The sequence below is a fragment of the Gouania willdenowi genome, chromosome 6 (genome assembly GCF_900634775.1).
Source record: "Gouania willdenowi chromosome 6, fGouWil2.1, whole genome shotgun sequence".
In the NCBI taxonomy this organism is placed as follows: Eukaryota; Metazoa; Chordata; class Actinopteri; order Blenniiformes; family Gobiesocidae; genus Gouania; species Gouania willdenowi.
This window is the reverse complement of record NC_041049.1, coordinates 29550300-29694478: the sequence shown is the minus strand read 5'-3', so window position 1 is coordinate 29694478 and position 144179 is coordinate 29550300. Positions and strand designations below refer to the sequence as shown.

General features: G+C 39.0%; 1 protein-coding gene, 2 long non-coding RNA genes, 25 other non-coding genes and 1 pseudogene across 29 annotated transcripts in view; 2 read left to right on the top strand and 27 right to left on the bottom strand.

Moving 5' to 3' along the window:
* Positions 1-2092, bottom strand: part of LOC114466003 (uncharacterized) — a 3075-nt gene extending 983 nt beyond the window's left edge. Inside the window, exons 1-3 of the long non-coding RNA XR_003674372.1 lie at positions 2000-2092; positions 671-842; positions 1-13 (exon numbers count right to left, since the gene is read on the bottom strand). The exon at positions 1-13 is cut by the window's left edge and continues 67 nt beyond it. This is a non-coding gene — a long non-coding RNA (uncharacterized LOC114466003). The remainder of the gene's footprint in view (positions 14-670; positions 843-1999) is intronic.
* Positions 2093-6063: 3971 nt separating this feature from the next.
* Positions 6064-61815, top strand: gnrhr4 (gonadotropin releasing hormone receptor 4). Of its 2 annotated transcripts, none has more exons than XM_028449386.1 (4): positions 6064-6258; positions 6490-7080; positions 60733-60937; positions 61035-61815. In XM_028449386.1, the coding sequence occupies exons 2-4, from the start codon at positions 6562-6564 to the stop codon at positions 61493-61495; spliced, it is 1185 nt and encodes a 394-aa protein (XP_028305187.1). In that variant the 5' UTR covers positions 6064-6258; positions 6490-6561; the 3' UTR covers positions 61496-61815. The 2 variants fall into 2 exon arrangements, with proteins under 2 accessions (XP_028305187.1, XP_028305188.1); XM_028449387.1 differs by having other exon boundaries at positions 6478-7080.
* On the top strand, positions 8823-9400 carry LOC114464812 (uncharacterized). Its single transcript, XR_003674263.1, has 2 exons — positions 8823-8953; positions 9097-9400. It is a non-coding gene; the product is annotated as an uncharacterized LOC114464812 (long non-coding RNA).
* Positions 27406-27529, bottom strand: LOC114466239 (uncharacterized; annotated as a pseudogene).
* A 21743-nt stretch (positions 61816-83558) lies between the features above and the next one.
* trnag-gcc (transfer RNA glycine (anticodon GCC)) lies at positions 83559-83629 on the bottom strand. The gene has a single exon. It is a non-coding gene; the product is annotated as a tRNA-Gly (tRNA).
* A 672-nt stretch (positions 83630-84301) lies between these two features.
* Positions 84302-84372, bottom strand: trnag-ccc (transfer RNA glycine (anticodon CCC)). Its single transcript has one exon. It is a non-coding gene; the product is annotated as a tRNA-Gly (tRNA).
* Positions 84373-85041: 669 nt separating this feature from the next.
* On the bottom strand, positions 85042-85112 carry trnag-gcc (transfer RNA glycine (anticodon GCC)). Its single transcript has one exon. It is a non-coding gene; the product is annotated as a tRNA-Gly (tRNA).
* Positions 85113-85824: 712 nt separating this feature from the next.
* On the bottom strand, positions 85825-85895 carry trnag-gcc (transfer RNA glycine (anticodon GCC)). Its single transcript has one exon. It is a non-coding gene; the product is annotated as a tRNA-Gly (tRNA).
* A 669-nt stretch (positions 85896-86564) lies between these two features.
* Positions 86565-86635, bottom strand: trnag-gcc (transfer RNA glycine (anticodon GCC)). The gene has a single exon. It is a non-coding gene; the product is annotated as a tRNA-Gly (tRNA).
* A 669-nt stretch (positions 86636-87304) lies between these two features.
* trnag-gcc (transfer RNA glycine (anticodon GCC)) lies at positions 87305-87375 on the bottom strand. Its single transcript has one exon. It is a non-coding gene; the product is annotated as a tRNA-Gly (tRNA).
* A 703-nt stretch (positions 87376-88078) lies between these two features.
* trnag-gcc (transfer RNA glycine (anticodon GCC)) lies at positions 88079-88149 on the bottom strand. The gene has a single exon. It is a non-coding gene; the product is annotated as a tRNA-Gly (tRNA).
* Positions 88150-88818: 669 nt separating this feature from the next.
* On the bottom strand, positions 88819-88889 carry trnag-gcc (transfer RNA glycine (anticodon GCC)). Its single transcript has one exon. It is a non-coding gene; the product is annotated as a tRNA-Gly (tRNA).
* Positions 88890-90343: 1454 nt separating this feature from the next.
* Positions 90344-90414, bottom strand: trnag-gcc (transfer RNA glycine (anticodon GCC)). Its single transcript has one exon. It is a non-coding gene; the product is annotated as a tRNA-Gly (tRNA).
* Positions 90415-93969: 3555 nt separating this feature from the next.
* On the bottom strand, positions 93970-94040 carry trnag-gcc (transfer RNA glycine (anticodon GCC)). The gene has a single exon. It is a non-coding gene; the product is annotated as a tRNA-Gly (tRNA).
* Positions 94041-95494: 1454 nt separating this feature from the next.
* trnag-gcc (transfer RNA glycine (anticodon GCC)) lies at positions 95495-95565 on the bottom strand. Its single transcript has one exon. It is a non-coding gene; the product is annotated as a tRNA-Gly (tRNA).
* A 711-nt stretch (positions 95566-96276) lies between these two features.
* On the bottom strand, positions 96277-96347 carry trnag-gcc (transfer RNA glycine (anticodon GCC)). Its single transcript has one exon. It is a non-coding gene; the product is annotated as a tRNA-Gly (tRNA).
* A 656-nt stretch (positions 96348-97003) lies between these two features.
* trnag-gcc (transfer RNA glycine (anticodon GCC)) lies at positions 97004-97074 on the bottom strand. Its single transcript has one exon. It is a non-coding gene; the product is annotated as a tRNA-Gly (tRNA).
* A 669-nt stretch (positions 97075-97743) lies between these two features.
* On the bottom strand, positions 97744-97814 carry trnag-gcc (transfer RNA glycine (anticodon GCC)). The gene has a single exon. It is a non-coding gene; the product is annotated as a tRNA-Gly (tRNA).
* A 7247-nt stretch (positions 97815-105061) lies between these two features.
* Positions 105062-105132, bottom strand: trnag-gcc (transfer RNA glycine (anticodon GCC)). Its single transcript has one exon. It is a non-coding gene; the product is annotated as a tRNA-Gly (tRNA).
* A 669-nt stretch (positions 105133-105801) lies between these two features.
* On the bottom strand, positions 105802-105872 carry trnag-gcc (transfer RNA glycine (anticodon GCC)). The gene has a single exon. It is a non-coding gene; the product is annotated as a tRNA-Gly (tRNA).
* Positions 105873-106541: 669 nt separating this feature from the next.
* On the bottom strand, positions 106542-106612 carry trnag-gcc (transfer RNA glycine (anticodon GCC)). Its single transcript has one exon. It is a non-coding gene; the product is annotated as a tRNA-Gly (tRNA).
* Positions 106613-107281: 669 nt separating this feature from the next.
* On the bottom strand, positions 107282-107352 carry trnag-gcc (transfer RNA glycine (anticodon GCC)). Its single transcript has one exon. It is a non-coding gene; the product is annotated as a tRNA-Gly (tRNA).
* A 669-nt stretch (positions 107353-108021) lies between these two features.
* On the bottom strand, positions 108022-108092 carry trnag-gcc (transfer RNA glycine (anticodon GCC)). The gene has a single exon. It is a non-coding gene; the product is annotated as a tRNA-Gly (tRNA).
* Positions 108093-109538: 1446 nt separating this feature from the next.
* trnag-gcc (transfer RNA glycine (anticodon GCC)) lies at positions 109539-109609 on the bottom strand. The gene has a single exon. It is a non-coding gene; the product is annotated as a tRNA-Gly (tRNA).
* Positions 109610-110278: 669 nt separating this feature from the next.
* On the bottom strand, positions 110279-110349 carry trnag-gcc (transfer RNA glycine (anticodon GCC)). The gene has a single exon. It is a non-coding gene; the product is annotated as a tRNA-Gly (tRNA).
* Positions 110350-111018: 669 nt separating this feature from the next.
* On the bottom strand, positions 111019-111089 carry trnag-gcc (transfer RNA glycine (anticodon GCC)). The gene has a single exon. It is a non-coding gene; the product is annotated as a tRNA-Gly (tRNA).
* A 2920-nt stretch (positions 111090-114009) lies between these two features.
* Positions 114010-114080, bottom strand: trnag-gcc (transfer RNA glycine (anticodon GCC)). The gene has a single exon. It is a non-coding gene; the product is annotated as a tRNA-Gly (tRNA).
* Positions 114081-114783: 703 nt separating this feature from the next.
* trnag-gcc (transfer RNA glycine (anticodon GCC)) lies at positions 114784-114854 on the bottom strand. Its single transcript has one exon. It is a non-coding gene; the product is annotated as a tRNA-Gly (tRNA).
* Positions 114855-115523: 669 nt separating this feature from the next.
* On the bottom strand, positions 115524-115594 carry trnag-gcc (transfer RNA glycine (anticodon GCC)). The gene has a single exon. It is a non-coding gene; the product is annotated as a tRNA-Gly (tRNA).
* Between the last annotated feature and the right edge of the window lie 28585 nt (positions 115595-144179).

The window sequence follows — 144179 nt, the reverse complement described above, 5'->3', positions numbered from 1 at the left end:
CTGAAGTCAACATCTGTGAGAAAAATAATTCGATTTTAGTTCATAGTATTTTGATAAATGCTGTTCTCTGGTGTTTCTTTAAAATCATGTTCATAGGCGTGTGCAGACCCTTCACACAGGTGAACTAATGGTGAGATGAGCCCATATCCTTTTGGCAATATCACGCATTTCAACTTGCAAAATTGTGGAGTGACAGCATTATGTATGAAACCTGCCAACAGTAGTTTAAATATTTTAAATTCTATTCGTTATTTCATAATTATCTTGTGATGTATGAAATACATCATTCTTTAATTAGTTTAGCGGTTTATGCTGTATTTCATTCAAAAAGTGATATGAGAGAATCATTCTGAAAGTAAAACTCCCTCCGTCTGCTCTCCTGATTGATCCACAACATCTCTCCTCTGTTCCAGTAACAGGAAAGCTTGTCTCAAAATTGAGGCACAGATGGTCAATCATACACATTACTCACTATTAAATTTGTAATCAATTTAGAATTACAGACTATCACTTTAATGCTCCTTTACTTGTTTAAAAAAAATGCAGTGGATTGAATATTGCTTAGACAAAAAGAATTGTCCAAGCCAATTAACAATACGAGACAGAAATATTGCAATTAGAATCCAACACTCCACACATAACATCACTGCTTCATACATCACTGAAATACCTTGTATGTCCTCTGCGAGAACTTCCTCCCTGGCAGCAGAATGCACTTTGGCCAGTGGAGTTTTTCCTTGGGCCAACTGTATCACTTTTGGAACAATTTTGGTGAAATTCTGTCGCCAACGTTGACACAAATTGACATCTGTTGGACGCATCCTGTCTACTTCAATGCATAGCTGAAAAGGCAGAGGGGAATATTTATCAGTAAGCCATTTATCTATGCAGAAAGAGTAAAAACACAAAAAACAAAAAAATATTTTAGTGTGGCCAAAATAGCATAACAATACTGCGTAATGTGTGGGGCAAAAGCGGTGCAGATGGAAGAGTAGGTTAAACAGAAAGGTTGGTAGCTTAAAATCCCAGCGCTTTATGTTCAGTAAGTGATTTGTGGTGGGAGGGGTCAACAATACTAAGGCTAAAATAGTACCGTGACTTCCCAAACGCCGTCTTTTTGACTGTTATCTGTTGCAAATCAAAATATATTTGGTATTTTTGCATTATGTCAATTGATGGTTGTGCAATAAAATTAGTGAGAAACTGATGATATTTTTTACTTTTAGCTTTATCATTTATCAGCCCTGAATGATGCGGAGGTCACAGGTGTTCCTGTTGATTTACTAGTAAAACAAGGGCCTAAAAAACTGATTTGAAATAGTAATAAATTTCTTTATATTTAAATATAATAGCTTTTGCACTTTTTTTTTTAACTATTTCAGTTTGTGTAGGACTACCAAGGCTTTCTGAACATATTCAACACACACAATTACCGCAATAATACTGAAAACCGTTAGCCTGGGAATACCCATGCTGCTGTGTGTGCTCGAATCATTTCGAACAGCACTGCGGCATGGATACCCTGGCTGAAATTTTCGCACAGATTTGGGGACCAATCACAGAATGAGGAGGGACGGCAAGATGATGACGCGCTATTCGACATACGGAAGCTTGCAGTTTGTTTACGGATCCAACATGACAGCAGCCGACGCAACGCCATCTTTTGATCAGCTTTAGACCGTGTTTTAAATAGTTTAGCTCGGGTACATCATACGTCATCAGGTACAATTGATACGATTGGCTATGGCTACGTGTAGACGCATATAGACATCGTAGCGCCCAATAAACAGCTATGGACAATCGTAAGCCACACCTCTCCTACAAGAAAATGAATTGGTGGTTCCCAAACTAAATATAACTTGGAATATTTAGTCTGGCGATAGCCACGCTAGAAAACCGTGATAATTTTGGTCAAAATAACCGTGAGGTTAAATTTCCGTGACACCCCTAGTGCAAAATATCTAAAATATTGAATATATAATACAGAGTTAGAGCTTACCTCTCTGGGAGATCTCAAGAAGGGATACTTTTTGAGGACATCCCCCACTGTCATCCCATCCACAATCTCCTTCCTCCGCCAAGCAAATGTACGCCGCATGCGCTCTTCAACTACGGAAACATCTGGATTCACCCTCTCATATTGCACATGCAGGACTCGGACATGTTGCTCTATGGATGAAGCATCTTCCCCGCTTACACATGGAGACTAATAGAATTTGAAAAAAGACAGAAAAACAAAACAAAAACACATTTCATTTCCCTGCCTCTTTACATTGTACAACAACTGCAATATCATTGAATAATGGTTATAGTTTTGACTCAAAAATATACATTTAAGCACCTCAGATGGAGCTCGCCTGCCGACTCTGTCACATTCACCCAACTGTTTTGTTCGTTTTTGTCCAAATTTCTCCTTACACTTTTTCACTTCATCTTCATGAATAAGAGGTGCACGCTCCAATTGAAATTTGCGTTTAAGTGATTGATGCCAGGTACTCTAAAAGGCAAAGATTAAAATGAGCTGATTAGGAATTACAATTCAAACTGAAATACAAATCAGAAATCGCAATCAAACACTATTTTACATACAATACCATTTACAAGTCCCTTTAATTGAGCATCATGAAAATTTTGTTCACAATAGTCTATTGGATCTACTTACATAACCATTTCCCCCAATGTCTGCTAGGAAAGGGTACTTTACAATTAGTGCTTTCACTACTTGGATGTATTCCCCATTGGTAGGATACCTGTAAAATATGACAATATTTTACTGATGAACTATCAATAGTAAAAAGACCTAAAGAAAAAAGTTGTCTTAAACAGAAAATAAAAATAAAAAATAGACCACTCTGCAGTGCTTCTCACTTTTCACAAGAATCATCTCATAACAAGTTTTTTGTCAGATTGGAATGGGCCAGATCAAGCTAGATCTTAAGAGCAGATCTTAACCAAAAACTACAAAACTTTATGCAATAATTATACATTGAATTTTATTTAATAATTTAAAAAACAAACTCAGAAAAACACCATTTGAGAAACACTGCCATGGGTTTAAAAGAAATTTACCAAGTAACAGTTATGGCTTACATTGTATAGGACAATGTAAGCACAATCCTATGTCTATATTTAGATATCTTATGGCATGGCTCCTTTTTGTCCAGCAGGGCCTGTAGCTCTTTGGGGAATTGAGGACATGTGAAATGTAACGGTAGCCTCATTTCCTTATTGTGGATAACAGGTAAGGAAGGGAGGGTACTGGTGGCACCTCTGGAAAATAAATGATTTAAATTTTAACAAATTGTAAAATTTGTACAATTATACACACCACAATAAAATATATTTCATTATTGTATTGCACTTGACAAAGTTGACAAGATTCTCAGAACAGTACAGACAATAGGTAGTGTTCACGTTCATTGAGGTGGAGGGCAACTGAAAATTTCATGGCCGTAACCCTAGTAACGCTCAAAATGCAGATTTATAGTTGTAAATCATTGCTAATATCGCTGTAATTACTGGGCCAATTCACATGAAACAAAAAGTGTCACAAAGTTCAAAGTCATATCTTTAAGTAAATGTGAACATATGTCTAATTATTTCCTCACAAAGGCGTCCAAAAGTGGAGACAATATTCAAAAACATGTGCTTGATGTTGGCCAGTAGAAAGGACTTTCAGCCATAAAATTCACATGTCAGGTTTGTGAATCTGATCAATATCACATGATGATCAGAGAAAACATTTGGACATTTTCTTTTTGGAAATTTCTGTCAAAAACTGTTTCTCTCCCATAGAGTTGTATTGGCACCTTTCATCCAACTGAAATAGAATTCTATAACGTGAACGCAACCTATTCATTCACTCACCACTTTTACTGAATTTAAACGTGTAAGCTTGAGCAGCCATCTGTCCTCAATACAGAATACAGATGACTCCTCAAGTACCTTTGCTTACTAGAGACACAGAAGATTTGTTTATGCATCTTTATAAAAAAATAAATAAAAAAACAGTAAAAAAAAATATATCTAAACAGTGTGTTAAAAAATCCAACTAACCTGGCTCAGACACCAGTACAAGTATCTCAGATCAAAACTACACATGTTATTTGACATACCTTTCTGCAGGACAAGTGGGTGGGTCGCACTCTGGCACAAGAGTTAGGGTGATCATTTTGTGTTCTCGAATAAACTTCAGAAATTTAGCTTGTTTTTTAAACGAGCAAAAGAGGGAAGACACCATTGTGTCTGTCAGGCCACACTCCAAAGTTTCACCGTCAACTTCATGGTCTATAAAGAAAAAGTCTCTCTCGCGCACACAAAGAGCGTGAGAGAGAAAGATAATGTAGATACAGTTTGAACATAAAAAGGCAACACATTATATAACATTGATCTATTCATAAAAGCACTGCAAAGCAGGCCGTGACACAGACAAGAGGAATTTAACACATTTTCATTGCTAAAACAGTTAGCTAACTAGTAGGCACCACGTCTGGGAGACAGCCGTGGTTAGCCTGGCAATCGGGGTGCCTTCCCGGGTACACCGCGGTACCGATGTAAGAACGGGGAACAGCGGGGCTTGCCTCCCTCCGAGGTTTAGAAACAGCGGCGGCCTTCGAGACTCGGAAAACGGTCCCGTGTACCCACCCATGACTTAATACAGGAACGTTGATTAAAAAAAAAGCACTTGCTCTACGAATTTCAGTTGTTTACCGCTAGTAGCAGTCCCAAGCAGGCTATGGCATAAGCTAGGTAGCATTAGCAAACCAGTTGACGCTGACAAGCAACTTTCATGGTCACATCGTCAATATTGGATAAAAAAAATACTTCATCTACTGGTAAAATAAATTGTTACCTCTGAATTTTTGTGCCTCTTCCTCCGTAATATTAATACTCGACTCCTTTAGCTTCAGAAGAAGTTCCTCCGTGGTAAAGTCCATCTTAAAAGTTTGAGAGCGGAATGCGCGCGTATCCGCTGCGGCGCGAGGAAGAAAGGAAACTTAGGCGGTGAAATTCAAATCTTTGTCGGGGCTGCGCACGCACACCGCACCATTGACGTGATGGCCTGAAGTTGAGACGACGTCTCTGGCGGGGGCAGAATGAATATTTCTACAACTTTCTAGACATCCCCAAAAAGACGAAAATTAGAAAAGTGGCCCATGGTGGGTTCGATCCCTAGACCTTATGCTTTAAAGCGAACCTCCTTATCGCATCAAATTAACAAACATTGACAAAATACAGTATTAAAATACATTTTAATAACTGTGTTGCACAGTTGTGTTGATAGTGTACTATGAAGTGCAGCTGGTACACCTGCCATGACTGCGCGCTCGATCTCCGCCACAGGGAGAAAACCAGCCATACATATCACCCAGGCAGGCATCGGTGAAGAGGTGGGTGGGAGCGGCTGTGTGTCTCTCTGCTTGTGTATTGATTGAGGTTACAAGGGGCGGGGTCAATTAGCATATGTGCGAAACATTTAAGTTCAGCTTTTAGATTTAACATTTAACATTTAGATTTAACATTTAACATTTAGATTTAACATTTAACATTTAGATATAAGAATAAGCATTTATATATAATATATAACATTTAGATTTAATATTTAGATTTAATATTTAGATTTAACATTTAGATATAAGATTTAGTATTTAGATATGATAAGTAACATTTAGATTTAGATTAAATATTTAGACTTAGATTTAACATTTAGATATAACATATAACATTTAGATTTAAAATTTAGATTTAGATTAAATGTTTAGATATATATTTAACATTTAGGTATAACATATACCATTTAGATTTAGATTTAAATATTTTGATTTAATGCATTTTTTTTTACCTCTATATATGTGGTAAAATGTTGTGTTAAATGTAGGAAAATGTGCTAAATATGAAAAAAGTGAGATAAATAATGAAAATGTGTTAGCTACAACTTTTATACTAAATTTTTACACCTGGCACCCCATAGGAGTGCACCGTTGCGCACTCAAAACGCAACCGATGGGGATTATCGGACGGCGGACAGCGAGGCAAAACTGGATCGGTGCCGTGGCGCAGCGGAGAGGTATGGGTATCCTAGGGGTGGCTTCAGCGCCCCCTAGCCCCTGCCTGGGGCCGCCCATGGCGAGGGACTCCCTGTCTGCGGGGAGCCTGTGTGAGCGTTGCGCGTCACATGTATGAGGAGGACGTGCAGAGACTGCGGAGGAAAGCTGCACTGTGAGCTGTGTTTTAGCGCTCAACCCACCCTGACTCAAGGTAAGATCATTTAATCATTTAATGCTGACTGATGAAACAGAGAGAGAAAGAGGGAAGAGAGAAGTTTCGCAAATTATTATATAATTTCTTTTGTCGCCATTAAAGAGATTTTTTTTTTTAGCTCGGTGTATTGGAAACCACCTAGAAATGTAACTGTCAACTTATGTTTAAGTGTCATTTGAGCCTAAACAAATGTGACAATAATTGCTTTTAAATTAGTTTTTTTTTCAGTGTGGACTTCCACATGGAGAGGATAGACGGGGTGTAGGCAGTCTGTGCGTCCTTTACGCATGCACTCTGTCCATGATGTTCCCTCAGCTGTCGGATCCAACGGGCAATGACAGCTGCCTGGATCTCAGCACTGTGTGCAACAGGAGCGCAAACGAAGACGCGCTGGAGCTTCCCACTTTCTCCACTGCAGCCAAAATCCGAGTGATCATCACCTTCACCCTGTGCGCGGTGTCCGCCGTCTGCAACTTAATGGTTCTGTGGGCGGCCAGCAACGGCGGGAAGCGCAAGTCCCACGTCAGGATCCTGATCATGAACCTGACGGTGGCGGACCTGCTGGTGACGTTCATCGTGATGCCCGTGGACGCCGTGTGGAACATCACTGTGCAGTGGCAGGCTGGAGACTTCACCTGCAGACTGCTGATGTTCATGAAGCTGGTGGCCATGTATTCATGCGCCTTTGTGACGGTGGTCATCAGCCTGGACCGGCAGTCCGCCATCCTCAACCCTCTGGGGATCAGTGAGGCCAAGCAAAAGAGCAAAGTCATGTTGACAGTAGCATGGACGATGAGTGTGGTTCTCTCACTCCCTCAGGTAAGGAACTGCAGCCACTCTCTCTCTCTCTCTCTCTCTCTCTCTAAACCACAGGTCTGCAACCTGCGGCTCTGGAGCCTCATGTGGCTCTTTGACTCTTTTGCAATGGCTCCCTATAGCTTTCAAAAATATTGAAATAAATAAATATTTTCTTACAGACGGCATTAATGATTAAATAAAATCACGATATAATGATTTGTTAACCTAAAATAAATCACATTGTGTAATAACTTCCTACTTCATCTCCTGAAACATCGACAGACCATTAACTTTCCCTGCACCTGTGGTTAACCTTACGTTTTAAATCCCTGATAAGATAACTAAACCAAAGTCTAATCTGGAAGTAAATATACATTATAATTGTGTGGGGATAGATTCATTTAACTGCCAATATCCCGGCTAAATATGCATGCTTTATGTGTGGCAAGAAATTAGCAATTAGCATGTGTTGACTGACATTATGTTATCAAATTCAAGTTATTTTTTGTAGCCCTTCAAATACATTATCTTAAAAAAAAAATCTTTATATAACATTAATAATTATATTTTATACACTATGTTGTCTTCATTAAAAAGGTTTTTTTTTTCAGCTCCGGAAGGACTTTAATCCAGGTGAGATGAGGGAAAATGGCTCTTTTGAGAGTAAAGGTTGCAGACCCCTGCTCTAAACCCCGCACTGAGTGTTACACCACTGTGACATTTAGCTCCTTCTGAACCTTCACACATCAATCAATCATATACTTGTTTATCATCAAATGACTTTATTTAACCTATATCCCAAGAAGAGGAAGAGCTTCACACATGCTTGTTCTGGGTGTTTTCATAACCTGGGAAAACAAAGTCCATGACAATTATTTCATCACCTAGTTTCCCACCCATTCATGCCAGGGTAGGGCTGCACAATGAATCACATTTTAATCGTGATCAATATTTATAAATAAAATGTAGGCTCTGCTACATATCTAATCAGACATTTTCTCAACCATTAGTCAGCAGCAGCTTTGAGTCATTTGATGGATTAATGACACCTGTGAGTTGTAATTGTTTCCATTGAGTTGCATTTCTTGAAAGCACTCTGTAATTGTGTATTTATTCAGTTGACCCTGGGTACATTTTAAATTATTGGGTTCAAGTATTATTTAAAGCTTCATTTAGCACTGTAAACTGTTCATATATTGTTTTTTTTAAGTAGTGCAAAAGAAGTACACATTTTTCATTGACATGATAAATAACTATGATTATAATCATGATTACAATATTGATCAAAAATGATCATAATATCATTTTGGCCATAATCATGCAGCCCTATCCCAGAGCTGCCAAACTCATTTTAGTTTGCTCACTCAAGTGAGCTATAGAATAGGTGGGAAAAAGTTATTTCATCATTAAAGCTGCAGTCTGTATGTTTTTTTTTTGGCTTCATTTGGTCAAAAATCCATAATCACCTTTGAGCATATTGACAGTGTAATGTTACAGCTTCTCTTGGCTCTGTGTATGAGGTTAAGAAATCCAGGAGTGTGATGTGAATTTTCATCCAATCATAGGGCTTTTCCACCAAGAGCACAGGCTTTTTGTTCAGAGCTATAGTTGGAGCTCGAGCTACTTCAGAGCTAGTCCTGTTTAGCTGAAGAACCGGTTTGGTTTTCCACGGCAGCAGCGTCAAGTTGGAGCCACGTCCTTGCGTCACCTCAATACGTCAGTACGTCACTGATAAAGTAGCAGTTTACCCATGAGCGCTTGTCCCATCATGAAGCCCATGTTTTGACTGTTGACATCGTATGAATACTATCCTATCCTATGTAAATATTCAGCTGAACAACTCTACCGTCTTCATCAGAGTCACAGGAATCTGCGACAACATTTGTGAACACAGGTAAATATCAAAGATGTTTTATTGCTTAACAATGACTGTGTTAGTGTTAGCCTTTGCTAAGCTACTTAGCTTCAACTACGCCTGCATAAGTACAGCAGATAAAGGCAATAAGTTGATTTTGATATGTTTGTTTATCATCATAGATGCTCTTAATGCTGACTGTGCACGTCCGTGATTGCACTGCTGCTGCTGCTACTCAATACGACCAGAATATCAGCACAAGTTTGTGTCAAACTAACGTGTCCTGGTGTCATTCCATCCATATGTATTTGGACCGAGGACCTACTGTGTGTGTGACTGAAGGGATGCTGTATTTAAATATGTTTGTGTCCTCATCATGCTGTTCAACTTGTGTTATTTATGATCAACGACACCTTATCGACCCGCATTTGTTTTATACGTATTGCTGCTGTTTGATATGTTTCAATAAATTTTGTTTTGAGGAAATCTCAATTGCATTCTATTTAAATGTCCTACTCATTAGGTGTGTATTGTATGAACTTTTGAATTCTATAAATGTATCAAAATAAATAAAATACAAACCTATTAGTGTGTGCTACAGCAGAGCAGGTTATGTTTTTATCTTACAAAAAGTGGATGTAAAGAGCAATTAAATTATCTGAATAAAATAAAATAAATGTGTTTACAAGTAGGCAACAAACAATGAACAAAGTCCTTGTAGAATACAAAATAAGTAACTTTATTTGGACAAATTAAAAATAGATTTACAAACCAACTCAATATATATTAACATTTACTTACTTTACAAAAATGATTGTGGGTTTTCTATTAGAAAGGGCCAAAGCCTGCCTCTATCTGCTCCAGAATCAACACCAGTCCAACCAGTGCTGTGGAGTTCATCATGAGCTGGAGGTTATGGACCATGGACATAGTCCTGGTCCTGCTGGTTCTGGTCCATGAACCGTGTCCCTGACTGCTCCATGAAGAACATCTGCATTAACATCTTCCTCCTTTTTTCCTGCATAGAAGCATTGAAAATAATATTTGAATTTATTATTTATTTTGGCAGTCTCCACAATAAGAAAATACAAAAACAAACAATTGTGTAATTCTTAAGCCAAAAGTGTGTAGGTTGAAGCAAAGCTTATACAAACCTACCTTATCACAACAAAACTAAACAAGGCTCTCTAGATAATATCAAACACAAAAAAATATTTAGCTTATATTAGTATTTTCACAATATATATTCTACACTAGTTTTATATACAGTTTATACATTCACATCAAACATATATACATACACATGAATGTATATATGACATGTACTTGGTAAAATTGTTAATCTTCTTTCTTATACTTACGAACATTATATGGTATAAAAAAACATTTCAAACTGGTTTATGTTGTTTTATTTCATCCCTTAGTCAGGTCCATAATTTAACCCCTGATATTGTTATACTCATTCTTTTGACTGTTGTTCTAGCATATTTCATCTTGAAATGTCGTTGTCCTCTTAAATTATATTTCCCTTCTCTCTAAAAATATTTTCTGCAATGCTTTTGGAAGTAAACCTATACTTTATAAATCATTTGGACAGTTTTGAGTTAGATGAGAGCTGGAGTTGTTAACAATAATCCATGTGTGTGTTCTCTGTATTCTGTGGTATGTGTTATGTATCAGTCTGATGGATCTTTTTTGCATTATGAATAATGGTTGGATGTTTGTCAGGTAAGTATTTGCCCAAACTTCTAGATAGTAAATCAAATATAGTAAAACAAGTGTACAATAAAGAGTGTGCAATGCTTTTTGATTAAAAATGAGCCTTGTTTTGTCCAGGAATAGAATAGAATAGAAATAATATTAGTTCTTAATAATAGTTTTTTTTAGTATTTTGTCAAAAGTAAAGTAAAATGGTAAAGTAAAGCAAACAGAGAACACAGGTAAACACTCGAAATGTAAGTATTGAACAAAAAGTTAACTCAAATATTTAAATCTCACTGTACCTGAGTCAATTAAGAAACAAACACAATATCTGTTTTGTGGATACAAAGTGAAACACCAGTGGTGGTAGAGAAGCCCACCGGCGGCCCACCGTGTTTTTGTAAAAAAAAAAAAATGACAGGAATTTTGAAATTATGACTATTATGTGTTATTATAAACCATTTATTAATGATACTTAAACGTAGTGTCTTACAAAAAGGCACAATCTTGAAATACGGTTTTAACAAACACAAAAAAAAAAAACAATTAAAATAAATAATATCGATTGCTTTCACTTAAGGTAAATCCTTAATTTAATTTAATTTATTAATTTATTTTAAAAGTAAAATAAATTAACATAAATAAAAAAGTGCAAACATGGCCAAGGGGTAAAACCAGGAAACTCAGAACCTTCAGTGATTGACAAGCCTACAACATGAAAAACGTGAAATCTATTACTTATTTCATAATCAGAGTTGGGAGTAACGCGTTACAAAAGTAATGCAATTACAGTAATACTTTTTGCCAGTGACGTGCTGTCAGGGTAGGCAAGGTAGGCAGTGCCTACCCAAGGGTGAATTGATATTTTGATTATTTGTTTTAATTAATTTTTTTTTTTAATTATATAATTATAAATTATTTATTTTTCCATTTCCAATAGCCTACAGTACCTATAAGTTTGAAAGTGTCCGCATTTTGTGCGTTTCATAGCCCAAATTACTAAACAGCACTATTTCCTGGAACAGCTGCACAGTCTTTTTTTTTTCACTCCGCTGTAAGGCAGAGGGAGGCCACGCCCCCTCCCAAAGGCACGTCGCTCTTCTGCCTTCGTTCCCATTGCGTGTTTTTACGTGTTTGCGCATGTGCAGTCAGGTCCCCAAGATGACAACCATTTACGTGCAAAGGCAGTGTAGAGAGCTGCCTTTGGACGTAGCCGCGCTATGCTAAATGCTATACCTAAGTTCACAGTGCATTAGTGAATTGATATCATGTGACCACTGCTGCTACGTTCTCTAGCTAGTGGGCGGGATAACACTACAGTCATGATGACAGTGCTAGAGACGTATAAATTCCCCAAGATGACAACCATTTACGTCCAAAGGCAGCGCTCTACACTGTCTTTGGACGTAACCGTGCTATGCTAAATGCTATACCTAAGTTCACAGTGCATTAGTGAATTGATATCATGTGACCGCTGCTGCTACGTTCTCTAGCTAGTGGGCGGGATAACACTACAGTCATGATGACAGTGCTAGAGACGTATAAATTCCCCAAGATGACAACCATTTACGTCCAAAGGCAGCGCTCTGCACTGTCTTTGGACGTAACCGTGCTATGCTAAATGCTATAAGGTCATAGTGCATTAGTGAATTGATATCACGTGACCGCTGCTGCTACATTTTTGAGGAAAAACGACAGCTTTTAAAAGATGGGAGACCAACACCTGAGCTACCAGACCCTCAGCAAAAGTAAGGTCAGAACATGTTTCATACTTTTCACAGTGAATGGAACAAAAGGAAGGATTGACTCTTTGTGGATGCTCCTCACTGAGGCTGTTCTAAGTTGTTGTTGTCATTTTCTCCGTGTTTCCAACACAAACAATGGATGTGCTGTTTTGTCATGAGATATATATTGTTGGGAGAGTATGGAGGCTATATTAATTAATTGTTTATGTTTCTTTAATGGTGTTTTACGATGTTGATTTTGTTATATGGCTAAATACTTGTTCATGGGGATCTTGTTGGGTTTTTTCTTTCTTATTATGAATTTTATATTTTGATAAGCGCATTGAGATGACTTTGTTGGAAATTGCTTTATACAAGTAAAATTGATTTGAATTGAATAAACACTTGACAGCAGAAACATATGAAATTGTCATTGGTGGTCTCGATTTGCAACGTGCCTACCCAACCCTAATGGTCACGGCACGTCACTGCTTTTTGCTGTAACGCAGTAATGTAACGCATTACTAATAACATTTTGATAATATTATAACCGTTACAAATCTCAGTAATGGATTTTAACCTGAGATGTGAAAAACAGCACCAGTAACTTGAAGAAACACCTGGACCGGTGCCACGCTAACACCAAGTTGACAGAGAAAGATTCAGGCACGGTGGAGAGAAAGAAAGCAGAGGACGAAAGTGCAAAAAAGTCAGACAAAGCAGCAGAAATGAAGTTTCTCTCGGTCGGCCGTGCTACTAGAGCCAAGAGAAGTGAGGAGACTGGTGGTAGAGTATGTGTTGGTGGATATGCAGCCTGTCAACAGTGGAATCGCTGGCTTTTAAAAAGCTTGTTGGCAAAATCTCCACCAACGCCAGCAATGACAAGGTAATCTAACGTTGTCATAGAGAGTGGTACCATACCATACCTTATGGTCACTGGGTCATGTGGCTATCTATGTTATTATTACAAACAGCGACATAACGCTAATACCGGTAGGACTGAAGTATTCTGGCACCGTGCCGTATGGCAGAGACTGAGACTCATACACATCAGATTCCTGTTCTTAAATGTGTGGTGTAGAAGTTTTTAGATTAGAAGTGAGACATTCACAGTAGAAATGCTGCTAACTGTCAGCTAAAAACAGCCGTGTTACAATTTTACTGGTCACCATATTAGCAGCAGTAAAAAACAGCGCACTAAAAAAGAGAATAAATGAATAGAAACAAAAATAAAGAGATTGTGAGTCTTGTCATGTCATAAGGCTATAGGTTACATTATAGTTGTTTCTAGCTCTGTGTTTCATATGAATAGGCTGAGACTTTAAATATTTACAATATATTTATCATAACTTACCAGATTTTAACTTTGTCTGCTTTTGTGATTCTGACAGTCATCGTTACTTATTGTATTGCACCATGAGCCTGCACTGTGCCTATTATATTAAGTCGTTAGTAGCCTACACAGTCATTATGCTATACCACATCACCCTCCACTAGATAGTCAGAATCAGGGGGTGGTGTGTGTGCGTGTGTGTGGGGTGAGGGTGTGGGTTACAGAGCCGCTGTCTGCTGAAACTTCCTGGTGATAAAAATGAGGCAGCCTTAGAGCTGGCTATGGGAGCCAAAGAGGAGATAAGCAATGTGTTTTTGATACAAGTTTTATTTTAGCATTTTAGAATCCTAGTCATACTTCTGCGGTTATTTTGGTACTTTGTTAACAGCTTCCAAATACCCAGAGTGTGTGCATCGTTTATTTTGGAGTAATTTGGTAATTTCCAAATGTTTATTTTAATTTTATTTCACATCTGGATGGCACAGACGTGAAACCTATTCAGCTTTTGACCTCAGAGTGTGAGGGGGCGCTAGCGCACCATCTATATCTATTTCACTACACATCTCACTTCCGGTGCGTTCCAGAGCTCCTGTGGACTTCTCTTTTGAGGAAACATACTTTTTTACTGTTCCTTATTTGGTGATGACATTTCAAAATGTTTAATTTAAAGTTAGTTTGACCATACGCATAGGTGCGCTTCACTATCGATTACCGTCTACGTGACATGCGTGCAGGCGTGTCAGTGTTGAGTGTATAACGGATCACCATTTAGTCCGGTTACAGTCTCTGTCACGACACCCGTTCATAGCGTGGTAGTGACTGTAGTGTCATGCTCTGAGTCAGATCTAAGTGTTTTCATTTTACATAGACGGTGCTACATAGTGAAGGTCACCTGATTACTGCGGCTTCACTCACGTCACACCTGCCACTACATCTAACTACTGAAAATAGATACGTTTAGTAAAAGTTAGGCAGGCAAGTACACGTGGATGGACTGGTGAGCATAAATTTAGAATGGATTCACGCCCCCACGACCCCCACCCCCCCAACACACACACACACACACACACACACACACACACACACACACACACACACACACACACACACACACACACACACACCAAATGACAACAAAAATATGAAAATGACTCAAAATACACAAAAAACAATAAGTATACAAAAAATGCACAAATGACGTAAAACAAAAAAGTAAACAATATTTTATACAGGAAGTACACAAAACGACAACAGAAATGCACAAAAATATACATAAAGCCTCCAAAAAAACACACAAAATGACTCCAAAAAACATATATTACAGAAAAATACACCAAATGACAACAATTATATGAAAATGACTCAAAATACACTAAACCGAATATTTATACAAAAAATACTAAAATGACAACAGAAATGCACAAAACTACATAAAAAAAAAATACACAAAATGACTCCAGAATCACACTACAATGGCAACAAAAAACAATGATTATACAAAAAATGCACAAAAAGACAATAGAAAGATACAAAAATACACATAATGACTCCAAAAAACATACATTACAGAAAAATACACCAAACGAAAAAAATATAAAAATTAGTAAAAAAACAACAACACATTCATCATGCGCATGTCTCATAGAATTAAACCAGAGAAATTGCATACGCTATTTTACTTTTCACCTGCAAATATACCCCTTTATAATGCTACAGAGTATGTTGTTAGTATTATGCCCATAATTGACAACTCTACTTTAGCTCCCACTATATGAATACATACTTCCGATGGGCATTGTACTAGTAATAATAATAATAATAATAATAATAATAATAATAATAATAATAATAATAATAGGGTAATAGTGCATTAGTGCAGTGATGAGTAGTGCAGGTGAACATTTAAATTAGATAGTATACGTTTATGTACATGAACATTCAAGTGACAGTTTGTTCCAGGGTTGTTACATGTTTAGTTGCAGGGTTATTTCACAGAAACAGGTCTGTTTTTTTGACCAGCAGAGGGCGCTGGTAACCCAGTGGTTGGTTGGCATGCAGCTATTCTAGCAGTGAAGAAGAGATGCTATGCTAGCTAACAGAGCTAATAGAAAAAAGTGACTTTTTTTCAGATATTCACGTAATATTACAGATATTCTTTTGGTGCTAAAGAGATAAGGAATCATTCATAGGCCTGGGCCGATAACAGATTTTGCTGGCCGATATATTGTCCCACAAATTATTGCCGATAAAGGATATTATTGTTGACATTTTTTTCAGACCAAATTAACCACTAATGTAATTATAACATATCATAAAAATGCAAGTACACTCTTTGAAATGCAATCAACTTGTATTGAATGCCAAGAACTTAAATATTTTAAACAAATAAAACAAACAATTAAATTAAAATGGACGGTCTCTGTTCGCAAAAAATTGCACTTTAATAAATACCACAAACAAAAACAATAAAATAGACCCTCAAATGCAAAACTATACACAACCAAAGCAATAAATAAAATGGTTTATCAAGTCTCTCTCAAAAAACTAAATTGCACTTGCAATAAATATGAAACATTGAGGCACAGAGGTACTGTATATAGTTGTACATTCCTTAACAGGTAACACTTCCAATCCCGTTAGAACCTTTGTAGACAAAATTGCTAGCGGCCCCGCCTCCCCCTGTTTCATTGTGTTCTGTTTTCATTCAGTCTTAAAGGGGACATATTATGAAAAATCTACTTTTGCAGTTTTTTGATCACATATGAGGTAACTTGCACATAAAATATCAGTCCCTCCAGGATTTCACGGGCATTTTTTGTGATTGTTGCGGGCTGAAATGCATGATTTCGCGGGCCATTTTTCCAAAAGTTGCGGTAAAAAGTTGCGATTTTTTTTCAGCCCCAAAACATACTTTACTCACAATTCAGTTAATTGTTTCTACCAATTATAAATACATATTGACCAGACATGTGCTAGAAAAAATATGTGTTATTGTTGGAAAGCAAACACCAGCACAATTTTTTTTAGCTTATACACTCAGCATACCCTGAATGCAAAAGGTGCAACAGTTTTTAATCAAAATAATCATCAGAAGTGCAAGTCAGTAAACAATATTGAACTTAAGGAATCTTAAAGTGCATAACATGAACTTGTCATGAAGACATACTGTATTTCTTTAGGCATAACAAAAAATACAAAGCATTAATGAACATACTGCATGTAATGATATTGTGTGCTTCCTGTTTGTTCTCCCACATGGGGTTCTGCACTGGCTTGCATTCTTTTGACATGTGTTGCAGAAGCAAAATGCTTGTCCATGGACGACTTCCGCTTGTGCTCGATGATTACATTGCATTTTGAACAAAGTTTACCTCCACTCTTATGAAGCATCGTTGGGTACTGTTTTTCACGGTCCTTAGCCGATATTTTTGTAAGCAAATGCAAGGTATTTCTATCGCACATGACTCCATTAAATGCTTTCTCCTGGCACTGGTTGAAAACAGGATGTGACGTAGGCATTTTCCTCTTCGTAGGTTCCTTGTAAGCAGCGCAAAGCATAGACATAATATACGTAGACGGACCGCTCTAGTGGGCGGCAGCAGTCGATGCGGCGTCTACGTATACATGTCTATGGCGCAAAGCCCATAGTACATCCTCCGCTACTTCCGTAGCAACTACAAGCGCTAAAATGCCAAAAATAACAATTATGTTATGTTTTTTTTTTCAGCAAAGTTGAGGGAAAGTTGCAGGCTTTTGGAAAAATTGCTTGAGTTTGCTTGATTTTGCGTTAATAGTTGCGATTGCAACATCGCGAAATCCTGGAGGGACTGAAATATGAAGTAAAACCATCCAGTCGTTTGTGGTCTGGTACACTCGGACTGATCAATGGTTCGCGGCACAACTAGTCTGAGAAACTCAGATGGAATGATCATTAGTTCACGGTTCAACTAGTCTGGGACACTGATGAACTGATCATTGGTTCACAGCTCAACTAGTCTATTCTTCTGTCCACTAAGCCAACCAGTCGAAGCAGATGGCTGCCACCTCTGAACCTGGCTCCACTGGAGAATTCTTCCCATAAAAAGAGGGAGTTTTTTCTTCTCACTGTCGCTAAATGCTTGTTCATGTGGATCTTGTTGGGTTCTTTCTTTCTTTCTTTCTTTCTTTTTTTCTTACTATGGACCATATATTTTGTTAAGCGCACTGAGATGATTTTGTTGTAATTTGCGCTATATAAATAAAGTTGAGTTGAGTTGAGTTGTCTGTCTTATAACACAGAGAAAATTGCTCTGTTTCAAATGTTCTACATGGTGATGTCACAAGTTAAAGTGCTGCCAGATCAAATCATCTTAGAACCCGCCCGTTCCAATAAAAACAGTCCAAACACGAACCACAAATCTGGCAACCCTGTGTTTGTGACACAATGCGACCACTGCAGCTGCAGAAAAGAGTGACCTATTACCTTGAATGGGCTATTTCTGTAATCTCTACATGAGATGATGACAATAAAGCAGCTCCGGTAAGTGTTTGAGCAGCTGAAACAGCTCCTTTTGCTGTTGTAGCTGCTGTTGCTGCACTGCGCATACACGCCACAAAACAGTGTTTTTCTGACTCACAATCGCAATAGCCGCTTAAATAGCCATGTGTTTTACTGTAATGTGCAGTTTTTTGATTAAAAAAAAAATAACAAGTGTTTAAATGGCAAAAGAAAGTCGCTAGTGATCAACTGTTTTGTGGAGTCCGTGTGCATGGACACGCCCACTCAAACAGCTCGCTTTCAGAATTGGTCAGAAATGTGACTTTTCAGAGGCTAAAACTCCAGAAAACAGGCAGGTTTGGGAAAATAAACCTCAAATACATATGTTTTTGGGGTTCTTAGAACAAATGGAGATGGGTGAAAATAGCATAATATGTCCCCTTTAAACCATACAGAATGGACACTCAGCATCCCCACTTTTGCTTCAGATCACACCGCACTCCGAAGCTACGTAGCAGGTCCAGAGTGGCCGCATCTACCGGACTATAACTGTTTGATTTCCCTAAATCTGATTGCCTGGCTATGGTATACTAATTTAGAGTAATTACGCTGCAGGTTCGCTGAGAAATTATTAGAACTGACATCACGAGCCTCTGCAGCCGACAGGCGCACCGCCAAATACGCATGCATATGACAATATATCAAGGCCGGAAAACTTATCGAGTTCATTTTTTTTTTAACGTTTAACAGTTACACGCCAAAGCAAGAGGAAAAAGGAAGACTGACGTGGAGAAGCAACAGTCTAAATCTGGCATGTCCAAATTCCGGCCTGCCATTCATTTTTAATTGGTCCGAAGCCAATGTTCCAATAATATACTGGAATATGGCCCAAACATGAAACTTGGCTGTACTGGCAGCTGTTCTACCTCCACAGCAGGGTTGGGTACTGAATCGCGGTACCAATATGGCACCGGTTTCAACATAAACGGTAGTAATCAGACCGAATAAGAACGAACATTTCGGTGCCTCAATTCAGTACCACTACTCACCAAATTCAGCACACCCATTGCTCAGAACTGATATATAGTGAGAGGATAAAAGACCACATGGAGTTTACTTAAAAGCCGAACAATGCACCGTGTTTGATAACCGACGTTACCTGGAGCCAAGCACGTCAGCAACAGGACAAATTGAAGTGAATCCCGCTTCCAGCGCTGCCAGTGTGGTGCACATCATCACAGATGATGTCACAGCAGCCTTTCCTCTTTGGGTAAGTCTAATCTAATGCCAGCTAATGACAAGCTAGCAAGCACCATTGCCATTCAACGTGTGACAACAACATATGAGCTATGTCTAATACTTCAACTCAGTGGCCGCTGACTTTCTGCTTAATGTTAAAGGAATTGTAGACGATGTTTAGCTTCCGGGTGGATCATCAAGACTATTGGTCCTCCTAATTGTCAATCATGTTTACGAAAGGCCGTCGTACGTGCTTGTGCTCGTGCCCGGTGCGCATGGGGTCCTTTGAAAATGGATTTTCACTTACCGGTGGCGAGTCTGACATAGTGGGAAAAGTGCAAATCTTTTGTAAGGTATGCTTGTATGACCGATGTCCACACCAACTTGTAAACAGAGCTGTGCGCGAGGAAAACGGGGCTCGTGCACGCGCTCCCGCACACGTAAGCGTGTTGCGCATGCGCGTTTTTTTCCAAAATGTGGAGAGGGCGTTTCTTTTTTAAACATCGTCCACAATACCTTTAAGCTCATAACAAGTTGTGTTTGTAGACGAAATGTTGAACCTAAGCTTAAACACCAGATGTGGCTCTTTGACTCTTTTGCAATGGCTCCCTATAGCTTTAAAAAATATATTGAAATAGAGTTCTTTTTTTTTACAAAGGCTATTAATGATTATTGACAAATAAAATCACAACAATATTAATCTCCAGTATTATATAGTTGAATACAATATTGTTTTTTTTGATATTATTTGAATTTTTTGTTCATATTGTTCCATATGTTTCTTGTATATATATTATTTAAGGTAATATTGTGTTCAATTCGGCCCTGAAAAAAGTGCATGCGCCTTTTTATTAAATTACCGGTTTAAGCACCAGAACTGTTTAAAAAATACAGAGTAGGCACCGGTATCGGATAAAACCCAACCGATCCCCAACCCTACTCCACAGTGATGATGTCATCCCTATGTTCCAATGTTCTAACCAATGACATCATCACTGTAGAGCTAGGACTGATGACATCATTGCTGAGTCCGTCGACTCAGGAGGTGGGGCGTGGGGGTGGGGCGTCTAAACAAATCCAACGTTGCACACCTTTGAACCAAGCAGCAGCCATGTTGAAATTCTCAGGTCAGTCTGATCCTGATTCGCAGCTATATTTGAGGAACACACACAGAGTCTTTGCTGCCGCCCAGCTGTATTTTGACAGTCGATGTTAGAAAAAAACCGGGGAAAAAACATTGTATGGCGTGCTCATAGCCGTCTGAATAATGTGTACAGTCGAACCGAGGACATGGGGACCCGATAAGAGCGGACACCCGTACGCGGTGGACAAATCGCTGTGCACGGAGAGGTTTTAACTCTTAACACACCTTAGTGAGCGGACAGTGGGCATCCTGTACCGCAGCTGAAGTTACACTCTATCAAACATAAGGCCCATATATTTTTTCAGTTCTGTGCTTTTAAATAAGTATGTTTCTTCCATAACTTATTTGTTGTTTGGTTCGTTCAATATCAACCGGTCCTACAATTTTAGAATGCACAATTAAAGCAAGGTTTTTCAACCACTTTGCCGTGGGAAATTATTAAATTTCACCAAATAGTTCTGAAATAAAAATTTAGAAAACAAATTAATTATTGCCTGCAATTATGCCATTGTGCTGCCGTGAGCCCTACTTCATCCAAAAGCGCACAGACAATCAGCTTTACAGCACACAAAAGCCATTCAGTTCTCATCTTCATGTTAATAAACTTGCTTCGGTTCATTCTTTTACATCACAGCCCTCAATATTAATTCATTTTTAGCCTAGATGCAGAATGGAGTGAGTCTGCTCTGACCGGCAGCTGGGATCACTGCTGCCTCTGTGAGCTGTGCGGTGGGGACGAGCTGATGGCAGTGGCCGCTGCTCAGGACAGTAACTCCAGAATGATAAGTGCATTCATGTCAATGTCTCTAAAAGACCAGAAACATTTCCACAAGATAAAGTCTTGACATTTGTCACCAGTCTCTGTAGAGAAAAAAGTCACTAAGAGTTCCAAGGTTGTGCGTGTTCACGAGGATACCGAACGATAAGTTTCGAAAAAGGGAGGTTGGGGGCGTGGTTGTTTCTATACGAGTCTCACAATTCTACATACAGTACTGCAGCTTTAATGTGTTAGGTTTGCATTTACACCTGTTAATGATATGAAGCCTAAAGTGAGGCGACCCGATTTCTGGTATAAAATCTGGGAACATTTCCATCTTGGAGATTAAAAAAAAATGAATAAAAAATTGCTGTCGTTGACATATTTATTAATATTTAAACAATTATAATCAAAGTTACCAGCAAGAAAATCTGCGGGGCAAGGGCTGAACCACCTGGAACTGATGAGTAGGTTTGATGTGTGTGTGTGTGTGTGTGTGTGTGTGTGTGTGTGTGTGTGTGTGTGTGTGTGTGTGTGTGTGTGTGTGTGTGTGTGTGTGTGTGTGTGTGTGTGTGTGTGTGTGTGTGTGTGTGTGTGTGTGTGTGTGTGTGCGCGCGCGTGTGTGTGTGTGTGTGGGGGCGTCTGGCCATCCTAATATAAAACATGGAAGGCACCGACAGTATTAGAGGAATCAGTGACCGATAGGGCTTCCAATTTTCCATAATTGTAGAAAACGGACGGAAAAAACTGAATTCACATTCTGAAACGAAAAAGCAATAAGAACCACTTCTTTTTCTCTCTATCTCTTTTTATTTAAGATTGTGAGAAAAATTATGCAGAGCTTATTTGGAATGTGTCTTGATGAACAAGCAGTTTAGATTATCATGACTGCTTTCAAATCTGAAATGGCACTGGTACAAAAATATGTTTAGCTGATGGTGTATTAGCTGGACTGGTGATCATTTTACTTGATTTGAAATGTATTTGTGGAAAGCCCATTGAGATGTGACATCTCATTTTTGAGGGGGACCAAGAACGTATAACATTTACCAAACAGCAAATTACAAAACATACAACTAATATTGACAAAAGTGCAATTTTGCTCACAACCCACAATCTCCCACCAACTCACATCTCAGGGTGAATGTATACATACAGTATAGATCTACACGTAAATGTTAACAGTAAATAGATCGACATACATCATACAACCAAATACAGCAGACGTATACGTACACGGCAATACACATACATAAGCATAGCTTTACACACATAGGCACACATATACAGTATAACTTATATACATATACATAGCTAAATAATACACATTGAATGTTGTTTTTTTTCTCCTTCATTCTATTGACTGTGTTGAGGAAACAAAATGACCAAGAAGCAATCATTAAAAGCATTGACAATCTGTTTTTAAGTAAGTAAACTGAGTTGTTCTAAAGAAGCCTAGGGAGGACGTGAAGTGACCTCAGTGATGGATTCAGATGGTTCAGATGTGAACAATAGAGAGGCATTAAACAATAATATGTACGTTTTAATATATGATCAATATGTGGTTTGAACTTTAATTCAGGGCCCAGCCACATTCCCAGATACTTGCCAGAGGTCTCCTTTGTCAGTGGGGAGCAATTGTCAAAACAAATATTTAATTCTCCAGCTTGAAGTAAATTGTGAGTGCCAAAAAGCATACAACATGTTTTTTTTTTTTCTGATTGAGCTTTAGGAAATTAATTCTGTCAGTTTAGGATAGAGTTGAAATTTGTCTGTAATTTGATTTGAAGTTGAGACAAGTTGGCATCTGAAAAATAGCGAGCAGTATCATTTGCATATAAATCATTTTGACATTTGTTCACACTTGAGGCAGATCATTAATAAAGATAGAAAATAAAAAAGGACCAAGAATAGCACCACGTGGCACACATTATAGAATACACTGTCTATCTATAGAGCAAAAAAGGTCTGCATGTGTGTGTGTGCAGCGAATATCTCCCCGACGTGGTATCTGTTCGACCTGAAACGGTTTCCAAATACTATGGTGGAATTCTAGTAAAGAAAAAGGATGAATCAACTTGGATTGAAGGACTAAAAGACACCGACTAATGCATGGCACTTAATTGTTAAAGGATCTGTAATAAGATTGTCATTCAGAACGACACGATCAGTGGTATCATTATTTCATTCGTTAAGAAGATGATTGAGATTTTTCCAGAACTGCTTGGGATTATTCAAATTCTGAGCAAATGTTTCTTTCTAATAATTTGAGCTTGCAATCCTGGTTTGTGTTTTATAGTGATTCCTCAAATGCCTGTATTCTTCCCAGTCAGAGGGATCATTCGATTTATTATGTTTTTCCCAAGCTGGGTCCCGATGTTTAAAGAGAATAATTCAATCAGGACAGATCCATGGGAGATGTCTACTCTTTACATATTTTTTTTAAATGGAGCATGCTTGTTAACTACATTGGAAACTTCAGAATAAAAAAAGTTCCATGCATACTCAACATCAGGAATCAGGTGAAATCTAGACCAGTTAATATTGGCCAAGTCATTTATGAATTGTTCAGTATTGATATTTTTACTTTTGAGTGGTCACTAAAGCTGTCAGACAATACACCAGATGTAATTATACTATTTGGGTTTGTAACTAGTATCCGGTCTAACAAAGATGAGGAACGGTTGTCAACTCTGCTTGGTTCTTTTATTAACTGTGTAAGGTTGATACTTGCTACTAAATTTATGTCATTAGAGGAGGAATGGTGGAGCCAATTGCTGTTAAAATCCTCCAGAACTACCATTTCGCTCTTTTTCCTGATACAGTTAATTGTGTTGATAATTGAGTTCTTTGAGTTTGATGGAGAAGATGAGGGCCTGTAGATGTTACGAATTATTATATTTTTATTTTAATGAAAAATTATGTTTAGAAATAGTGATTCAAAATGAACAGGCTCAATGGTTGGACTGAGGAGTTCACAGGTTTGTAGAGACATATGTCATTAATCCACCACCCCAGTCAGCTCTATAAACAACATTTATATTTATTTCAGCATCTAATATGTTACTCTGTCACCATGTTTATGAGATGGTGATAATATGGGGCTTTTAATAAGAAACCCAGTCTCCCAGGAGGTACATTTTTGGTTCTAGACTCCTTATGTTGAGATGGATAATTTTAAGACCCTTAGACAATTGTGTTTTTTAAGTTAGATAATAAAACATGAGATGAGAAGATAAGGAGAAAAGGGGTACAGAGCAAAAAGAAAAAAAAAGAGGAAATATAAGGAGGTTGTAGAAATCGAACACATTTAAAATAAATACACAAAAACAGATAGACGACACCACAAACACAGAAACATTCAATTGCTGCCCAACACAAGGCTCAAAAGATGGCCAGGGCATCTTAACAGACTCGCAAAACAGGTCTCAAAAGGAGATAACTGTAGATCACCATATTGCTCAGTATGCAATTTAAAGAAAGAAAAGGAAAAGCTGGCAAATAATGACCAGCCGTGCGCTAGCTGTGTTGATTGAAGAAAGAAATACAAAAGAGAAAACCAAAAACAAAAAGGGCAACACAAGAAAGAGCACAGATAAAGTTCTGCGGTTCAGAGTCAGGTAGTGATGTTGATGAGCGCTTACTTGTGTCCATGGTTACCGACGCTCTGATGCAAAAATCGACATGCGTCTATGTTTACATGTGTGAGAGACTTCACGTCTGACATGCTTTACTTGCAAGTGTTTTCATCTCCTCCACTTAAGTTATTTCAGGGTTTCTGTATAGATTACCGTCAATGAAGAGCTTGTCAAGCGATCGGCAAGTTCTTTTATTGTTTCTCCGCGCGTCAGTCATGATAAGGTGAAGTAGCCTCCGTCTCATCAGGATCTCCGGGGGAAACCGATCACTGATTCAGAAGTCGGATCCCCTCAGCTTTCTGCCTCGCCCTTACCTGGTGACACTTCACGACAGAAGCATCTACAGTGAAACAGCTGGGCAGGGTATCATGCTAAACGTGAGGGGATTTGCCAGTTGGTAGTAATTAAAGGTTTCACAAAAAAAAATCTTGCGTGAATTCTGTGTAACCGTCCCATTTCCGCAAGTTGTCTGAAGCACATAAAAGTGAAATTATATATATATATATATATATATATATATATATATATATATATATATATTTTTTTTTTTTTTTTTTTCCAAATTCTTTTTTCCACATTCATTTTTTTCATTCTAGGTTTTTTTTTTTTTAGAAATATTTATAATTTTTTTCCCAGAAAATATTAGTTTTTAACTTCTGTGAGGAAAAAAAATGAATAATTATAAAAAACAAAAACCATAATTAGATAAAAATGCATGTCATGTTTTAATTTAAAACCATGAATAAGCGACAATTAAAAGGTAAATATAAGTTGAACGAACATCGATTATTCGACTGCTACTTTTAATTATTTATGTCATAAAAATGTATAAGAGCAGCATTAATGTCACCTAATTCCCCCTCAACTTAATTTAAATTATCCCGATGACATAATTCCAGACAGTATTAGAAGCGATCAATTTATCATGAATCTACAATGTGTAAAACTCTTCCATCCCTGGCACTGGTGGTCTCGTCCACAACTGCCAGCTTTATCCCACAGATCTTCGGTAGCACTGATGAGATGTTCAAACGCTCTGAGCAGGTGAAGCTGATGATGGCTGCTCAGCCCCTCCCTCACATTAAAGTTACGCAGGAACTTGAGTGTATTTTGGAGTAAATGATGATGCATCGTCTTTTTTGGCAATTTAGATGGTGTTTTGGGTGGACGCTTCCACACAGGCTGGGAGGGGGGCCAGCGGTGCACCAAATGAGCGGGGAGGAGGTGGCGAGGTGTAGGATTTTTGAAGTGCAATTTTTTGCCAATTTATTAAAATAGAATACCCAAAACACTAAAAATGAGTGTTACAAGACTAATGGTCTTAGTCAGATCAGTCTAATATTATTGCACTGTAAGAGGAAATCAGAAAACTGAGGTGAAATAACTGAAGTCAATGCAAACACCATCTGTAACAGAGTAAATACCTAAAACTGTAGCTGTGAGGGATTATTGCTAACTGCTACACTCTTAACTCATTGGCTGCCAGCCATTTTCCGAACAGAAACTCCCATCACTGCCAGCCATTTTATAGCATTTTGACTGATGTTTAAAGACCCACAGATAGGCCTGGGCTGATCATCGATAAATCAATTAACCTGACGGTAAAGGAAAATGAACTCTGTAAGTTTGCCGGCCTCAATATATTGTCATATGTATGCGTATTCGGCGGCGTGCTTGTTGGCAGTTATAGTCCGGTAAATGCGGCAACTCTGGACCTGCTACGTAGCTTCAAATTGCGACACCGGCTACACCCAGAGGCCTGTGAAGCCGCGGAACCTCGTACCAGCGGTGTCCGCCAGGAGACGTAAGCGGTGTGATTGGAAGCAGAAGCGGGGGTGCCGAGCGGCGCTAGCAACCAAACTAAGTCTAAGTATATTGTTTTCCTTGTCTTTCGCCTCTAAATAGGCAGGATGACAAGCAGTGACATGCAGTCAGGGTAGGCAAGGTAGGCAGTGCCTACCCAAGGGTGAATTGATATTTTGATTATTGGTTTTAATTATAATATAATTATAAATTATTTATTTTTCAATTTCCGATAGCCTACAGTACCTATAAGTTTGAAAGTGTAAGAATTTTGTGCTTTTCATAGCCCCTTTCAAAAGCACATTGCTGCTCTGCCTCTGTTCCCATAGCGTGTTTTTTTGTGTATGCGCATGCGCAGTCAATTCCCCAAGATGACAACCACTTACGTCCAAAGCCAGCTCTCTACGCTAATAATGCATTGGATTTTATATATCACTTTATCATAGACACTTAAAGCACTTTACAGAATTAAGGCATTATTCTTTCACTTCACACTTAATGTTGGTAAGCTACTATTGTAGCCACAGCTGCCCTGGGGCAGACTGATGAAAGCAAGGCTGCCATAGTGCGCTATTGGCCCCTCCGACCACCACCAACACTCACTCACTACATTCATACTAGGCAATGTGGGTGAAGTGTCTTGCCCAAGGACACAATGACAGATACCACTGTAGCCCACTGTGACACCTGGAATTCTCAGTGGTCTCCCATCCTACTACTAACCAGGCCCAGGCCCAGGCCTTCTTAGTTTCCGAGATCTAATGAGATCGGGCAATGACAGGCCGGTATGGTCACAAAATACATGGCATCAGTTGGTCACTACATCATAGTACAAGGCTGATATTCATGAGAGAACTCCGCCACAGTCTTCTAGCAACCCCTGTTGAAAAACACAATTGACGTATATATACCTCATTGGCAGCAAAATTACGTATATTTATGTCAATGGCGGTGAGTAAGTTAATTAATCTTGAGTGTAGATGTCATCTTAGTTGAGGACTTCAAATGAAAAAAAAAATCTAGTTTTAGTCTAGATTAGGTAAACTAAACTCTTTTTAGTTTTAGTCTATTTTCATTTTGTTAAATTCACAATAAAATTCTGCCAAATAACACACAATAATGTTATTCAGCTTCTTTAGAGTTTCAGTCATCCTTTAGTCTTTTTTAATTTAGTTAAAATCAAGTTTGTCAGGGCCAAAAAGTTTTGCTGACAAAAAAGAAAGAAAGAAAATGACAAAAGTTATTCTTCCTATACTCAGCACTTCTATTGTAATTTTATTTGTCTTGCATCAAAACCTTGATCTGCTGACAGCTCACAGGAAAGGACTTATTTGAAGATAAAAGAATTAAAAATTCCACTTAAAGAAACACTAATCAGAGTAACAGAAAGGTAAAGGTAAATAGGCCGATACAACAAAGCACAAACACATGAAATGAACACTGCTATGTTTATTTGCATCTTCATTAGAGCTGGGCTCATTAGCAGATTATGGAATGATAATCTACAAGAATAGTATATTTTGTCAGGAGTGTGTGCATGTTTAGGGTTAGGGTGCTACATAGTGAGGGAGGCTTGATTGGGAATGGGCCACAGCTGAAAAGCTGCTAATTTGGCAACACTGATGAGAATGCATGTCCTCGTTTCAAATTAAAAGCCAGCAAAGAGAAAGGAAAACTTATTCAAGGAAAGAATGCTGCTGTACGTGGCACACAGCAGCCTACTAGGCCTGTTGTATAGATTTACACTTTACAAATATTTCCATATATCATGGTAATAATGTTCCAAATTGCCGATTAAACTCTGAACCTTAATGCAGTAAATCCAATTCCAATTCTTTGTAATTAATAAACTAATTTAGCTTCTTTTAAAGGGGACATATGAAAAATCCACTTTTGCTGTTTTTTTGATCACATATGAAGTAACTTGAGTGTCCACCGGCACACAAAATGTGAAATAAATCCATCCGGTCGTTTTTTGTGGTCCGTGTAAGTCTTACAACACAGAGAAAATTGCTCTGTTTCAAATTTTCCAGATTTGTGACGTAACAAGTCAAATCTTTCCCCTCTGCTGGTAACTCCACCCATGAACTCCACCCTCAACCTGATGAAAACTTTTGCGGAAGTCTGCCATTGTTTTTCTCGCTCGCGAAGGAGTGAGGGCTCCCAGTAAAATTAAATACAGAACTTGCCTGCTGCCGGTACCGCACCTCCACAGTGAACGCACACTGTGCTGTAAGCACTATTTGTTCATGCGCGCGGTGTACAACAAATGATTATCACCTTAAATGCATTATCTTCCTTTTTATGAGACAGTTCACATACAGTACATGTTCATTGTTTTATTGCTTCGTCACATTATACAGATTGTAGATTTTGTAGAATACACTAACCGCTTGGCCACTGCATCAGCTGTCAGCTGTCGATCCTCATCTCCACATAGCGTTTACCTAAATATAAACAAGGATAAGCACTCTCCATGACTATTTTTGTTCATAAATGACTCTAAGAACCTTTTTTCTAACAATCTGTGGAGGCAAATTTCAGCATCCTGTCTTTACAGTGAAAAAAAATGACTTTGTTTCTGTCATATCACAAAAAAACACAGCCCACTGTCTCCAAATCCTCGCTTCTGATTGGTGAATCCCACACATGGGGGAGCGGGGAGGGGAGGGGCCATTTCTATGAGCATGAATCAGTTTTGCTACAGACGTCTCGCAAGATTCACATGAGAAAAGTAGTTTGTGCATCTGTAGCGGCAGATTGGAGAAGTTGTAACTGGAGAGGTTTGTAGCTGTAATTTTATGTGTAAATATCAGTCTCTTAATTTTTTTCCAACATTTGTGACATTCAATTTATTTCACGTGTGTGGATTTTTTATACACAAGCTCAAATCACATTCTACAAGTGCTCACATCACATTTTACAAGCTCTCACAATTTGCAACATATCTACCTTCATAACAGACCCTGAAGCGCTGAGACGGAGTCACAATAACAATAGCCGCTTAAATAGTCATGTGTTTTACTGTAATGTGCAGTTTTTTGGCTGAAAACAATAACAGTGTGTGGACAGCAAAAGTAAAATTGCTTTTGTGCTCACTGATCACCCTGTAAAAGAGCGACACATGAAGTGTGAGCGTCAAAAGACACGCCCACTCATGAATATGAATAAGTAGTCCCCAAAACGGCCGATTTCAGAACTGCTCAGAAAGTGACTAAAATCGTGGAAAACAGGCGAGTTTGGCAGGAAAGAGAGACTCAAGGTAAGAAATGCAAAGGGTGGGGATGAGTTGATTATTTTAAAGTGAGAGTGAGATGTGAAGTTGTAGTTGTGCATACTCTGTTGTGTATTCAAGCCATTCTGGTGACAAGTGTAAAGCTTTGGTATAATAGTGGTGGCTGTGGACAGAGGGAAGGAGTGAGTAGTCATACTTAGAACAGGTATTTGGGATCAACGTGTCTAAAGTTAAGCCCAGTACGAGTTTTATCCCACAGACCAAGGCATGCCAGTGCATCGTAGACCAATGTATGTGCAAAAAACCCTACTGTAAACCCAAGCGCTGCCCGGGGCCCGAAGATGCAGCCAGGCCAGCAGAGAGAGCGGGGGCCAGGCCAAGCAGCCCCCCAGATGCCCCCAAGATCCCAAGTCAAGAGGCAGCTACCGCCCCCACATACACACCCAAAAAAGCCCCAAGGAGCCGAGGACCCAACGCAAACCACCACCAAACCCAACCCCAAGCCCCCCGCCAAAATCCCCACCTCTACCCACACCCCGCATCCAGCCCCCGAGGGGAGGGCCCAGAGAGCCCCCGCCAGAGACCCCAGCAGGGGAGTCAAGACCAACACCCAGCAGATGGCCAGAGCCACGCTGAACGGGTAGCTGGCAGACGCCCGCTGGCGGGCCCAGAGCCAGCAGGGACCAGACGCCAGAAGGACCCAGAATAGAAGCAGCACCGGGAGTAGGTCGTCCCGGGATGACGAACACATCCCCAGCCGCCTAGGGCATTGAGGGGACACTACAAGTCGTCCCACCGGCCCCCAGGCGCACCGACCGAGCCCCCCAGAGTGCCCTAGGTCACCCTATATTGATGCCGCCGGCGCGATGAGCCTTAGTTATTGCCAAAGTCAGGCCTCCCATCCCCAAGGGCCCAGCCAGACCACCATACTGGCATGCGGCATGCACAGCGCCGAGGCGGCAGAGCCGCAGGGCACCGCCCAAGCAGGGGCCACCCCGCACCGCACCCACAGGCATGCAACGGCGCTGCCCACGCCACCCGCCCTGGAAGATCCCTGGCAGGACCGGCACAGCCAGCTGGCCAAGTCCGCAGGATCCCAAGAGCGCCCCCTGGGACTGGCAACCCCCAAAGGCGAGCCCCTGGTGGGAAGGAGGCACTCCAACGTCACACACCAGGTGTGGAACAGCAGCCCCTACCCAAAGGGGCTAGGGGCTGCCACTACTTAGTAGCACAGGCGGCGGCCCCCTCTACCCCCAGCCCCACCATCCAGCCCTACAATGTTTGGGTATGGGTGCGTGGTGCACCAAGTGAGTGAGCCAGACCAGCTGGGAGTGAAGTGAAGTGTTCATGTAGGAGGCCTGTCTGGTGTGAGCCCGGCCTGTCTACATGGCCGCGCCCCCACACACCCACCCAGCACAACTCCAGGAGAGGTCCAGCATTGGCGAGGCCCCAGCCCCAAGGACCATCCAGATGTGCACGGAGGGGGCAGGAGAGCAAAATCAAACAGCCCAGGGACCATGAGAACACTCAGAAGGAACACACACCCACGCAGAGGCACCCAGACGCCCCGGCTACCCACCCAAGCCATCCAGGCCAAGACCACCCCACAAGCCCATGGAGGTCCAGGTCTACATATCATATTCCTCCATTTCTGTCTGTCAGCCACATACTCTTGTTTAGCCCAGGCGACTTTCAAGCCGGTATGATACTTCAACTTTTTAACCATGTCATGAAACTGCTTGCAAAATTTTTCAATACTACTGGCTTTTGCATTACCAACAACACTATCTTGGCAGTGCATTAAAGTTATCCAGTGGCAAGGGCAGGCCAAGACGGCTGCCAATCTGTTGCAGTGGTTGATTGAGTGCACAAGTAATAAAATCTCAATTTCTGGCAAGACATATCTTGTAGTTCTGCCAGGATGTTCAGAACCCCACATAGTCAAGCCTAGTGGGGTTGTCGGTTTAGTCAATGCTAATCCGTCCTGCGACGGTGAAGAAATGAGACCAAAGTGTTGTACATTTGAAATGTTTTGTTTACATTCACCTACAACAGAAACTTTGGGCTTTGCAATGATGGATTTCAACTCTCTGTGTAAGCTTTATTTAAACAGACCTTTATATACAGTACACATGCACATATATAAGATAGGAACCAGTCGCCTGCAGAAGAAGACAAGTTACATTTGACACAGAGAGAGGTCATCCGGTTAGCAGAGCTATACAATGTTCTTGCGACACTTGAAACTGCCAAAGACTTATGGCTCAATCCATTTGCCTGAAGAGGTACACCATAGAAGTGAAGGCCAGGCAAATAAACAGGTTGTTCTCCACAGAGCCAGCCAAGGTGTTCTCTCATGCCCCTTTCCCACCGACCTGGAGCTAAGCTAGCGCTTACATGCCCTTTGCCCTTTGTAATAGAGTTGGTTGGTTACTTTGTGTAAATACAGTACATTTATTTATGATAAGAGACGTATGTGTTGTCTATATTCTACGAGGACTTTGTTCATTGTTCAATGCATACTTGTGAGTACACACATTTAAAACAATTAAAACTACTTTAAAACATAATTAGATATTTTCCTCCTAATTTAATGTGGCTGCTCTGTCAGGTCCTGTAACTTTGCTATGATCAGTCCATTATAAATAGGCAGATTTGGACAGAAACCGTCCTATTGATCTGCCATTGATCTGAGTTAATGCAGCAACACAGTCTGTCAATCAGTCCGCACCATTTGAAAATGATCTACTGACCATTATTCAGCAGGTCTGAGCAGCGCTGTGTGACGCACAGTCTCATATGTGAACATTGGTCCATCACTGCGTATCTGATCAGCTGATTCTGGCCTAACATCTATGTGACATGGAGAGAAAGACACAGAAGCTCACTGGAGCTGTGTGTCCGAGGCGACATTCATATAGGTCCGCGCACAGCGACTCTCTGGCTCTGCACCGCAGCGGACACACAAGTACCAGACTCCACACGGGCTTCAGGCATCCAGCTTTTTCTCTCCCGCACACGCAATTTATTTTCTTATTCAGTGGATGTTAATATTGACTATTGTTTTATTTGAATTAATTTCTTATACTAGAAAGGTTAACTGGAGCCTTTTTTTCCATCTCCACTGTGTTTTGTGTAAACATTCACTGCAGCTGATCTCTGCGTGTGTGTTTGCACCTGCTCGTCAGTTGTACTATTTTCCGGTGCTAAACCATCACTGCAAACAGTTTCAGATTTGATGAATTGCATTGCGGCCACTGTATTAATGTATTTGCATGTTCTCCTCCCATTTTTTTTGCTCAGCTTGTGAGCTCCGCCTACTATACATATTCATTAGAGGGAAATGCACTAAGATTTAGTAAATCTGCCCCTGAGTGTCTGACACTTTCTTGCTGTATTTCATTAAAAAATAAAGGTAGTAGTGGTATAAATAATATTGCAAATTAAGCTACACACACATATACAGCTCAATGCTGATCCTGTCCTGTAAACAGTTTTCTAATCAATAAATATAACAATTTCTGATCAACCCATATAAATTGCATGCTTAAAATAATCTACCGGTTAAAGCCCCACCCATTTCAAGACAACACAACCCACTTTCGGGTTAAATCTCACCGACTCCGAGTACAGATACAGATACACACAATTCATATGGTTAACAGATACAGATAATGCTGTACTCGCTCATCCCTAGTTTCCATGTTTCAGTACGTGTTGCGCATGTCAACATGCCCCCATCAGTTGATAGACATAAGTGCCTAATTTATATAAATTAACCATTAGTATTAATAGGTTTAAGTATTTGATATTTGTTAATGATTAAACTGTTAGTATATGTTAATCAATGGGCCACATTGAATGGAGTACAAGCAGGAATTTGTTTGGAACAGAACGGCTACTCTGGAACTTTTTAATGTTTTTCAACTCAATAAAATAATAATTAAAATATTAAATAAGATGCTCAAGGAGCTTAACTGGGGCTACTCAAATTCCTGACGGGCAATAGCGCCCCCTAGCCCTGGTGTAGCGCTGTCCCTGTTGGCTGCCCTCTCCCTTCACTGGAAGAACTCTACAACACCCGCTACCTCACAAAAGCCAGGAACATAGTGAGGGATTAATTTCATCCTGGTTACTATTTGTTAGAACTGCTGTCATCAGGGAGGAGATACAGAACATACCAAGAAAAAATGAGCAGAAAAAGGAACAGTTTTTATCCCAGCGACCAAACAAAGTGGGGTTCTACTGCTGATTATTGAGTGGCGGTGGGTGAGTTTTCCAGTGGGATTAGTTGTAGAAGTAACTTTGCCCGGTGTTTGGTGGTTCTTAGACTTCTAGTTAATGAGTATGTTTCCGTGGCAATAGTCAGGGCTGTTTGGAGAATTGCCAGATTTTTTAATAGGTTTTGGTGAGACGTTCAAGATGACAGCAATGTTAACATAAACAAGCTATGGCACTTTAAATGCCTCCCCCTCTATCTTAAAGTATGTAAATATAGTCTTTGAAATAACTAAAAACTTTAAATATTGTATGTTTTAATGTTTTTGATATACTTTGGTAATTATTGTTGTTCATTGTACTTACTTATACATTGGTTTACATTAATGTATGCCTGTAGATGGGAAGATGGAGATCTGATGAGCATCAGAATAGGATCGCAAATTGGTTCATGTTAATGTTTACTATTACCGGTCTGAGGGGACTTATTTCCTTCATGTTTAATGAGGGTACTCTGGAGCACCACTCATATGCATCATGTAGGTGTGTTGCACTGCAACATTTGCACTGATGTAGCGTAAGCATTTACAAGGAGAAAATGCTTCAATTGAGCTTGTATGTTCCAGATGCCAGACTGCCACTGTGGGTCTTTTTGCCTGGTGACAGCTGTTGAAGGTTGGACAGGGGTGAAAACACATCCTGGTGACAGTAATGCATATAATGATCCGCTGCTGTTGAGGCATATTTAATAGGCTTGCCTCACGCTGAACATTGAAACAGATGGTCTAAAGCAGCAGAAGAACTCTGCAGGTTACACTCATGTCAGCTTTAAAAATAGGAGAATGAAGCCTCAGCGACACAGGGGGTCTCAAAATTGGACTCAGACAGCTTGGATGATTTTAGCCTCTCTAATTAGTTTTCAGTTTTGGTTGCTGATGTTGTGGTCTCAATTTTTTGTAAAAACAACATGAAAAGTATTTATCCTGTTGGATCATATTGGACTGTATGTGGTAATGGTGTTAATTTTGGGATCATTATCTACACACGAAAAATCTTGGCGCAACAGCTGAGAATCATTTCTTCTCCACTGCCCACCTGAGTGTTGCTGCTCAGCACAGTGTGCACTTTCCTACTTATAGCTATGTAATGATCCAAGTCACAAAACTACTCCCACCTCAGACTCCTGACTCAAATTAAAAAAGATAGTTCAGTTAATTAGAAAATATTTTGTTCAACGATAATTGATCCTTAAATTAGGCTGTCTTCTGCTATTGTGTGTTAATTTCTGTATCATGCACTATTTTTTATTCTTACATTTGCACACATAAAAAACTACATGGATGTACTTTAAACGTAATTTTTAGAATATTTATATTTTTTTGCTAACGTGAAGGCTTTTCTACATGTGTGTTAAGTTAAGTCAATTTTATTTATAAACCACATTTCAAAACCACAGACTTTGACCAAAGTGCTGTACAGAGGCTATACAATTACAGGAGTAAAAATAAGAGCCAAAATGCCAGTTCTCAATCCGGTTTAAAAGCCACAGCATATAAATGGGTTCTTAAACAAGTTTTAAAAGTATCAACTGTATGAGAGGTACTGATAAGACAGGGTAGGCTGTTCCAAAGTCTAGGAACCTTTACAGAGAAGGCCCGATCTCCCCTAGTTTTTAGTCTAGACCTTGGAACAACCAGGAGCAGCTGGTCAACAAACCTCAGTGAACGGGAAGGAGTGTGCACGATTAAAACCCATGTAATGCCTTAAAAACAAACAGTAAAATCTTGGAATTAATTCTAAAATGAACCGGGAGCCAGTGAAGAGAGCCTAAAACAGGCGTAATGCACTCTTGTTTGCGAGTACTGGTTAGAAGGTGGGCAGCAGCATTTTGGACCAATTGAAGCCAGGACAGCAGAGACTCATGGACCCCTGAGTAGAGGCTGTTACAGTAGTCAATCCGAGACAAGATAAAAGCATCACTTTCTCGAAGTCTTTGAGGGTGAGAAAAGGCTTGACTTTTATTAGGATTCTAAGCTGAAAGAAGCTAGCTCTAACCACTGTATTAATTTGATTTTCAAAAGTGAATGTGCTGTCAAAACTCCTCCTCCCAATACTGACGAGGGCAATATGATCCGCTGTCCAACTTTAAACTTCCTCGACATTCCAGCAGACACTTAGGAGGGGCAGTGGAGTTTTATCAGTAAATAGATTTGTCTATCGCCCGTGTAACAATGGAAAGAAATGCCATATTATTTTTAAAATTAGAACTAACGGGAGCATGTGTATAGAAAAAGGGATGGACCCCTGAGGCACCCCACAAGTGAGGGGTGCAGATAGGGAGGCAAACTCCTCCAACTTCACTGAAAAACTTCTCCTCTCAAGATAAGACCAAACAGTGTTGTCGTAGTTACTGAACAACGTAACTTACCGTTTGCTAGTTACTTCATTCACAAAGTAACTCAGTTACTATTTTGATTACGTACACCAAAAAGTAATGCGTTACTGGAAAAAGTAACTTTTGAGTTATTTAGAATTAAATAATGTATTATTTATTTTGGGTCATTTTTGTCTATACAGCCTCATATCAGTGCTGTAATAATATAATACTCCACTGTTGATTAACTGTGCCCCTGTATTAACATTGTGAAGTAAAGTAAGCTGTGCATATTCCAGGTGCACATTCTGCTGTTGAAAATGCTTATAAAAATAAATATGGAAAAACAAATTTACAGCATTTTTCTCAGCTACACTATGCTAAACATATCAGGCTAATGAGCTGCTGTTAGCAGTGGCTCAGCAGCAGCGACAGGCTTCTTACTTACAACAACATACCGTACAATAGTTTGGCTGATCTGTCCCTGGATAACAGTCATAGTCCGTTAAAATCCATACGCTGTTGTTTTGGTGCAGAGGCTTCCCTCACGTCCACCAACGCAGCGTTAGCTTAGTTTCACCAATGCATCTTTTGAAGACAAAAATAATACGCATATTTCCACTCTGAGAAGCTGGTCCTGCTCTCGCATTGACTCGCCATGATTGGTGCACGTGATGTAAACAGATACACGCTGACATTGCTTATTCTTCTTTTGTTTTACCGTGTTTGGCACGGCAACCTGCAAAATTATGTAGCGCCACTGTCAACAGGAAGTACACTGCAGCTAGCAAAGTAACGGACAAGCACACCATATTGTAACGGTAACAGCATTATTTCTTTAAAAAAATATTGCGTTACAGTACTAGTTACTGTCAAAAGTAACGTTGGGGCAACACTTGACCTAAACCAGTCTAGGGCTGAACCTTTAATACCAACAAAATTATTTAAATGTAAGAGGAGGATGGTATAATCCACTGTATCAAAGCCAGCAGAGAGATCCAAAAGAACTAAAATGGCCTGGCTACCAGAGTCAGTAAATAATAAAAAGAGCAGACAGTACTGTGAAATGATTTAAAACTGGACTGGAACACTTCAGTGAGACCATTACAATTTAAAAAGGATTGGAGCTTAATGAAAACAGGTCTGTAGTTAGACAGAGCTGTGGGGTCCAAGTTTGGGTTTTTAAAAGAAGATGAACCACAGCATCTGTACTGTAATTCAAGGATGGTCTGTGTGTGTGTGTGTGTGTGTGTGTGTGTGTGTGTGTGTGTGTGTGTGTGTGTGTGTGTGTGAAGCATTTATCTCCCCGACGTGGTGCCTGTTCCACCTGAAACTTTGTCAATGGCTTCCAAATACCCCAAGTTTGTGCACCTGTTATTTTGGAGTAAATTGGTCATTTCCAAATGTTCATTTTGATTAGAGTCACGTGTGCAACCAGAGCCAATCACTGCACACACAGCCAAGCAGACACGGACTGCAAACACACGAGTGAGAGAGAGGAAGATAGTTTAGACCGGAGAGAGGGGAGGAGCGTCTGAGCAGCCGTGCTTGCACTAAAATATGCTAGCATTAGCCGACCATATCACAAACTATCTGGTTCTTCAGACAGAGGAATGTAACTTTTTTGTGAGTGGATGGGTCCACAACACGGCTCCACTATGATTAACGTTTGTTCTGCACAAGGGTGAGTGTTTCTTCTTTTATTATTATTTTAAGATGCTAGCAGCTACGATGTACACAAACACACACACGGCTGATTCGCGTGCGTGCACTACACCGGGATGTACATGGTAAACGCTAGTGTTGTGGTGGTCAAGACCGGTCTTGGTCTCGAGACCGGTCTCGAGACCAAATTTTAAAGGTCTTGGTCTTGTCTCGGACTCTGAAGCATTTTGACTCGGTCTTGTCTTGGACTCGGGCTGCCCGGACTCGGGATTTTCCGTCAAGACCGTTCGAGACCAGCACTAATTCCTGCTATTTTTAAACATTTTTATAATGTGATAATAACACGGAGAAGAATGGGATAAAACAATCCTTTATTCATTAATTAATCCACCCCGTATAATGACCACAACCTTCCTTATTGTGACTGAGTGACGTGTGTAACACATTCATACTGTGTGGCTCCGGTGTCAGTTTGGACCGCGGAGCGCAAGGGAGAAATGAACTAATCACCCGTAAAAATCCCAGTAAAAGTCCAGAAAACAATCACCAGTAATAAATATTATCTCCCTGGTAAAGACAGTAGCTCTAATAACTGGTAAAATGATAAACTGATGATATTACAGCCTGTGAAAGCTGGATAGGGGACGCACTTACTCTGCTTCTGGGTCCTAGTGCCAGCCGAGCGGTGAAGCCTGTTCCGTTTACCGTGTTTACTGAGGTCCGTGTGTGTTTAATAAGTCCGTGTGTGTTTAATAAGTTCGTGTGTGTTTAATAAGTCCGTGTGTGTCCGTGTGAAAGTCTGCATGTTTATGCATCTGTCCATCCACTCTTTTCATTATATCCATGTCTTTTAAGGCTTTATTACATAATGTCGGCTGTAGTCCTGGTTTATGTCGTCACCAGCGCGTCATCGCCGCAGAGTTGCACTCAAATAATATTAAATATTTTTAAAGTGGTGTTTTTTTTGTGACTTTCACAATTTCACAATATAATTATAATTATTTTTTATAGTTTCTGTTTCCACTGTATTATATATATATATATATATATATATATATATATATATATATATATATATATATATACAGTAATAACTATTGATTAATTTGTTACATGACTTTTCCAGGGTTTGAGTTTGTTTTATTTAGTTTCACATCTACCTGTAGCTCTATGTTTTTTACACTGATGACAACTTGTTTTTAGTTTTATTTCAGAAAGTTTCACTTTTACAGTTACAGTTGGAAATCTTTGTGAATTGAATATCCAGTTATATTACAGCAACCAAATTAAACTATATCAACTAAGTGAATTAATCAAAATAACCTGTGTAAAGGCTTTTTCAAACTAAAATCTTATCTTGTGAAATCTGTGACCTGTTAAACCTGAACAACTGAAAGAATCAGAATCAAGAATCATTATTTCTTGGCAGAAATGCTTTTAAACACTTGCTGTACATTCAGCTGACATAAAAATCTTGTTTTCAAATATGTAGAATCATTGTGAATGTATCAGTAGCAGTAGTAGTTTTAATATTTTAGTTAATTTTTTGCAGGCACCTTTTTTTTTTGTCCGTCAAATGTATTTAAAATAAACTAAAATTAAAGAGATGTTATTTAACTGTTGAACCTTGCCATAATTTTATTTATTTATTTTTTTAAATTGAAAAAAAAATGTTTATGGTCTTGGTCTTGGTCTTGGTCTCGGTTTGTCTCGGTCTTGGTCTTGACTCGGTCTCGGCTCCCGAAAGTCTTGGTCTTGTCTTGGTCTCGGTGCATGCTGGTCTCGGGCAAGTCTTGGTCTCGGATAGTGCAACACTAGTAAACGCACACAGAGCAGTTTAGAGAGAGAGAGTTGCGACTATGGTATTGCAAAACATTTACTTTTTGTGGTACTTTCGGGTCTCTCTCTCTCTCTCTTTTTTAAAATCGCTCAACAACCTGATGGATTATGTGTAAGGCACGCACACACACATAATATTTTTACACCAAATGACAGAAATGACGCTGGCCTTGTAATCAGAGGGATCCCGGTTCAAACCTCACCTGGACTATCACTATCACTGTGCATTTCTGTTGTCAAAGTGTGAGTGATAACATAAGGATAAGATGGATGTAGACACACACACACACACACACACACACACACACACACACACACACACACAGTATTTATAATTAAAATATACTAAATGAGTAAAATAATACAAAAAACTAAACAATATTTATACAAAAAGTACACAAAATTACATAGAAATATACAAAAAGGCTCCAAAAACACACAAAATTACTCCAAAAAACATACATTACAGAAAAATACACGAACAACAACAAACATATGAAAAGGACTCATAATACACAAAACTAAATATTTACACAAAAATACACAAAATAACAATAGAAATGCACAAACATACACCAAAAAAGATACAAAAATACACAAAATGATTCCAGAATCACACTACAATGGCAACACAAAACAATAATTATACAAAAAATGCTCAAAAAGACAACAGAAAGATACTTAAATATACATAATGACTCCAAAAACATACATTACAGAAAAATACATCAAACAAAAAAATATAAAAATGAGTATAAAAAAACATCAAACACATTTATCATGCACGTCCCATAGAATTAAACCAGGGAAATCGCACACTATTTTACTTTGCACCTGCAAATAAACCCCTTTATAACACTACAGAGTACAGAGTATGTACACCTCTATGTACATCCAACCTTCAAACATATTCTCATTTGGCCATAATTAACAACTCTACTTATGCTCCCACATGAATGCATACTTCCAACGGGCACTGTACTAGTGCTTAAAATCAGCAGAAACAGTCCGAGACACTAAACTATAATTTATAATAAAAACCACAGTAGGCCCAACAAAAGAAAAGAAAACAAGGAAAAATGTCTGCAGGGCAGGTTGTGGGCTTTGCTAAAAAAGACAGAGAGACAGGCCCAAAGTGGTCAAAAACAGCAGAAAGTGTTGGGTTTGAGGAAACCGAAGCGTAAGATTTAATGACCTGTTACTGTCAATCTTATCAACAAAAAAATTCTGCGATATTTGTTTAAAACAATATCAGAAATATAATTATTTTTAGCCGCTCTGACAGCCTCTTGATAATTAAACAGAACATTTAATATATTGTAAGGAACCTGAAGTTGATCTTTTTTCCATTGACTCAGACTTTCTACAAATTGTGTGTCAGGATTTGTTTGGTTTAGTTTAGTTTTCAGCCCTTGTGGCTAATTTTTACCCCCACCAAATGGGGGTAAAAATTAACTTTGGCAGGTAACATTGTATACAGCGTTACCAGCCATTTTGGCTGGTGAAGAACGAAACAAATACCACTGCGTCTGTTTGAGTCGGCAGGCTGCAGAAACAATGTTGCAACATTGTTACCAGAATGGCCTGTTTTCAGCCAAGAAATGTGAGTGTTTTTGTGTGTTTAGACTTTAAAATGTAATGTGTATCTGGCAACACTGCTGGTTGCTAAACTGCAAAAAAGGAAGGCTGCTGCTGACACAGGGGAAAATGAAGATAAAAGTGGATCTGAAAAGAAGTTAGTACTTGATTACTTCTATTTTTTTTCTAACTTCAAACAGTGTTCCAGGGTTCCATTTTTTATCTGAGTTAAGTTTATTAAGTTATGAGAATATACTTTATAAAAGGTTCACTTCTCCGACACACCCAAAGTTCCATATTGCACTTTTTGGGCATTGTTACAACATTGTTTTTCAATTAAATGTCTATATATTTTTTATCATTTAAATTTTTTTCTGCAATCAACTAAATTAAAAAATATTTAAAAAAAAAAAAACATGAATGCTTAAATCTATTCTGTGGCTCATAATTTTTTGCTGGAAAACAAATTGGGCAGGTGGAAAATCTGGTTGGCTGGTAACTTTAAGAATCTACTAGCCACGATGGCTGGTGATGTAAAAAGTTTATTTAAAGCCTTCCTGTTACCCTCCAGCCTCCTTGTTCCCTAATGGATTTTTGGTTTGTTTCTTGATCATTAAACATGGACTATTTTGAACGTTTCGCCTGCCTGCTGCCCGGTTCTCTTTCTGCACTTTGGTCCTTATCCACAACTCAGAAGTGTGAGTGCACTGGTAACAAGGCTCTGCTCTAGGTTTGGATGTATAACTTCCTTTTAAAAGGCGAAATAGCATCAAGAATGTATGAGCAGGTGGAATTAAACAGTGACTGTCACTGATCAGCAATTATATCAGTAGGAGGCCTTTGACTAGAGTTACAGAGTGACAAGTTTAGTGACAAATATGACCAGCAGTAGCAGAGGTAAGCAACTGGGAAAAGAGTACTCAAAGTAGAGGTTTAAGAGGTAGACCAGAGAGGGAAAATTCCTTATTCAATTTATGAGTAAACAGATCCACTTGAAACTGCTGCAGTTCAAAGCTGGAAAACACATCAGCTGATAGCTGACAGCAGTTGAAGCCATTTTTAAAAACAAACAAACAAACGAGACCACCACCAGTTAGTCGATCAGCCATGTTTCAGTCAACAGAACATCAAGGGCTCGGGAGGTGTAGAAAACATTGACCAGTTTTGTTTGCTAGCAACTTAGCATTGACCAGAGCTAACCTGGTTGCCACCAGTTGACCAGCAATGTTGACTGCAGATGTGGCACATGTCCCAGCGTGCAAAGTTTCTGGGGATCCACACCACCTCTGCAGAGACATGGTAGCTGATGATGGGTAAGCTTGACCAAGAGACCCGTTAGCACAGGTACAATCCAATGATGTGTGGGTTCCAGGGAATGCCAGCAGGAAAAACAATCCCGATCTGGGAGGAGCCATCGTAGAAATGTCCAAGGGTCAGCCCCCAGAGAGGACGCCAGATAGCGTTTCAATCTTGCCGACACGCCTCCCTGTCTTCCCTGTCTATCGAGGCGCTTCTTTCGGAGAAGTAGAGTATACAATTATCCTGTGAAAACTGGTTGCCCGGTCGTAAACCAGCAGAAAAGAGGCATTTTGGATATAAACTGACAAAAATAACACAATAGTAAACAAAACAGACAGCAGCAGACGACAAGCGGCTTGGCGCTCAGTGCATCCATCTGAGTGTCTATTATAATTCCAGCGCAACGAAACCTCACAGTTTAAGTTACAAGTCTGTATCTGCTGTAGAGGCCAAATGAGAGCAAAAAAGCAACGAGGTCAAAAGGACAGAAGGCTTTATGTGCAGCTAGGCCTCAAAAGGCTTTTTGGAGCTCCTTTAAACATGTGTCTTTGTTCCAACACGAAGAGCATGATACCCCCTTGTCTTTCAGAGTACAGGTGCTGGTCATAAAATTAGAATTTTTATGATATTCTAATTTTATGTTTAAATTGTATAATGTATAGATTCATTTCACACAGACTGACATATTTCAAGTGTTTATTTATTTCAATGTTGATGATTATAACTCACAACTGATGAAAACCCCAAATTGAGTATCTCAGAAAATTTGAATATTGTGGAGAGGTTCAATATTGAAGACACCTGGTGCCCTGCAAAGGCCTTTAAATGGTCTGCAGTCTACACTGAAAAAAAAGATATTTACTCAAAAAACTCAAAAATTGAGGCAACAGATTGCACGCAATATTATTAATTAAATCCAACTATGTTAAAAGTTGAGGTAATATTACTCAAATTAGACCCTTAACAATTACCCATTTAAATTGAGTAGATTTAAAAAAAAAGCACAAACATAAATTAACTAATTTTTAAACAAAAATATTGAGTAAATTAGTCAAATGTACTGATATAATTATTTAAATTCAAAATCGTCCTTCATAAAATTAATTAAAATGTATATATATATATATATATATATATATATATATATATATATATATATATATTAGGAATTACATGTTCTTGTTATGACAAACATTTTTGTGTGAGATTAAAAAAATACAAAATAAATATTACTTAAGATACAATGACAATACTTGACCAAAGTAATACATTTTAACATTTTAATTCAGACTTTATTAAACAGTATTTTAAGCAGTCATTAACATACAGGAGAAGACACTGTCAAACCCTTTTTTATTGTAAAAACACAAGTCTACTGCAATTTCCAATCAAATAAAAATAAAATGCTTGTCTCACTAAAGATTTGTAGAAGGTATGTTGCGGTCCTTTGAAAAACTAAAATAGTTTTTTGCCTTAATCTTGAAGCGCATGTAACACAAGATAAAATAAATAGATGAAATGTGGAAAATGTCAACAATAGAAATTGCACTTATAGAGCTTTCAAACCTGGGACTTTGCTCTGTGGAGCCTGAACATTGTCATATATAAGCAGCAAGTTAAACCATGTACAAAGTAAATCAAATGCTTTTGAGGAAATACAAATCAAGAGTACAATTTAAGGACACTGCATGGCTTGAGAACATTATACCTGAGGTTTAGGAAATGGCCTCTAGCAGTGTGTGCCAACATGAAATAAATAAAAATAAAGTACTCTATTTCACAACTGTTTTTAGTTTAGAGTGCAGAAACGGAACATTCTCAGGCTCTGTAGAAGCTTGCTATATTGTGGCACACAATAGCATCCACTGTGGATCATTTCAAACAAGACGTTTGCTCTTTATGGAGTGGACTTTCTTTGACAGCTTTGATGTATCCAGTTCCATAAAAGGTTTTTGGAATATCTCAAACATGCACTTCAGCTGCCTGGGGTAATCAAAGTTCAGTGTGTAGATCAAGCCAAAGAGGATACAGGAAGCTCTGGCTATGTGTCCAAGTTCTGTGGCAACTTGCATTCCCTGAATGACAACTCCATCTTGCGTTTTCACTTGTGGATTGTCCAGTCTTTGTCATCACAGTGATCGCCACCACAAGCTGCCCAACTTCCTCCAAGTCCTCTGTGTCCAGCAACATGAAACAGTGCCATGGTCACTAAAAGAACACTGCACAATCAGACAAGTTCATCTTCTTGGTAATATTTTTCTATCATTTGTTTGTATATTGAACTGAAAAACTCACTAGACATCTGCATTTTGAGTAAATATGAGATACTTTACCTCAATAAAACTCCCTACAAGTGACTGGATTTAGTGTATAGAGATGTGTTGGGAGCTTTTCAAAATAAAAGCATAGTGTACATACAACCCAAGGGGGTGTCTCCAGCAAAATGCTAAATTTACTTTGAAAAGGCTGAACCGGAAATGCTTCCATACTGTTTTTGCTTTTAACTGAACTCTGTGGAAACCCACAGTTTCATAAAGAGAAAACAACTGGGGAACATGTTTTATTAAACATACGCCTTTTAGCTTGAGGCTGATTTCAAAGATTCTGTTGATGTGGACACAAGTGCTTGCTAGAAGAATGCAGTTATCATTTTCTCATGGTACAAAAAAACAATTAAAATATTCTATACGTGAGACATGCTGTGTTTCTCAGAGACAGCTCTAGCACTGACTGCCAGTCTCAAAAAGCTTATTCTAGACACACAGCAAGGAGTGCTGCGTCCATCAGCACAGACCGAAAAAAATGGAGGCCTCCTGGTGAGTACTGTATGTAGCTGACAGTGCCATTAAAAACGGTAAACATTCTGTGTCAGCTGTAAACAATACACATTAGTCAAGCTTTCCAGATGTGAAAAACAACTTAAAAGAAAACAAGCAGCAACTTCCACATAATTGCTGGATGGCAAGACTGCAAAACTCAAAGAAGCAATTTACGAGTCCATCACAGCACAAAATGTCCATTTTTTTTAATTTTTTTTTTAAATTGAACTTTTGAAACGCAGCATTTGTTTGAGGGATGAGACTTTTTTGCTGGTTTTCTGAATGTCTACATTTAGAAACACCCTCTGAAATACCTCAAAAGTGTATTTGAGCTCTCGTGGGTAGCTCAGATTCAGGGCATAGATGAGGCCCATCAGCAAAGCACAGGCCCTTGTCATATCCAACCCCTGCAGGATGTCTGTGCCCTCTATAATAATGGTCGTGCTGGCAGGATCAGATGCTGAGGCACCTCTGGTCACTATGATCTTTATCACCTGACTCTCAAAGCCTCTTTTTTGGTCCACAAAATCCTTGAATGCAAGAATACACAAATATCAGTATTCATCGTGTCAAAGTTGTCACTCAATGCCTCTTAAATTCAGGTTGGGCGAAAACATTTTATTTCATCACAAGCTATTGGTGAAATGTGGCTATTTGGTTTGGGAAAAATAAATTATACCTTGTCATGCAGACAACATTCAATGGATACACTTTCAAAAGTGTTTTTCATTTCAATGGTAAAAAACATGAAATGTTGAAGGAGGAATCTTATATAGATATATTCAAAGCACTATAAAATCTGCATTAACGGAATCGTGGACGGAATGACGAAATTGATCAATTAAAACTGTTAAACGCGGAAATGGACAAAATCAGCATGAAACGCTGTCACCGTCAGGCAAGGAACGTTTATGGGGAGATGTTTCTGGGGAGCGCTCATTAGGTGCACCGCCCTCCCCCCTCCCCGTCTTAGCTGCTTTAAACTCTGCCTAAACCACCACAAACACAAAAATGCTACTTATGGCATGACATAATTTTCATCTTTGTCATATGTCAGCATTTGCCAGCAGATTTGATTAGAAATATGCAGAATAATTGTGGATGCCAATTTTAAACTAAAGCTCTACAATTAGTTTAGAGGAAAAATACATAATGGTCGATACAATCGGTAAAAATGATTGGCCAAATGAATTCAAATTAATAAAATGGCGGCCAGAGGCCTTACCATTCAAGCAGCACCTGTCCTGGCGTCCCTCGTCTGCTCGTGATGCCGTTTGAGAAGCCGTATGCTGCAAACTCACGCCTTTGTTAAAGTTGTCACCTCAAAAATCATGTTTTAAACACAAACTATGTCACAATAAGTTTAGTTATGAAACAAAATCTAAACACAGTCCTCAACATGCATCCACATCCAAATCAGTTCCACCTGGCTTCTCCGTGAATCTAGTTGAGAAGCTGTATGCTGCAAATGCAGGGGAGACGCAGGTTTCTGTACACCCCTTTGATAACGTTGTCGTCTCCAAAATCACGTTTTAAACACAAACACTATTACAGTAATGTTTATTCACGCCACAGTAGGTCAGATTACATAAAAACACATTGTCCATTTTAAGTGGTGAAAGCCGACAACTCCCTCCCCCACTCCATCCTCACATTGGTTTGGTCCAAATTGTTTCTCTCTCTCTCTCTCTCTCTCTCTCTCTCTCGCACACTTTCTTTCATTCACTCACACATGCAAGGGACCTGATGATCACAGACAAGTGTATTAAAACACTAAACTGTTAAAAAAACTAAACAGACACATAAAAATAAAGGAAAAATTTCAACTCTGTCCAAAGTCTGCTGGCAGATTTTGTTTTTAAAAAACACAGCACTTAGGCTATATAATAGGGAGTTAATTGTTACACTAAAATTAAATTAGCAATTTATATATATTAATTGTTCATCTAGCTTTGCAATAAATCTGAATTGTCCAGAGTCTTCACTGCAGACAATCATCCTTTCCTCTGCTGCAGCAGTGCAGTGACACAGGGCCGTACAGAGACCTTGAGAGGCCAGGGGCTCAACGTTATATAGGAGCACATGGAGTGCACAAAGTTTTTGTTCCAACCTCTCTGAAGAATTGCATAGTGAACTACAGTTTAATGCATGTGCACTCCAACATTTCATACCTTTTCAAGTCACATATTGTATAGCCACAAATGCCCGCTTTTGATTCAAAGATCATTTAGTGAAAAACATTAAATTGTATTGAAACCATGGAACGAATTTGTTCTTTTTCCCCATCAGCAGCAGAACTTTAGCCATAACAAAAAAGAACGACACACATGAGTAGTTTTCACCCATTGTTTGGTCACATGCTGGGACTCTAAAACACAACCTCATTACTTCACTGTCTAAAACATTTGAAATATAGTCTGTGTGTAATGAATGCATATAATATACAAGTTTCACTTTTTGAATGGAATTACTGAAATAAATCAACTTTTTCATGATATTCTAATTTTATGACCAACACCTGTATTTTCACACGTCGGACCAACTGCTTGACTTGTTTCTATAGCATGTGCCAATGAGCATTAATGCCTGCTGTTAGCATGGCCTGCTATTTCTGCCCATCAAGAACTTAATTTCCTGATATATAATTATTTTACAGCCATACAGTCTAATATTTATTATCTAATAACAGGCCTCATTTGATCAACACCGAACTCACAGAAATATAATGTATTCATGACCTAAACCTTCCTAAGAATGTTCAGCGAGATTCTTTATGATCTGACATAAGCAGGGAACACACATCTGAATCACAGAAAGGTTGTGATTTTTTTGTCAGGTTCATCTTTTACTGTTATGACATCTCAGATAAAGTGCAAGACAAAAAATCAACAGAAGGTAAAACACAGAATAGCCCTTTGGTCAGATAGAAACGTTTCCTAAATCACATGTTGGTCCTGTTATACGACCAAATGTGCACTCATATTTGCACCGGTTTTCAGGCAAGGTTGATAAATGAGGGCCATAATCTTTAATTTTATCAGAATCCCTATCCAGAACACAATTTTATACTGAAATCTTTTTTTTTAGAAATAATATCACAAAATCTACAGTTACGCAAGTCATTACTAAACATTTGTGCAATGAATTATCACACTGGTATTATTGGTATTATTATATTGATATTATGTAACATTGGGAAGTATTTTCCTTAGCCTTTGGAGCAATCAGCAAACACATATCTCGTCCAGAAATAGGTGAATTATCTTTTAAAATATAGTTTCTTTTAAGAAAAAAAAAATCTTATTTACTGCCACATTTGAAATCTAAAAATAACCAGTTTTATATGTTTAGGCTCAAGATGTGAAAATGTCTTCAAATCTAAATGAATAGAAATAATATTAATGACAATAATAAATAACATAAACAGTATGATTTTAACAAAAAGTATGATTTCAAACAACACTGAATGGATACTATGAAAATAAAGTACGTTTGTCACTAGAAATTTGATCAAAACTAAGCTAAAGCCACACGCTCTCTTAATACATAGCAATTTCGAGTAAAAATAGAAGGAATGTCTGCCGTGACACTGTGTTGAAAAGACTGCAGAAGATGAAGAGCAGATGTGAAGAGATTGGTTTTACTGTAGTGTAGAGAGTAGGAGTGAGTAGGAATGGGAAGGACTTGCAGATGGAGAGCTGAGAAGTAGACTAAGTTGAGTGGGGAATAGCTTTTACCCATAGATTGTTGGAGAGAATCCAATGAAGGAGACCCTCGAGATAAGAATCTGAGGTGACGTGCTGGAGACAACTGTACATATATTTTTTAGATGTGCTGCCATTAGTTTAGATTTTGCTGGATATCAGCCAAATGTTTTACCTCATACACCGACGGTGGCAGATGTGCTACACAATGCTTTCCTCCTATTCTGTGTCAATAAGTCACAAAAGAGATCATTTTAGTAAAATATTTAGTGCACCATTGAAGCTTGTGATCGTCTATGTTTTTAGCATGGTTAATAGATGATTGTTATTCATATCTGCTCTCAGTCTCTCCTTGGGAAAACAAGTTTTGTCTGATTGGTGCATCTACATGGTTTTAGCAGCACATTGATATAAGTACTTAAATAGGAAAATCAAAGTCTGTGATCCCCTTGCATTTCTTTTGGAATGACTAGATAATGAGAAATTACTGTGTATTACTCTTGTGTCTTCTAAATGGGAAATGACTAACTTGGATAGGATTATTTGCAAGGTTTTGTTTGTTTGTAGAGATTAAATGTGAAACACTCAATTACTAAATAAATATTTGTTTCTATTTTAAATGTTTGATGCATCTTTGTCTAAATGTGTGCAATACTTCATATTGAACACAGTTGAAAGAATGTTAAGTCCTAATCAGTGTTTTGTTAGACACGATTGTAGTTTTAAAATAAAAGCTAGCAAAGTAAAGTGAGGGCTGTGCAAAGACCTTTGATATAAGGCATATTATCAGATTATAACTGACATAATACATATATAGTTCAAGAAAAAGGGATCAGAGTCATTTTTAGTCGCATTATGTTTTATTCAACATAATTCATATTTCTGAGGTGTCTTGATCCTTGAGCTGGTAGTTCCTGATCTATGGTTCACGGCTCAACTAGTCTGGGACACTCTGATGTTCTATCTCTCTATCTTGTTCTGTTGGTCCTTCTGTCCATTAACCCCAACCAGTCACAGCAGATGGCTGCCACCTCTGAACCTGGTTTTGCTGGAGATTTTTTTCCTGTTAAAAGAAAAACTGTTAAAAGGGAGTTTTTTTTCTTGCCACTGTTGCTTATGCTTGTTCATGTGGATTTGTTGGGTTTTTTCCTTTTTATTACAAATTTTATATTTTGATAGCGCTTCAAGGTGACTTTGTTGTATTTAGCAGTATATAAATAAAGTTGAATTGAATTGAGTGGAAGGTGAGTGTGAGTAACCATTCTCAATGTGACATTCTTTTAGTTTCACGATTGTTCCTTGTAGCCTGGTAGCCTCTTTTCCTTTGATTTACATTAAACCGTGTGATTTTTGAGATTATATCAGAGGAAAGGGTTATAAATGTGCTCTTAGTTCATTTTCAGAAATGTGTAGTTCTTTTTACCACGGCAGACGACACTAACCTTCGCCGGCGTCTGATTATTACGTCACCTAGTTGAAGTTTGTCTTATTGTCAAAACAAACGTGATCACCTTTTCCTTACGCCTCTCCTAACACCTTTGTGTGGATAGGAAAGGAGATAGGAGCCACAATGATCCAGCAATCATTCAGTGTCCAAGCACTCAGCTAAATAGTGAGGGAGGCTTGATTGGGAACGGGTCACACCTGGGTGCAAAACATGAGGCAGCTAATCTCCGACTGCGTCTGAATAGTCCCTCCTATCTCCTTTCTTATCAAAGCCTGTGAGCCAGATAGCAAAATAATAGATGACATGTAGGAGGTAGCAGCGCACCTTTGGATGAGAGATCATCCATGCTCAATAGAGCTAAAAGGAAGAGGAGGAAAGGCATTTATGAGATGGCGCTACATACAGAGTTGACGTTCCCAGCAGTGCACACTCGACCAGAGCATGTGTGGAACTCATTGATAGTGTGGAGATGGTGAGATAAAAATAATAAAAAAAAACGGGGAATGCAGTGACACTCTGCATGTCCGGGAGGAAGAGGAAGTCTCGTGTGTGCAGAATGACAAGAGAGAAACTTGGAGGAATGCCAAAATACAGTAAGAAATCCAGTCAACTCTGACCCATAGCAAAATAATAATAATTTTGCCATCAAAAGCCCGGTCTCAGTGTTTTGTTTTTTTTTATATATAAGGAAACAATGTTCAGATGCTTTAAAGTCACTGACAGGTTTTTTTTAGAAAAAGGCTGTTTTCTCAGCTTTTTGCTCTGAAACTAAAGATTTGTGTAAAACTCTATTCAATGGCTGATTACAAAAGAACGAAACGAGCCAGAAAAAAAAATAAATATTTTTTTTTGATGAAAGTATAGGCTTCAATCTTTCAGAATCTGGTGTCAGATTTCAGATTGTCATAGTAGAAAATATTCTGTGGTCTTTAAAAATCAGTCAAAATGCTCAAAAACGGCTGGCACTGAGGGGGATAGAAAATCTGGGAATGGCTGGCACTGAATGAGTTAATTAAAGCAACACACTATCTTAAACAACTGCCTGTCTATACTTTTACTTTGTGAAATATAAATCTATTTGAACTAAAATGCAGTAAAAAAATAAAAATGACTTTGGGATGGCCAGAAATTCTTGATATTAAAAGGGGATCACGATCCAAAAAAGGATGGGAACCACTGCACTGAATATTGTTTCTTTCCACTTATTTACAAAATGAGATAATTTAAAATGTGTTCTCATTCATTCGTTCCATCATTATGCTATGTGGTTGTTTCTAAAAAGTTTTTTAAGGAAAAGGTTGTAGTCGGACAAAGGGGGCATTTGGATTCAGAAATAAAAGAAAGGGATACTTGAGCCAAAAAAGTTTGAGAACCACTGATATACATTACTGTAATATAAAACAAAATACTGTAGTGAATATGTTTCCCAAACGTCCAGCTTATGTAAAAATATAAATTACTTTATTTTGTCAAATTTGATGAAGTCATTGTGTGATGCATGTCTTACCTGTTGTTTTGCTGGAAAATTCTCATAATTGATGCAACTGTTGAATGCTACATATTAGCTGCACCCTTAAACCAGCCTCTCTAAGAGATTTGCACATGGTTACAGTTGCTTAGACACAATTCCTGGAACAACTCACTATTTTCTCAAATCTTTACACACAATTTTAAAAACTCACACCCAGCAGCACAAACATCTGACTTCTGAGTCCCAATCAGTTTTTACCCTCAGACAATACACACAAGCCAGGGTCAGGGTCAGGGTCAGGCCATAGTACAGGGGTAGGCAACGCCAGTCCTCGAGGGCCGGATTTCTGAGACTTTTAGATGTCTCCCTGTTCTAACACACCTGGTTGAAACCAATGTGTTGTCATCAAGCTCTGCAGAAGCATGATCACGAGCCATTCATTTGATTCAGGTGAGAAGATACAGAATGCCGAATCTGAAAGTAACGGAACAAATGAGTCTCTGGAAGTCACTTTGCTGAGCATGGGTCAGAGAAACTTAAAAGGTACCATTTTCATAGAGGTCCTTAAAAGTTTTGATGCCAGAATTTTTCCACTGCATGTATGTAGCGTAGGAGAGAAACTTATTTGGTTTCTGTATTGTGACCATATTTTCAAAGAGGACTGTAGCACAGGACTTTTTGTATATTTAGAGGGATTAATTGGAAGAGAAGCTTCCAGTAATGATGAGGAAAAAAACAAGTGTTCAAGTTTACACCACAGAAAGTCTTGTGACCGGAACCAATAGGTCAATTTATGAATGTGAGCTAACTATTAATAATACTGGAAATTAGGCAAAGCAAGCCCACCACTAAACGTCATCTCTTGTAATAGAGATTTTTTTTCACTCTGGGGTTCTTGCCCTCCCACAAAAAAGATATTACAAAATGGTCGAGAGTCTTAAAAATGTTTTTGGGCAAAAACACCAGAATACATTGAAATAGAAAAAGAAACCGGGGTTAAACATTCATTAGGGTCTGAGTTCCCAGAATGCTACAGGAACCTATTGTTTTTGCTTTTATTATTATTCACATTATGATTGTTAATTTGACTCCCTGAGCGTGCCCAAAGTCTCACCAAAATTGGCACACACCTCAGGCTTAGTGAAAATTTTGATAATTTGGTGCAATGAAAAAAGTATGCGTGCACAGCGCACATTATAGATGCAAAAATGTGAAATTTGTCACATTTATTAATGACCCCAGGATGAGCAAAAAGTTACATTATGACCATGCCCAAAACCAAGCAGGAAGTCAGCCGTCTTGGGTCAAAAGTCAAAAATGGCATTTCGCCCTGGAAACGCATTTGCTCTAACTAGTCTGAAGGGCTTCATTCAATTTGCTTCAAACTCAGCCAGAACACTAAGGACCCACTGAAGATCAAAAATGATCAAACAGCAACTGCAGCACGCCATAATAGAAAAATGCATAGAACTAATATACAAAGTTCAAACTGCCTCATATTTGATACACATGATGACTGTCCAGCCCTAAACAAGACTCATTGTGAAAATTTCCCATCATGCGTTGCATTCTCAGAGGGCGCCACTTTTAGTGGTGTCCGACGCTAACAGATCTAGCGGAAAGACGATATGTCAAAATACTGTTGGATAAACCTTATAAGATGGAAGCAGGTCGCTGATGAAGAAAAAACAGGCTGTGTTGAAGAAGAAGCCTATTAATTTAAATTCTGGTTCTATAGTAAACAATGCAAAACTGCATAATAGTTCTTTTTCTTTTTAAAAGTGCAACTGAAAATGTATTTTGTGCTTTAACAACTGGACTTTAAAAAAAAACCAGTCTGCATTACATTTACGGCAGATATTTGTTTGGACCAGCAGAGGGCGCTGGTAACCCAGTGGTCTGTTGGGATGCAGCTATTCTGTGCAGTGAAGAAGAGATGCTATGCTATCAGACAGAGCTAATAGAAAAACGTGACTTACAGATATTCACGTAATATTACAGATATTCTTTCAGTGCTAAAGGGGTAAGGAATCATTTATGAACATGTTTAAGAGTATAAGGTGGCCAGAAAGACAGCAGTAGCAGATTCCGCCCGCCGCCTCAGCATTTGGACAAGAGAAGGATAAATATATAGCGCCCTCTGCTGTTTAAAAAAAGTACTGCGATTCAATTTTCAGAAAATCGATATGAACCGTGATACCTATGAATTGATTTTTAATCCCAACTAGCTAATGTTAATGCTATTCTTCAGTTAAAGCTAATTCTAAGTTGATGCCATGACTAGGCTAATGTTAATGTTAGCCCAATGCTAATGCTAGGTTAATGCTATTGCTAGGTAAATGCTATTGCCAGGTTATTGCTGATGCTAGGCTAATGCTAATGTTAGCCCAATGCTAATGCTAGGCAAATGTTTAGTTAATGCTACTGCTAGGTTAATTCTAATACTAGGCTAATGTCAATCCTAAAGCAGGTGTGCCGGACTCCAGTTCTCCAGGGCCGGATTCCTGAGACTTTTAGATGTCCCCCTGCTCCAACACACCTGAATGAACTAAATGGCTTGTTATCATGCTTCTGCAGAGCTTGATGACAACACATTGATTTCAATGAGGTGTGTTGGAGCAGGGAGACATCTAAAAGTCTCAGGAATCTGGCCCTTGAGGACTGGAGTCTGGTACACCTGTCCTAAAGCATTTGAAATGCAATAGCTCAGCTGTTTTTCCACCAATTTGCACCAAATTCGCTCAGGCAAACCCCAAATCCCCAACATTAATAGACCGCTGTTGCCATGCAATCAATGTTTTTGATAAGCTAGTATTTTATCTGTTTTTGTTTAGCACTAGCTGCTAACATGCCTTAGCATGGTCGCTCTGCTAGCTTGTTTAATATAGCACGACAATTCATTAATCCATGATAGTCAAACACTGGATTACCTCTGGCATTTCCACATTTTTCCTCCTCTTCTTTCCATTTTTTCCCCCTGGGCAACAGTTAATTTGTCTGGTTGTTTAGACATGATATCACATGCTGCAGTAGTAAACAGTAACCAACCGGTCTGAGCTGCCTGGGGTCATGCTTCAGACAACCTGTCAACAGATTTGGAGGGCGGGAGTAAAACTATTTTTAAAATTTTCATTCAAACTAGTTATAAATAATACTATCACTAATAATTAGTCCAAGAAGGCGCCGCGGATGGTTGCCTCAGTACTGCGCTCACTTGTAGTTTTTCTTTATTTTTGTAGTTTTTTGCTCCCCTCTCTGGTGTCTTTCACCAGAGATGAACTGTTAAACGTTGGACAGTCCTCTGTTGATCTTTTTTCACTGGTTTTCATTGAACCACAAAGTTATGCGGAGATTCTCACCGGAGGAGCTGCAGCTCTCTATGGAATTTGCAGGAGACGCCGCAAACACAGACGGGGTAAACGAGCAGGCACACTCGTTAAACTGAGTTATTGGGGATTACGCACTGCGCTTCCATCCTTTCACCTGGCGAATGTCCGCCCACTGGCAAATAAGATGGATGAACTACTGCTCCTAAACACCAGAAACACGGACTTTTGCCGATCCGCCGCCCTGTGTTTCACTAAAACCTGGCTGAGTGAACTTATGCTGGACAGCTCTCTACATCTACCGGACCTTCAGCTCCTCAGAGCGGACCGAGTAAAATAACTCTCTGGGAAGACGAAGGGAGGCGGAATATGCTTCTCCATTAACCAAGGTTGGTGTACAGATGTCACAGTGTTGAAGCAGACGTGCAGCCCTAATCTGAGAGTTTTTTCATAAACTGTAAACCATTTTATTCACCATGGGAGTTCTTATGATCAGTGTTTACATCCCACCTCAGGCTTGCGTAACAGAGGCGTTACAACACCTGGCCAACCAGATAGCAGACGTGGAGAAAAAACATCCTGACTCTCTGTTAATCATTCTAGGGGATTTTAACAGAGCTAATCTAACCCGCGAACTCCCTAATTATAGACAGCATATAATGTGCCGCACCAGGGGTGCTAACACACTGGACCACTGCTACACAATAATAAAGGATTCATATAATTCTGTTCCCCGTGCAGCTTTGGGGCTCTCTGATCACTGTCTGATTCACCTCATCCCGACCTACAGGCATAAGTTCAAATCTGCTAAGCCTGTAGTAAGGACTGTAAAGAGGTGGACAGAGGAGTCAAAGCAGGAGTTACAAGACTGCTTTGACGGCACTGAATGGAGTGTTTTTGAAGCTGCATCAGACAACCTAGATGAATTCACTGACACTGTGAGATCTTACATCAGCTTCTGTGAGGACGTGTGTGCAGACCAGGACCTTCTGTACATACAAAAACAACAAACCCTGGTTTACACCTCAATTTAGAATGCTGCATCAGGCTAAAGTGGAAACCTACATGAGTGGGGACGGGGACCAATAAGCAAGCCAGGAACAATCTGACCAAGGGGATCAGAGTAGCCAAGAGGTGTTACACTGGCCACGTTTACATGGGAGCTTTAACTCCTCTTTAAAGCAGAATACAAGTTTATTCCTCTTTAACCTGACCTTGTAAACACATAATTCCTAATGCTAATTTAATTCAGATTTAAAGTTAATTCAGAATTAAGTGGCAGGTTTATTCCATTTTTAATTCCAAATTAGATAATTCCTCTTTCTTGTAAACACGTAACTTGATTAAAGCTGCTTTAAGTTCATTTGGATTGTTTTGCGCATGCGCGACTTGCGGCGATGACGCGCTGGTGACGACATAATCCAAGATGGCGACGTCCCGGACTCCAGCCTAGACTATTTGATAAGAGCCTTAAAAGACATGGATACAATGAAAAGAGTGAATGGACGGAGGCATAAACATGCAGACATTGACACTGACCTATTAAACACACACCTCGGTAAACGCGGTAAACGGAACAGGCTTCTCTGGACAGCTGGCACTAGGAACCGGAGGCGGAGTAAATACGTCCCCGTGCTGCATTCACAGGCTGTTATATCACCAGTTTATCAAACAACTATTTATTCCTGGTGCTTGTTTTCTGGACTTTTACTAGGCTTTTAACTGGTGATTAGTTCCTATCTCTCTTCTGCTCCGCGGTCCAAACTGAAACCGTGTGTTATTGTTGACCTGCTGCTTCAAAGCTACAATCAAAATAAAGGTGAAAACAGTTCTCATGTGTGGTCTTCTGTGTTACAGCCAGCAATAAAAGGTTTGTTGTGTGTTTTACTGATAGACGTGATATGTCACGTTTTCCCCCTGTCCAATCAGGGCCTTCCCAACCCCCAGAGCAAAATTATCTAAAGCCGAATAAACCTGTTTTCAGCGTGAAACTCGTTCGGCAATTACTATTTTCATGTAAACACGAAGCAGAACATTTTAATTCCGAATTATTTAAATCGGAATAAATAATTCAGAATTAAAAATCATCATGTAACCATGGCCACTGAGAAGCTAAAACAAAGCTTCTCAGACAAAGACCCTTGGGAAGTGTGGAAAGGCCTGCGTGAGGTCACAAACTACAGGAAACCCTCCAATAGACTGGCTGAAGAACTGAATAGCTTCTACTGCAGGTTTTCACACCCACCCCCCAGGTCATCAGCATCATCCCATCACTTAGACTCTGCCCTTCCTGCTCCCCCCCAGGACTCAATGACTATCAACCCATTGCCCTGACGTCCGTAGTAGGGTCTTTATCTTTCTTTAGAATAACTGTGATTACTGCTTCAGATAGTGTGGGGGGCAGTGACATTTACCAGTTCTATAAAATGTGTTACATTTAATTATATTTTATCCATGCCATCCACTCCTTTTCCTGGAGGGCGGTGGGTGCAGCATTGTGGAGCTGATCAGCTGTGTGACGAGGGGTACACGTCGGCTGCAGCTTGTTACAATGAAACTGATAGACGTCAGAATAGAGGTCAGATTTTAGGCCTGAGCCTGACCCGAAATTTGGGCCGGGTCGGGCTGAGATGTCACGCATTACAGTCAGTTTAGGGTCGGTCCGGCTTTAAGATTTTTTTTATTTTTGAGCAGCGCTGCGGTTTGTGTAACCTCTACGTCAGACTGATGCTCAACTATTATAACACTGTGTATAATGTAAAGCCACAGTTGAATCCACTACAAAAGCAAATATCAAGTGAAACATTGATGACAAAAGATGATGACTAATGCGCTGATCATTTCTGAATGCAGGATTGTAAGAAGTTAATAAATTCGGGCTTTCCGCACAAACAAACATTAATCTGTCATTAGTATGAGGGGAAAAAAGAGAGATTTTAACTATGGTTCGGACAGTAGAATGCATTTCATATTAAAAGTGTGCTTTATCATTTTCATGGATTTCAATGACATTTACAAGTGTTTTGAAAACTCCATGTTCTGTGATTTCTAGACAGCCCAAAAAAAAATTACATGATGGCCCAGTCCGCTTCCTTTGTTTCAGACCGCCTTCATTTACAGACAACGCGCTTTTAGTTGATTTACGCACGGTGGGTGTGCCAGGAGCCTGGACCGGAGAATACACACAGAAGAGAGGCGCGTAAAAATGCTGGAGAATGGACTGGAGAATATGGCCCATAATGTTTGCAGGTGGTGAACTGTGGTTACTGAATGCATTATGTGTGAAAGCAATGAAAAGGGATTTACAGTTTAGTCCACATGGGCTGAGAGTTTTGCAGGCTGCGTTAAGAGTTTGGAACATGTGACTTCAGTTTCGACCAATGCTTGTTAGCAATTTAAAAAAAAAACTGTTATCAGAGCTGACGAAGGCTGCACTCACTCCTCTCTCAACATTGTGCTCAAGCTGTAATTGGGCATACAAAACAACGTTTAACAAATAAGTAGTTGGATGGGAGACCGCTGACAATTCCAAGTGCCACAGTGGGGGACAGTCGCTCCAGTGGTACCTGTCATTGTGTCTTTGTGTCTCATCTGTAGCAGCTGAAAACCTGTAAAAACTTCAACCAATGAAAAAGACGGTTCATTTTTTTTAACCAATCACATCTCCCTGTCTCACTGCTTGTTCTCGACTCCTTGCATGCACGTGCCCACACTCAAAGCCCGTCACAGGTGACAGAGTTAAAACACTGTTTTTAGTCATACTTTTTAGCATATATAGTGATAAAGTGTAGTGTTTACTTACCGCTGAATGAAACATGAGATGACATAGTTTCTACACAATACAAGTGATGAGCTGAGGTCCACTTCTGGAGCTCGTGCATGTGAGTGAGGGTCGTGGCTTTTGTTTAGAGGGAGCACAGAGAGGAGGGGGTGGGTAAAAGCACAGCACTAGGAGGATGCTACATTTAAAATCATGCTAGTTTTCGAAAATTACTTACCCTGCCTTTAGTGTCATTGTATTTTATTAACTAATCCTAATTTCATATATCAAACCAATCCCTCCTTTTGTACATTAGTATAGCAGCACTATGAATCTAGTCAAGAGCTTAAATGGATAGTGTATCTTGGTCTGTGGAGCTCACCAGTAGGCAATTATGGTTTAATGGTCCGGCATTGAAAGCAATGATATTACAAACTTTTAAAAGACTGTTTCCCTTACTCACAACATTCGATTGAACAGAGGATTAATCACTCAAGCTTGAGGTTAATAGAAAGCCCCTCTTCATCTAATGAGTGGTAACATTGTTCCTTGATTTTCTCATTTATGTTAATTATTTTAGCCCCAAATCAGAAAACGGGTAGGAAGCAGGCTTCTAATCGGAGAATAAATGGTTCAAATCCAACCTGGGCCATCACTATAGCCAGTCCCTTAACCCTAACTGCTCTTGTTGTACGTCCCTTTGAATAAAAAGCTAAGTGTCTGGTATATGCACTGTTGTATTTGTAATATGGATACACAAGGGATGAAACTCTACTTTTTAGTTTCAATTACATACATCCCCAGTGACATACCACGCACAAAGCTCCTCACTTTGTATTAAATTAAATTCAACTTAATTTATATAACGACAATTACAACAATAAGTCACCTCATAGCGCCCATTACAAAATCTAAAATTGTTTAGAAAAAGCGACAGCGGCAAGAATGACCGTTATAAATGGGAAGAAATCTCCAGCATAACCAGGCTCAGAGGTGGCAGCCATCTGCCTGAAAGAGGAGAACAGAACAGGATGGAGAGAAAGAACATCAGAGTATCATAGCCGAACCCAGATCAGGAACTGCCAGCACCAAGACACTAAAAACAGAGAAAGAAGAGAGAAGGGCGAAGACAAAGTAAAGACATGTGTAAATGTGAATGCATTATTATGTTCAAACACAAAAAGGAGATCAAAGGGGGAAGCAAATAGAGAGCATTGATTTTAAAAGAAGAAAACTTAACCAAACTCTCTGTGTCTTTTCAATACAGATGTTTATATTTCACAACGTGACCATTACAGTCCCTGAGAACTTCACCCAGTGCACCACCCGTGGCAGTTTTGACCAACGCTGGCAGGAGACCCTCTACAATATGTTCACCTTTGTGTGCCTCTTTCTCCTGCCTTTGATCATCATGATCTTCTGCTACACACGGATCCTTATTGAGATATCCAGCCGCATGGCACGCACTAACTGTAAATACATTTTTCTTTCAATTGTCACTGTAGGTAAATACATCCTGCTTCTCTTTTGCTTCAAAGTGACCAACATTTGTTTGTTTTCTCTTTTAAGTGCGTTCTCGAGATGTTCACCTCAGGCGATCACACAACAACATTCCCAAAGCTCGAATGAGAACTCTTAAGATGAGTATCGTCATCGTGACCTCGTTTATCGTGTGCTGGACGCCGTACTACCTGCTGGGTCTCTGGTATTGGTTGTTTCCCGAGGAGATGGAGGAGACAGTCTCTCATTCACTGACTCACATGCTGTTTATCTTTGGTCTCTTCAATGCCTGCCTGGACCCCATCACTTATGGACTGTTTACTATTCATCTTCATCAAGGTCTCAAGAGATGTCAGCAGACTTCATCTGCGCACGTTGAATTGGAAAACAACACGTGCCTCATGCAAATGACTTGTCAGTCGCCACAACAGCACGCTGCCTCAGGCGGTTACAACACACAGTCGGAGGGCTTAAAGGACCACAAGGCCAAAAACGCCTCTGGCTCTATTGTTCTGGTAAGCAAAATATGAAGGCTTGAAAAATGTATTTACATCTGCTTCTTTAAGTCAAGGAGAGTTAATGATTTTCTCTCAAATGACTGACAGCTAAAGAATATTCCTTTAGTGAAACACGTTTATGTGTGTGTCTGTTGTGCTGTGTGGTCAATGCTCTGCTTTATTTAGTGTATGTTCTTTCCTAATTATTGCAATCAATCACTGAGTTTACGTTTTGAAAACACAGAGCTGCACATGCACACTCAGGCATTAACATAATGTAAAAAAATCATTCAGACTTTATATTTTTAAAAGCAAATTAAAATGTTGTAGGTTTACATGTAACTGCAATCTAAGTACAAGAATAAGTACATCCAATAATTTAGGTCCTTTTTCAGAGTTTTCGGGCAACTGTTTGTGCATGCAAAAAATTATTATTGTGACCATATTATTATTTAACCCTAACCCTAATGTCTAGTGTTATGAGACAGCTCCCACACCACTTTCAAATGCTAAACCTCATGTGACTACCATCTTTTAGCACAAAGGACAGTTCAACATCAAGTACCGGGTTTAATGATTCTTCTCAATTGGGTTTTTCTTTATTGTCTTATAACCACTAAAATGCTGAATTAGCTAATCTTATTTTTCATTATAGAAAAAAGTAGCAGATGCTTTCAGTCACATCAATTTGTGGAGCTACTCATCAGAGTAGTTCATTAAAACCATTTTAAATTAACTGTAAACTTAACACTTTGCAAGAAATAATCAAAGCTGTATTATGTCACACCTAAAGTCTTACACGTGTTTATATCTTAGCCGTGACGTGTATACAATTACAGCAAATCAAACTGGGTGCAATTAAGTCTGATTTTACATGCAGAGTGAACAGAGCCTCCATTTTATGGAGTTGATATGAGCATTATTAAGAGGTAAAGTGCAATATAGATAGTTGTGATTGTATTTCATTTAAACTGTGAAATGTCACAATTGAAACATGCATCATTGTACTTGTATAGAATGTATCGGTGCAGGAATGTCAATGTGTTACTTACAATTTTATTTGTCTAAATTAAATGTTGTGTTTGCTGGATTGCACAAGAACTCCTGCAAATGGCAATGGTTTATGTGTTCCATTTCAGTATTTTAGAGCAGTATTGGTAGTAGTTTTAGTTGTGTAATTTTTTTTGGGAAAAAGAAAAAGAAAACAATTTATTTATAGGTTAATGTTGTGTTCTGTGCAAAGGTATTAGTAATTTGAGAGCAATTTTTGATTGTTCAAATGTATTATGTTGCTATAATCCTCCCCATGAAAGAAATGGAAAAAACTAAAAGCTTTTGTTTGCATGATGTTTATTATTCTCTGCATTGGTATCGTAAAGTCGTGTGTTGTGGGATTATTTATTGTATAAAAACAACTTTGTGACATTACATGACTGGAATCTTGAATGATTTATTGAGTATTGTTTTCAAGTATACACTAAAACATTTTTGCAGATTGATTCACTTCATATACAACCTTCGACACACTCACATTCTACTAAATGATAAATAAATGGCAATTTAAGATCAATCATGGGAAAAAACTGAGAAGAAATTTCACAGAAAATAGAGAATGTAGAGATGCTCGTGGGTGTTGTAGGGGGGCAGTCCATCACAGGACAACATACACACACACACAGACACCACTCACACTCACAATCACTCCTGCAGCCAAACTAAACAGTCATGTTTTTGGATTATGGTAGAAAGCAGGAGTGCCCGGAGAAAACCCTTGCAAGCATGGGGAGAACATGTAAATTTAATTCAGAAAGAACGCGTGTGTCCACCCCATAGTTTGAACCTAGGACCTTCTTGCTATGATGTGGATGTGCCAACAACTACTCCACCGTAAATCCGGGCTCTGCTTTTCGGTTTCAAAACATTCCAAGATCAATTTTAGGGTTTACCCATTTCAATATCTTTTCCCCTGATTTCCTCCTCTACTAACTAGCCTGCCCTGCTCACACTGTCAGTCTGCCTTGTCATGTCATGTCCTCCAAGCCATCCTCTGTTCTAGCTTGTCATGAACTCAGTGCCTAGATCCTGTATGTAAGTATGAAGATTCCAGCTTTTTGTATGGTCATGGACAATAAACTATCATTGTGAGCTTTGCGTCTGAGTCCTCTGCACCCCATGACAAAGACAATATTTCTGGACTATATTTACACAATAAACTAGTTTATAAAATTAGAAAACAATGTAAAGTTTTATTTTGAAATATTTTTTCATGAAAATAGAAACATATATGTGCTTGTTCAAATATAATACCCACGCTTTATTATTTAAATTCTCCAATTACAAAGGGTTTAATGACTGCACTGATGAAGCTTGCAGAGCTCAGTGCCTCCAAGAAGGTTTAGAACCATGGTTTCAGATGATTTACAAAAACGGCATGGTTACGCTTAGGGACCATTAATTGAAAAATGTTTTTATAACCAAAAACCTACGCTAATTAACCAATTACTAACCATTACCGTTAAGATTTCTACTTTATTATACTGTAGTTTTATGGTGTGGTGGCAGGTGTGGGGAATTGGGAACAGGACCTGTTCTTTGACATTGCACAATCATCAGTGTTGTGCTAGTTACTGAAAAAAAGTAACTAGTTACCGTCACTAGTTACTTCATTCACAAAGTAACTCAGTTACTATTTTGATTACTTACAACAAAAAGTAATGCGTTGCTGGAAAAAGTAACTTTTGAGTTACTTAGAATTAAAGAATGTATTATTTATTTTGGGTCACTTGTGTCCGTACAGCTTCATATTAGTGCTGTAATAATATAATAATTCACTGTTGATCAACTGCTATAAAACAACCATAAATGATGTGCATATAAAGCACAAAACAGCTACTCCAAAATTAAAACAGTCATTTTTCAGCCTTAGCACAGTAATGTAAAGTAAGCTGTGCATATTCCAGGTGCACATTCTGCTGTTGAAAATGCTAATGAAAATAAATGTGGACATTTTTTTCTCAGCTACACAATGCTAAACATATCAAGTAAATGAACTGCTGTTAGCAGTGGGGCGTCTTGGTGCGCGTTCTCCTGCCGTCTGCCCGGAAACTGGCTGCCGTTCGGTGTGGCGCCGCGCTACCTTTTGGCGGGGTGGGGCGGGTGTTGGCCTCCGTGGGGAGGGGGGGCTCTGCTGGTGGCACTTGGTGTGGGTTGGTGGGACCTGGCTGGGGGTGCTTGGGTTCGCGTGCTTGTCGGTTGGTGGGTGGCGGGATGGCCCTGCTTGGGCGGCTGATGGCGTCCTCTCTTGTCGGGGGGGGGTGGGGGCGGGGCCGCCTCCCTGTTGAGGGCGTTGTATCATGATGCCCTGCGGTCCTGTGCTGGCCATGGTGCGGGCGCGGGCTTCTCTCCTGCCCAGCCGCTCCCTGATGCGGCGGGGGGCACTTCGGGCTGGGCTGGCGTGCGGCGGGGGTCGCCACCCCCTGGACTGCTGGGGGGTGTGGCTGGTGCCGTGGTCTGGGGGGGGGGGCAGACAGGCCTCCTAAAATGAACACCTCACTTCACTCCCAGCTGGTCTGGCTCACTCACTTGGTGCACCACACACCCATACCCAACCCTTAGGGGGCTGGATGGTGGGGCTGATGGTGGACGGTGGGGTGCCTGTCCCACCTCAAATTGCCCTACCAATCCCTCCAATTTTAATCGCACCTCAACACACCACCCCCCGGAGGGTGCGACTACCACTTCCACCCTCCAGATCTATTTGCACTACATACACATATATACACAAAGGTTGGACGGGGAGCACCGCTCCCCTCCATCCCCTTTCTTTTAATTGCACCTCATACATTCACTAAACACACACATTCATACAGGGGATAGGGAAGTGCCTTTCCATTGGGGAATGGAAAGGCACCATAACAGGAAGGTGGGTAGGATCACTTATTTGGGCCTGTCGGGTGGGGCTAGGCCACCGTGTAGAATGCAAATACATCAGGATCGTGCGGTCGGGTAAGGTGGAGCGGTGGGTCTCGGGAGGTGTGGGGGGGTGCTGCTGGGGGCTCTCTTCGCGGGGTCTCTCCGGGCGGTGTCGGCCCGGCGGGGAGTGGGGGTGCCTCTTCCCTATGGGTGTGGCTTGGTCCTTGTCTCGTCTCCTGGTCACCTTGGGGGCTGTCCTTGGTGTGTGCGGGCCCGGGGCGGCCTGCCTCGCCGGTGTGGGGGGTGGGCGCGCTGGGGGGTGCTGGCGTCTGTAGCGGGCTGGGGCGGGGTTGCTTGGCGCTTCGAGATGATGCTGTTTGCCGGGGGGCGGCGCTCGCTGTTTCGGTGGTTGCGGTTGCCGTCGGCTGCCTGGTAGGTCTGTCCTGCTATCTGCGGATCGGTGGGTGGGTCCGGGGCGTCCTTTGTTGGGGACTGCTGTTCCGCACTGGGTGGGTGCCATTGGAGTGCCTCCTTCCTGCGGTGGCGGCCGCCGGTCGCTTGTTCGCCGGTGGGTGGCATTATTTTTGTCTCCAAATAATGCACCAGTGAAGCTAAGCTAACGCTGCGACTGTGACTGTTATCCAGGGACAGGTCAGCCAAACTATTGCACTGTATGTTGTTGTAAATATGCAGCCTATCGCTACTGCTGAGTCACTGCTTTTTTTTTTTTTTGTCTGCACATGCTGTCAAAGGTCAACACTACAAGAAGTGCAATCTTTTTTAGACAGCAATGCATTTTTTAATTTTTTTTGTTATTGCAATTAAATAAATTGCATTATTTTATTGCATAATTGTGACCATCACCAGCCCTCCCTAAGGAAGGGTAAGAAACACTTTATTAAAGGGAAAATATAAAAAGAGAGGGCAGTGTTACACCTAGGCGAGGGGGTGGAGCCGGCGCACTGCGCCACCGACCCCAACCCCCAACCCCAAGGCCCCCCACCGACATCCACCCCACTACCCCCACCCTCGCACCCAATTCCCCAAGGGGAGGGCCCTAAGAGCTCCCCGCCCGAGACCCCAGCAGAGGGGCCAAGGCCCACACCCAGCAGACAACCAGAGCCTCGACAAACGGGCAGCCGGCGGGCACCCGTCAGTGGGCCCAGAACCAGCAGGGACCGAACCCCAGGTCAAAAGGACCCGGAATAGAAGCAGCACTGGGAGCAGCATGCCCGAGGACAACGACCACACGCCCGGCCGCCCTGGGCAACGAGGGAACGCTGCACGCCGCACCGCCAGGCGCACCAACCCAGCGCCCCAGGTGACACCGCCAGCGCGATGCTTCCCAGTTATTGCTAAAGTCCCCCAGACAAAAAAAAAAAAGCATTGACTCAGCAGTAGCGATAGGCTGCATATTTACAACAACATACAGTGCAATAGTTTGGCTGACCTGTCCCTGGATAACAGTCACAGCGTTAGCTTAGCTTCACTGGTGCATTATTTGGAGACAAAAATAATACGAGTATTTCCACTGTGAGAAGCTTGTCCTGCTCTCGCATTGACTCGCCATGATTGGCGCACGTGATGTAAACACGCTGACAATGCTTCTCTTCTACTGTTTTACCGTGGTTGGCACGGCATCCCGCAAAAACATGTAGCGCCACTGTAAACAGGAAGAACACTGCAGCTAGCAAAGTAACGGACAAACACACTATATTGTAACGGTAACGGCGTTATTTACTACCCAACACTGACAATCACATATAAATAACAGTCACACAGACACAGATATTGTAGTTCTACTGCATAATTCCACTGCAATACACTTCTATTAAGTACAATAAGACAGTTTAATAATGCTGCAATCCTGCAGACACAAGGCCTGCGATCACAAACTGTGGAGACCATGAATGACCCATGCCAAAAAAAGTCCCGGATGGATATATTTTTGCAGTTGGAAAAACAAGCATAAACAATATCAGAATATTAGGATTATTTAAAGCACCAAGTAGAGGTGACAGCGGTCACTGCTCTGACTTAACATGGAAATGAGTGGTCGTCTAGAGTTTTTTTGTTTGATTTTTGGCTGTTTTTTTGAAGGTGGTGGGCGCTCGTTCGCCCACACATAGATTGTGCCCTGGGAAGTCACCCACATTGCCCATAGTTTAAACCATCCCTGGCTGTACCACATGTTTTGCAAATTACCTCAGGATTTTTTTGGGTGAAATTGTCCCATACAGAGCTTGGTTTTGCCCGCTTCATTGCTGCAAAGTGCAATCTGTTACACCTTTCCCTATGTGTTGCATGTACCAACATGCCCCCATGAGTTGATTGACACAAGTACCTAATTAAAAAAATGAAAATGAATGAAAAATGAACTGTATTAATCGGTTTTAAGCTGCAGCATGTAGAATTGTGAGAACAACTGCGCTCTCCCCTCCTCTACCGGTTTTGAAACCAATCGTCCCTTAACGGTATCCTCATGAACGCTCACAACTGTGGAGCTCTTAGCGACTTTTTTCTCAATCTGCAAAATGAATTGCATCTGTTTTCTCCACCTTGGGAAAGTTTCTCCTCGGTTTACATGTGATTTATATTGTATGTTCTTGCTTTCTCTCTGAAACCAATACGTGGGGCAGAACTCAAAGGGGACTCCCGTAAGTCCGGTCCACTCAAGTATGTTTGGGACTTTAGACTGCTGCTTCCCCATGGCCATCTTCCTTTTTCCGCTGGCTTTGCCATGATGTGTCTAACGCCACGATGGTGACTTCTCCTGCTGGAATGTCCGCCATTTTACTTTACTATAAAGGATGGGATTGCTCATCGACTTCAGTTGGGCAGCTAATAATAACAAACCCAAAACAGATCATTGAGAACTCTGTAAAAAAAAAATCTCAGATAGGCTGAAAGGATCACATCACACTCCTGGATTTCTAAACCTCATCTTTTGAGCCCAGAGAAGTTGTAAAAGTGCTCTTTCCTTTCAGAACACTTTGGATTACAATATGCTCAAATGTGATTTAGGATTTTTGACCAAATAAAGCCAAAAATACTTATTTACTGCAGCTATAACCTTCTGGGGTCCAGGGTTTAACTGGCCGTTTTTGAATAAATGTATTTCTATCTTTATATCACACCATCAAGACATCATCATAGACACTCAAAGCGCTTTATATTGATGTTCATTATAATTTCACTCCACACACAGTTGTGGTAAGCTACTATTGTAGCCAGAGCTGCCCTGGGGCAGACTGACATGCGTGAGGTTGCCATAGTGCACCATCGGTCCCTCCGACCACCACCAACACTCACTCACACACCACATTCTTTGCCCAAGGACACAATGACTTGGCTAGAGCGGAACCCCCAACCCTTTGGTTATTGGACAACCCTGCACTCTACCACTGAGCCAAGGTCAGGATGCCAACAGCAACAGGATTCGTCCACAGACAGAGAGTTATTGGATAAATAAAGAATAGAGAAGAAGGACAGCTGACTTGAGCTTTGTTATGGGATAGTCTGGCACTGAGAAAATCTCTGTGGAACTTTGTGAACTTGCCTGAGGAAAACATAACATTAGGGAAACGGAGCTCTGACATGAAGGGAGGAAGAAATATACATATGTAAGTATCTATATGGACATCTAAGAGCTCAGAATCATAAAGTGCATATACATCTACAATTTCAACACACACACACACACACACACACACACACACACACACACACACACACACACACACACACACACACACACACACACACACACACACACACACACACACACACACACGTACAGGCAGTGGCAGGCAGGTTTCCACATGCCTCTATGCATCCTGCCTTCTGATTTTTGTAGAGGTGCAGAAAGGACAGTGGAAGTGACCACTCGATTCAGGATTGATGCCACTGATGCTACAATTCTAGAGCTTCATTTTATAGTGGGCATTTTATAAGCATAACCCTGCGGCTCTTGCTTACACTTCCTGTTACAGTTGCATTAGGTGAGAGAAATTTCTCTACACTAAAACGTCTGATAACATCTGCGCTCATCTATGTCCCAAGATTGTCATCCCTGGCTGTCATTTTCATGGAATCTCTTGATACAGACTCCATAATTATAAAATTTGCAGAAGCCAAGGCTCGCAGAGTAAATTGGTATGAACGTGATAAGAAAGAAAAAAAGGCATGAGGAGGAAGAGAGTGGTGAACAGAGTAAGAGACATAGACCAAATGAGATGAAACACAGCACTCAAACACAATCATAAAGAACAACAGAAGAACACAAAAAGGAGGAGAGGAAAACAGTAGAGTAAAACAGTGCATGAGGCGGAAAATAAAATGAGGCATGAGGAAAAATGAAAGGAAGGGGCAGAGATGCAAAAGTGAGGAGGTAATCATTTAACAATATAAAAAAATAATAATTCCTAATCCTAATGTTTGACTACTATTTTTTGTTATCCTCTCTCACTTTATAATAAATTATAGAAGCACATCACTAACTTTCAGGTAGCAAAGGTAATACTTTTACATTTATTGGATCAAATAGTTGGCCCACAGTCATTTTGTTCACAGACCATATTGTTTATTTATTTTTTTTATATTACAGGTACTGTACATCTCATTATTCTCTCTCATTGACACAAACTCACCCACTCTCTCTTTCGCGCACACACACACACACACACACACACACACACACACACACACGCACACACACCACACACACACGCACACGCACACGCACACGCACACGCACACGCACACGCACACGCACACGCACACGCACACACAAGGCAAGGCAAGGCAAATTTATTTGTATAGCGCATTTCATACTCAAGGCAACTCAATGTGCTTTACATGATAAAACATTCAATTGTTTAAAATCAATAAGAACATTTAAAATCATCAGTAAAATCATCATGACATCAACAACATGACTAAAAATCTCTCTCTCAATCATATGCAGTAGAGAAAAAAAGTGCCTTTAACTTTAAAATGTTCACATGTGATGCTGACTTCAGCTCTGCTGACAGTTTGTTCCACTTATTTGCAGCATAACAACTAAAAGCAGCATCACCATGTTTACTGTGAGCTCTGGGCTCCACTATCTGACCTGTGTCCATAGATCTGAGAGACCTGCTGGGTTCATACCTGACTAACATGTCACTGATGTATTCTGGACCAAACCCATTCACAGATTTATACACCAGCAGCAGAACTTTAAAGTCTATTCTGAGGCTGACTGGGAGCCAGTGTAAAGACTTTAAAACTGGAGTAATGTGTTCTGACCTCTTTGTTCTGGTTAAGACCCGAGCTGCAGCGTTCTGAACCAGCTGTAGATGTTTGATGCTCTTTTTGGGGGATTCCTGTCAGAAGACCATTACAATAGTCCAGTCTGCTGGATATAAAAGCATGGACCAGTTTCTCCTGATCTTTCTGAGTCATTAAACCTTTCACTCTGGAGCTGTTCTTTAGGTGGTAGAAGGCTGTTTTTGTGATAAACACACACACACACACACACTTTTTTTTCTCTTTTTCAATCTTTGCTTCCCCTTAAATAGATTTACCTGCCTATCCACCATTCAGTCGGTACATTTTCTTTTTAATTATTTTTTTAAAGATAAGATGAGGCCCATATATGTTTGCCTTGCTCCCCCCAATTTGCTAGGTCCGCCCCTGATTGCAGTCATTATGGTTTTCTACTATTCTACAATTCCATTTAGCATATTAAATCCACAATTTTGAGGAGAATAGTCTCGCTAATAATTCAAAGCAATGCTGGGCTGGAAGCACTAGACGTCTTTCACAGGCAGAGTGTAGTGGGCGGGAGGGATCTGGATGAGAGAGTCCAGGTAGGCAAGAGCCGCTGTTGTCACTGTTTTGTGAGCCATAACAAGAGTTTTTAATTTGATTTGAGCATCCACTGATAACCAGTTGCCTCTGCAATCTACCAGAAGCCACACCTCTACTTTTCTGCATGCGCATCACGGAACATAACAAGATCACATCAGGTCACATTGATATAGGTCTATGGGTCAGGTAACAGCCAAAATCATATTTCCCTGTTTGCTGTTGTGATCAGCGGCCTTGTTTCTCTGCAAAGTTCTGCATTCACTTTGATTGTCTGAAAAACACAAAGTCGAAGCCTATTGACTGGGCGCAGTTGGCGATCATTTCATTTGTATAGCGGTCTATAGGACAAAGGAGGGACTTATATACATTAAAGGGCCCATATTAAGCTAAACTGACTTTTCTGTGCTTTAAACATAATAAAGTGCTCTTTGGGCTTCATACACATGCTCAAAGTGTTTTTTTCATTGATTCCCTCAATTGTTAGTTTGAGGGTGATTTGCTCCTTTCTTACTGCAGGGTAAGCCCAAACACTTCGCTACAATTTGATTTTGCGTTCCCACTTTGATGACGAATTTAATGCGACACTGAGCTGGAAAAGCCGCGCCTCTAGTAAGCTCTCTGCCGTGATTGACATGTAAACAGATATGACCACGAAGGTGAGCATTTCAGCGTCCTTTGCGCAGTGCTTTGTATGTATTTTTTACAGTTTATGTATGTAACAGCGAACGCTCCGCCCCCACACTCTGTCTGTGTTTATAAAGCAGGATGAGCTTGGCTACCATCCTCTGGCCCTACATCACCATGCGGGGAGGAGGTCAGTGTCTCGTCTATAGACACGCCCACTCATGAATATGCTTAAGTAGGCCACAAATCAGCCTGTTTGTGTAGAGTTGCTCAGAAAATGACTTTTTAGAGGGCTACAACTCTGGAAAACAGGCATGTTTTGGAGATGGGTGAAAAATAGCATGACATGGGACCTTTAATGTATATGAATAACCACTGGCAGTAGACCATAGTAAAAGACTAGTATTTTTATGATTTTCATAAGAATCATACATAAACATAGATTTCTCAGAAACTCCGGGGATCAGCTTTAAGTATTCTAGACTAAATAGCAGAAGTGAGACAAGCCTATAAATTTCAATTTGGGCGGGTTATGATTTCGCTTACAGAGCAGCAGGGTGACTTCAGGTTTGATTGTGGGCAGGATGGTCTACAGGATACTAGCAGGCCTTGATCGAGAGGACAGGTTGTAGGTTTTCAGTTCAGGAAAAGTGTGGAGACCTCATCCTCAGAGTAGTTGAAGAGTAAAGTGAAGCAGTAGTGGTAGGATGGGGTTGACTGAGCCCAGAGAATTGGTTGCTGATGGTAGCCACCTTCTCAGTGAAAACATGTCCGGAGTGAGTGGAGTGGATGGCTGAGCAGTAGGAGGAGAGAGTAGGGAGTTGAACACCATGAACAGTTTTCTTGTGTCAGAAGCAGTACAGATATTGATAAAATTATTTCTATGTGGGCTCATACCTGTCAAGTTTTGGATTTGAAAATAAGGGAAATTTTCTGGCGCCCACTACAAGCCATCCCAGCCCCCAAACCAAGCTCCAGTATCCCTTATATTTTAAGATAGGTGTACAGGAAATCTAAAATAGCCACTTATCAAGAACTTACTAAATACAATTATGTGATTAGAATCTGGTAGGTCAACCTTTATTAACATTGAAATGCTGTGAACATTCCTGGCTGGGTGATATGGACCAAAACTCATATCTCAATATATTTACTCAAAATGGTGATATAAATCTAGATAATTTTATCAAATAAAGTCTGACCAGAAAGACAATTCTGGGGTAAATTTGCTGGTGCAAAATGCCACACAGGGACATTTATTAACAAACAGCTGCACAGTGTACTCAGAAATCCATTTAACTGAGCTTCACATGATGTTCTGAGAATTAAAAGCAGCGACTCCTAAAACTAGTATTATGTTTCATATGATATATGAAATATTATAGTTTTCTATATCACCAAAATAGAAAACTTGATACATCTTGAATCTCGATATATCACCCAGCCCTAATTCCTAAATTATAAAACAGCCTAAATTAAAACATAAATGTGTATATGAAGCACATGTGTTTATTTCATATACTTACAGTTTATATACAAGTCAACACGTTGCAAATTTACTGTTAATTTCACATTGCTTGTCTTTAAGTTACACATTAATATTTTATTTCATTACATATTTTCTGATAATTTTTCATGATCACTCATGTGGTTCTCTGGTATTCACTAATGACTAATTAGACACATTTGTTGCAGACTTTACATCCTTTAACACTTTTTGAAAGGAGTTTATATTTGTGACGCTTGTGATTGGCTGATTTTTCATGGTGACGTACGTGGTTCCTTCCGCTGCGGTAGACGCTAAAAACTCAGTTATTAATCTAACAGAACGTGTAACTGTGTCACATCCTGCTGCTCTTTAGGAAGATAAACTCTGTCACATTTCACAACATATTACATGAGTTCTTTGTTTTTTTTGCAGGAATGTCTCCATTCATCATCTCTTTTCTGAGTTGTTTCCGGGTTTGTTGCCACCCAGGCCATTTCAGGAGGCAGTTCTTGCGAGGCTAGTGACGGCGTTCAGTTTAGTAAGGCATATTTTAATTATTATCACATTAAAATACGGGATATTTATGGGAAAATACTAATACAGAAGGATGGCGGGGAAGAGGATGAAAATACGGGAGTTTCCCGGCCAAAACGAGATACTTGACAGGTATGTGTGGGCCGCAGGCAGGAAGTGAAAGAAACATGTTTTTTGTTGGTACATTTCTTTTTGTTTTTTTTTGGTACATTTCTTAATGTGAAGATATTATGCATATATGTCTGTATTACTGTCATTATGTCAGATTTTCCTTTTTTCTGAGTCAGTCGTATATTAGTTGTATCTAAGCAACACGAAGGTTGTTAATTGTAGCTTTTTGTGATTCCTTGTTGGCCAATTCATCTTTTCCGAAGGCAGCAATAATCTACATTTGGATTTTCAGCATCTGAAACAGAGATGTATGAATAACATGGCTTTGACTCCATATGTCATGCAATATTATAGATTATTGGCATGTGGTTGTTGATATAGTGGAACTGTTGTGACGAATTCCATTAGAATAAAAACTATATTCATGCAATCAATGCTAAATCTCAGCATATGTAGTTGTGAATGCATTCCATATTACGCTTCAAGAAAGTAAAAGGATAGATCTAGCATAAATAAAGAAGTAGCAGATGTTCTATGTGGGTGGATTATTCACATACTGTATGTCAACAGTGATAATTACAGCCTTGTGGTTCTGCATTCTTTGCATGAGTCTTCGAAAGTCTATTATTCAAGCCTGTTTTGAGGTGATAGGAAACTGTATTTTAGTTATTTCTAGTGCAGTAATTATTGAAGTATTGCAGTATTTAATACATACTTTTTTCCCCATTGATGCCACAGCGTAATGCTACAGTCCACGTGGACTACATGAGGTTTTAAAGCTTTGTTTTTAAGAAAAACAAGATAATGAACAGTGGGAAAATTCAAATGGATTAGAAAATAAATACAAATTCCAGGGAGAAAATGCAAAAGACTGAAAGTTATGGGACTAATTATTCATGAATCTTTGACATTATGTGAATAAATGCTGACCAAAAAATAAAACAGGAGCTTGCCACTATTTGCACAGTGAAAATTACTTTTCAGCAAAATGAACACTTTAGCATAAGTGAATGTTTTTATGGGTAAGCTGGTGCTATGACGCATATGTACTATGAACCACATTTTGGGGCCTTTTTTTTCAAGTGAATGGATGGGAATTAGTCAATTTTCCAACAGTCAGCAGCAATTGATCCATACAGATAAGCATGCAACCACTTTTTTTATTTCATATTTTTTTTTGGGGGGGGAAACAGCTTTGGTTCAGGTTGCTTATTTGTTGAGGAGTAATCCCCATATAAGAGAACCTAAAGAAACTGCACTTCTCTGTTGCACACATTGACTAATATGTGATTCAAAGATGCTAGATTACTTTTATAGTTTGAATTACTTTAGAAAACAATTATTACTGGTTGCAGTATTTTTATTTATTTTTTTATTGTGCTGCCTCAAAGGGATTGTTGGGCCCAAAATTAAAATATACATACCGGTACTTTTTTCCAGGCATCAACCCAACTCATTGAAACGTTTTTGGTTTTGCTGATTCTGATTTCCATGCTATCTGCTGTTTCTCTTATTGGTCATTTAAAAAAAATACTTTAGAGAGTTTGAGTCCTGTGGTGTGAAACAAGTTGTCTGTATTTTTGGGGGCAACATATTTCATTTAGTAATTTCCTTTTGCACTTTATACAATAGCTTTATTTCAAATATGGATTGCTTTAAAAGTATTTTTCTTATGTTTTCCTGAGAAAATTTAACGTTTAACCTTGATCTACATCTGAATATCCAAAGCCTCACAAGTAGTAAAAACAGACACTGATGTGTAACTTGGAATCATTGGTTCACCAGTTATACATACATTTTTACCATTCAATTGTAGATAATACAATGCAAAGCATCTTATTTTGAATGGATTATTGTGTTTCCTTTTTTAAATAATATTTTTCTCTTTGTTGTTACAAGTTATATTAGTTAAACTGGGGTTAAAATAAAAATGTGCAGTTCTATATATTACCATTCTTAATTAAACATTGAACCATAATTCAAAAGAAATATTTTGGCAGTTTATTCAGTACTTACATAATGTTGAAAATAGTGGAAGTACATAAAAAAAAAAGTCTTCTTTTGCAAAAGTTTGTATGTTTCTTTGAAAATGTACAATAAAGATGTTCTCTTTCTAATCCCATGGATTTGATTTTTTATTATAGCATTTATCTTGGCATTATTAAAAATAAAAAAATGGGTTTATTTACAAATGGCACAATCTCCTTAATCTCTGTGTGTCATTGCATTATGACATGGTACGCAGGTAATATATATTATTCATCTAACTCTATTTAATTCTTTATCAAATCTCTGAGCTTAATGTAGAGGTTAATTGATTCATACACAACGTTTGACATATTCAGATTATGCTCGGAAATCAGGTCCACATAGATATTGAACACATCACTGTCACATGGAAAATCTTTGAATGTCCACTCATCAAGGCAAAGTTGCACTTTCTCCAGGTCCATGTGATGCAAAAAGTCTCTGCCTCCATACAGGGGAGGAACTGCATGCAAAATAGAGGGACTTCCATGGGGTGATCTGGAGTTATGGACTTGACGAACTCTGTGGTTGTTCCAATTCGTTACAACCTCATTTATTTCATCCTGAAATAAACAGTAGATGTATTATTATACACGAATAGTTAGGATAATGTGTGTATTTCCTGTGTGTTTTCATTATCACAATAACAAATGTAATAGTGCACCTAAGCTAGGTCCATGTAATGTATGTTATTCTTACATGTATTTTTTGAAGAAAACAAAACTGGATCAAAGATTTTTCCAAAAATGTGTCTGAGAAGTAGCCATCTTCTCTCAGTTTGTCAAACAGGTCCATCCAAAACAGGGCACACTCACTTCGCAGGATCAGCCACCATCTTTCAATCTGCTGGTTTCCAGTGCTTGGACCAAAGGTTACTGATTCATTCTCATCTTGATTCTCAGAAAAATGGAAAAAAGCGCTGCATTTGTGCCATGTGTCCATTTTCTGTTCCTAAGTCAAGCCTCAGACGGGCAGGGCACCCTCCAGCAGTTATCACGGTATCTATGAAGTAGCCAGCAATGACCTTTGGATCATTTTTTGTCTTGTAAGCTTCAAGCCATAGCACTTTTCTGGAAAATCCATCAATGCATCCACTGATTGCGAATCCAAATGGTAAGTTTGTCATAGCCATCGATATGCCAAACATAGTTTGGACCACGGCTGTGGTATACACGCCTTCGCAGCCTGTTCCTTGAACGCAGATCTACATCTTCGCTGTCCAATAATTTTAGCAATATTCAAACAGTTTCTGTCAGTCACAGTTCCGTTTAGCCAACATTTTGGTACATCTGTACCCATGGCACTGACCAAAAGTCTCCATTTGTTGTTCAATAAACTGAGCTACTTCAGCCACATCAGTTTTATCCTTTTGACGCCAGAGCCTCTTTTTGCTTAGTATCCTTTCAAGGGTGCGTTTACTCAGCAGAATTCCATGTGAATTTGCATGCAAACCAAGTATTTCATCATTTGTAAATGCCCATCTAAAGTAGTCTTCGATAGTCTTTTCAGCCATCTCTCACTGTCAGCTACTCACCACATGAACAAGCTGCTGTAAATGTGTTAAAGTATCTCATAATTTTGACTTTCTATCTCATAATTATGACTTTCTTTCTCATAATTATGACTTTCTATCTTATAATTATGACTTCCCTTGGGGATTTTTTTTTTTTAGTGGCGGAAACGGGCTTCCATAGAATGATTTCGCCAAGGAGGAGTCTGAGGTGTTAAAGCATGATTACACCCATCTGCAAAAAACTGTGAGCTATTTGCAGCCTAAAGTGTTCATCAGTGGAACCGATACCTCCAGTCCGCAAAGGAGATTTGAAATTCTCAAGGATTTACTCTTTGAATACATTTTTGTCTTAGGCTTGTGCTGCCCTTTCACTAAATTTTATAGAAAATGTTCCTATTTTTTGGGAACGTTGTCATCTTTTTAGAACAGATGGACTGTGTCTTAACAAGGCTGGAGTAAAATTCTTCACATCCAATTTGTTTTACTTCACCAGTCACACTGCTGTGGACAACATGTACCATCGGAGAACAAAACAACAAGGAAAGAACATGGAGTCGATGAGCTTCCAGCAAGAAATCAAAATCGCCAAAATGAAGAGGTCAACCCAACCCCCACATCTCAGGACCCACCTGCTTCACCTCAAAATTCACCTACTTCCACCTCATCCAGCTTCTCTCCTACCCCTGCCTTCTTGGATTTAACTGCCCATATGAACGAGCTGGTTCTGGCTGGCACAAGACTGACACCCCACCCTTTACCCCACCACGATCCCATCTTATCTCCTCTAAAGAACCAATCTGCACCACCCATCCCTCCTCGACGATACCAGGTCCAGGATCACTCTTCTCCTCAGGCCAGCTGTGTTCAAATTGACTCAGATCTTACATTCAGCAGTCAGATCAAATCTATCACAAAAACAGCCTTCTACCTTTACCTAAGAAGTGGAACAAACTGCCAGCAGAGCTGAAGTCAGCAGCCAATGTGAACATTTTTAAATCAAAGTTAAAGGCACTTTTTTTTCTCTACTGCGTATGATTGAGAGAGAGATTTTTGGTCATGTTGTTGATGTAATGTATTTGTTGATGATTTGAATTGATTTTACAGATGATTTTAAATGTTGTTATTGATTTTAAACAATTGCATGTTTTATCATGTAAAGCACATTGAGTTGCCTTGTGTATGAAATGCGCTATACAAATAAATTTGCCCTGCCTTGCCTAGAAGAGTGACAAAGTTTGACATATTTTAACCAGGGAATGGTCAGCACACAGCTGATCACAGCTAGCATGCTAACGTTAGTTTCTCTACTATGTTGGGTAATGATTTTATGATGTTAGAGCAGAGAACAATTTATCTATGAAGGAGATAACTCAGCTAACTAAAGAGATGGTGGTGTGTGTGTGTGTGTGTGTGCGCTCGCTCGCAGATGCTGTGTGTGTCGGCCCTCGTGTGTGCGGGTGAAAAGGTGTATTTAATTGTTTAAGTGTTTTTAACGTGATGTTTCACTACCTGCTATTGATTCCTTGGTTTGTATGATGTAATCAAAGCTTTATTTTGTATTTAGTAATATATCACAACATGTTATTATTGAGACCTGAACAGTAATTCTGATGACTGATTTTATATATATATATATATATATATTGCAGTTGTTGATCACATTGATTATTGCTCAATATTATTTCTTCTGCCTGTTGGACTGTTTATTGACCAAATATTTGTAAGCTTTAAACTAAAGAAATGCTTGAAAATGGCACACAGCGATTCCAGAGCTCATTGGTTTGTTTTCTGTGTGATTTGCTTCTTTTGATGAACATTAAAGTATCTCTTCAGGATGAATCAGAGTTCAGCTGCTCATCTCTCACAGTGTGAACATCACTCTAGTATTCAAACTAATAACTAATTATACAGAGGATGTTTTCAGAAATAATATTAAATACATACAATAGTTTCAAAGACAATGTTTTGACCTTGTAGATTATTGTTGTGTTTAAATTGAACTGTTCTAAAAAAAACCTTGTGTATGACTAGTCACTAGTCGATAAAGAAACATCAGTGTAGTCGACAAGGATAATAATGTCCCTAATCTCCATCTGCTTATCAATGTACAGATAGTCTACTGTCTACAGTTAGTGCTAGGCTACTGTCTACAGTTAGCGATAGGCTACTGTCTATTTCCTTACATGCAAAGTCATACATGATGTGGTAACATGGTTTATTGAAATGACGAGTAGATTTCATTACATTTAAAACAGACGATTAAGGCTGCAACAACGAATCAATAAAATCGATAAAAATCAATAGGGGAGTGGAAGAGAGGGATCTGAGAGTTGCGGACTGCACCTTTAATTGATTAAGTTATAGACCTAGAAAATGTTCCTTATATTCATTCACAGTTATATTTGCACTCACCAGAGCCTTACACCCTTTACTCCTAATCTTTCTCAAGCACTTATACATCTCACACACAGTCTCACTCGCTTCCTAGCACTTTATTATTTTTTCTCTCCACCATTCTTCCTCCAACCTCCTGAAGCACCTCTTCAACTGTTTCCTCGCCTCATTCACCACCATACCGCTGAGTATGAAGCATTTGAAGCTTCCAATCAAGCTAATGCTAAAGCTACCAGAGCAAAGAGCCTGTGGCCAGCTGCCACTCATGTAAAAGTGACTGCAATAAGTCTAAGAACAACTTACCTGTGCCTGTGCCTGCTGCAATGTGACTAGGAGAAAATGATGGCATTGGATATGAAGAAAAAGCTGCCACTAATGGAGCTAGGTGTACCTCCTTTCAGAAAAGAAAGGGACCGTGAACACAATCCTCAAAAATAGAAACATTTTGACATAGAACAGTGTTTCCCAAATGTTATTGTCCCATGTATTCCTTAGCTCATGTTATGTTTATCTATTTGTGTGCAGGCTCGTCTAAACTCTTTCCTGTGTCTCTTCCAACATGAACCTTGAATTTAGGCCTTTTTGTTCATTTATTTCTGATGTTTTGCTCATTTTAGACTTTGAACTTCACCTTTTGGTGTATTTTAAAGAGTTGTGCAACAAATTATGATTAATGTTTGTGTACCTCCTGAAAGGTGTTCAAGTAGTTCCTCTCACATGGATTAAAAACCATTAAGCTGAAAAAATACCATCTTAATGAAGACAATGTGGTGTATACAATTCTATACGTATTCTATACGTAGTTACAATTATATCGAATATTATTAATATTAATTCATATTTTTTTAGTTGATGTACTTGTAGTGCTACAAAAAATAACTTGAATTTGATAACACATGATTATGTCGGTCAACACATACTAATTGCTAAATTTCTTGCAATGACTTTCAAATAAGGAGTTTTTTCAAATCTGATCATTGGTGTGTTTGAGTCTATTTTTGAGTCTTGTCCTTTGGGTTTGTGACAAGAACAAGTTTATTATGAGACTATAACATCACACAGCCCCCCACATTCTCCAAATTGAGTGAAAATAGTCCAAATGTTATTTACTGCATTAGTGCTGCTTTTGCTAAAAAAAACAAAAAAAACAACAACTCAAAAACAGACTCAAACACACCAATGATCAGATTCGAAAAACTCTTTATTTGAACGTCTCTGTGAAGCAACAGGTGAAGGTTTCTATGGGAAGATCCAGGTGGAGGTCAGAAAGGCGAACTAAGGTTCAAAAACATGAAGTTGAGACACGAAAAAGGCACAAAGAACCCAGGATGTCTTGAAGCAGGGAACACTGACAGTCTATCATAAAAACCAAAGCAGCACAAACATGAATTTTTTCAGCACAAACCAGCACTAATGCTGCACTAATGATTGAGACTATTTCTCTTCAATTTGGACATTGTGGGGGGCTGAGTGACATCATCACCTTATAATAAACTTGTTATATCTTAAACACAAACAATAATTATTTCAGCATAAACTAGCACTAATGCAGCACAAATGATTCAGACCATTTTTGTTAAGTTTAGACAAAGTGGGGAAATTGCTTGAACCTAAAAGTTGCACCGTTGTTGCTGCACGGGTGCACGCAACGTCTGCCTCGCCTCGGGCACGCGCACACATTCACTCCTTTTCAGATATTATTTATTTAATATCTTAAAAACTAATGCCGTCATCACCTTATAATAAACTTGTTATATCGTAAAAACTAAAGGAGCACAAATGATAATTATTTCAGCACTAACGCAGCACTAACGATTGTGACCATTTGTGTTCCATTTAGACAAAGTGGGGGAGCTGCGTGAACATGCACTCCTTTTCAGATATTATTTATTTAATATCTTAAAAACTAAAGAAGCACAAACGATAATTCTTTCAGCATTAGCCAGCACTAATACAGCACAAACAGTTGAGACTATTTTTGTTTAATTTTGATGTTGTGGGGGGCACAAGTGACATCATCACTTTATAATAAACTTGTTATATCTTAAAAACGAACGCAGCACAAATGATAATTTTTTCATCACAAACCAGCACTAACGCTGCACAAACAGTTGAGACCGTGGGGTGGGGAGTCAGCTTCACTTAGGTATTGTAATGATGTGACTCGAGCCGTTATCACAGTTTTACAGGCTTTAATGGAGGTCATAGTAACACACCAAAAATAAACAATCAAACACACAAAGAACTGTCATACACTCACATTACCGTGGGAACAGAACTCCACTCTTACGCCCACCCTTTTCCTAGCCTCCCAGCCAATCAACACTCAGAACACATTTAAACAAAGACACACATTGGCAAAGAAAGCTGCACGTAACCATGATGCCTTCACAGGCATGGGAAATCTCAGCATTACTTAACCACTGAATACACACAAGTGGAACATAACCAGAACATAGAACCTAGTCCATTACAGTATGCAGACCAGATCGGGCTGCCCGTACCTGAAGCGCAGACCTGACTGAAGCACGCAATCATTTTTGTTTCTTGCGCCCCAGTAACAAGTGAGGAATGAAAATCAGCAAATAATATTCAGTGAATGTGAAAGCTTAACAACAAATTGCAACACAACGCCGTCAATATCCCGTTCCACTACAAGCAGAAATCACTTTAGAAATGATACCACAACAACATAGAAGTGTTTTGTGTTTATTAAAAAATGATATTAATGTAATAGAGATTAAAAAATACACTAACGGAAAATGAATTTGAACGGATGCGTGTTTTATTTGTTTAATGGATTGAGTTAGGGTGGGGTTAATCGTGACACCGGTGTCAGTTTACCTTCATACTGATGTTATAACCCTAACTCTAACCCTAATATAAACCAATAAACGAATAAGACACGTGTCCGTTCACTTTGAAAACAAAACTGAATTATTTTTTTTTTTGCAAAAATTAATTTTTCGGCAGTGCGCATGTGCACGCATGCACATATACAATCTCAGTACGATGTGAACTCAGACCATGACACCGGCCCGGCCCGACAGCTGAGCGGGAAAATGAAGACCGAGCCCGGCCCACTTCATGCACGGTGTGGGGAGCCAACCTATTCTGGAAGTATTACGGTACTCTGCCAGCCTGTGAGTAACAATAAACTGTTCTCACACTGTATATACGTAGGGTATCATTGACCTTCCTGTCTGTATCTTCAATCCCTGTTATTATAGTGGCTAGTATCTCTGCTTGTCTCGCAGAAGACTGGGATTCAATTCCCCAACAGGGAGATCCCATACTACAATTTGGGAACACTTAGTACTTCAAATATCATAGCATCATCATTTATCTTCCAAGTTACATTCCTTTCCATAGATAAACCTGGCAACCCTAAAAGTCTATTTTAAAGAATTAGATAAACTGGACCTTAGTCTGGTACATAATCATGACTTTCAGGCTTGAGTTTCCTTCCTATCCTGAAATGCGAAGAAAGGGTGTCTCAGTTGTATTCCCACAAAGACAAAAATCTTCCTGCTCAGAGGTACACATTCTATCTGTTCTAATAATGCTACAGATGGAGACTGTATACACTGGGGAAAATCAACTGAACATTTCTTAGAATTAATAACCACTCACCACTCTGCATCAGCCGGGAATCGGACCCTGATCTCTCGCATGGCAAGCGAGAATTCTACCATTGAACCACCAATGCTGTTGAGCCTCATATTACTGGCCATGATGGTGCCATATGTGGAAGGAACTCATGGACAGTGGAGATTGGTTCCAAGTGATTGTGTTCAAATTATGGAATTTACATTTCACACACACTATAATAATCTAATCCTTCCATCTATCTATCTATCTATTCTGAAAGGATTACAGCACTCTGCCAGCCCGTGAGCAACAATAAACTGTTCTCAGATTATACAGACGCAGGGTATTATTGGACTTCCTGTCTATATCTTCTGTCCCTGTTAGTATAGTCACGGTCAGTATATCTGCTTGTCACTCAGGAGACCTGTATTAAATTCCCAGACAGGGAGATCCCATACTAGAATTTGGCAACTCTCAGTACTTCAAATACTGTTGCATCAACCTTTATCGTACAAGTGACGTTCCTTGCCATAGACAAACCTAAACTTCTATTTGAAAGAATTAGATAAACTGGACCTTAGTCTGGTACATAATCATGACTTTCAGGCTTGAGTTTCATTCCTACCTGAAATGCAAAGAAAGGGTGTCTCAGTTGTATTCCCACAAATACAAAAATTTTCCTGCTGGGAGTTACACATTGTATTTGTTCAAATAACGCTACAGATGGAGACTGTTCACACTGGGGAAAATCAACTTAACATTTATTAGAAATAGTTGACATTCACCACTTTGCATCAGCCGGGAATCGGACCCGGATCTCTCACATGGGAAGCGAGAATTCTACCATTGAACCACCGATGCTGTTGAGGGCTATATTACTGGCCATGATGGTGCCATATGTGGAAGGAACTAATGGACAGTGGAGATTGGTTCCAAGTGATTGTGTTCAAATTATGGATTTTACATTTCACACACACTATAATAATCTAATCCTTCCATCTAGCTATCTATTTATTCTGAAAGTTTTACAGCACTCTGCCAGCCTGTGAGCAACAATAAACTGTTCTCACACTATACAGACGCAGGGTATTATTGGACTTCCTGTCTGTATCTTCTGTCCCTGTTAGTATAGTAACAGTCAGTATATCTGCTTGTCACTCAGGAGACCTGTATTAAAATCCCAAACAGGGAGATCCCATACTAGAATTTGGGAACTCTCAGTACTTCAAATACCGCTGCATCAACATTTATCGTCCAAGTGACGTTCCTTGCCACAGACAAACCTAAATGTCTATTTTAAACAATAAGATATACTGGACCTTAGTCTGGTACATGATCATGACTTTCAGGCTTGAGTTTCATTCCTGTCCTGAAACGCAAAGGGTGTCTCAGTTGTATTCCCACAAAGGCAAAAATGTTCCTGCTCAGAGGTACACATTCTATCTGTTCTAATAATGCTACAGATGGAGACTGTATACACTGGGGAAAATCAACTTAACATTTCTTAGAATTAATTAACACTCACCACTCTGCATCAGCCGGGAATCGGACCCGGATCTCTCGCATGGCAAGCGAGAATTCTACCATTGAACCACCGATGCTGCTGAGCCCTATATTACTGGCCATGATGGTGCCATATGTGGAAGGAAATAATGGACAGTGGAGATTGGTTCCAAGTGACTGTGTTCAAATTATGAATTTTACATTTCACACACACTATAAAAATCTAATCCTTCCATCTATCTATCTATCTATCTAGAAAGTATTACAGCACTCTGCCAGCTCGTGAGCAACAATAAACTGTTCTCAGACTATACAGACGCAGGGTATTATTGGACTTCCTGTCTATATCTTCTGTCCCTGTTAGTATAGTCACGGTCAGTATATCTGCTTGTCACTCAGGAGACCTGTATTATATTCCCAGACAGGGAGATCCCATACTAGAATTTGGGAACTCTCAGTACTTCAAATACCGCTGCATCAACATTTATCGTACAAGTGACGTTCCTTGCCATAGACAAACCTAAACTTCTATTTGAAAGAATTAGATAAACTGGACCCTTAGTCTGGTACATAATCATGACTTTCAGGCTTAAGTTTCATTCCTATCCTGAAATGCAAAGAAAGGGTGTCTCAGTTGTATTCCCACAAATGCAAAAATGTTCCTGCTCAGAGGTACACATTATATATGTTCTAATAATGCTACTGATGAAAACTGTATACACTTGGGAAAATCAACTTAACATTTCTTAGAATTAATTACCATAATTAGGATGCCCCCTGAAAGCCTCCCTAGTGAGGCGTTCACCACTCTGCATCAGCCGGGAATCGGACCCGGATCTCTCGCATGGCAAGCGAGAATTCTACCATTGAACCACCGATGCTATTGAGCGCTAGATTACTGGCCATGATGGTGCCATATGTGGAAGGAACTAATGGACAGTGGAGATTGGTTCCAAGTGATTGTGTTCAAATTATGGATTTTACATTTCACACACACTATAATAATCTAATCCTTCCATCTAGCTATTTATTTATTCTGAAAGTTTTACAGCACTCTGCCAGCCTGTGAGCAACAATAAACTGTTCTCACACTATACAGACGCAGGGTATTATTGGACTTCCTGTCTGTATCTTCTGTCCCTGTTAGTATAGTAACAGTCAGTATATCTGCTTGTCACTCAGGAGACCTGTATTAAATTCCCAAACAGGGAGATCCCATACTAGAATTTGGGAACTCTCAGTACTTCAAATACCGCTGCATCAACATTTATCGTCCAAGTGACGTTGCTTGCCACAGACAAACCTAAATGTCTATTTTAAAGAATTAGATATACTGGACCTTAGTCTGGTACATGATCATGACTTTCAGGCTTGAGTTTCATTCCTGTCCTGAAACGCAAAGGGTGTCTCAGTTGTAATCCCACAAAGACAAAAATGTTCCTGCTCAGAGGTACACATTCTATCTGTTCTAATAATGCTACAGATGGAGACTGTATACACTGGGGAAAATCAACTTAACATTTCTTAGAATTAATAACCACTCACCACTCTGCATCAGCCAGGAATCGGACCCGGATCTCTCGCATGGCAAGCGAGAATTCTACCATTGAACCACCGATGCTGTTGAGCCTCATCTTACTGGCCATGATGGTGCCATATGTGGAAGCAACTCATGGACAGTGGAGATTGGTTCCAAGTGATTGTGTTCAAATTATGGAATTTACATTTCACACACACTATAATAATCTAATCCTTCCATCTATCTATCCATCTATTCTCAAAGTAATACATCACTCTGCCAGCCCGTGAGCAACAATAAACTGTTCTCACACTATACAGACGCAGGGTATTATTGGACTTCCTGTCTGTATCTTCTGTCCCTGTTAGTATAGTAACAGTCAGTATATCTGCTTCTCACTCAGGAGACCTGTATTAAAATCCCAAACAGGGAGATCCCATACTAGAATTTGGGAACTCTCAGTACTTCAAATACCGCTGCATCAACATTTATCGTCCAAGTGACGTTCCTTGCCACAGACAAACCTAAATGTCTATTTTAAACAATAAGATATACTGGACCTTAGTCTGGTACATGATCATGACTTTCAGGCTTGAGTTTCATTCCTGCCCTGAAACGCAAAGGGTGTCTCAGTTGTATTCCCACAAATGCAAAAATGTTCCTGCTCAGAGGTACACATTATATCTGTTCTAATAATGCTACTGATGAAAACTGTATACACTGGGGAAAATCAACTTACCATTTCTTAGAATTAATTAACACTCACCACTCTGCATCAGCCAGGAATCGGACCCAGATCTCTCGCATGGCAAGCGAGAATTCTACCATTGAACCACCGATGCTGTTGTGCCCTTTACTACTGGCCATGATGGTGCCATATGTGGAAGGAAATAATGGACAGTGGAGATTGGTTCCAAGTGATTGTGTTCAAATTATGGATTTTACATTTCACACACACGATAAAAATCTAATCCTTCCATCTATCTATCTAGAAAGTATTACAGCACTCTGCCAGCCCGTGAGCAACAATAAACTGTTCTCAGACTATACAGACGCAGGGTATTATTGGACTTCCTGTCTATATCTTCTGTCCCTGTTAGTATAGTCACGGTCAGTATATCTGCTTGTCACTCAGGAGACCTGTATTATATTCCCAGACAGGGAGATCCCATACTAGAATTTGGGAACTCTCAGTACTTCAAATACTGCTGCATCAACATTTATCGTACAAGTGACGTTCCTTGCCATAGACAAACCTAAACTTCTATTTGAAAGAATTAGATAAACTGGACCTTAGTCTGGTACATAATCATGACTTTCAGGCTTGAGTTTCATTCCTATCCTGAAATGCAAAGAAAGGGTGTCTCGGTTGTATTCCCACAAATGCAAAAATGTTCCTGCTCAGAGGTACACATTATATCTGTTCTAATAATGCTACTGATGAAAACTGTATACACTTGGGAAAATCAACTTAACATTTCTTAGAATTAATTACCATAATTAGGATGCCCCCTGAAGACCTCCCTAGTGAGGCGTTCACCACTCTGCATCAGCCGGGAATCGGACCCGGATCTCTCGCATGGCAAGCGAGAATTCTACCATTGAACCACCGATGCTATTGAGCCCTAGATTACTGGCCATGATGGTGCCATATGTGGAAGGAACTAATGGACAGTGGAGATTGGTTCCAAGTGATTGTGTTCAAATTATGGATTTTACATTTCACACAAACTATAATAATCTAATCCTTCCATCTAGCTATTTATTTATTCTGAAAGTTTTACAGCACTCTGCCAGCCTGTGAGCAACAATAAACTGTTCTCACACTATACAGACGCAGGGTATTATTGGACTTCCTGTCTGTATCTTCTGTCCCTGTTAGTATAGTAACAGTCAGTATATCTGCTTGTCACTCAGGAGACCTGTATTAAATTCCCAAACAGGGAGATCCCATACTAGAATTTGGGAACTCTCAGTACTTCAAATACCGCTGCATCAACATTTATCGTCCAAGTGACGTTGCTTGCCACAGACAAACCTAAATGTCTATTTTAAAGAATTAGATATTCTGGACCTTAGTCTGGTACATGATCATGACTTTCAGGGTTGAGTTTCATTCCTGTCCTGAAACGCAAAGGGTGTCTCAGTTGTATTCCCACAAAGACAAAAATGTTCCTGCTCAGAGGTACACATTCTATCTGTTCTAATAATGCTACAGATGGAGACTGTATACACTGGGGAAAATCAACTTAACATTTCTTAGAATTAATAACCACTCACCACTCTGCATCAGCCGGGAATCGGACCCGGATCTCTCGCATGGCAAGCGAGAATTCTACCATTGAACCACCGATGCTGTTGAGCCTCATCTTACTGGCCATGATGGTGCCATATGTGGAAGGAACTCATGGACAGTGGAGATTGGTTCCAAGTGATTGTGTTCAAATTATGGAATTTACATTTCACACACACTATAATAATCTAATCCTTCCATCCATCTATCTATCTATTCTGAAAGTATTACATCACTCTGCCAGCCTGTGAGCAACAATAAACTGTTCTCAGATTATACAGACGCAGGGTATTATTGGACTTCCTGTCTATATCTTCTGTCCCTGTTAGTATAGTCACGGTCAGTATATCTGCTTGTCACTCAGGAGACCTGTATTAAATTCCCAAACAGGGAGATCCCATATTAGAATTTGGGAACTCTCAGTACTTCAAATACCGCTGCATCAACATTTATCGTACAAGTGACGTTGCTTGCCACAGACAAACCTAAATGTCTATTTTAAAGAATTAGATATACTGGACCTTAGTCTGGTACATAATCATGACTTTCAGGCTTGAGTTTCATTCCTACCTGAAATGCAAAGAAAGGGTGTCTCAGTTGTATTCCCACAAATACAAAAATTTTCCTGCTCGGAGTTACACATTGTATCTGTTCAAATAACACTACAGATGGAGACAGTTCACACTGCAGAAAATCAACTTCACATTTATTAGAAATAGTTGACATTCACCACTTTGCATCAGCCGGGAATCGGACTCAGATCTCTCACATGGGAAGCAAGAATTCTACCATTGAACCACCGATGCTGTTGAGGCCTATATTACTGGCCATGATGGTGCCATATGTGGAAGGAACTAATGGACAGTGGAGATTGGTTCCAAGTTATTGTGTTCAAATTATGGATTTTACATTTCACACACACTATAATAATGTAATCCTTCCATCTAGCTATCTATTTATTCTGAAAGTTTTACAGCACTCTGCCAGCCTGTGAGCAACAATAAACTGTTCTCACACAATACAGACGCAGGGTATTATTGGACTTCCTGTCTGTATCTTCTGTCCCTGTTAGTATAGTAACAGTCAGTATATCTGCTTGTCACTCAGGAGACCTGTATTAAATAACCAAACAGGGAGATCCCATACTAGAATTTGGGAACTCTCAGTACTTCAAATACCGCTGCATCAACATTTATCGTACAAGTGACGTTCCTTGCCATAGACAAACCTAAACTTCTATTTGAAAGAATTAGATAAACTGGACCTTAGTCTGGTACATAATCATGACTTTCAGGCTTGAGTTTCATTCCTATCCTGAAATGCAAAGAAAGGGTGTCTCGGTTGTATTCCCACAAATGCAAAAATGTTCCTGCTCAGAGGTACACATTATATCTGTTCTAATAATGCTACTGATGAAAACTGTATACACTTGGGAAAATCAACTTAACATTTCTTAGAATTAATTACCATAATTAGGATGCCCCCTGAACGCCTCCCTAGTGAGGCGTTCACCACTCTGCATCAGCCAGGAATCGGACCCGGATCTCTCGCATGGCAAGCGAGAATTCTACCATTGAACCACCGATGCTATTGAGCCCTAGATTACTGGCCATGATGGTGCCATATGTGGAAGGAACTAATGGACAGTGGAGATTGGTTCCAAGTGATTGTGTTCAAATTATGGATTTTACATTTCACACAAACTATAATAATCTAATCCTTCCATCTAGCTATTTATTTATTCTGAAAGTTTTACAGCACTCTGCCAGCCTGTGAGCAACAATAAACTGTTCTCACACTATACAGATGCAGGGTATTATTGGACTTCCTGTCTGTATCTTCTGTCCCTGTTAGTATAGTAACAGTCAGTATATCTGCTTGTCACTCAGGAGACCTGTATTAAATTCCCAAACAGGGAATACTAGAATTTGGGAACTCTCAGTACTTCAAATACCGCTGCATCAACATTTATCGTCCAAGTGACGTTGCTTGCCACAGACAAACCTAAATGTCTATTTTAAAGAATTAGATATACTGGACCTTAGTCTGGTACATGATCATGACTTTCAGGGTTGAGTTTCATTCCTGTCCTGAAACGCAAAGGGTGTCTCAGTTGTATTCCCACAAAGACAAAAATGTTCCTGCTCAGAGGTACACATTCTATCTGTTCTAATAATGCTACAGATGGAGACTGTATACACTTGATGGTATCAGTAATACTATTCTCAATGAAAGTGCACCACAAGACTTTATTTATTTCAATAAGTGTCGTACTTGCAGGAAAGGTGGTGGAGTTGCTGCCATCTTAAAATCAATATTTCAGTGCAAAGAAATAACATTTGGTGATTTTATCTCCTTTGAATATATGTCATTCTTACTGAAGGGTGATTCAAGAGTTCTGTTTTTAGTCGTTTATAGACCCCCAAAATATTCTGGAGAATTCATGGATGAGTTTGCTGAACTGCTGTCAGTTGTATGCACTGAATACAACTTTTTAATAATAACAGGTGACTTAAATATTCATGTAGACAATAACATGGACAATACTGCCAAAGAACTGTATGCTTTAATGGATACTTTTGGTCTTACACAACATGTGACTGGTCCGACACACACTCAAGGTCACACTTTGGATCTGGTTATCTCTAAAGGTGTTGATATCTCTGCTGTTGATGTAAGAGACTTAGCTCTATCTGATCATTTCTGTGTCTTTTTTGACCTAGAGACTATAACATCTGTTCCCCCTAGTTATGTGTGTTTAAAGAAAAGGTACATAAATGAGAACACAAGTGCACAGTTTATGGAAGCCATAGCAATGACACCAACATTGAGTGCTGAGACAGTTGATGATCTTCTGGATGAGTATAATAGAAACGTCTGTAATGTCATAGATGTGGTGGCTCCAATCAAAACTAAGAGAAAACCAAACACACAGAAAACACCTTGGAGGAGGACTGAGATAATGCAGAATTTGAAATCTGACTGTAGAAGAGCTGAGCGTAAATGGAGATCAACAAAACTCCAAATTCATCTAGAACTGTACAAAATAAGTCTGCGAAAATTCAATGATGGCTTGTTCAAAGCAAGGCAGCAATACTTTTCTGAAATTATTGCCAAAAATGTCAACAACTCTCGCACGTTGTTTTCTGTAATTGAAAAGCTCACAACCCCCCCAGATCAGATAGCCCCTGAATTACTGTCAGCTGGAAAATGCAATGAATTTGCTGTATATTTCAATGAAAAAATACAATCAATAAGGTCAAACATCAGAACAAACCAGCAAAATCACAAAAAGCTTGAACAGCTTCAACCACTGAGGGATGAGTCAACTACAATGTTAGAGTTTATTACAGTGAACCCAAAAACAATAGAGGAGACTGTTCAGCAGCTGAATCCATCAACGTGTTGCCTTGACACAATACCCTCAAACTTCTTTAAAACTGTTGTAAAGTCAATTGTCACTGATTTGTGTCAGATAATTAACTGCTCATTCCAATCAGGCACCGTACCAAAATCCCTGAAAGTAGCTGCTGTGAAACCGCTGTTAAAAAAGAGAACACTGGATGCCTCTATACTGGCTAACTATAGACCAATCAGCAACCTTCCATTCATGGCCAAGATCATTGAGAAGGTGGTCTTCAACCAACTGAGTCAATTCTTAACATTCAACAAAATATTTGATAAATTTCAGTCAGGTTTTCGTTCTCATCACAGCACTGAAACTGCTCTTATCAAAGTGATCAATGACATAAGGTTGAACACTGATTCAGGAAAAGTATCTGTTCTCATTCTGTTGGATCTAAGTGCTGCATTTGACACTGTAGATCATACAATTTTGTTGCACAGATTGCAAACATGGGTTGGACTAAATGGAAAAGTAATGCAATGGTTTAAGTCATACTTGGAGGAGCGAAGCTATTTTGTAAGCATTGGAAACTTTGAATCTGACAGATTACCAATGTCCTGTGGGGTTCCTCAGGGATCTGTTCTTGGACCCCTTCTGTTTAACCTTTACATGCTTCCTTTAGGACAAATTTTACAGAACTGTAAGGTTGATTATCAGAGCTATGCAGATGACACACAACTATATCTATCACTGAACCCAGATGACCATGGTCCCATTGAGGTGTTGTGTGACTGTTTAGAAAAAGTAAACTGCTGGATGAGTGAAAACTTCCTTCAACTAAACCATGACAAGACGGAGGTGATTGTCTTTGGTAACAAGGAAAAGAGGACTGCTGTCAGCAATTATCTTGAGTCTCGATCTTTAAAAACTAAAGACCAAGTCAAAAACCTTGGTGTTCTGATTGACTCAGATCTTACATTCAGCAGTCAGATCAAATCTATCACAAAAACAGCCTTCTACCACCTAAAGAACATCTCCAGAGTGAAAGGTTTAATGGCTCAGAAAGACCAGGAGAAACTGGTCCATGCTTTTATCTCCAGCAGACTGGACTATTGTAATGGTCTTCTGACAGGAATCCCCCAAAAGAGCATCAAACAGCTACAGCTGGTTCAGAACGCTGCAGCTCGGGTCTTAACCAGAACAAAGAGGTCAGAGCACATTACTCCAGTTTTAAAGTCTTTACACTGGCTCCCAGTCAGCCTCAGAATAGACTTTAAAGTTCTGCTGCTGGTGTATAAATCTGTGAATGGGTTTGGTCCAGAATACATCAGTGACATGTTAGTCAGGTATGAACCCAGCAGGTCTCTCAGATCTATGGACACAGATCAGATAGTGGAGCCCAGAGTTCACAGTAAACATGGTGATGCTGCTTTTAGTTGTTATGCTGCAAAGAAGTGGAACAAACTGCCAGCGGAGCTGAAGTCAGTATCTAATTTGAACATTTTTAAATCAAAGTTAAAGGCACTTTTTTTCTCTACTGCGTATGATTGAGAGAGAGATTTTTTGTCATGTTGTTGATGTAATGATGATTTTACTGATGATTTTAATTGATTTTACTGATGATTTTAAATGTTCTTATTGATTTAAATGTTCTTATTGATTTTAAACAATTGAATGTTTTATCATGTAAAGCACATTGAGTTGCCTTGAGTATGAAATGCGCTATATAAATAAATTTGCCTTGCCTTGGGGAAAATCAACTTAACATTTCTTAGAATAAATAACCACTCACCACTCTGCATCAGCCGGGAATCGGACCCGGATCTCTCGCATGGCAAGCGAGAATTCTACCATTGAACCACCGATGCTGTTGAGCCTCATCTTACTGGCCATGATGGTGCCATATGTGGAAGGAACTCATGGACAGTGGAGATTGGTTCCAAGTGATTGTGTTCAAATTATGGAATTTACATTTCACACACACTATAATAATCTAATCCTTCCATCCATCTATCTATCTATTCTGAAAGTATTACATCACTCTGCCAGCCTGTGAGCAACAATAAACTGTTCTCAGATTATACAGACGCAGGGTATTATTGGACTTCCTGTCTATATCTTCTGTCCCTGTTAGTATAGTCACGGTCAGTATATCTGCTTGTCACTCAGGAGACCTGTATTAAATTCCCAAACAGGGAGATCCCATACTAGAATTTGGGAACTCTCAGTACTTCAAATACCGCTGCATCAACATTTATCGTCCAAGTGACGTTGCTTGCCACAGACAAACCTAAATGTCTATTTTAAAGAATTAGATATACTGGACCTTAGTCTGGTACATAATCATGACTTTCAGGCTTGAGTTTCATTCCTACCTGAAATGCAAAGAAAGGGTGTCTCAGTTGTATTCCCACAAATACAAAAATTTTCCTGCTCGGAGTTACACATTGTATCTGTTCAAATAACACTACAGATGGAGACAGTTCACACTGCAGAAAATCAACTTCACATTTATTAGAAATAGTTGACATTCACCACTTTGCATCAGCCGGGAATCGGACTCAGATCTCTCACATGGGAAGCAAGAATTCTACCATGGAACCACCGATGCTGTTGAGGCCTATATTACTGGCCATGATGGTGCCATATGTGGAAGGAACTAATGGACAGTGGAGATTGGTTCCAAGTTATTGTGTTCAAATTATGGATTTTATATTTCACACACACTATAATAATGTAATCCTTCCATCTATCTATCTATTTATTCTGAAAGTTTTACAGCACTCTGCCAGCCTGTGAGCAACAATAAACTGTTCTCACACAATACAGACGCAGGGTATTATTGGACTTCCTGTCTGTATCTTCTGTCCCTGTTAGTATAGTAACAGTCAGTATATCTGCTTGTCACTCAGGAGACCTGTATTAAATAACCAAACAGGGAGATCCCATACTAGAATTTGGGAACTCTCAGTACTTCAAATACCGCTGCATCAACATTTATCATACAAGTGACGTTCCTTGCCATAGACAAACCTAAACTTCTATTTGAAAGAATTAGATAAACTGGACCTTAGTCTGGTACATAATCATGACTTTCAGGCTTGAGTTTCATTCCTATCCTGAAATGCAAAGAAAGGGTGTCTCGGTTGTATTCCCACAAATGCAAAAATGTTCCTGCTCAGAGGTACACATTATATCTGTTCTAATAATGCTACTGATGAAAACTGTATACACTTGGGAAAATCAACTTAACATTTCTTAGAATTAATTACCATAATTAGGATGCCCCCTGAACGCCTCCCTAGTGAGGCGTTCACCACTCTGCATCAGCCAGGAATCGGACCCGGATCTCTCGCATGGCAAGCGAGAATTCTACCATTGAACCACCGATGCTATTGAGCCCTAGATTACTGGCCATGATGGTGCCATATGTGGAAGGAACTAATGGACAGTGGAGATTGGTTCCAAGTGATTGTGTTCAAATTATGGATTTTACATTTCACACACACTATAATAATGTAATCCTTCCATCTATCTATCTATTTATTCTGAAAGTTTTACAGCACTCTGCCAGCCTGTGAGCAACAATAAACTGTTCTCACACAATACAGACGCAGGGTATTATTGGACTTCCTGTCTGTATCTTCTGTCCCTGTTAGTATAGTAACAGTCAGTATATCTGCTTGTCACTCAGGAGACCTGTATTAAATAACCAAACAGGGAGATCCCATACTAGAATTTGGGAACTCTCAGTACTTCAAATACCGCTGCATCAACATTTATCATACAAGTGACGTTCCTTGCCATAGACAAACCTAAACTTCTATTTGAAAGAATTAGATAAACTGGACCTTAGTCTGGTACATAATCATGACTTTCAGGCTTGAGTTTCATTCCTATCCTGAAATGCAAAGAAAGGGTGTCTCGGTTGTATTCCCACAAATGCAAAAATGTTCCTGCTCAGAGGTACACATTATATCTGTTCTAATAATGCTACTGATGAAAACTGTATACACTTGGGAAAATCAAATTAACATTTCTTAGAATTAATTACCATAATTAGGATGCCCCCTGAACGCCTCCCTAGTGAGGCGTTCACCACTCTGCATCAGCCAGGAATCGGACCCGGATCTCTCGCATGGCAAGCGAGAATTCTACCATTGAACCACCGATGCTATTGAGCCCTAGATTACTGGCCATGATGGTGCCATATGTGGAAGGAACTAATGGACAGTGGAGATTGGTTCCAAGTGATTGTGTTCAAATTATGGATTTTACATTTCACACACACTATAATAATCTAATCCTTCCATCTAGCTATCTATTTATTCTGAAAGTTTTACAGCACTCTGCCAGCCTGTGAGCAACAATAAACTGTTCTCACACTATACAGACGCAGGGTATTATTGGACTTCCTGTCTGTATCTTCTGTCTCTGTTAGTATAGTAACAGTCAGTATATCTGCTTGTCACTCAGGAGACCTGTATTAAATTCCCAAACAGGGAGATCCCATACCAGAATTTGGGAACTCTCAGTACTTCAAATACCGCTGCATCAACATTTATCGTCCAAGTGACGTTGCTTGCCAAAGACAAACCTCAATGTCTATTTTAAAGAATTAGATATACTGGACCTTAGTCTGGTACATGATCATGACTTTCATTCCTGTCCTGAAACGCAAAGGGTGTCTCAGTTGTATTCCCACAAAGGCAAAAATGTTCCTGCTCAGAGGTACACATTCTATCTGTTCTAATAATGCTACAGATGGAGACAGTATACACTGGGGAAAATCAACTTAACATTTCTTAGATTTAATTAACACTCACCACTCTGCATCAGCCGGGAATCGAACCCGGATCTCTTGCATGGCAAGCAAGAATTCTACCATTGAACCACCGATGCTGCTGAGCCCTATATTACTGGCCATGATGGTGCCATATGTGGAAGGAACTAATGGACAGTGGAGATTGGTTCCAAGTGATTGTGTTCAAATTATGGAATTTACATTTCACACACACTATAATAATCTAATCCTTCCATCTATCTATCTATCTATTCTGAAAGTATTACAGCACTCTGCCAGCTCGTGAGCAACAATAAACTGTTCTCAGATTATACAGACGCAGGGTATTATTGGACTTCCTGTCGTTATCTTCTGTCCCTGTTAGTATAGTCACGGTCAGTATATCTGCTTGTCACTCAGGAGACCTGTATTAAATTCCCAGACAGGGAGATCCCATACAAGAATTTGGGAACTCTCAGTACTTCAAATACCGTTGCATCAACCTTTATCGTACAAGTGACGTTCCTTGCCATAGACAAACCTAAACTTCTATTTGAAAGAATTAGATAAACTGGACCTTAGTCTGGTACATGATCATGCCTTTCAGGCTTGAGTTTCATTCCTGTCCTGAAACGCAAAGGGTGTCTCAGTTGTATTCCCACAAATGAAAAAATCTTCCTGCTCAGAGGTACACATTGTATCTGTTCTAATAATGCTACAGATGGAGACTGTACACACTGGGGAAAATCAACTTAACAATTATTAGAAATAGTTAGCATTCACCACTCTGCATCAGCCGGGAATCGGACCCGGATCTCTCACATGGCAAGCGAGAATTCTACCATTGAACCACCGATGCTTTTGAGCCCTATATTACTGGCCATGATGGTGCCATATGTGGAAGGATCTCTCGCGCGGCCGCCGAGGATTGTTTAGCTAAACAGCCCTAAACCGTTTCCATTCATTCTCTATGGTAGTGCTGAACCACTACGAATGTAATGCGCCTTCTGGCCACTAACGCTCTGCGGCACTGTAACAGCTTCACTCAGCCCCCTCAAATGCGCCTTCCCGCCACTGATCATTTTTTGGCGCTGTAACAGCTTCTTTCAGTGTCGGGCTGGCGAAGAAATCGAGCAAACAAAGGTCTTTTTCCAACAAAAGTAAGTGACTTTTTGACTAAGGACTAGATAAATAATGGACAGACATGTACGTTGTCCCGGGGAATCTTGGAGCTTTGTATGTTGAATGACATCGAACTTTTTCGGCGTTTCACTTAGCGGTGTCATGTACTAAATGGTGCGTCCCGTACTTAGCCAAAACGCTGTTTTTTCCGTATTTGAATAAATGACCACAACACTAGACATGTCCGTCAGCCAGTCACACACAAAAACGCAGGAAATGCCACGGCAACATCGTCCTGGTGGGGTCTACTTGGACCACCGCTTGTGTGGTGGGTCCTGTGTACCTGGCTGTGTGGTGCTTTCAGAGAGTTTTTAGTGTCACACGGTGGTCTGTCTGAATATTTAAATAAATAAATACATGGATATTTGATATTATATATATTCCCTAGGTTAAAAATGTTTGTAGAGATTTCTGTATATTCTAGTGGCAACCTGTGACTCTTTTGCAATGGTTCCCTATAGCTATAAGAACATATTAAAATAATGAATTTTTATTTCTTACAGGGGGTGTTAATAATAAATGACTGACACCAAATAAAATCATGATAAAACAATTTGTCAACCTAAAAATAATAACTCTCATCAACTATAAACTTTCCTTACACCCGTGGTTACCCTTACATTTTAAATCCCTGGTAAGTTAACTAAACCAACAAAAAGACTATTCTGGAGGAAAATAGAGATTTTATTTGTGTGGGGAAATTAATTGCCAACATGCCGGGTTAATATGCATGCTTGATATGTTGCAAGAAATTAGCAATTAGTATGTGTTGACCGACATGATCATGTGTTATCAAATTCAAATGGTTTTTTGTAGCACTACAAATGCATCAACCATTTAAAAAAAAATATTATTAATATTATTATTCGACATAATTGTAACTAGAATTTTTTACACTATAGTGTCTTGATTCAGATTATATTTTTTTGAGCATGTTATGCCATTGTTTTTTTATTTCCATGCCACACTTGCACATATGTAATAGAATATTTGGAATAATATATGATCTTTTTGTTTCAATCAGCATAATATTATGCATTTTTCTCAGTTCAATTTCACTTCCATGACCAAACTCTTACGTTAATGTTACACACAATTTTTTTTAATTAATTAATTTTTTTTAAATCTTTCACGTCTTTCTATGCAAAGTTTTTCTCAATTCAATTCAATTTTGTTGTCATTAATACAATGTGCTGTGATGTATCTACACCAAAACGGTGCAGGGGGTGGGGGTCATATAGGGACTTTCATGGCATAAAAGAAATACAAATAAAACACAAGAATGTCAACATTTTTACAAACTTGCATTCAATGAAGCAACATTAGTGTTTGATTACAGCTGTGCAAATGGCCAGTGATGTAAGAACTATTCAGCTCCTTTACTACAGTGAAAGTACTAATACCACACTGTGAAAACACTCTGTTATAAGTAAAAGTCCTGCATTACAAATGTTACCTACGTAAAAGTGAGTACAATAAGGAAAATGTGTAAAAGTAAAAGTACTCCATGCAGAAAAATCCTCAAATTTGAGAAGCTGAAAAATGACTGAAAAGATCAAAATAATTGACTTAATTAATTTTCTGTCCATCAACAAATTGATTAATTATATAATCATGCCTTCTGTACTTGTATATATATTCTTGGATAATTGAATTTATAATTACCAAAAAAAATAAATAAAAAAAATAAAAAATAATAATAATAATAATTTTCTATAAAAACTTTTCATATGTTTTGTGTTAAAGAAAATCTTAATGTGTAAAGTAATTGATACCTAAATCTGTACGATATTTCCCTCGGCATGAAAACAAAAGATTCGAAGGCTCAAGGAGCCTGCTTATTTGATAACCGAGGGAGCTCCTGCAACCGAAAAGTATGTAACGGTGAAGAAGACGTACATGTTTAATATATACATCTAACACTGTTTTTTTCTTCATATGTCACAGGCCAGCATGCAAAAAGGTTTCAGTTTTTTTCCTGGGAGGATCCAAGTTGTTTTCCGCAAGGGACCACAAGGGTACCTCCGTCAGGATCCAACTAATGCAGCTAAGCTGCTTAAGGACAACCCTTCTCTGCAGGACAAGTCTGCGCCTCTGGCTGACAACGTAGTCCAACAAAATGCCCTGACTGTGGTACATCAGAGAGGAGGGGATGCTTCAGACAGGACAGAGGTGCTGGGGGATTACATCCTCCAGTTTGGCAAATATAAGGAGCTATCCTTCCAGTGGCTTTTGGAGAATGATGTAGGCTACACCATCTACCTCCTCAAGTACAGAGAGAAAGAGAAGGCTGCAGGAGTGTCTATGACTGAAGGGCACAGCAAGGCCAGCTTGTTGTCCTTCGTGGATTATGCCCACAGCTTTGACCAAATCAAATCTCTTCTACGTTATGAGTCGGAAAAGACCACAGCTTGAGCAGCCTCAGAGGATGACCAGCTGGTTGGCTGTCGTGCCAAGAGCACCTGGCGGGAAGTGTGGGACAGCCGGGCTGATGGCTTTGCAGCCTTCATCATGAGGAAGAAGTGTTTTTCAGGGACTCAGATGTACAAATTGCAGCAGTACCTGAGAAAGATGGAGTCGGCCTCTGTCTCCTCTCCACCAGTTCTTGCCTCAGGTGCACATGATGACGCCATGAGTAGGTTTTTTCAGTATGGACAAAATGCGTTTTTTGTACTTGTATTCATTTATCATGGCATTTTATACAGCAATGTAATTCTTTCTGTCTGATGCCGATGAGGAGCTTCTCCAAGGAGGGCCCGCACTGGACCTATCAAGACGGGTGGGCGAGTGTTCGTCTTGGACCACAAACGCTGGACTTCACCAATGAAGAAAGCTATCGACGACCTCATAGATTAGTATCACGGACAGAAAGACATGTTGAAGCTTGTGGATCTAGACTACGCAGCTATGGTGCATTGGTCTGCCACAGATCAAAACAGTCTGCTCCACCCCACAACCAAATACCATGTAACACAGTACATAAAACACCTGGCTAAACATGTGAACACAAGTTCATCACTGGACACCAGTCCAGAAAAAATGATGGCGACACAAAAACTGTGGCAGAGTTTAACTGAGGGAAGTGAGACTGTCCATGTCCCGGTTGTAGAACTGCCCCCAGCAATTGTGAATCCAGCAGATCCGGTGTCACAGCCAGCACCCAAAAAGCAGGACCAGCAACAACAGCAGCAGCAACAAAAACCAAGACAGACAAAAAAATGTCTCTCGTGTGGGCAGCCAAAATCTCGCTACTAAAATGACGGATCATCAGTTCATCACTTTTATCAAAAAGGGCCCATTAGATACTTCTATTGCTCCACAAAGGTGTTTAAAGCCTATTGTGCAGAGGGCCTGGCAAACCCTATAATGACCTTTGAAGAGTTTGCACAGACTGATTTCTTTCAGCATGAACTTCAACTAACAAAGTGCAGAGTGGAGGACAAAGCTGAGAAGAAGAGGAAACTTCCGGACCCTCAACCTCAGGGAAGAATGTGTCGATTCTGTCGCACAGAGCTAAGGCAGGGCCCAAACAGCCAACATTTACACACAGGGTTTCCAGGAGTGGCAGGAAAATACATTTACAGTCCACCTAAAGTCCTCGCCTTATATAAAGACAGAGGCATGACGAAGGAAATGACATGGAGGGAATTTCAAGCCTCATCATTTTATGACATGGAAAAGGAGAGGTGGGCAGCAGAGGGAAAGAAGTAGCAATGTTGACATTTTATGCATACACTTCATACAGTTCATATTTTAATCATCCACTATTCTCATATTGCACCATTCTGTTTCTCCATCCATTCTTTTCAATAACATACACATTTCAATCAGTCATTGTTTTGTTTTGTTCAAGATGGTGTTCAGCATTTACCCCCAGACATTGAATGTTTTTCACCCAAGATGCCGGATCATATTCAAAACTCAAACAATGGTACAATTGGTGCATGATAGTAATGCAGGCGTAGTGTCAGGTGTGTAAATTGTGTAATTTAATTGATTTTATCGTTATTTCCTTGTGTGTGTGTGTGTGTGTGTGTGTATATATATATATAATTTATATTGTTTTTTTGAGGATCTGTATATTAAAACTGATTGTTATTACTCACTATAAACTTATTTTTATACTTGCTTGTTTTTACTCCCTCTTGTTTACTCAGTATTCTTGTTTGCCTCATGTTACCGCAACTTCTGCCCAGTCCCATTGCTTTGCAGCAGCTATAATTTCCACAGTTATCCTGTTCTTGTACACTGGGGAAAAACAACTTAACATTTCTTAGAATTAATTAACACTCACCACTCTGTATCAGCCGGGAATCGACCCAGATCTCTTGCATGGCAAGCGAGAATTCTACCATTGAACCACCGATGCTGTTGTGCCCTTTATTACTGGCCATGATGGTGCCATATGTAGAAGGAACTAATGGACAATGGAGATTGGTTCCAAGTGATTGTGTTCAAATGATGGATTTTACATTTCACACACACTATAAAAATCTAATCCTTCCATCTATCTATCTATCTATTCTGAAAGTATTACAGCACTCTGCCAGCCCGTGAGCAACAATAAACTGTTCTCAGATTATACAGACGCAGGGTATTATTGGACTTCCTGTCTATATCTTCTGTCCCTGTTAGTATAGTCACGGTCAGTATATCTGCTTGTCACTCAGGAGAACTGTATTAAATTCCCAGACAGGGAGATCCCATACTAGAATTTGGGAACTCTCAGTATTTCAAATACCGTTGCATCAACCTTTATCGTACAATTGACGTTCCTTGCCAGAGACAAACCTAAACTTCTATTTGAAAGAATTAGATAAACAGGACCTTAGTCTGGTACATAATCATGACTTTCAGGCTTGAGTTTCATTCCTACCTGAAATGCAAAGAAAGGGTGTCTCAGTTGTATTCCCACAAATACAAAAATTTTCCTGCTCAGAGTTACACATTGTATCTGTTCAAATAACACTACAGATGGAGACAGTTCACACTGCAGAAAATCAACTTCACATTTATTAGAAATAGTTGACATTCACCACTTTGCATCAGGTGGGAATTGGACCCGGATCTCTCACATGGGAAGCGAGAATTCTACCATTGGACCACCGATGCTGTTTAGGCCTATGTTACTGGCCATGATGGTGCCATATGTGGAAGGAACTAATGGACAGTGGAGATTGGTTCCAAGTGATTGTGTTCAAATTATGGAATTTACATTTCACACACACTATAATAATCTAATCCTTCCATCTATCTATCTATCTATTCTGAAAGTATTACAGCACTCTGCCAGCCCGTGAGCAACAATAAACTGTTCTCAGACTATACAGACGCAGGGTATTATTGGACTTCTTGTCTATATCTTCTGTCCCTGTTAGTATAGTCACGGTCAGTATATCTGCTTGTCACTCAGGAGACCTGTATTATATTCCCAGACAGGGAGATCCCATACTAGAATTTGGGAACTCTCAGTACTTCAAATACCGCTGCATCAACATTTATCGTACAAGTGACGTTCCTTGCCATAGACAAACCTAAACTTCTATTTTAAAGAATTAGATAAACTGGACCTTAGTCTGGTACATAATCATGACTTTCAGGCTTGAGTTTCATTCCTGTCCTGAAACGCAAAGGGTGTCTCAGTTGTATTCCCACAAAGGCAAAAATGTTCCTGCTCAGAGGTACACATTATATCTGTTCTAATAATGCTACAGATGGAGACTGTATACACTGGGGAAAATCAACTTAACATTTCTTAGAATTAATTAACACCCCCCCCTAGTGAGGCGTTCACCATTCTGCATCAGCCGGAAATCGGACCTAGATCTCTCGCATGGCAAGCGAGAATTCTACCATTGAACCACCGACGCTATTGAGCCCTTGATTACTGGCCATGATGGTGCCATATGTGGAAGGAACTAATGGACAGTGGAGATTGGTTCCAAGTGATTGTGTTCAAATTATGGATTTTACATTTCACACACACTATAAAAATCTAATCCTTCCATCTATCTATCTAGAAATGCAAAAATGTTCCTGCTCAGAGGTACACATTATATCTGTTCTAATAATGCTACTGATGAAAACTGTATACACTTGGGAAAATCAACTTAACATTTCTTAGAATTAATTACCATAATTAGGATGCCCCCTGAACGCCTCCCTAGTGAGGCGTTCACCATTCTGCATCAGCCGGAAATCGGACCTAGATCTCTCGCATGGCAAGCGAGAATTCTACCATTGAACCACCGATGCTATTGAGCCCTCGATTACTGGCCATGATGGTGCCATATGTGGAAGGAACTAATGGACAGTGGTGATTGGTTCCAAGTGATTGTGTTCAAATTATGGATTTTACATTTCACACACACTATAATAATCTTATCCTTCCATCTAGCTATCTATTTATTCTGAAAGTTTTACAGCACTCTGCCAGCCTGTGAGCAACAATAAACTGTTCTCACACTATACAGACGCAGGGTATTATTGGACTTCCTGTCTGTATCTTCTGTCCCTGTTAGTATAGTAACAGTCAGTATATCTGCTTGTCACTCAGGAGACCTGTATTAAATTCCCAAACAGGGAGATCCCATACTAGAATTTGGGAACTCTCAGTACTTCAAATACCGCTGCATCAACATTTATCGTACAAGTGACGTTCCTTGCCATAGACAAACCTAAACTTCTATTTGAAAGAATTAGATAAACTGGACCTTAGTCTGGTACATAATCATGACTTTCAGGCTTGAGTTTCATTCCTGTCCTGAAACGCAAAGGGTGTCTCAGTTGTATTCCCACAAAGGCAAAAATGTTCCTGCTCAGAGGTACACATTATATCTGTTCTAATAATGCTACAGATGGAGACTGTTCACACTGGGGAAAATCAACTTAACATTTCTTAGAATTAATTAACACTCAACACTCTGCATCAGCCGGGAATCGGACCCGGATCCCTCGCATGGCAAGCGAGAATTCTACCATTGAACCACCGATGCTGTTGAGCCCTTTATTACTGGCCATGATGGTGCCATATGTGGAAGGAACTAATGGACAGTGGAGATTGGTTCCAAGTGATTGTGTTCAAATTATGGAATTTACATTTCACACACACTATAATAATCTAATCCTTCCATCTATCTATCTATCTATTCTGAAAGTATTACAGCACTCTGCCAGCCTGTGAGCAACAATAAACTGTTCTCAGATTATACAGACGCAGGGTATTATTGGACTTCGTGTCTATATCTTATGTCCCTGTTAGTATAGTCACGGTCAGTATATCTGCTTGTCACTCAGGAGACCTGTATTAAATTCCCAAACAGGGAGATCCCATACTAGAATTTGGGAACTCTAAGTACTTCAAATACCGCTGCATCAACATTTATCGTCCAAGTGACGTTGCTTGCCATAGACAAACCTAAATGTCTATTTTATAGAATTAGATAAACTGGACTTTAGTCTGGTACATGATCATGACTTTCAGGCTTGAGTTTCATTCCTGTCCTGAAACGCAAAGGGTGTCTCAGTTGTATTCCCACAAAGGCAAAAATGTTCCTGCTCAGAGGTACACATTATATCTGTTCTAATAATGCTACAGATGGAGACTGTATACACTGGGGAAAATCAACTTAACATTTCTTAGAATTAATTAACACTCACCACTCTGCATCAGCCGGGAATCGGACCCGGATCTCTCGCATGGCAAGCGAGAATTCTACCATTGAACCACCGATGCTGTTGTGCCCTTTATCACTGGCCATGATGGTGCCATATGTGGAAGGAACTAATGGACAGTGGAGATTGGTTCCAAGTGATTGTGTTCAAATTATGGATTTTACATTTCACACACACTATAATAATCTAATCCTTCCATCTAGCTATCTATTTATTCTGAAAGTTTTACAGCACTCTGCCAGCCTGTGAGCAACAATAAACTGTTCTCACACTATACAGACGCAGGGTATTATTGGACTTCCTGTCTGTATCTTCTGTCCCTGTTAGTATAGTAACAGTCAGTATATCTGCTTGTCACTCAGGAGACCTGTATTAAATTCCCAAACAGGGAGATCCCATACTAGAATTTGGGAACTCTCAGTACTTCAAATACCGCTGCATCAACATTTATCGTCCAAGTGACGTTGCTTGCCATAGACAAACCTAAATCTCTATTTTAAAGAATTAGATAAACTGGACCTTAGTCTGGTACATAATCATGACTTTCAGGCTTGAGTTTCATTCCTGTCCTGAAACGCAAAGGGTGTCTCAGTTGTATTCCCACAAAGGCAAAAATGTTCCTGCTCAGAGGTACACATTATATCTGTTCTAATAATGCTACAGATGGAGACTGTATACACTGGGGAAAATCAACTTAACATTTCTTAGAATTAATTAACACTCAACACTCTGCATCAGCCGGGAATCGGACCCGGATCTCTCGCATGGCAAGCGAGAATTCTACCATTGAACCACCGATGCTGTTGAGCCCTTTATTACTGGCCATGATGGTGCCATATGTGGAAGGAACTAATGGACAGTGGAGATTGGTTCCAAGTGATTGTGTTCAAATTATGGAATTTACATTTCACACACACTATAATAATCTAATCCTTCCATCTATCTATCTATCTATTCTGAAAGTTTTACAGCACTCTGCCAGCCCGTGAGCAACAATAAACTGTTCTCACACTATACAGACGCAGGGTATTATTGGACTTCGTGTCTATATCTTATGTCCCTGTTAGTATAGTCACGGTCAGTATATCTGCTTGTCACTCAGGAGACCTGTATTAAATTCCCAAACAGGGAGATCCCATACTAGAATTTGGGAACTCTCAGTACTTCAAATACCGCTGCATCAACATTTATCGTCCAAGTGACGTTGCTTGCCATAGACAAACCTAAATCTCTATTTTAAAGAATTAGATATACTGGACCTTAGTCTGGTACATGATCATGACTTTCAGGCTTGAGTTTCATTCCTGTCCTGAAACGCAAAGGGTGTCTCAGTTGTATTCCCACAAAGGCAAAAATGTTCCTGCTCAGAGGTACACATTCTATCTGTTCTAATAATGCTACAGATGGAGACTGTATACACTGGGGAAAATCAACTTAACATTTCTTAGAATTAATTAACACTCAACACTCTGCATCAGCCGGGAATCGGACCCGGATCTCTCGCATGGCAAGCGAGAATTCTACCATTGAACCACCGATGCTGTTGAGCCTTTTATTACTGGCCATGATGGTGCCATATGTGGAAGGAACTAATGGACAGTGGAGATTGGTTCCAAGTGATTGTGTTCAAATTATGGATTTTACATTTCACACACACTATAATAATCTAATCCTTCCATCTATCTATCTATCTATTCTGAAAGTATTACAGCACTCTGCCAGCCTGTGAGCAACAATAAACTGTTCTCAGACTATACAGACGCAGGGTATTATTGGACTTCGTGTCTATATCTTATGTCCCTGTTAGTATAGTCACGGTCAGTATATCTGCTTGTCACTCAGGAGACCTGTATTAAATTCCCAAACAGGGAGATCCCATACTAGAATTTGGGAACTCTCAGTACTTCAAATACCGCTGCATCAACATTTATCGTACAAGTGACGTTCCTTGCCATAGACAAACCTAAACTTCTATTTGAAAGAATTAGATAAACTGGACCTTAGTCTGGTACATAATCATGACTTTCAGGCTTGAGTTTCATTCCTGTCCTGAAACGCAAAGGGTGTCTCAGTTGTATTCCCACAAAGGCAAAAATGTTCCTGCTCAGAGGTACACATTATATCTGTTCTAATAATGCTACAGATGGAGACTGTATACACTGGGGAAAATCAACTTAACATTTCTTAGAATTAATTAACACTCACCACTCTGCATCAGCCGGGAATCGGACCCGGATCTCTCGCATGGCAAGCGAGAATTCTACCATTGAACCACCGATGCTGTTGAACCCTATATTACTGGCCATGATGGTGCCATATGTGGAAGGAACTAATGGACAGTGGAGATTGGTTCCAAGTGATTGTGTTCAAATTATGGATTTACATTTCACACACACTATAATAATCTAATCCTTCCATCTATCTATCTATCTATTCTGAAAGTATTACAGCACTCTGCCAGCCCGTGAGCAACAATAAACTGTTCTCAGACTATACAGACGCAGGGTATTATTGGACTTCCTGTCTATATCTTCTGTCCCTGTTAGTATAGTCACGGTCAGTATATCTGCTTGTCACTCAGGAGACCTGTATTATATTCCCAGACAGGGAGATCCCATACTAGAATTTGGGAACTCTCAGTACTTCAAATACCGCTGCATCAACATTTATCGTACAAGTGACGTTCCTTGCCATAGACAAACCTAAACTTCTATTTGAAAGAATTAGATAAACTGGACCTTAGTCTGGTACATAATCATGACTTTCAGGCTTGAGTTTCATTCCTGTCCTGAAACGCAAAGGGTGTCTCAGTTGTATTCCCACAAAGGCAAAAATGTTCCTGCTCAGAGGTACACATTATATCTGTTCTAATAATGCTACTGATGAAAACTGTATACACTTGGGAAAATCAACTTAACATTTCTTAGAATTAATTACCATAATTAGGATGCCCCCTGAACGCCTCCCTAGTGAGGCGTTCACCATTCTGCATCAGCCGGAAATCGGACCTAGATCTCTCGCATGGCAAGCGAGAATTCTACCATTGAACCACCGATGCTATTGAGACCTCGATTACTGGCCATGATGGTGCCATATGTGGAAGGAACTAATGGACAGTGGAGATTGGTTCCAAGTGATTGTGTTCAAATTATGGATTTTACATTTCACACACACTATAATAATCTTATCCTTCCATCTAGCTATCTATTTATTCTGAAAGTTTTACAGCACTCTGCCAGCCTGTGAGCAACAATAAACTGTTCTCACACTATACAGACGCAGAGTATTATTGGACTTCCTGTCTGTATCTTCTGTCCCTGTTAGTATAGTAACAGTCAGTATATCTGCTTGTCACTCAGGAGACCTGTATTAAATTCCCAAACAGGGAGATCCCATACTAGAATTTGGGAACTCTCAGTACTTCAAATACCGCTGCATCAACATTTATCGTCCAAGTGACGTTGCTTGCCACAGACAAACCTAAATCTCTATTTTAAAGAATTAGATATACTGGACCTTAGTCTGGTACATGATCATGACTTTCAGGCTTGAGTTTCATTCCTGTCCTGAAACGCAAAGGGTGTCTCAGTTGTATTCCCACAAAGGCAAAAATGTTCCTGCTCAGAGGTACACATTCTATCTGTTCTAATAATGCTACAGATGGAGACTGTATACACTGGGGAAAATCAACTTAACATTTCTTAGAATTAATTAACACTCAACACTCTGCATCAGCCGGGAATCGGACCCGGATCTCTCGCATGGCAAGCGAGAATTCTACCATTGAACCACCGATGCTGTTGAGCCCTTTATTACTGGCCATGATGGTGCCATATGTGGAAGGAACTAATGGACAGTGGAGATTGGTTCCAAGTGATTGTGTTCAAATTATGGATTTTACATTTCACACACACTATAATAATCTAATCCTTCCATCTAGCTATCTATTTATTCTGAAAGTTTTACAGCACTCTGCCAGCCTGTGAGCAACAATAAACTGTTCTCACACTATACAGACGCAGGGTATTATTGGACTTCCTGTCTGTATCTTCTGTCCCTGTTAGTATAGTAACAGTCAGTATATCTGCTTGTCACTCAGGAGACCTGTATTAAATTCCCAAACAGGGAGATCCCATACTAGAATTTGGGAACTCTCAGTACTTCAAATACCGCTGCATCAACATTTATCGTCCAAGTGACGTTCCTTGCCATAGACAAACCTAAACTTCTATTTGAAAGAATTAGATAAACTGGACCTTAGTCTGGTACATAATCATGACTTTCAGGCTTGAGTTTCATTCCTGTCCTGAAACGCAAAGGGTGTCTCAGTTGTATTCCCACAAAGGCAAAAATGTTCCTGCTCAGAGGTACACATTCTATCTGTTCTAATAATGCTACAGATGGAGACTGTATACACTGGGGAAAATCAACTTAACATTTCTTAGAATTAATTAACACTCAACACTCTGCATCAGCCGGGAATCGGACCCGGACCTCTCGCATGGCAAGCGAGAATTCTACCATTGAACCACCGATGCTGTTGAGCCCTTTATTACTGGCCATGATGGTGCCATATGTGGAAGGAACTAATGGACAGTGGAGATTGGTTCCAAGTGATTGTGTTCAAATTATGGAATTTACATTTCACACACACTATAATAATCTAATCCTTCCATCTATCTATCTATCTATTCTGAAAGTATTACAGCACTCTGCCAGCCCGTGAGCAACAATAAACTGTTCTCAGACTATACAGACGCAGGGTATTATTGGACTTCCTGTCTATATCTTCTGTCCCTGTTAGTATAGTCACGGTCAGTATATCTGCTTGTCACTCAGGAGACCTGTATTAAATTCCCAGACAGGGAGATCCCATACTAGAATTTGGGAACTCTCAGTACTTCAAATACCGCTGCATCAACATTTATCGTCCAAGTGACGTTCCTTGCCATAGACAAACCTAAACTTCTATTTTAAAGAATTAGATAAACTGGACCTTAGTCTGGTACATAATCATGACTTTCAGGCTTGAGTTTCATTCCTGTCCTGAAACGCAAAGGGTGTCTCAGTTGTATTCCCACAAAGGCAAAAATGTTCCTGCTCAGAGGTACACATTATATCTGTTCTAATAATGCTACAGATGGAGACTGTATACACTGGGGAAAATCAACTTAACATTTCTTAGAATTAATTAACACTCACCACTCTGCATCAGCCGGGAATCGGACCCGGATCTCTCGCATGGCAAGCGAGAATTCTACCATTGAACCACCGATGCTGTTGTGCCCTTTATTACTGGCCATGATGGTGCCATATGTGGAAGGAACTAATGGACAGTGGAGATTGGTTCCAAGTGATTGTGTTCAAATTATGGATTTTACATTTCACACACACTATAAAAATCTAATCCTTCCATCTATCTATCTAGAAAGTATTACAGCACTCTGCCAGCCCGTGAGCAACAATAAACTGTTCTCAGACTATACAGACGCAGGGTATTATTGGACTTCCTGTCTATATCTTCTGTCCCTGTTAGTATAGTCACGGTCAGTATATCTGCTTGTCACTCAGGAGACCTGTATTATATTCCCAGACAGGGAGATCCCATACTAGAATTTGGGAACTCTCAGTACTTCAAATACCGCTGCATCAACATTTATCGTAAAAGTGACGTTCCTTGCCATCGACAAACCTAAACTTTTATTTGAAAGAATTAGATAAACTGGACCTTAGTCTGGTACATAATCATGACTTTCAGGCTTGAGTTTCATTCCTGTCCTGAAATGCAAAGAAAGGGTGTCTCAGTTGTATTCCCACAAATGCAAAAATGTTCCTGCTCAGAGGTACACATTATATCTGTTCTAATAATGCTACTGATGAAAGCTGTATACACTTGGGAAAATCAACTTAACGTTTCTTAGAATTAATTACCATAATTAGGATGCCCCCTGAACGCCTCCCTAGTGAGGCATTCACCATTCTGCATCAGCCGGAAATCGGACCTAGATCTCTCGCATGGCAAGCGAGAATTCTACCATTGAACCACCGATGCTATTGAGACCTCGATTACTGGCCATGATGGTGCCATATGTGGAAGGAACTAATGGACAGTGGAGATTGGTACCAAGTGATTGTGTTCAAATTATGGATTTTACATTTCACACACACTATAATAATCTTATCCTTCCATCTAGCTATCTATTTATTCTGAAAGTTTTACAGCACTCTGCCAGCCTGTGAGCAACAATAAACTGTTCTCACACTATACAGACGCAGAGTATTATTGGACTTCCTGTCTGTATCTTCTGTCCCTGTTAGTATAGTAACAGTAAGTATATCTGCTTGTCACTCAGGAGACCTGTATTAAATTCCCAAACAGGGAGATCCCATACTAGAATTTGGGAACTCTCAGTACTTCAAATACCGCTGCATCAACATTTATCGTCCAAGTGACGTTGCTTGCCACAGACAAACCTAAATCTCTATTTTAAAGAATTAGATATACTGGACCTTAGTCTGGTACATGATCATGACTTTCAGGCTTGAGTTTCATTCCTGTCCTGAAACGCAAAGGGTGTCTCAGTTGTATTCCCACAAAGGCAAAAATGTTCCTGCTCAGAGGTACACATTATATCTGTTCTAATAATGCTACAGATGGAGACTGTATACACTGGGGAAAATCAACTTAACATTTCTTAGAATTAATTAACACTCAACACTCTGCATCAGCCGGGAATCGGACCCGGATCTCTCACATGGCAAGCAAGAATTCTTCCATTGAACCACCGATGCTATTGAGCCCTAGATTACTGGCCATGATGGTGCCATATGTGGAAGGAACTAATGGACAGTGGAGATTGGTTCCAAGTGATTGTGTTCAAATTATGGATTTTACATTTCACACACACTATAATAATCTAATCCTTCCATCTAGCTATCTATTTATTCTGAAAGTTTTACAGCACTCTGCCAGCCTGTGAGCAACAATAAACTGTTCTCACACTATACAGACGCAGGGTATTATTGGACTTCCTGTCTGTATCTTCTGTCCCTGTTAGTATAGTAACAGTCAGTATATCTGCTTGTCACTCAGGAGACCTGTATTAAATTCCCAAACAGGGAGATCCCATACTAGAATTTGGGAACTCTCAGTACTTCAAATACTGCTGCATCAACATTTATCCTCCAAGTGACGTTGCTTGCCATAGACAAACCTAAACGTCTATTGTAAAGAATTCGATAAACTGGACCTTCGTCTGGTACATGATCATGACTTTCAGGCTTGAGTTTCATTCCTGTCCTGAAACGCAAAGGGTGTCTCAGTTGTATTCCCACAAAGGCAAAAATGTTCCTGCTCAGAGGTACACATTATATCTGTTCTAATAATGCTACAGATGGAGACTTTATACACTGGGGAAAATCAACTTAACATTTCTTAGAATTAATTAACACTCACCACTCAGCATCAGCTGGGAATCGGACGAGGATCCCTCGCATGGCAAGCTAGAATTCTACCATTGAACCACCGATGTTGCTGAGCCCTATATTACTGGCCATGATGGTGCCATATGTGGAAGGAACTAATGGACAGTGGAGATTGGTTCCAAGTGATTGTGTTCAAATTATGGAATTTACATTTCACACACACTATAATAATCTAATCCTTCCATCTATCTATCTATTTATTCTGAAAGTTTTACAGCACTCTGCCAGCCTGTGAGCAACAATAAACTGTTCTCACACTATACAGACGCAGGGTATTATTGGACTTCCTGTCAGTATCTTCTGTCCCTGTTAGTATGGTGGTCACTATGTCTGCTTGTCACTCAGGAGACCTGTATTAAATTCCCAGACAGGGAGATCCCATACGAAAATTTGGGAACTCTCAGTACTTCAAATACCGCTGCATCAACATTTATCGTCCAAGTGACGTTGCTTGCCATAGACAAACCTAAACGTCTATTTTAAAGAATTCGATAAACTGGACCTTCGTCTGGTACATGATCATGACTTTCAGGCTTGAGTTTCATTCCTGTCCTGAAACGCAAAGGGTGTCTCAGTTGTATTCCCACAAAGGCAAAAATGTTCCTGCTCAGAGGTACACATTATATCTGTTGTAATAATGCTACAGATGGAGACTGTATACACTGGGGAAAATCAACTTCACATTTCTTAGAATTAATTAACACTCACCACTCTGCATTAGCCGGGAATCGGACCCGGATCTCTCGCATGGCAAGCGAGAATTCTACCATTGAACCACCGATGCTGTTGTGCCCTTTATTACTGGCCATGATGGTGCCATATGTGGAAGGAACTAATGGACAATGGAGATTGGTTCCAAGTGATTGTGTTCAAATTATGGATTTCACATTTCACACACACTATAAAAATCTAATCCTTCCATCTATCTATCTAGAAAGTATTACAGCACTCTGCCAGCCCGTGAGCAACAATAAACTGTTCTCAGACTATACAGACGCAGGGTATTATTGGACTTCCTGTCTATATCTTCTGTCCCTGTTAGTATAGTCACGGTCAGTATATCTGCTTGTCACCCAGGAGACCTGTATTATATTCCCAGACAGGGAGATCCCATACTAGAATTTGGGAACTCTCAGTACTTCAAATACCGCTCCATCAACATTTATCGTAAAAGTGACGTTCCTTGCCATCGACAAACCTAAACTTTTATTTGAAAGAATTAGATAAACTGGACCTTAGTCTGGTACATAATCATGACTTTCAGGCTTGAGTTTCATTCCTGTCCTGAAATGCAAAGAAAGGGTGTCTCAGTTGTATTCCCACAAATGCAAAAATGTTCCTGCTCAGAGGTACACATTATATCTGTTCTAATAATGCTACTGATGAAAGCTGTATACACTTGGGAAAATCAACTTAACGTTTCTTAGAATTAATTACCATAATTAGGATGCCCCCTGAACGCCTCCCTAGTGAGGCGTTCACCATTCTGCATCAGCCGGGAATCGGACCTAGATCTCTCGCATGGCAAGCGAGAATTCTACCATTGAACCACCGATGCTATTGCGCCCTAGATTACTGGCCATGATGGTGCCATATGTGGAAGGAACTAATGGACAGTGGAGATTGGTTCCAAGTGATTGTGTTCAAATTATGGATTTTACATTTCACACACACTATAATAATCTTATCCTTCCATCTAGCTATCTATTTATTCTGAAAGTTTTGCAGCACTCTGCCAGCCTGTGAGCAACAATAAACTGTTCTCACACTATACAGACGCAGGGTATTATTGGACTTCCTGTCTGTATCTTCTGTCCCTGTTAGTATAGTAACAGTCAGTATATCTGCTTGTCACTCAGGAGACCTGTATTAAATTCCCAAACAGGGAGATCCCATACTAGAATTTGGGAACTCTCAGTACTTCAAATACCGCTGCATCAACATTTATCGTCCAAGTGACGTTGCTTGCCACAGACAAACCTAAATCTCTATTTTAAAGAATTAGATATACTGGACCTTAGTCTGGTACATGATCATGACTTTCAGGCTTGAGTTTCATTCCTGTCCTGAAACGCAAAGGGTGTCTCAGTTGTATTCCCACAAAGGCAAAAATGTTCCTGCTCAGAGGTACACATTCTATCTGTTCTAATAATGCTACAGATGGAGACTGTATACACTGGGGAAAATCAACTTAACATTTCTTAGAATTAATTAACACTCAACACTCTGCATCAGCCGGGAATCGGACCCGGATCTCTCGCATGGCAAGCGAGAATTCTACCATTGAACCACCGTTGCTGTTGAGCCCTTTATTACTGGCCATGATGGTGCCATATGTGGAAGGAACTAATGGACAGTGGAGATTGGTTCCAAGTGATTGTGTTCAAATTATGGAATTTACATTTCACACACACTATAATAATCTAATCCTTCCATCTATCTATCTATCTATTCTGAAAGTATTACAGCACTCTGCCAGCCCGTGAGCAACAATAAACTGTTCTCAGATTATACAGACGCAGGGTATTATTGGACTTCGTGTCTATATCTTATGTCCCTGTTAGTATAGTCACGGTCAGTATATCTGCTTGTCACTCAGGAGACCTGTATTAAATTCCCAAACAGGGAGATCCCATACTAGAATTTGGGAACTCTCAGTACTTCAAATACCGCTGCATCAACATTTATCGTACAAGTGACGTTGCTTGCCACAGACAAACCTAAATGTCTATTTTAAAGAATTAGATATACTGGACCTTAGTCTGGTACATCATCATGACTTTCAGGCTTGAGTTTCATTCCTGTCCTGAAACGCAAAGGGTGTCTCAGTTGTATTCCCACAAAGGCAAAAATGTTCCTGCTCAGAGGTACACATTCTATCTGTTCTAATAATGCTACAGATGGAGACTGTATACACTGGGGAAAATGAACTTAACATTTCTTAGAATTAATTAACACTCACCACTCTGCATCAGCTGGGAATCGGACCCGGATCTCTCGCATGGCAAGCGAGAATTCTACCATTGAACCACCGATGTTGCTGAGCCCTATATTACTGGCCATGATGGTGCCATATGTGGAAGGAACTAATGGACAGTGGAGATTGGTTCCAAGTGATTGTGTTCAAATTATGGAATTTACATTTCACACACACTATAATAATCTAATCCTTCCATCTATCTATCTATTTATTCTGAAAGTTTTACAGCACTCTGCCAGCCTGTGAGCAACAATAAACTGTTCTCACACTATCTAGACGCAGGGTATTATTGGACTTCCTGTCTGTATCTTCTGTCCCTGTTAGTATAGTAACAGTCAGTATATCTGCTTGTCACTCAGGAGACCTGTATTAAATTCCCAAAGAGGGAGATCCCATACTAGAATTTGGGAACTCTCAGTACTTCAAATACCGCTGCCTCAACATTTATCGTCCAAGTGACGTTGCTTGCCATAGACAAACCTAAATGTCTATTTTTAGAATTAGATAAACTGGACCTTAGTCTGGTACATGATCATGACTTTCAGGCTTGAGTTTCATTCCTGTCCTGAAATGCAAAGGGTGTCTCAGTTGTATTCCCACAAAGGCAAAAATGTTCCTGCTCAGAGGTACACATTATATCTGTTCTAATAATGCTACAGATGGAGACTTTATACACTGGGGAAAATCAACTTAACATTTCTTAGAATTAATTAACACTCACCACTCTGCATCAGCCAGGAATCTGACCCGGATCTCTGGCTTGGCAAGCGAGAATTCTACCATTGAACCACCGATGCTGTTGTGCCCTTTATTACTGGCCATGATGGTGCCATATGTGGAAGGAACTAATGGACAGTGGAGATTGGTTCCAAGTGATTGTGTTCAAATTATGGATTTTACATTTCACACACACTATAAAAATCTAATCCTTCCATCTATCTATCTAGAAAGTATTACAGCACTCTGCCAGCCCGTGAGCAACAATAAACTGTTCTCAGACTATACAGACGCAGGGTATTATTGGACTTCCTGTCTATATCTTCTGTCCCTGTTAGTATAGTCCCGGTCAGTATATCTGCTTTTCACTCAGGAGACCTGTATTAAATTCCCAAACAGGGAGATCCCATACTAGAATTTGGGAACTCTCAGTACTTCAAATACCGCTCCATCAACATTTATCGTAAAAGTGACGTTCCTTGCCATCGACAAACCTAAACTTTTATTTGAAAGAATTAGATAAACTGGACCTTAGTCTGGTACATAATCATGACTTTCAGGCTTGAGTTTCATTCCTGTCCTGAAACGCAAAGGGTGTCTCAGTTGTATTCCCACAAATGCAAAAATATTCCTGGTATAAGGTACACATTATATTTGTTCTAATAATGCTACAGATGGAGACCGTACACATTGGGGAAAATCAACTTAATATTTATTAGAAATAGTTAACATTCACCACTCTGCATCAGTCGGGAATTGGACCCAGAGCTCTCACATGGCAAGCGAGAATTCTACCATTGAACCACCGATGCTGCTGAGCCCTATATTACTGGCCATGATGGTGCCATATGTGGAAGGAACTAATGGACAGTGGAGATTGGTTCCAAGTGATTGTGTTCAAATTATGGATTTTACATTTCACACACACTATTATAATCTAATCCTTCCATCTATCTATCTATCTATTTTCAAAGTATTACAGCACTCTGCCAGCCCATGAGCAACATTAAACTGTTCTAATGCACCTTCTGGCCACTAACGCTCTGTGGCGTTGTAACAGCTTCATTCAGACTGTCCAACAAAGGCAAGTGACTTTTTGACACATCATGGTTGGATTGTAAGCTTGTAAGATTGGATTGTAGGGATGTAACAATTAATCGTAAGGCAGTTAAAAATCGATTCATAGGTATTACGATTCACATCGATGCTGTGAAAATTGAATCGCAGTACTTTTTTTAACCAGCAGAGGGCGCTACCCAGAAGTGTTGGCGGCGAGCGAAATCTGCTAATACTTTCTTTCTGGCCATCTTCTACTCTTAAAGATATTCATAAATGATTCCTTACCCCTTTAGCACCGAAAGAATATCTGTAATATTCCGTGAATATCTGTAAAAGTCACGTTTTTCTATTAGCTCTGTCTGCTAGCATAGCATCTCTTCTTCACTGCAAAATATCTGCATGCCAACCGACCACTGGGGTACCACCGCCCTCTGCTGGTTCAAACAAATATCTGATCTAAATACAGTAAAATGACTGTTTTTTTTTTTTTTTTAATTGTTTGGCACAAAATACATTTTCAGTTGCACTTTTAAAAAGAAAAAGAACTATTATGCAGTTTTGTATTGTTTACTATAGAACCAGAATTTAAATAATAAGCTTCTTCTTTATTTGTATTATTCCTTTATTTATGTCATTCAAGATATATTTTTAGTCAAATTGCATTGTTTTGAATAGTTTATCAAGGGATTCTTTTGACAATGAAAAATAGTATAGTATTTTCCCAAAAAGGAATATTTTTCAGTCATTTATATACAGTCCCATTTTGTAAAATAAATCGTGAGAGAATCGTATCGTGAAACCAGTATCGTGAATCGAATCGTATCGGGAGTTGAGTGAATCGTTACATCCCTATTGGATTGATAGTGGGATTTGATTTAATGTTTAAGATGTGGAGGTTTTAAAGTCGAATGAAAGATTATTCATTTATTATTACAGTAGTATTAGGCGATATGGGCATATTATATATGGCCTTTTAACAAAAATCATACTGGTAGGTTAACATTAAATAAATAAATACATTAATATTTTATTTTATATTATACATATTCCCTAGGTTGAAAATGTTTGTAGAGATTTCTGTATATTCTAGTGGTTCCCAAACTGGGGTACGTGTACCCCTAGGACAGGGGTCTGCAACCTGTGGCTCACGTGCCTTATTGACTTTTTTGCAATGGCTCCCTATAGCTATAAGAACATATTAAAATAATGAATTGTTATTTCTTACAGAGGGTGTTAATGATAAATGACTGACACTAAAAAAAATCGTGATAAAACAATTTGTCAACCAAAAATAATAATAACTTTCATCAACCATAAACTTGCCTTGCACCTGTGGTTAACCTTACATTTTAAATCCCTGGTAAGATAACTTAACCAACAAAAAGACTTTTCTGGAAGAAAATAGTGATTAATATGCATACTTGATATGTTGCAAGAATCTAGCAATTTGTATGTGTTGACCGACATGATCATGTTGCTATGAAATTCAAATGATTTTTTGTAGTACTACAAATACATCAACCATTTAAAAAAATATTATTAATAATCTTATTCAATATAATTGTACAAAAATGTGTAAATAAAGTTTAGTACCATTATATTACTTTTAAATCAGATGAAGTACCCCTTGAATTCATAAGACCAATTGTTTCATGTTTCTAACTGACATAATAATGTCTGTTTTAGTGCCACCTACTTTGCTATCCAGACCACCTGCTGACACCCAAAGGAAACCGCACGAGCCACTTGTAGATGGTAATTGCAGTATAATTTGTTTCTCTATTTGCAGTACATTCATGTTAATCCATTAAATAAATTGGCATACACCATGGTAACATGAGTTACTGTATACTTGCTTTTTGTTATCTGGTTTTCTTTCCGTCCCTGTCGCCCCCTTCGTGCCTCCAGTGAAGCGACCTGTGCCCCTTCCTCCTGAGTTTGGCTTTGAATATGACAACACACTTTAATCTCATCCATCCATCTAGTTGTCTATTCTGAAAGTATTACGGCACTCTGCCAGCCCGTGAACTACAATAAACTGTTCTCACACTGTACAGACACAGGGTATCATTGGCCTTCCTTTCTGTATCTTCAATCCCTGTTATTATAGTGGCCAGTATCTCTGCTTGTCACATTGAAGACCGAGATTCAATTCCCAGACAAGGCGATCCCATACAGTACTAGTACTCTGGCCACAGCTGTAACTGCACAGCTGGAGATACATCACAGTTTGTGCACGGTCCTCTGATATAAGTTTTATAAGCTATTATTTGAGTCTTAAGGGTAGTGTTAAGTGTCGTGGGTGATCTCCATCCTGTTCTGTTCTCTTCCTTCTGTCCACTAACCCCAACCAGTCAAAGCAGATGGCTGCCACCTCTGAACCTGGTTCTGCTGGAGATTTTTTCCTGTTAAAAGCTCGTTGTTTCTTCCCACTGTCACTAAAAGCTTGTTTTTATGTGGATCTTGTTGGGTTTTTTCTTTCTTATTATGAATATTATATTTTAATGATGACTTTATTGTAATTTGTGCTATATAAATAAAGTTGAATTGAATTTAATTGAAATCTTTCTCCAGGAAAACCTAAAATTAATCTAAACACAGAAAAAGGCAGTTTATACTACTTTGATGTCCTTGTAATTATCATTTAATTTGCTGTTACTAGACTGTTTCTATACCTTTGTTGCCTTTAAGTGTTCCTGACTCTAGAATTATTGCACTTTAGCTAAAGAATTTGTATCAGTTAGTGGGCAGTATTCAGTTTATAATGTAATAAATCTAAAAGTATGACGATAAATACTGTCAAAATAGTGAACAGACAATCGCTCAATGGTCATCATTATTGTAGCGTGAGGTTACTACTTTGAATAAACCAAACAGAGAGATTTAGATATCGTTCACCAAGTAAAATTCTTTGTATTGTCTAAAAACTCTATTTGGCAATATAACTGATTCTGATTCTAAAGCGCAACTTTGCGCTGCAGTTTGCTCACAACGCCTGATTTCTGAGAGTAGCGTTTTGCTCCCTGCACTGTTGTGGTGTGTCCCTAAAAATCACGTGTGGTGTAAAGATTTTTGCAGCACAGTTCATTTGGAGGACAGCACAGTGCACCATATGCTATGTTAACAGATCAGAAAACCAACTTTGCTCCATTGAAGAAGGTGTTTTACAGTTTTCACTTGCATAAATAGACATCTGTAACAGTGCATGATGCAGTTTGTTTGTGTGGCTCATCGGTATGTTGTTTTTGATGAGAGGCCTCTCTTTATGCACAACAGCTGCAGTCGTGAATCATTAACTGCCAGCTTTACGCACAGGCGTAAAGATGATTCGCAGTACCTTTCCAACCCAAGACAACTCAGTCGAGTGCAAGAATTTTGTTTTACCCATGCCTAGAATACAACTTTAAAGTATTTGTCTTAATATTAGTACAGTATCAGTACAGCCTGTACCTCTTGAACATGCATATTGTCATTGCATATTTAATATAGTACAAACTAAATATCAGAGGTGGTTTTACATCTAAAAGACGCTGTCCTGCAAATGCAGCCCACGCACAATTCCCTTCAATGATTCATCATTTTCAATGACTTTATTCATAATGAACCTTGTCGGAGTCTGTGCATTATAAAACTAAAACACTGTACTTTGATATTTTAATTTTAAAATGTTCATTTACATAATGAAATTATCTTCTGAGTATTTGATTGTCCACTGTGACCAAATGTATTAACTTGATTAACTAAAATAAATGACATTGGAGAGACAAGTAAAAACTAAAGTTAAAAAAAAAGCTCTTCACACTAGTAAATGATAAGACAAAGAAATATCTCACCTCATCAGCTCAACTGTATATTTGAGGCCAAACCACACTGGACCATTAGTGCACAGCAGAGCAGAAAAGGAAATCATCTATGTTTGACTTCTCCTGTTTGTATATGTGAACTCTAAAGCCCAATAATGCCCTGAAAAAAAGACCTTTCCTATGTACTGAAATAGAAGATAAAGCTGGTCACTTTGAGATGAGCCTCCTGCTCCTTTTTCAATGTGGTCATTCCACTTCCACTATAGAATCATTCAGAATGAGGTGTTCTTTTCCCTTTGGGTGGGCTGATGCAGGCATTCAGTGTGTTGAAAGGGCTTCTCGTTGTTGCTCGGGTCAGGTTTATTGATTGTTTTCTATTAATGTAAAAAAAAGTTGCTTTTAATATCTCACATAATAAACATTACATGCAACACTATACATCTTTAAAGATGTGACTCAGGTTATCAGGCTGTCAGTTATTTCTTTAATCATTTCCAAAGTTACAAGTTACAGTTTTCAATACCCAATAAATCTCAAGGGTTGATATGAGCAGCGTTAGCATTTCAGCAGCTTTTACACCATCACGGGTGAAAAGAGGCAAACCTTCTAGGCTCACAACCTCTGGTGTGTAGGCTGCAGTGCTTTAACTCAGCCACGATGGTTATAGGTTTTAGAGAATTTAGATTTTAGACATTTTGGAAAACACAGGTTGGGGTACGATTGTGAACGTATGTTTGGAGGTAGCAAAGCTAAAGTCGATTGGCATTTGGTTATGGAATGTTCGGGTTATGATTATGTCCACTGGATTTCCTTTGTACCTCACCTTTTTCAAACTAGCATGTGTGGGAAAAAAAAATTATATAATGAATTAACCGCAACATTGTCAAATATGAATTGATTCTGCTGGAGACACTACTTTTTTATCAGTTAAAAACATAGTGTGGGCCTCATTCAATTCAATTAAATTCAATTCAACTCAATTCATTTCAATAAAACTTTCCCCAAGTGGCAATTTAAGGGCATAATAGCAGCATAGGATCCATAATTTGGCAAAATCAGAAAAAAGATACAAATTGCAGCTCAAAGTTTGTTTTCATCTCCACCATAAACACTCTTATTGCCTTTTTTTGAAAAATGTCCTGCATTGCAAGTGTTTCTACGGTAAGAATGAAGTAAAAACACTTTAATGCATCTGTGTACAGGACTCATCATCCCACAATGCAATGCAAGAAACTTTTCCATAATGTCAAAAAACCGAGTGTTTACAGTGAAGATTAAAATAAACTGTTGAGAGGCAATTTCCACCTTTTACATATGTTCTGGTGCAAATGATCTTCAATTTATTGATCAATGAGGTCTACAATATGCGTTTTTTTTTTTTTTGTTTTTTTTTTAATGAAAAAAAAAAAAAATCTTCTCCAGCGGCTTTCCATTTCCAAAGATTGATAATTAACATTTTTACATTTGTGTTTTACATATTTTTTTAAAACAATCCAGGCAGGTCCTCCTAATTTGGATATTTCAATTATGTATTACAATATTGAAAGTGGTGTGTGGTGTTGCACAAGAAACAAGTCAAATAGCAGACAGCAAATGTTAAATGGAAGATCAATAATTAGAACAACTAAAAATCAAATCGATAACCATTAATAATCAAAGATATCTGAATTGTGACTTCAATAATTGGAATTGAATCAGGAAATTAGGCAGATTAAACACCTCTACATTAGATATGAACAGGTGAGGAACAAGCCTTTTCACAAAAAGTCTTGAATGAGTAGTGTGGTGTGTGGTTAGCAGCGTAGAGAGGATGAGTGAAGAATGTGGGTCAGGGAGGGACTCTAGCTGATTAAGCACATGAGAACATGGTTCTCCTGCACAGTAGAGTGTTCACCACATTGTGTGCAAAGGATATACAGATCCTTATATGGAAAACCATCTAAATGTCATTCCTATGAACCCTTACCTGGACTACGGTCCTGTAAAAGGATAGGAAAAAGTATTTACAAATTCACAACTTCAGACCAACTGATTAGAGCACAGTAGTTGATGAAAGTTATTTTTGTAAAAACAATGCGCAAGAAATGTTATGATGAGCAGCACAGCACATAGGTCAATACCATTTTGAAACTTACATGCATTAACTGTACAGTAAATAATAACCGATGCACAAAACAAGGGGTGAGATTGACTTAATGCTGTGTCGTAAACTACGAGCTAATAATGCTAATTCTGGACATGCTTTAAATGTAAAGTGGGATGTGCAAATACATGTTCAGTATATTACGTTAAACAAAAATAAATGGAAACAGGAAAACTGGCATCTACTAATTTTAATTATGTGGAAAATGCACATTAAGGATGCTGCAAATGGAATAATCGAACATTACCTGCAGCAGGGGTTACCAGGCCCAGTGGATCATACACTCCTGCCACCTGGCTAAGCAATTCTCTCCTGGTTAGTGGGTTTAAGGTTTGGGCTCTGACTTGCTCTAGAAAAAGGTCTTGCCCAAGCCTCATTTTCTTTTTCCTCTTCGGGAAATTAATGCCCATCATGACACGAATCTTGTCTTCTTCTACCAGGTAGCCTAACCCATGTGCTTTGCTGACATCATCTTGCATTTGATTTGGCCAAAGCATAGTTTTAACTGGGTTGTCTTTGGTGCTTTATATCCCCTCCCTCCTCCTACTTTGGCCAGAGAAGACCCAAAGCTTCAGTGCAAAGTCTCCTGTCTTCAAGATCTGCTCCACATTGGCAGCAAATTTTTTTAGTTGCAGATGATAGTTTTGAGAGTTGAGGATATCATCAACGTAGGTGTTGTGTCTCACAGAATTGTAGGGATACAATACCTCTTAGGTGAAGAGAAACGTGGTGTAGGGATGATTCTGTCTCCTCACACACAACTCACACACAGGCTGCAGCATTTTTCTTCTGATGAACCACTGCACAACTCCCAATACAGCTCTTTATTGCCCCTACAGGCAGAACAGATAACACAGCACTCTCGATTTGCATAGGCATTCTTATGTTTCTTTTAAGATTAACACCCTTTCTGGTTTAAACACCACAGCTCCTCCCCTGTAGATAAAAACGTCCTTTTCTCTCTGTTTTTCTTTTTCTTTTTTACTCTTAAATGAACATATCATTCAAACAAAAAAAACAATTAAATTCCAGAGCAAATCACTCACAAAACTTGTAAACACAGATACACAAATGTATCAACTTGGTATGTAAATAAGGTTGATATGGACATTATCCCAGAACCCAGTCCATCCTTTCTTTCAGTGAATCCCTTTTAAATCCAAACGTTGAGGAGGAAGCACATTTCGCTTTGGGCTTTCAAAACGTGGTGTGCTGGCAGTATTTTCCAGAGCTCTGTCAGGTTCTTCAAAGCTCTGAGCATTCTCAAGTGTTTTTTCACTGACAACAGAAACCATGTCAGTTTCCTCAGTATCATCATCTGGAGACGTTTCCCAGCTCCCGTCAGTGTTTGTGACAGTCTGTTCAGCAGTAATTTCCTTCCTCTTTGCATCCAGCATTTGATTCACGTGTCTTTTTACACATGCACCTTGTACAATTACTAAATACGTAACAGGACCTAAAACATCTGTTATCACACCATCCAGCCACTTATCCCCTCCCCTGTAGTTTTTTACAAGCACAGCTTTACCCACAGAGAAAGACCTGAGTTTCCTCCCACTGTGTGACCGTCAGGACACCCCCAACGGCTGGAAAAATCGATGACCCTCTGGTTTCACTAAGGACAACCTTGTACGGACCTGTCGTTTCAGAAATAGCTCTGCTGGAGTTTTCTTGGTGGTTGTATGTGGCATGTTCCTGTAACTAACAAGAAGTTAGCAATACAATGCTGCATTGACATGCCACCAACCGCCCTGTTCTCAGCCAAAGACTTTTTGAAGTTTTGGGCCAGGCATTCTGCTAAACCATTTGAGGCGGGGTGATAAGCTGGAGCTTTAATGTGTTTGACCGCATTTAGCTCAAGAAATGATTCAAATTTGCCTGAAGTAAACTGAGGACCATTATCCATTACAACCTGTTTTGGTAACCCATAAGAGGCAAAAAAGTTCCTCAAAACCTCAGCAGTTTTGTTAGCTGTGGTAGTCTGCATGTGTACGATGTCAGGCCAGCGAGCATATGCATCCATAACAACTAAAAACATTTCCTTTTTCACTTCTGCAAAATCCAGGTGTATTCTCTCCCATGGACCTGTAGCCCATTTCCATGTATGTACAGGTGCTGTAGCAGCCATGATACATGTGTCCGGACCGACCACCCTGAAACCCCAGAGAACACATTCACCTTCTAATGTGAGGTCAAACTTCCTTTTCACATATGGTTGTAGCGTGTGGGGCGCGAAATTATTAGTTAGGCTTAATAATATATTTACTCATATATTTTAATCCTTAAGCCTTGGGTAACTTTCCATTGTGTGATTTTCATGTCTTCAACTTTGCTGGGTCAGACTGCCTTGTCCAAAGCACACGATATCTCCCCAAAACAATAATCGCACAAGGACGCATAGGCACTCTGTGTGCGCACTCACATGCTCACACAGTCACATGTCACACATACACACGCCATACACATTCATTCACACACACAAACACATAAACGCACACCCCTCCATCTCTATGACAACCGGCAGATACCAGAACTGGTTGTTTAGACCCAAAGAAGAAACTGTCTTTCTTTTTCACCTTCTGTCCTCAACTCCTCCCTCTCCCTTTATCTCTATCTCCTGGGGGGAGGAGGGAAGGGGACTGAGGGGAATATACGTGTTGGATCAGAACTGTGTGTCACTGAATCATCGGACCTCCGGCCGGGACGGTCACTTCTTTTGTTCCATCTTGTACTTTTTTCTTAGTTTAGAATAAACTTTTTCATAAAATCATCAATGCTTCTCCTGGACTCCATCATTCAACCAGAGCAATAAATCATGTCTCCAAATGAGGTCAACCGCAAATTTTGCCGTAACAAGCGCCTTATCTGGAACATGTTTTGGCCACCCTGATAAAACATACTGTTTTACTTTTGCCAGCAGTGGATCTGTCTGTGTTTCCTGTGCTATATGTTTTTCGGTGACAGGCAGACTATCTAAATATGACACCCTGAACACTGGATTAGGTTTTAGAAAACTGTCATTGGACACAGGGGAGTCTAGATAACGCATAAGCATTCCTGTGCTGCTCTGATGGCTTGTACTGGATTTCATAGGTATAGGCTGCTAAAACCAGAGACCATCTTTGCATCCTCGCAGCAGCTAAGGGTGATACCCCTGTTTATGGACCTAAGATTTTCAGTAACGGTTTGTGGTCTGTTATCAAAGTAAACTTACGACCAAACAAATACTCATGAAACTTCATCACTCCAAAAACCAAACCTAATGCTTCTTTTTCTATCTGAGAATAGTTCTTTTCTGCTTTAGTCAGCATCCTAGAAGCAAAGGCTATAGGTTTCTCATTACCGTCAGGCATTTTGTGTGATATAACAGCACCTACCCCACTGGTGAAGCATTACAAGCTAGTATGAGCGGTAGGTGTGGGTTATAATGTACAAGAACTTTGTTAGAAAGTAGTTGCTTCTTAGCATCCTCAAAAGCTCTCTGGCGTGTCTCTGACCACTCCCACTAAACATCTTTCTGCAATAACCCTGTCATAGGAGCCACCAGGGTTGAGAGATTAGGAATGAAATTCCCATAGTAACTCAACAGAGATAAGAAAGACTTTAGTTGAGTAGTATTAGTAGGCTGCTTTAGCAATAGTCTCACATTTAGCTTGCATGGGGTGTATTCCCTCTGCATCAACGACATGTCCCAAATAAGACACACTGTGCTGAAAGAAATCACACTTTTCTTTTTTAACCCGAAGGTTGTAGTTGTTTAGTCTTTTTAACACTTCAAGATTTCTCATGTGTTTTGCTCTATCTAGCCCCGTGATCTAAGTAGCAAATAACACCATTGAGGCCCTGAAGGACTTGATCCATAAGTTTTTGAAATATTGCAGGTGCACTTGCTACACCGTAAGGAAGTCTGTTTACTTTTATACAGTCCCTTGTGTGTGTTTATGGTCAAGTACTGTTTAGAGCTCTCCTCTAGCTCCACTTGTTGATAAGCTTGTGAGAGATAAAGTTTAGTGAATTTCACACCTCCTGCTAGTTTTGTGAAAAGATCCTGTGGTTTTGGAATGGGGTATTGATCTACCTCGAGCCATGGGTTAATGGATACTTTGTAGTCGCCATGAAGAGCAAAAATAACTCCATTAGTGTTTTTACTGCTGCTGAATCTTGTTTAATTTATCTGATAACGACTTTTACTTGGTCTGTTCCTTTTTTGGAGTGGTTAGCGTTAGCTCTGTGTGTCGGTGGGTTATCATAGCATAATTAGCTTTCGTTGAGTTTCCAGTTCATAATCGTTGCTACAGGTTCATCTCTGTCCCCGTGTTTGTGGAACTTTGGGTGGATCTGACGGGGGAAATTGAATCGGTTCACTTTGTTGGATGGTTATCTGGTTTTAACCAAGTAGTGGTCCGTGATGTATAGCTGTGGCGAGCACCTCACACAGACAGACGGCGATGTGGGGGGGGGGCAGTGCACGTCAGAGCTTCCGTAAACAGCGTTCTGCTCCAGAGAATAAAAGTTGACAACAAACAGGGATAGTATCCGTTTTTACCTACAAAGAGTGTCAGACCTGTTCCTGTGAAATAACCATGGAACTAAACATAACAACCCTGGATCAATCTGCCACTGAGAATGTTCATGTACATACTATTTAATTTAAATGTTCACCTGCACTACTCATCACTGCACTATTATCTTATTATTATTATTATTATTATTATTATTATTATTATTATTATTATTATTATTAGTATTGTTTTCTTGTTTTATTATTTTATTTAGTTTTGCACATATTAGTCTAACTACTGTTTATATTTATGTTTATATTTTTTTTCTAGGTAATTGTTATTAAATGTTTACATTATTAGAGAGAGCACATTTCACCAAGTCAAATTCCTCATGTGTATAACATACATTACATGGCCAATAAAGTTGATTCTATTCTATGTATTAGCAGGCTCGGAGAGTAAGGGATTGTAACAGTGTTACGTAATCAGTATACAAATTTATTTTTAACTGTAATCCATGATAGTATATTAAAAAAAGGTGTTATCATATTACAGGTTTTTTTTTTTTTTTGTAAAAATGGGGATTATTTCAGGGGAGTACATTTTAAAACCAAACAGATTATGCATCAGTTCATCAACACACAGTGCGTACACACGCATTAAGACACTTTTTGGCAGTTCACCACAACAAATGAACACGTAAAATAAGCTGTAACAATGTTGTGGTGACACAAACAGCGCAGTCACCGCGCACTTGTCTGGAAACGGACCAATGTGTCCGTGGACTGACTCAAAGCGGCTGGATTTAACAAGAGGGTCCAGCTGCAGAACCTCCATGCCCAGCTCCTCCACGTTCAGCTCTGGAAGTGACATCAGGAAATGACGCGCTACAGAAATGAAGAAAAAAATACTAAATAAAACCAATGGCATAGCCATGTCGGCTAGGAATTTCCAGAAGGCTTATCATACTAGTATTGTTTAAGTTATAAGCAAGTAATATGGATAAAAATTTGCTAACTCAAGACACAAATAAGTGCTTGACAAAAGGCAATATTTAGTAATGTCAAAAAAAATACAATGGGATGTAAGCATGAAACTTAAGGAAGATATATGTTTCATGTCTTTATCTATCTATGAAAGACGGAAACGTCTGTGTGTGTGTGGAGCAAATATCTCCCCAACGCGGTGTGAGTTCGACCTGAAACTTAGTAAACGGGTTCCAAATACCCCAAGTGTGTGCATCTGTTATTTTGGAGTAATTTGGTGTAGCAAAACGGTCAAAACATAATTTTCATAACTACGGCTCCCTCAGTAAGAGCACGGTATTGAGCGTGCTACTTCCGATTCCGGGTTCATGATGTCACCGTGTCGCAGTTTGGGTTAAAAAAAAAGGTCAATATTAAAAACCTTTTTGTACCGCTAAAAGTCATTTAAGTTAATATTTCATGATTATTTAATATTATTTCTGTGATTCCAAACTTCCTTTAAATCTCCAGTCACGGACTTCACTTCCTCCTTTGTCTCATGACTGTGGGCGGTCGTTAGCTGACGATGCTCCTGTGGACTTCTCTTTTGAGTCTCTTTTGAGGAAAAATATTTTTTTTTACTGTTCCTTATTTGATGATGACGTCGTTTCAAAACGTTAGTTTGACCGTTCGCTATTTAGACTGGACGAACCTCACCAGTATGTGATTGACGGCAATGGCTGCTGTGTTGAAAGCTGCACAATTTTCAGCAGCGCGTGTGTGTGTGAGAACCAACGGAGGAGATTAGAGTTCCAGGTAGAGAGTCTCACACACATACATGCCGATCAGGTGCGCTTCACTATCGATCACCGTCTACGTGACATGTGTGCAGGTATGTGAGTATTGAGTGCATAACGGACCACCATTTAGTCCAGTTACAGTCTGTGTCACGACACTCGTCCATAGGGTGGTAGTGACTGTAGTGTTACGCTCTGAGTCAGATCTAAGTTTTTACATGTTACGTAGACGGTGCTAGAGAGAATGGATTCACCCACGCCCCCCCACACACACACACAACAAACACGACAACAAAAATATGAAAATGACTCAAAATACACAAAACTAAATATTTATATAAAAAATACACAAAAAACTACGCTAAAAAAAGATACAAAATGACTCCAGAATCACACTACAAAAGCAACAAAAAACAATGATTATACAAAAAATGCACAAATGACGTAAAATAAAAAACTAAACAATATTTATTCAGGAAGTACACAAAACGACAACAGAAATGCACAAAAATATACAAAAAGGCTCCAAAAACACACAAAATGACTCCAAAAAACATATATTACAGAAAAATATACCAAACGACCACAAAAATATGAAAATACACAAAAATAAATATTTATACAAAAAAATACACTAAAATGACAACAGAAATGCACAAAAATACACTAAAAAAGACACAAAAATACACAAAATGACTCCAGAATCACACTACAATGGCAACAAAAAACTATAATTATACTAAAAATGCACAAAAATAAAAACAAAAAGATACAAAAAATACACATGACTTCAAAAAAATACATTACAGAAAAATACACCAAACAAAAAAAATACAAAAATGAGTAAAAAAACAACACATTTATCATGCGCATCTATCTATTTATAATGCAAGGATGGTCTTTGTGTGTGTGCGTGTGCAGCAAATATCTCCCCGACGCGGTGCCTGTTATACCTGAAACTTTGTCAATGGCTTTCAAAAACCCACAGCCAAGCAGACACGGACTGCAAACTCACGAGTGAGAGAGAGGAAGATAGTTTAGATCGGAGAGGGGGGAGGGGCGTCTGAGCAGCCGCGCTCACACTGATATACTAGCAAAGCTCTCAAGTCTCACTGATTGGGTCTGATGTGAGTCACTGATGTACGTGCATGTGTGTGGCTAAAGCGCGCGTGTGTGTGAGTCACGGAGTAGCGAGTCACACACACGCACACGTATCATCATCTTTATTATTATCAGGGCTCTACACAAACTTATCCCGTGGTGGCATTGGTGTGACCAACTTTCTCTGTTGGTCGAGGGGGTGTACAGCATAGCCACGCATGCTGATGAATAGTTGACTTAACTGGCGTACCGTAGTTTTGTATGAAGTAAAGATTGACAGTGACTCGAGACATAGTTTTAACCACTTTAATTTTTTAGTGTCAATATTAACCTATTATTAATATTATTATAACATTACTATTATTACTACCTTCACCATGAATATCATAACCCTATCTAATTGTACTACTACTGTATTATTGTTATTGCTATTCTTATATTATTTTTTTATTTTATAGTTACTCAATTCTCATATTATTTTGACAACTCTACTTAAGCTCCTCCCACTATATGAATACATACTTCCGACGTGCACTGTACTAGTTTAATTTATTTTCAATTCAACTTTATTTATAAAAAGCCAACTAAAAGAAAAAGTCACATCATAGTGCTCAAAACAAAATATAAAATTAAGAAAAAACAACAATTCCATATAAACAAGCATCAGCTACAGTGGAGAAAAAACTTCCTTTTAGAATAGAAGCTTTTATTGTCACTATACACATGTACAACGACATTAAGGTGCTCTCCAAGAATGACATAAAACACACTTAAATAAAATACTGGAAAAGGAAAGACATATAAATATTTAATACTAAAAAACTACTCAGCAAACTATATACGTACATTACCATACACACAATACAAATATAAAGTGCCCAGTTGGGAGATAAATAAATATGACTCAGTGTATTGCACTTTGATGTGGATTATTGCACATGTAGTTTCAGTCATGGGAGGAAAAAGGTTCTTTTTTGTTCAGGGTTCTCATGGCCCCCTGGAGGTGGAGCTTTGATTGATACGTATCTTCTTCTGAGGGGAGCAGGGTGGGAGGGGTCGGAGAGGATGGCTCTGATGGTGGCCCAGGAGAGCCCCTCCTGGATGTGAACACCCAGGAACCTGAAGGACGACACCTCAGGTTTGCAGGTAAGCATCAGTGAGTGAACTAGGTTCATTTGGAAAAAGTTGCTTTAATTCTACAACAATAATTCTTCGGTTATTTTGTTTTAAAACCAGATATTTCCTGGTATAGATATAGAATCAACTGTACTTTAAAAAAAAAAGACAAAACAAACAAAACAATATGTTGTCATTGGTATTTTGATTATCTTGAACTTAAAACAAATCAGAAATAAATTGTTTTTTTAGGAATTTGGTTTTTCCATTTTCCTGTTTCTGGTTTTAAATTAATAAAACAGAAAAACAATCCATTTTTAAAAATTTGGTTTTGAAACTCAAAAACCAAAGAACGAAGGGTACACGAATAATCCGCGTATCATCCGTTCATTCGTTTTTTATTACAACAAAAACATGAAAAACGAGAAAAACACTCATTATTTGATATTTGTTTCCAAAACCAAAATGAGAAAACGGGAAATGCCTTGTTTTTCTAATAAAACTCTTTTGCTTCGGTAAAGAAAACGAAAAAGGGAAAATGAACACCTTTATCAGTTTTCTCCATTACCGTTATAGACCAGAATACGTGACCCGGAAGTGAAGCGTTTACCTTGACCACAGACATAAATCACCTGTCCATAGATTTGTCATGGCCGGACTGGAGGAATATAAGGAGTTAGTAGCAAAGTTTTTCGCAGACGGCAACACCTATGCTGAGATATCTCTAGCTTTGCACAATTTAGGAGTCCCTAAGGTTCTGTGCCCAACACCAGCTGAAGCGAAATGGACATGTCTCGGATGCACAGTTGGAAGGAGCAATCATGTCAGCAATAGTCAAGGTGAGATTTTAACAATATTAAAATATACTTGGGTATTTGATTAATATTGTTGCGATAGTGATATTGGTGTCTTACGATTTGTCTCTTACTTGTAGTTACGTTTAGCGTCCAAGGCAACCTGCTAGCATTTAGCATCGAAACCGTATTACATTTTAAGATTGCTATAGCTTTTCAGCCATCACATTTATTTTAGTTTAGAAGCATTTATTTAACATACTTCTAAAACCAGGAGTCGTAAGTCCTAAACGGTAAATACAAATCGGAAGGTCTGAGATTATTTCAGGTAACGAACAATAACAATTGAATAGAGTGGGCTAAATTAATATATTAGAATAGATAAACCATTTCCTTTATCACAAACTTTAACCCTTTCTTATGTGATAGCTGACAAAAAATAAAATCATTGATCTTCAAACAAGAAAACAACTTCCAAACTACACTAATGTTCTCGCCCTATTTTCAGGTGAAGGGCCCATGCATGTGTTTAAACTGATGACATTGTGCAATTAATCGAAATTCCATTATGATTTCAATTATCACATCCAGCAATTAAAAAAATAACATGATCGAGAAAAAAATAATTTAAAGAAATATTTTTTTAATGCATTTTACCTGTTTTATTTGCTAAATAACATAAAAACATATGTACATGCATGGAAAAGTATTGTGGGGGTTTTTTTTAAAAGTCATTTTGTGTGTATTTGGACTACTTGGTGTTTTTTAATTCATTTTGTGTTTTTCTGAAGTCATTTTTGTGTTTTTAAAGTAATTTTGTGTGTTTTTAGAGTATTTTGTGTTATATTTATATTATAATATAAATAATAAAGTAAAGTATAAATAATATACTTTACCCTCTCAGTCTGGTGCCCTTGCACATCACATGCAAAAACTGATTTGTTTTGTGACTGAATGATTATATTTATGTTTAAATAATATATTTTACATTGTTTTGTACAACAAAATGAATAACCTTTTTTTTGACAAATAATTGTTTGAACAATTGTGATTAGTGATTTCAATTATGGTTAAAATTATCTTGATTTTTAATTTTTCTATATTCGAGCAGCCCTAGTACATTGTACTCATAAGTTTGTTTTAGAATTCTTCCACTAACCCATTTTTCAAGCAATTGTGCATGCCATTATATTTGTAGAAACTTTAATTAATGTTTGCTTTGCTAACTGTGTTATTTTAGTTATTAATTAAATGTCTTTATTCTCAAACCCAACAGACAGGTCCATCTTATGGTCGGAAATTCATGACGTCTGTAGGGGTGAAGGTAGGAGAACCTCGAGTAGGAAGGGTTCTGAGAGAGATCCACCAACCTTATCACGAGTTGCGTCGCCAGGTAAGTTGACAATATGAAATTTGACCAAAATGTTTTTTTAAACAGAACAAAGTGGAACGGCATAAGGTCTAAAGATAATTAACCATAGTTTTGTTGTTGTTGTTGTTGTACCAGGGAACCCGGAATTTGAATCCAGTTCCTTATCATGCAGAGTATATGGGACACAAGCTTCACATGGATCAAAATGAGAAGCTGGCGATGTTTGGAGTAACACATGTGTTGGCGATTGATGGATTCAGCAGCCAAATTGTTGCTGAATCCACCATGGCAATAAAGAACAACCTTATTATTTATGAGGATGTTTACAGGTAAGATTATTAAAAGTAAATATATACATATATATATATATATATATATATATATATATATATATATATATATATATATATATATATATAAATGTTTGTGTGCAAGACTAACATTTAAAAATTGCTCAATTTTTAAAGCTATTATAAATACATGTACAAGAACGTCTCTTGCAGATCATTTCATTGGATTGTTAGTCATTTTTGCAAGATTTCAGCCATTCAAGGGGTTTCTTCTTGTACTTTATAAAGATTTATCTTTTGATGAAAAATGGTGATTAACTTTTACTGGCAAAATAACAAATCCTTGTTTTTAACAAAGACATTGCTGTGCTATGGTTTTGTTTATTCAACTTATTAAACCTCTTAGAGTTTAATCTTGTGTTAAAAGAGCAAGCATAAATATTTTATTTCGCTACCAAAATGTAACTTATTTTGGTTTAATGGAGAGGAAACTGCTGTTAATGTCATTATTGAATCACTGATGCACAATTATAACCTACAAATGTCTTAAACAGGAAAGCAGTTTCCAATAATGGCATGTGGGACCAAATCAGAGGAGACCATGGCAGGGAGTTCTACCTGACTCTGTACATGCAAGAGAAGTTGTCTCAACACAGATCCAACCTGAGCAGATTACCTTACATCCAAACAACTTCCTCAAGGGTGAGTTTTGTCTTGATAATTTATTAATAACTATTAATAAGTGTTTTTAATGATATTGGTTCCAAACGTCAGTGAAGTTAGCCAGGTATACATCACAATAGTGACAGGGAAATATTTCTCATCTATCATTTAATCTTGTAAGGGATATGAGGTTTAGTTATTCATTTTTGGCTTTGTCTTTGCATTTTTTCAACCCCAAAAAAATCTATCCTGCTAACATTTTAATGAGTACTTTGATCTAATTTATCACCACATTTGGAAACTGTGTTCAAACAGAACCTCCGTGTGGAAAGGATTTGGCCAGAGGTCAACAACCGGGTGAACTATCCCCTAAAGCAGGCTCTCGTTCATCTCCAGGATCAAGAAATACTTGACATGCAGGACAACGTAAACAAATTTTGTGTCTCCAATCTCACATGCCACGTGAGCCGAATTGGACTGTGCAGGGTTGTAAAGTCCTGGAACGCTCATAGGATACCAGGTAATTCATCTGTAATATTCATAAGTTCATGTCAACTTGATTCATGTTATTTGAAAGTTTAAACATCATATTCTATTTTAGGTAGAGGGATACCAAATAATCTTGCAGGCCATGGTTGTCCAAAAAGAATTCCCCCAGAGCTGTTACCAGATGCTGCAAATGTGTATGAAATGGAATTGGGGTCTTCTCTCCCATGGGTGTCAACCTTTGGTTCTGACCCATTTGCATCCGAGGAACAGCGGTGTCAGGCCGAGCAGCTGTTTGGAGAAAGATTTCCTGATATGTCCCTCCTTTTTGATACCGTGGTCAACAATGACCACACTATGTTTCAGGAGGCACTGCTTTACCTGATCAGAGTTACTGAGAGATGGACTCTCTAAACAGAGTAAAAATGTGAAATGAGCAAATGTAAACATTTTGTTGGCAAAGCTGTGGACCAATTAAATAAAACATTTTTTTCCTGAGCTTCATGTTCTTTTAATACAAAAGTTGTAAAACCTGGACTGACTGCAGTGATAACATATACAGTATAAAAAAACAAAAAGCAGTGCATCAGTCACCACAACAGCATGTAAACATTTTTTTTTACCTGAGTGCCACAACATGTGAATTTAACAAAAATAAAGTTAAAGCAATAACATTTTTTTACTCGTTTGAAATAAACCCAACAGCTAACATCATGATGGGTTGAACTATTGGAATAACTTTTCCAGTGGTGCCAGAGCATCCGCGAGCCCAGAGACCTCATGAATGTTGCCCTCCACGTCTACACAGCGACATTTAGGGCAGTAACTGTGGGTCGCAATCCACTTTTCAATACAGAGCCTCCAACCAATAAGGCTTCTGCAACAGGTAGAGAACATTGGATTCTTCACTGTGCCTGTAGAGAAGAAAGGGGGTCATGTAATGATGGTTTTTCTTTCTGATCTAGCAGCAGGTCTGCTCCTTAAAAGCAAAATAAAATTCCAATACATTTTAAAATCAATTGCAACCAAATCCAGCAGTGAATTTTTTTTTTTTTTTTATTACACTGTCAAATTAATCCACAGCAAAGCAGTACAAACCTGTGCAGACAAGGCAGGCAAAGACCATTTTCAAAGTTGTAACTTCAGCCTCAGAGAGGGACAGTGTGGTTGTGAGCGTGTTATGGGTAAAACCAGAGAATTCCCTGAGCATTTGGGACACGTCTTTGAGTCCTTGAGCTGCTTCGACAACTTCTTCAATATTTGCAATCACGTCTTGGAATCCAGCATCTTCTCGTCGGCTAAAAACACAGAATCAGAATCGTTTTTTATTGCCAGGTACATTTGCATATACAAAAACAAGGCAAAAAAAAAAATCTGAGAAGAAAAAACAAGGCGGAAATAACAAGTACCTAAATAAAAAAGTATGTGAAGCAATTTACAATATAAACAGTAGTAGTGATCGACCAACGTTATCGGCTGATTTTTGTTTTTTTTGTGTATCGGCATCGGCCCTAAAGAATCCATATCACTCTATCCCTATACAGTAGAGCTTTGAAAAAGATGATGTCAATACAATAAGACATTCAAATACACTTTAATTCTAAGATCCCACAGAAATCATTAATGGTGGATCATTGATGTGTAAATGAAAAACCAACATAATGGGTGTGCAGTAAAATTAAAAGAACAACATGCTCCAGTTACCTCAGTCTTCTCCTCTTTCTCACTTGTAACAGCTCCATCTGTTCTTCTGGCACAGCAAATATTTTTCTGGTACTTTGTTTCCAAAATGCTGACCCTTGAGAAAAAAAAACACATGTACAGTAATTTTCATGTAAGTTTAATAGAATAAAGTAATATCACTAAAAAAATTTAAATTATAAATGTTAAATGCGTTTGTAATATTAGAATTACATGTATGTAGGAGCTACTTAATATAGCTGTAAGCTTTGTAATATTTTACTTGATTTTTAGTGATGTTGTATCTCATAGTGTTGATATAAGTTGTTTCACATCAGTCATTCAAACATACCTCTTGTTCCATCAGAATCACATATTCTGTTGCCCTGACTATCAGTCAAAACAAAGGAGTCCTGCTCTCCCAAGGCCTCTTTCACCTTCATGGCAATAGGGGCCACTGATGCCTCCAACTCAGAAAACCGGACCGTTACCATTTTACTAGTCTCCAGCTTTCCATTCACAACCTCAGCAATGAAAACACTCCTAAAAATTGATATTTAGTTATTTTTTCCTGTGTTTATGAAACATTCAAAACATTCATTTTTTTTTTTTTCTTATTAGAACTCATTTTAATGTTGTAGATGACAACATTGCCAGCTGACATTACTCCAGCTAAATAAATCTGAAATTAAATATTATTTCAAGATAAAAACTAATAAAAGGGTCGCTCTTGAGTCAAAGTCCTTTTCTCGCTCTAGATTTTGTCATGCCCCCACATATTATGCAGTACAAAATTTTACATTGTGAATATTTATAATAACTCCAGAGATGGTTTTGTTTTCTCATAAACAATGGCATTATATCATCCAAGTGTAGTACTAATGTCTTTTAGAGTTGTTCATCCAAGTAAAATGTGGTTGTTCAGCTACAGCTCGGACAGGAATTTAGTAATATAAGTAACAAAGCAAATTCAAAGTGAGAACAAAAGTTTGTCACCTTGTGAACGTTTTGGTGGTACTCCTTGAAATAGGAGCGGTGGGATTGGTTGCTGTGCTCGAAGGGCGGTGGAAGGAAAACCGGAGAGGTTGGCCTGACTGGGGTACCTCTGATATTTTTTCCTCAGCGATTCTGTCATCGTGTACCTCATAGTGGCCTCTAGGTGTGAGGTCGAAGGAGGCAAAGTCGCCATCATTTCTTGAAAATTTGGCCACATTGGTATTATCTGTGAGATAGATGGTTTCCTTTTGGACCTATGAAAGGTATTCATAATGTTTATTTTAGACAAGGTCACATTTAAATCCATTTTATTCTTACGTTAAAATGAATATCAAATCTATGACTTGATAAAACATTTTTTTAAATCAGACAAACTGTGTACAAGGTAAAATGGATCACAGAAAAATAAATTAATAAGGAAATAAGAAAGATGACTGATTTGTGTGGATGCTTACTAACTCTAAACATAAGTATAATTATACAGGGTCATTTGTTTCATTGGGAAAATATTGTTGAATGTCACCATCTAATTGTAATTCTAAAAATATTTGTAGTGATAACAGTCTCATTCAAACGTATATTGCACTAACAAAGTTGACAAGGGAGGTTAAAGGTAAAATGTTAACAGAGTTGAAAAAAGAAAAGGGAATTAAAATAACCCTACATCATAGTTGCCAGACTCAGTCTGTGAGAACTGTTCAGGAGGAATATGTAGTGACCACTGATCCACCAAGGAGGGAAAAAAGTGCTGACACACTAGTATCTTAAAAGTTTAGGCAATAACACCAAGGTTCCCAAAGTGGGGTATGTAATAAAAAATAAATAAAAATTGGAAACTATAATATAAATATAAATTAAACAGTGAGGAGCATCTACATTGTCACAAATCATACAATAGCCAACTACCCGTGGTTACAGATTATTATTCTTTTAATAATTACTATGTCTATTATTATTATAAAGTATATTGTTCCTAAATAAGATAGGTACAATTCAGACAAAAATGTATACATTGCACAAAAGGAGACATTGTATAACATTACATCAGTGGTTACCAACTTTTTTTTGGTTGTGTCGTGACCCCATTTTGTTATCACACATTTTTGGTGTTTTCTAGATTTCCCTTTTGATCGTGTTTATTGATGCTAGCATTAGTGCAAAAAGTGATGCGTCCGCACATATATGTTGAGACTGCATTCTATTTAAAATAGATTTATGTTTCAGAAACTAAAAAAAAAAAAAATACAGTTATGTAATATTGTTTTTTATGTGTGTTGTTATAATTGTAACATAATTAAAAACATTGAATTAACTTTAAATGTAATTACATTAATTTAAAATGTAAAAAATATAACATATTTAATTTTGTATCATAAATTAGACTTTTGAGGGACCTCATTTGAAATCCATGCAACCGCACATTGGGTCACAACCTCAAGGTTGAAACACTCAACATTACATTATGTTTTTAAGTGTACAGGAGCAGAGGGTATGCTATATGGGTTTAGGGTAAATGTCTGAAGGGGTACGGGACTGTGAAAACTTTGGGAACCACTGCACCAACTCGTTGATTCTTTGCAAAGGGAACTAGCTCAATGGCAACAGTGCGCAGAAAATCAATACGTTTACAGGTTTAGCATAAATGTCACGTTTTTCTGTAAGAATAAAAACAACTTACCTGAAATATTACGGATATCTTCTCTTATCTTATCTCGGATATCTTTACTTCCACTGAAAAGTACAAGACTATCCATGTTTTTTGCCGCCGATACTGTCGTCGGTGTTAGCCCGAATACGAATCCGTGTGTCATTTGTTCATTCATTGTTTATTCGTTTTCAAATTTGTTCATTCATTTTCAAATTCAAGCTCTTTTGCTTCGGTGCAGAAAACGAAAATCGAACACCTTTATTAGCAATTGGCCAAAGTACGTGACCCGGAAGTGAAGCATTACACATTCGCGCTATCTTTAGCTCTGCAACACTTACGAGTCTCTAAATCCTCCAAAATGTCTGTGAGGAGGTTCTGTGCCAAACACCAGCTAAAGCAAAAAGGACACGTTTCGGATGCACAGTTGGAAGCAGCAATCTTGTCATGCCGAACTGCCGTTAGCATTGGATGAGAGTACGCTTCCGGGTCACGTACTTTGGCCAATCGGTAATGGAGAAAATGGATAAAGGTGTTCGTTTTTCATTTTCTGTACGGAAGCAAAAGAGCTTGAATTTGAAAAACAAGGCGTTTTCCGTTTTTTCATTTTTGTTTTGGAGACAAATATCAAATGAGTGTTTTTTTAATTTTTCATGTTTTTGTTACATAATGAAAAATGATACACAGATTAATAACACACATACAATTTGGTCAGAGAATGATTTCTATGTAACAATCAACACAACACATTTAAAACGTGTATAGTTTTAATTTACATTATGACAAACCGCTGCTAAATAAGACAAACCATGCCATCCTTTTGCCAGACATGTACAAAGAGCTGTGTGTGCATCTAAAGAACATGCTTGGATAATAAATAAAGCCAAGAAGCTGATTTTCATCAATAACTTTTACATTAGATAACATATTTAATGTCACTCTCTTCCAACAGCTCAGTCAGTTAAAGGCCTGTACAACATTATTTAATGTATGAGTGGGGTCAGGTTAAACATGTAATTATTTTTATTTTATATTTTGAATTGTTGGAATGTCCGTGCTAAATAAACATTTTCATATTTTTATTTGATTTATTCTTTTAAGCATCAATATTAATGTAAACAATTGCAATGTTTTCATTTTAGTGATTAGTACACAATCAGAGCCAGAATTGCAATGGGAGACTAATAATTTGCACAATAAATTATTTTGGTGTTTCAGATCTTATGTTGCTTTGACTTCAGAGTCTTTCACTACAAACAGCATTTAAAGATCAGCCATGCTCTTCAGGTGGATTTTCTAAAGCAGCTTGTCATGGTAGAGGAGATGTCAAACTCTGTAGATGTTCAATGTGATTGTGCAGTCTTTCATCTCCATCTGTTATGAGAAGGTTGAACTGACTCACAGTTTGTGGCAGAAAATACAAAGTTTCTTCGTTTGAATCTAGGAAGATAAACAAATACAGAAAAAATGACCCTAATGACAAACACTGACCAATTTCGGTACCATCTTATGTTGCTACATGTCCTTCATAAAGATTTAGTTGTAATAAAGCTTTGCTGAGTTATAAAATTATTATTACTCAATTTACTCAGTTTTTGTTTTAAAGGGGACATATCATGCTAAATCCACTTTTTTAGCCTTTAAATGCATTTTGTTGTATATTTAGTGTTTAGAAGTACAGAAAAAAATCAAATTAGTCTCTTCAGGTGCTCCGTAGATATCTTTATATTCTGTTTTGCTCATATTTTTCAATCTGTTTCGATTTTTCTATTCTCTATTATGTTTTTTGAACTATTACATCACAGTATTTGCAGCGAAACTGCCAAATTAGTACATCAACTCCAGGTCCAACACTTCGAGCAATCCGCCATTTTTATTTCTCGCTTTTATTTTGTAGTCCAAGCTCAAGGATGCCGAAGTTACGAGAGGATAAGTCAAAATGTTCGGTTGTTGGATGTAGTAACCCACACGTTTCATTACACCGTCTCCCAGCATCAGAACCTTTTTGAAGTGCCTGGTTGAGTTTTATTTTTCACAGAAATGTACCGAGTTGAACCGAGTGTCACCTGAAGAGGGGGCGGGGTATGAAGTCTCATTTGCATTTAAAGAGACCGCACCAAAACGAGTTGCTCTCAGAAGCACATTAGAAAAGGGGTAGAAAAGGGGCCTGTGGAGCTATAATAATGAGGAATTCAGAACCAAGCATTGCAGTTCCGCTTTATATAGACCATGATTTATATGTAAAAAGGAAGGATTTAAAACCATGATATGTCCTCTTTAACAAGATACACACCTGTGAGGCACATGGCACATTGCCTCTGGCTTACCAGATGGACAATGGGATTGATGAACTGTGTTCCATACCTACTTGTATTCATCCAGGTCTTCTCGTAGGACACCCAAGAAGCAGAACCGCAGCAAACTTGTGTGTTCATTGCTGCCGTTTAAGACATGCCTCTCCTCAGGTCAGATAGTGGAGCCTAGAGCTCACAGTAAACATGGTGATGCTGCGTTTAATTTTTATGCTGCAAAGAAGTGGAACAAATTGACAGCAGAGCTGAAGTCAGCATCCAATGTGAACATTTTTAAATCAAAGTTAAAGGCAATTTTTTTTCTCTACTGTATATGATTGAGAGAGAGATTTTTGGTCATGTTGTTGATGTCATGTGTTTGTTGATGTCATGTGTTTGTTGATGTCATGTGTTTGTTGATGTCATCTGTTTGTTGATGATTTTACTGATGATTTTAATTGATTTACTGATGACTTTAAATGTTCTTATTTATTTTAAACAATTGAATGTTTTATCATGTAAAGCACATTGAGTTGCCTTGAGTATGAAATGCGCTATTCAAATAAATTTGCCTTGCCTTGCCTCCTCATGCCACCAAAGAGATCAATCAAAAACTGACTCCTAAGAAGAGTCACATTAACAAAAACACTGATTTGACTCCGGAAAATACTGGCTATTAATCCACACAAGAGTTCTGATACATAGGCAGGTATGGGATAGATTTTTCTCAAAAGTATTCACAAATATATTCATGAGTTACACATTTTCATAATTTTGTATATTTATGATGACTAATTTGTAAATCTTCAGTACTGCTTCTGAATTGCTTAAAGTGCATGATAGCATGTGCATTTCATTTTGTGACAAAAGTAACGCATTTTTGGTGAGATTCATAGACACAAAGGTTCAGATTGACACTTGGAAAGCACCGCCCCTCTATCTTCCACACCAAATTATAAAACACATGTCAATCATAAATACTATATATATGTGTGGATCTGAAAAAGACATGTAAATCATGGATTTGTGACTATTATTTAGACAAATCTATGCCCATAAGAATGCTGGTCATGAATACAGGCATTCTGACACTGAGTGATGGCTGAGGGAGCGGTTATATGCAGAGAGGGTTAAAGAGCAAATTAGACACAGCTGAGCAGGTAACAGGAGTAAAGGTGACGCAGATTACCTCAGGGAGGAAGGAGTCTTTCAGATGAAGGCGGCAGCAGACGTGACTAGACTTAAATAAACAATAAATAAGTCATTTTTATTGCAAAGACACTGTAGTCGTTTTGAGCAATCTTTGAAGTTTAGAGGTCATTGTCTGGAGTTTATGTAAACAAAATGATTTATTCAAATAGGCAAAGATGATCTCTAACTGGGGGTGAACTGAGGGAAGAACCTCTTCCCAAGTTTATTCGTCTGCATCGTCAGCACTTGCTTTTAAAGAACACATCTTTGAGGCTGATGTATGCTTCAGTGT

What these genes read in the sequence shown, in the direction of transcription:
- gnrhr4 (XM_028449386.1), top strand. Translation starts at nt 6,562, where the DNA reads ATGATGTTCCCTCAGCTGTCGGATCCAACGGGCAATGACAGCTGCCTG. An exon ending in TGGTTCTCTCACTCCCTCAG is followed by an intron (nt 7,081 to 60,732) that starts GTAAGGAACTGC and finishes TTTTCAATACAG; the next exon opens with ATGTTTATATTTCACAACGT. An exon ending in CCGCATGGCACGCACTAACT is followed by an intron (nt 60,938 to 61,034) that starts GTAAATACATTT and finishes TTCTCTTTTAAG; the next exon opens with TGCGTTCTCGAGATGTTCAC.